Here is a 111,437-nt window from a genome sequence, read left to right on the forward strand (position 1 = left end):
TGATTTGTTTCACCCTGTCCTGTTAAACCCTGCTCTCCCCAGTGTTCTCTGCTGGTTCTTATTATGTGTTAGAACGCTGTCTGCATTCGTCACAAGTTTGTATCCTGCCTGATCCCTGTCCAGACTCTGTCAAGGTTTTCGGTCTATGGTTTGGTCTCTTCTTGTTACGTGGTTTAGTTGTTCCTAGTTATTTGGTTTGGTTATTTCTTGTTATAGTGGTTTGTTCTCCTTTGTTAGGTTTGCATTAATTTATTAGTTTATTTATTTACTTTACCCTGTTCCCTGTATTAGTTACCCATGTTAATTTCCCATTGCCTCTAGTTTAGTTTGTTTAAGTTTTATTCCCTTCTGTCTATTCCTGTTTAGTTCATTTGTCCCTGTTAATTTACCCTCTTACCTGTGTATTAGAATTAGTTAAGCTCTAGTCTGGTAGGGTGAGTGCACCCTGCCTTGTGTTAGTCTTGTACGTGTGCACCCGGTTGTTTGAATAGCTGTTCTAGCCTGTCGGTTGCCCTGTATGTGTTTAGTTAATTGTTTTGTTACCTTTAGTTCAGTAAGTTCTTTACCCTCCTCCTGTTGAGTGATTTTTACTTGTGTTAACCCTCCTGTTTCTTTATAAATAAATACCCTTTTCTTTATACCTCCTCTTGCCATCTCCTTACTTGGGTCCTTTCTAAAATATTATACTAACCGTAACATTTCGTATTGTAACCATAGCTTCTATAATTGCGCAGCTCTCTGGCTTTTTGGGCCCCACTAGTACTGAAGGAAAAAGGTCAGCTTGAGGGAAGAAGTGGTGTGACTGCAGTGATAAAGGCCCACTCACTATGCTGCTTCGTTATGCTACAGCCAAAGGGCTGCGCAACATAGAAAAGAACAGCAGTTTGACTTTTAGCAAATCTGCTAATTGTTTGTATTTTCCGGTCCACGGTTTTATGTTCTGCAGGACTTTGCAATACAGTTGTCACAACTGTGCTTTGTATGAAATTGTGATTTAGTACAGGTGGTTTAATATGCAGTTTAATAACTATTGTGTAAAATAACTGAATAATCACAAAAGGTTTATGTAGAAATTCTCCTTAACTATACAGTAGATAAATGATAATCAGTTTATTGGATGTTCGCATTACCTTTACATCATCAAGTATTTGAACAGAAACATAATGTCCTCTGTTGATTTACAAACATGATTGTGTCTGGCCAGATATTGGCATTGGGGACTGTTTGTAACTTTTAAAAAAATCTAATTAGTAGTTTGTATATCAACTTCCTGTGATGGTAGTTACATTTTAGACCTCACTTTTCCCTATTGCATTTCCCCTCTTGTTTGAAATTGTCTGCTCCACTATGCCTTGCATTGCACCTCATACTGTAGACATTTGAGCCAGGCGATGCAGATCATGATCACAGGTAACAGGATCTGATTCCTTTAAGTAGGAAGAGAATTAATTGGAAATTAAGTTGTAATTAAAACTATGATCACTATATTTGTGATGACAGAGAAACACGTCTTCATGGCGATCCTCATTTTAGTCCAGAATGTTGGATCTAAAACTAAAAACTTTTTTTTTTTTTTTTTTTAAAGTAAGGGCTGTTTATTTAGGAAGCCTAGAATGGTCTACAGTCCACTGCCCAATCTGCTTACAATACTGTGAAGTTTCCTTAGATTTTCAGCCTCCACACCCGATTTAAAAATGAGTCCAATGTAAAGGGTGCAAGGATTCATAACATAGGTAGAAAAGTGCTATGTAAGTGCAGACCATTTACCATAAAGCAGTGGTCCATCGATTACACAGTGGGTGATGTGTTTTTGATCGTGATTAGTTAACATCCCTTCTGGGAAAACATTGTGGTTTCAATTACATTTCTTAGGAAAACGCAATCAAGTTTGCAGTTTACTTGTATAGGAAAGTAATTTTTAAGAGGCGGTGTTTGCCAATACAGTATAATTTTGAATTGAATAAAGTACCTCAAAGTTGAACTCAACTACAGTAATACAGAGAAAGTGAACGATAGCTTTATTAGCTCAATCCCCCCACACAGAACAAAGCCTCTTTAAAAAAAATGCAATGACCCCTTTATCAAAAAATATCTAATATATGCAAATTAAAATTAATTGTCTTGGATATTGAGTGGATATTGATTGTAGACTGTGGATATGACTATTGACTGAGGCCAAAAATACAAATCAGAAGACCCCTTCTGGAAAGAAGGTTCAAAGACAGATCCCAGATCCTCTGATGTCTAAGGGTGTGGCAGGAACTGAAAATGTCCAAGCCCGGTAGAAATTGGGGAGGGTTACATCAGGAAAGACTACAGGTTTTAGCCAGAAATTCTCATTTGCCATGAGTTATTCTAACAGCTGCACAGTGATGAGTGTTCATGTTTCTAGTCTTTGTGCATGATGGTGAGTAACACGTGAATATTAATCCAACTCTTGCAGTCTCACTGTGTCCTGAAGGTCTGGTAAATTTACCACAGAATATGGTTGCCATGTGTCATGTTCTTCACGACGAGGTCATGAGGTGTTCCGGAATATGCAAATTAATATTTGAAATGATTTAAATAAATACGCTCATGTAAAATGACTTCTTCTTTTCCTTTCGGCTGCTCCCTTTCAGGGGTCGCCATAGCGAATCATGTGCCTCCATCTAACTCTATCCTCTGCATCCTCTTCACTCACACCAACTAACTTCATGTCCTCCCTCACTACATCCATAAATCTCCTCTTTGGTCTTCCTCTAGACCTCCTGCCTGGCAGCTCCAACCTCAGCATCCTTCTACCGATATATTCACAGTTTCTCCTCTGAACATGTCCAAACCACCTCAATCTGGCCTCTCTGACTTTATCTCCAAAACATCTAACATGAGCTGTCCCTCTGATGTACTCATTCCTGATCCTGTCCATCCTCGTCACTCCCAAAGAGAACCTCAACATCTTAAGCTCTGCTACCTCCAGCTCTGCCTCCTGTCTTTTCTTCAGTGCCACTGTCTCTAAGCCGAACAACATTGCTGGTCTCACCACCGTCTTGAACACCTTTCCTTTCATTCTCGCTGATACTCTTTTATCACACAACACACCTGACACTTTTCTCCACCCGTTCCAACCTGCCTGCACTCGCCTCTTCACCTCTTTTCCACACTCACCGTTGCTCTGAACCGTTGACCCTAAATACTTAAAGTGCTGCACCTTCTTCACCTCTGCTCCCTGTAACCTCACCATTCCACCTGGGTCCCTTTCATTTTCCTCGTTCATCAACTCTTCAAAGTACTCCTTCCATCTTCCCATCACACTCCTGGCACCTGTCAATACATTTCCATCCTTATCTTTAATCACCCTAACCTGCTGCACATCCTTTCCATCTCTATCTCTTTGTCTGGCCAACCTGTACAAATCCACCTCAAGTCCTCATATGCTCTTTGTTTGGCCTTTGCCACCTCTATCTTCACCTTACGCTGTATCTCCCTGTACTCCTGTCTACTCTCTTCAGTCCTCTCAGTGTCCCACTTCTTCTTAGCTAACCTCTTTCTCTGTATACACTCCTGAACTTCCTCGTTCCACCACCAAGTCTCCTTGTCCACTTTCCTCTTTCCAGATGACACATCTAGTACCCTCCTACCTGTCTCCCTGATCAAATTAGCTGTAGTAGTCCAGTCATCTGGAAGCACCTCCAAACCACCCAGAGTCTGTCTCAGCTCCTCCCTGAAAACTAAACGACATTCTTCCTTTTTCAACTTCCACCACTTCGTCCTCTGCTCTGCCTTAGTCCTCCTTATCTTCCTCACCACCAGCATCATTTTACACACCACCATCCTGTGTTGTCTGGCTACACTCTCCCCTACCAATGCTTTACAGTCACGGATCTCTTTCAGATTACAACTTCTACACAAGATGTAGTCTACCTGAGTGCTTCTCCCTCCGCTCTTGTACGTCACCCTATGTTCCTGCCTCTTCTGAAAGAAAGTGTTTACTACAGCCATTTCCATCCTCTTTGCAAAGTCAACCACCATCTGACCTTCTGCGTTCCTGTCCTGAACACCAAACCTGCCCATAACAGTCTCATCACCTCTGTTCCCTTCACCTACATGCCCATTGAAATCTGCACCAATGACAACTCTCTCACCTCTGGGGATGCTCTGCATCATTTCATCTAACTCACTCCAGAATTTCTCCTTCTCTTCTAACTCACATCCTACCTGTGGGGCATAACCACTCACAACATTGAACATCACCCCTTCAACTTCCAGCTTCAGACTCATCAACCTGTCTGATACTCTTTTCACCTCTAGAACATTCCTCACAAAATCCTCTTTCAATATAACTCCTACTCCATTTCTCTTCCTATCTGACCCATGGTAAAACAACTTGAACCCTGCTCCTAAGCTTCTAGCCTTGCTACCTTTCCACCTGGTCTCCTGGACACACAGTATGTCCACCTTCCTTCTCTGCATCATGTCGATCAACTCCCTAGCCTTCCCTGTCATAGTACCAACATTCAAAGTCCCTACTGTCAGTCCTACATTCTTAGCTTTCCTCTTCTCTCTCTGCCTACGAACAAACCTTCCTCCTCTTCTTCTTGGTCTTTGACCAACAGTAGTCCAATTTCCACCAGTACCCTGTAGGTCAACAGCACCGGTGGCGGTCGTTGTTAACCCGGGCCCCGACCGATCCGGTATGGAAGTCTTTGTCACGATTCGCATGTTTGATTTGGCATGTGTTTTACGTCGGATGCCCTTCCTGCCACAACCCTCTGCATTTATCCAGACTTGGGACTGGCACAAGAAGACACTGGCTTGTGCCCCCTTGCGGTTGCATTACGCTCATGTAAAATGACTAAAAGGGAATATCTATGATATGTGAACAGGTTTGAGTCAGCAACTGAAAATCATCACATTATGTTTCAAATAAGTCAAACAATACAAGCATACTGGACATTTCTTCTGAAGAACCTGGCCATTCTGCACCTAGAAATTATATTTTTATACATATTTGCATTGCGCCAGATTACATTGATTGATGGGCGACTGTGTCGAGGGACGTAGAACTCTCGTCCACCAATCCTCCAATTGCTGGTTTGACACCCGGCTCCTCCAGTCACACGTTGAAGCATCCTTGAGCAAGACACTGAACCCCAAGTTAGTTGCTCCCGGTGAGCATTGGCCAGCTGCATAGCAACTGCCCCATTAGTGTGTGTGTGTGTGTGTGTGTGTGTGTGTGTGTGTGTGTGTGTGTGTGTGTGTGTGTGTGTGATTGTGATTGTGAGTGCGAATGGGTGAATGAGCAGCAGTGTAAAGCGCTTTGAGTATCAATAGGTAGAAAAGCGTTATATAAGCACAGAACATTGGTTTCAAAAGTTAAAAAGGTGATGAGTTAATGTAAATAGATATCACCAGAGTGCAGAGAATGTGTTTAAAGGATTTTAGTATAATTCCACCTGTATCTTGAGTGTACAGTTACTGGTAAACAGTATCCTAGCAAACATCCACACCATGAAGAAAAAAGAACCCTCCAACAAACTTAATGAAAAGGTTTTTGAAAAGCACCAGTCAGGGGACAGATTCAAGGACATTTGCACTCAACAACTTTTGAAGTAGAGTACATTCGTTATTAAGAAATGGAGGGAGGACGTCCTCAAAAGTGACTGTGCACCTACAGTATGACGCCCTGTAAAGAGTTACAAGTTTCAAATCAAATAGGAGAGACTGTGTATGCAATAAGTATTGCCTGGATTCTTCAGCAGTCGAAGATGTATGCATAGGCCCCGTTTTCCATGGACTGAGGTTGGACCAAAAGGGAAACAGGAAAAAATAATTCATTGAAACTATGGAGGGATTTTATATCCATATCTGCCAGTGTCTTTTATTGTTTGCTTTATCACTGATTACCACTTGCTGTGGGCCCCTGACCATGTTCTGCACCTCAAGCTGTTGCTGTACAGAGTTTGCAAAGAACTAATGAATAGAACCTGTATCAAGTTCACTTATTAAAGATTTGTTTGGAACATTTAGACCCATTTTCAGTCTGACCATCTGGAGAATTATTGTTTTAATTATCGCGTGGTGAGTGGTTTATTAGACTGTGCTTAAATGCAACATTGTCTGCATCATTACAACAAGCTTGAAACATCTCATAACAGAAGTAGCCTACATAAAGGGATCATGGTGCAAGATTGGTTACAGCACCAAGCGCTGCACCCTCATCTGGACCCCCACTCTCCCAGCTGGCCGGGGGGCAGTTTGCATGTTCTACCTGTGCCTTTCTTGGCTTGACCGGTAACGATGTAAGGATGCATCTACGCAGAAGATCAAATCAACATCATTTAAATCAATCCACCAATTATCCTAAAACCCTAAGATAATGGCTAATTGGTGCTGGATTCAGTCCCGGCTGTCACTGGGCATAAAGCGGGGTACCGTTAGCGTTAGCCTGTTCATATCAATAACTTAGAATAATAAGAATAATATTGAATTGTCACATGAAATACAGTATTAATTGCCATTTGAAATACAAGCCCGACACGCTTCCATACACTTGACACTCACTTGATCACATGTTATATTAAGTATTTATTACAGAGTGTAATCTGAGTTTGTGGAGCCTGCAGCTTTTTATCTCATTATAACATGTCATTATCTCAGTAGCACTTGTCAGAACTGAGCCTGTTGGTGCTGCTCCTGCCGACGTGTCGCCAAGGCAACACCAAACAAACACACAGCTTCGTCTCTTTCAGGCTGTCGACACCGTGCATGACTGGCGCAGTATCTTCTGTCCGCTGAAAACGTTTGAAGTGCTTTTTCATGTGACTGAACTGTCAGAAAATGAGCTCTGAGGTGTTAGTGTCCCAGCCACTCTATGACAGCACAGCTGTGGCTCAGGGGGTCCCGGAGACAGAGCCTCCTGTGGAGCAGGAAGAGCCGGGGCTGCCGCAGGCATCAGGCTCCGATGTCGTGGGGTTCCGCTCCGCTAAATACAGCCCAGCTGAGTGGTTCTCCAACTACCACAGTATCCTCCGACAGGCCAGTAACGACAACCATGAAGCTCAGAGGATCCTGCTACACTCCAAGACTCTGTCCCAGACCACCGAGGCGGCCACACTAAATACCCAGGCTGAGGGAACACGTCTTCTTGGGGAAAGACTACAAGAGATCCACAGCTGGAAGTCCGAGCTGCAGCGGCACATCGAGAAGCTGCTGGCCGCCACCGAGTCACTACTGGCTCTGAAGACGCGGCTGGAGAAAGCGCTGGACGCTACCGAGCCTCCGTATGCCATCGCCACCGATAATCTGAACTGCAGGACGAGGAGACTAGGACCAGATCTGGTCAGAGACACCGTGGAAGAGGAGCTCCTGAAGGTGAAGATTGACTGCAAAACAATTCGCTTCTTTTTCTAAATAAAACAATAGAACTGGAACAGTTACGCCATTCATTAGTCAGTCCACAGTTCAGACAGTGATGATTTTGATGATTTCTCAAATGTCCATTGTCTCACTACAAAGATCTGATCTACTAATACTCATATATATGATAAATGTAGTCCATTAAAGAGCAGGTGGATGTGGGCTACCCGTTTTAGAATCGTGTTCATACTAATGTTTCTTTTACAGTATATGACATTAAACTTTAGTAAGTTTTGCCTGTTGGACTGTTGGTGGGACAGTAGGTCATGTCATGATGTCACCTTAGGTTCTAAGAAACAGGGATGAGAATTTTCACCCCCAAGGACTGACTGGTTAATCAGAAAAACTAGAAACATTAATAGTGGACATAATAATTAGTCATTGGTTGTATTTTGGTTGTGTGCTGAAATACTCTCACGATCAAGTGTCTAATACTGTAACCGCAGAGGGTTGTGTGTGCTTTACAGGAAGTGGACCTGATCCGAGGCGTCCAGGCTCTTCTGAAGAGAACTACAGCTCAGGTTGTCACTCAGATCAAGTGAGTGTTTACTGAAAGTTATACTGAATGACTGATTTACCTCACTTGAGGTGTGAACTGACCCTCCATTGATGTGTGCCAGGATGAACAGAGAGGCCAAGCAGATGTTAGAGCTGGACTGGTCTGATAAGTATGAGGCCTACAACTTGGATGACCACGCTGGAAGACACAGTAACATGAGCCCAGATACAATGCACCACCCAAGCTCAGCCACCATGCAAGATCAGTGAGTGGGATCCCATTAAAATTAGTTAATTGTCCTCTCACCTACTGCACTTACTGGCTTCTGCTCTGCTGCAGGGTGTGTAACCGCGCATCGTGGAAAAGGTTTACGCAGGACAACCTGAACAAGGCTTTTCGGGAGGAGCAGGCCACCAACAGTCTCAGGTCAGAGTGTGCTGCTGTTCAGACTGTCATGCTAATGACCTCTGATGTGATGAATGAAGCTGAATGTAACACCGTTGCAAAGTTTTTGAGGTTTTCAGTAAACTTAGTTAGGCTGTTTGTGTGTGCCAGACTGCTGGTGGAGCGAGTTCTGCAGGACACCACTGAGGATCTGCGAGTCCAGTGCTCCTGTGTAGACAAAGCCTTCAGCAAGCGCTGTGGGGAGCTCATAGAGTCCAAGACCCAGCTGGAGACAAAGCTTGCAAAAGTAGAGAGAGTGATTTTTTATTTGTTATTATTGATTGATTGAGTATCAGTTGTATGATCGTGTGTCTGTAGGTCTTGGAGCAGATAGGGGTCCAGGAGAGGAACATCATTGCTCTACAGAAGGCCATCCATAATAAAGAGGCTCCGCTGAGAGTTGCTCAGTCCAGACTTTACCTTCGCACCCTTAGACCCAACATGGAGCTCTGCAGGGATGAACCTCAACTCAGGTACACTCAGACACACATACACGCGCACGAAGAGATGAACATAGACACAGAAACAGAAAAAAAACAAATTCAAACGTTCTCTCTATCTCACTTTTGGGTGCCTGTGTCACTAGTTTGGAGGGGGAGGTGAGACAAATCGATGCTATTCTGACGTCTCTGCAGCAGCAGCTCAGTGAGGCCAGAGGCTCCCTGTCCCACCTGGAGGAGTCACGCGTGGCCCTGGAGAAGGACATTAACTGTAAAACCTACTCACTGTTCATTGACAGAGACAAGTGTATGACCCACCGCAAACGATACCCAACAATTTCACAACTGTCTGGATACTGAAGAGGATAGTGTAACAGTGTCTGTTGTCAGCTTTGCTGCTTTGTATTGTGCTGTGTCGTAGGAGCGTGAACATGAAGGCTTGAAGTTTAGCAGTAGAGAACAGAATCTCTTCTGTTGTTTTTCACTTTCATGATTAAAAACTGACAAATCATCCATTTTAATATTTTTTAGGAAACAATTCTGTTGTCTTGCTTTAATTCTCACTGATCTCTTTAAACTTCACACATAAATCACATAAATCCAACACCAACTTACACATTGCAGTAATTATTAGGTTACTTAGTCTTAGCTATATAATAACATTTTGTCTAAATTACGTTTTGTGTGGACTTGCTCTTTTCCTAGGTCACTAAACGTGGGCTGTAAATGACCCTAAAAATATTATTTCTTATCACTCAGTCCCACTGATCAGTCACAGCAGCTACCTGTCACTAAGTTAAGATTAGAAATTTTATACACACACACATACACACACACACACACACACACACACACAAACACAAAATGATTCAAATAAATCAAGAAATGGGTCTGGAAACGGTGTAATTACACAATTTAATTTAAATTGAGCAGACTGTGTGTATCAACATACTGTACAGTATAATTAATACACGGAGAAGCTCAGTGACAGAGAAATGGCCATTAGTGCAGCTTTGTTTAACAACAGAGAGGAAAAGAACTATTGCATATAGTTATATCATGTACAATGAAGAAGTACAGAAAATACAGCTGATGGTGGTTGTGCAACAGCTTTACACTGTTAATTCACGGATCGATTATGTGCACAATGATAATATTTATCTAAAGAATATTACACCCACAATAAGTATTATCGCAGGCTGCAAATGTTAGTCTCTCAGTTTCAGTTCTTGAATTGTGCAGCCTTACAAATTCCTTTTTAGCCTTTTTTCTTCAAGTCAACTTCTATTTAGAATTCTGCTTCTTATTAAATTACTTAACTTGCTTATGTAAAAATCAACAAAAACTAGAGGTGGTTAAAGCTCTCACATTGGTTGTGATGGAAATATATATATATATATATATATATATATATATATATATATATATATATATATACTCTTAGAACCTGGCGTCCACATGCGTGTACATCACATTTTGGGTTATATTTCCATAGTAGTTAATTCTACTTAACTGAGACCTCTTGGCCACATATATGGACACTTACACAAATTAGAGCTTTGGTCTTAAGAGGATATATATATATATATATATATATATATATATATATACGTATTTATATATACACGTATATATATGTATATATACGTGTATATATACGTGTGTGTGTGTGTGTGTATATATATATACACACACACACACACACACACACACGTATATATATGTATATGTATATATAACATTTTGTAAGAGCCAAAATTAAGCAAATATATCTAATTTACCAGCATGCTTTATAATCTAATAAAGTAACAAAAATCGGAAATACATAAATTTGGAAATACTTCATGGTTTCTTAATGAACAGAATTTATCAACATAGTTTGTTTAATTTCACAGTTAAATAGAATCTCTGCTTTTCTTTGTCTTACATTATTATATTATTGTCAGTTTCTCTTTATATATTTTGTAAACACACTTTTTTGACTATTTTTGGCTTTTATTGTCTTTTCTTGGTACACCTTTTATCTTCCACTTTAAATTGCATTAATTTGTTCAAAAAGTGCTCTATAAATCAAGTTTTGGTTGATTTTATTGATTCATTGATACATTATAGTAAATGAAATATCTTTGGTGAACAGTCTGATGAACGGATAAAATGAGCTCTTAGATAAAATCTAAAAGTGAGTAGCACTTACTGTTTGATTTGCATTTTAAATGGCACCCACAAGAACAATCTTTACATTTTGAGCCACACTAATAGTAAAATCATGTGTATGATGTTCATTCTGTCCCATACAGTCACAGCAATGTTTTTTTCTCTTACATCATCCAAAAATGAATTTTGTTTCACTTCTGTGGTGTTCATTTGGTTGTCTTCGGCTCCTGGAGAATCACAGAAAAATAAAGGACATTACAGTTTCTCTCTGTGTGTGTGTGTGTGTGTGTGTGTGTGTGTGTGTGGCTGTACATTGCAAGGACCAGTTATCCATATCAGATCAGACTTGTTTCTCCTAATAAAAACTCGAATTCCTAAATGCTGCTTCAAACTGCTCTGATCACTTTAAGCATCTGTGCTCAGATCTGTCAGTCTATATCACCTAGATACAGTTTGATACATGTTGTTCTGTGAACTTCGTCTTCCAATATTTTTCTTGTGCAGATTTCACAATAGAAAATAACATTTTCTGCTCACCCAAAGAGCCAGTAAACCAATAAATCCAAGATTAAAATGCATCCACTTTCCCTTAACTCTCATGTAATCAGCAGCATTGCAGTTGCGTTGCTCTTTTCATATTCTTACCTACTGACAGTTGAATCTTGCTGTAGTTTCCAGCTCTCCACTGAGAGTCTGAACCACACCAGTATGTCCCAGCATCCTCTGCTTTAAGCTCTTTGATTGTCACAGAGAAAGAGCTGGAGGAGATGTCATCTTGCAGAGTGAACCTGTGCTCAGTCTGGTTTGAGCTGCTTGAACTCATCACCATATCTGTACAGTTTCTGTGACTGTCTCCCTTACAGAGGAACTTCCTGTTTGTCTTATGTTGTGGGGGATATGGACACTGCATAGTTAGTGGATGTCCCACGGTGCCGCTCAGTTGATTTGACTTCACACAGCACCACTCTGTTAGACAGGAGGGTTGACCAAAATTACTGAAGATTCCAAGACATATTTAAAACAATTAAAAACTAATCTAATCAAAATAATCAGGACTGTATGGGTGCGGCTTTAAGTGATTTTTCTGATAGTGACAGCTCTAAACATACATTAGATCTAAATGACTGAAAAAAGCACAGGGAAAGAAACAGAAATTATTCTTGTTAAACCAACAGAACATGTTTGAACTGAGGCCAACACATTTATCTAGTGACGCTGTGAAACCATATAACTCATAGTTTTCATATCCTGTTTTTACTAAAATAACATGAGATCTGTGGCCTCTCACTGCTAATCTGTTCGTGCTATCAAACCTGGACATCTGACCTATTAACCATCATACAACCAAGCAACATTTCTAGTATACTGTCACAAAATGTGCATATTATCGACTAACATTACTCATATATAATCTTTACTCTATTTAAATACACCGACTTGTGCGGAGAGGTACTGAATCATGGTTGATGGCTACTTACACAAACTAATTCAACAAGTGCAACTTGTTGTATATTCTTAAACACACATTTACATTTTTGCAACAATTTTTTTACAATTAAAACGTAAAATGTAAATGTGCTTTTTGTGTTTGGTAAATGATTTTGGTTGCATGCTAGATAAGTTGAGCAATAGGTGTTCCTGCAGACAGGAAACAGGAACACTTGCACACAAAATTGGCCTTGAGAAAACAAATCAAGTGAATCAATCGAGGACAGAAAAGTAACTGAATTATTTGGTGGAGGTAAAGCCAGCAGCAGCAGCAGCAGCAGCAGCAGCAGCAGTAGTAGTAGTAGAGGAACCAACGAAGCCAAACTGGACAGGAATAGAGTGTAAAGAACCAATGACCAGAGAACTGTTTCTCACAGTAGAAGGAAAAGTCCTCTCTTCATTGTATCACTTTAGCAGAGTCTTTGTCAAAAAGTAACAAAATGCAGTGTTTGGGGTCTGAAGGTAGTTAAAGTTATTAATATTTTAGATGCGCTCATTAGTCTTTATGCCCCAACCCTCCTAAAACAAAGACTCCAGGGCTGCTTTCATGTCCCAGTCTCTCCCAGCTACTCACCTTTGACTTCCAGATCAATGGCAGAGAAAACATCAAGGCCAGTGTTTCTCTGGACACCACAAAGATACGACCCAGAATCCTTTTGGGTCACACTGGTAATGGTCACTGTGAAGCTTGTAGACCTGTCATCAGTAAGACTGAACTGGCCATTTCGTCCTTTGTCAGAGGTGACTGCTGCCTGCTGCAGACATGTGGACGGCTGGTTTCCTCTGCAGATGGACTTCAGGTTGTTCTGGTACTGAGAGTCATATGGACAACTGATGGACACTGAACCTCCCTCATAACTTTGGACTTTGGTGGAACTGTCACAGCATCCGTTTTCTAATTACCAAAAGCAAAAGGAGCTGACAGGACCGTCACAGGCACAATCACAATTTTACAATAATATTCTTTTGGTGTATTGTTTTATTTTTTTGATTTCTAGAACATCAACAATTCTTTTTATAGTGTAGTAGCTTCATCTATGAGTAGCCTGCAGTTCAATTACAGTAAAACAAAACCATACCACCACAAAAAGTTTGAAATGAAACAATCAAGAAGTGTAAACTGCTGCTTTAATTTAAGGCTTTGCCCCATCGAGGAATCTTAAGAGCTCAAGGGCATTTGTGCAAACTAGGCCACAAAGGAAATGTCAGCAGTCTGTTTGGGGCTTGGCTCATCCAGAGACAGTGTCCACATTTAAAATCTGGAATCATACTGGAATACAAAGTCCTCACCAGGTTGTAGGGCTTGAAGGGTGAAGCAGATGTATAAGCTTGTAATGGTCTTCAAGGTCCTCACCTACATGTACACCAGGCACAAACTAAACAGATATATGAATTGATAATGAGTTGCAATGTTTCTAGTCCTAATCCAACTGTAGATATCTGAAATTGCATTTTGACTGGTCATAATACAAATGGTGGATATTAGTAATGACATTAGTATTAGTCACATTGTATTTTTAGATAATTAAAATTATAGGGATTTCTGGATTGTTTCTTTCTTGGGTCACCTGCTGTATCTGAATTCAACTATGTGTTGTGTATTTTAACAGGGAGTTTTTTCTAAATGTGTTGGATGTGACGTTAAATATAATGTATGTAAATAACATGTTTGATGGTAATAGTAAATAATAATGAACTGTAATAATGATTCATTCCACTAGAGTGAGCTGTTACAACAACTGTCACATCTTACAGTTACTGTCTTCAACCATAAAAGCAGTAAAAATATTTAAGAGGTAAATTATTATTAGTAAATTAAAGAGTTAGTTATAACAATGTGACTTATTTAATATTTAGAGCATAGATATGTTTTATTAGAGTCATTAAATTAGATGACTTAAAAAGACACTTCTGCCACTTCTAAAGACTTTACAATGTCTTTCATGTCTTGTCTCTGTTGAACCACACTCAAGTCTACAAAAACAGGAAAATTGTAATATAAATAGCCTCAGATGAATAAAACTATAAAAATATTGCCAAATTACACACTTCACTGTGCACTTAATGCAAATTATTCACTGTATGATTTGTTTTATGTTATGTTTAAACTTAAAGTGTTACAACATTTAATCTTTCTTTGAATATTTGCCTTTAAAGGCTTGGCCATAATCCATCTCTTTTCTTGGAGAGTTCCAGCGAGGTGGTGCCATGACTAAGATCATTACAAAACTTCACTCAAAGAGACAGAGGTCATGCACACAGATCCAGTCTTACTGCAGATGTACTGGGGCTGTGTGTGTTTATGTCTGTGCAAGCATATGAATGTGTTTTTGTGTGTGCACATATACGAAATTACCATAGTTTGAATTAAAAAATAAATAAAACAAACACAAAATTTCTTGTGTGCCACACAGCAGAGGGACAGTGACATTAGAGGTTACAGAATAGATTGAAAACTGAAAACACGTGTACACACAGGAGAGATCCTTATGGAATCATCCTGTTTTATGAGTTGAGCTCATGTGTGCTCTGAATGCCGTTGTGTGACCACCCGACAAGAACGAGGTTGGTTTGGTTTTAACTGCTGCTGTGTTGCAGTCCGCTGTATGTAGATGAACAGGTCCTGTTTTTGGATACATTTACATCATTTGGATCTAAATGTTTATATTATATAGTGAACAGAAACCATGCATCACATTTCCTTTATGTTTCAATTGATTTCTTTGGTCTTGGATGGAAAGGTCAAACATGACCAAGTGAAAAGGAGAAAAAAACTGCTTAAATATATAAAAATGGGAGGGCTGGATAAAGTAGCAGATCTGAGGGAGTGACAGACAAAGAAAGAGGGAGGGAAAAGAGGAGAATAGAGAGACAGCAGGACCAAACTCTCTGCCTTCTTTCACTCCAGTGCTCTTTCCTTCTTCCTTCCAGGCTGAGATCACCAGATAAGTGAGTTCATCTTCTACATCTTCTTCTTTTCATTCTCCTTACTTTACTCTATTTAGCCTTCCTCAATTTGTTTTTCCCAATTTAAGATTTCCCTGCAGTTGAACTCCATGCTTCATGCCACTCTTCTCTCTTGTTTAATTGATTTTATTTCGGGACTCAGTTTAAGCTACAGCTTTAATTCACACATATGTGTTAAAGTTCTTGCATTCTTGCGTATTATACATATGCAGAAGAATTTAACATTTATCAAAACTGGAGGATTACCTTTCTATAAGATTCGCCCTTCATTATCTAGACCTCCTCTTCCTCTGGCTCTATGTCTCCAGTTTCTACCTCTCCACCAGATGGTAAAGGTTTTAGAGGTGAACCAAGAATGAATTAATCATTGCTAATTAGCCAAAATGTCCGTCAGAGACACTGACCTGCTGCTTTATTTATATGTGAGAACATTTTTATGACCCTGTTTATTTGCTTTTGTGTCTGTTGGCTAAATATGTGCAGCAAAGCTTGAGGGTTTGTGGGAAGCCAAAAGCCAAAGTTTCCGTTGGCTGGAAGCAGAGGCTACTTTTAACTCTGGTTGTTTCTCCGTTCGCCCTGACTGCTTAAGCGTGAGGGCTACGTGTTCACAATTTTCCTTAAGCATCTGACCGTCCTTTAAATGACTGATTATTTTAAAGCACACAAACATCTATCAATCTTCCATTCTAGTGTGGCGTGTCCCACAAGGGTTTTCAAGAAAAGTTGCTAATTATACATTTTGTCAGAGTGTGGAATGTAAGTTAATGACCTTTGGAAATTTTTGTGGTGACATGTGCACCTCCTGCCTCATATGTGTCTTCTCTGTTTTTTTCTGTGTTTTAATTCTTCACTTAATTTTACTTTATTTTCTTTATTAACTTTGTTATCACTTTACTTTTTCTCCAGGATGCTGTGCCTCAGCCCCCTGTACACACTCCTCCTCCTGCTTTTCTTCTTCCCCCCTCCACTGTTGGTGCAGGGGATGATTGTACGTCTTGCAGGTGTAGGGCGGCGCGGTCCAAACGAGGGGCGTGTGGAGGTCTTTCACAATGGAGTGTGGGGCACCGTGTGCGATGACGAGGTGAACCTTAATCTGGCCAACGTGGTGTGCAGAGAGCTCGGCTTTCAGCGCAGCTATACCTGGGCACACAGTGCCAAGTTTGGACAAGGACAAGGTCTGTCCATTGGACACCTTACCGGTTGACTAATAGAGTTTTTATTACCTCTAATTTAATTACTTTCCTCCCTTTCTTGCTTTTAGGTCCAATTTGGTTAGACAATGTTCGCTGCAAGGGCACAGAGCTCTCCATTGCACATTGTCGCTTCAATGGCTGGGGAGTCACTGACTGCACCCATGCTGAGGATCTGGGGGTTATTTGCAGCCCAGAAAGAAGACCTGGCTTTTCCCCTGTCTCTTTGGAAGAGGTCCCTTCATCCTCCAGGCAACAGCCTAGTCCAACCGGACAGAGAAATCTGTCCCCGCTACAGACCCCATATCCTTCAGCTCCAGCTGCAGCTCCAGGCCCAGTCAGAGGCCATGAGATCGCCCTCAATCGCAACCCAACTTCTTCCCGTCGCAGCAACATCTCGCCGCAGGAAAATGGCCATGAGATCCAGATCTTGAGACGAAATCGAGGTGGTTCGAGAGCGAACCAGCCTGTGAGCCCAGCTTTGCCCCAAGGACACCAGCTCCCTTCACGTCTGGCGAATGGTGCAGCCTACAGACAGAGGGAGGAGACCACTCCACAAGTAGCTAGACAGGAGGCCGAGCAACGTGTGAGCAGACAGCCTCCGCCTAATTCCCCACTCCAGTCTGAGCGGAGGAGTGACAGGTATCCCCAAATCAGTGGGAACCACGTTGAACCAGACCCAGTTTATCCAGACATGGGACTGGAGACTGATACACAATACATACAGGTAATACCCCACACATGTAGATACATATAACCTCCAGCACACCAATGAAGCAGTTCAATCTTGCTTTATCCAGACCTCCATACAAAAATGTCATTTTGTGGAGCCACAGGCCAGTGGGCATGCTTAATTAGAGACAAACCTAAAACCAGATCTTCTCTAGATCCAGTTCATATACACCAGTAAAGCCTGTTTTTTACTTTAAATACCAGCTCCATCTGCTATTTCTGACCAGAGGAAATTGCCAGACATTTCTCACTTGTGTTGTGCTTTTACTTCTTTTGAAATTGCAGAGTTTACACTTTCTTTACTGTTTTGTTATCAACATAACACATTGCCAACTCTGTTTGTTTTCTTCCTGCTGACTACAATTAGATGATTAGAGGGAATGATGATTGCAGAAGCAATGTATCAGCTTATTGTCACGACTGCATGCAACCTGCAGATTTTTTTGTTAAACGTGTTTGGGAAAAGACAAATTTGTGTTTTTAACTTAAATTAATGTTGTTTTAGTGTGCATTACAAAGTCTCAGTTGATGTGGGACAAAGTTAAAAATAGCTAAAAATACATTTCTGGTCTGTGTTAAAAGAAATGTAAATAAAATATAAAGTATCAATTATCAGTCCCCCTAAAAATTAGCATGTTTCCTTGTGGACAGGAATCTGAGAGGGTTCACCTAGAGGAGGCTCGCCTACGACCCGTGTTGTCCACTAACCATGGCGGTCTGGTGTCAGAGGGAGTTCTGGAGGTGAAGCATGCTGGCAAATGGCGTCACGTGTGTAACCGCGGATGGGACATGAGCAACAGCCGTGTCGTCTGTGGCATGTTAGGATTCCCTGCTGCAGAAGCATTTGACCAGAATGCCTACCGGTGAGTAAGTGAGAGTGGACGCAACAGAGTGACAGAATCAGAGGTAGACAGAGAAAGACTGTGTAAGTGTGTTTAAGAAAAGGATGGAAAAGTGTGGTGGTCAACGCACCCCTTCAGGCATTAGGTGGCCCCATGCCCACATTGCTATTTTATCCCCCTGTAGTAGAGGTTAACCATGACTGCCGTCATTTGTACAACCACACTTGGCAGCTCGTCCAACTTGGCGTTGGACGAGCACGGCCTGTCTGCCCCACTGGCTGAATGGGCCTCAGCACAAACCTTTAAAATAACCCCAGAGAGTATGTTATTAATGTCAGATTCAGACTACAAGATTATCATCATCAGCATCATCATGGTGTGTATTTTTACATGAATCCTCCATTACATGGTTTCTAATCTCATATAATTAAGACAATCCCAGTGAAAACTGTGTACAGAAGCATTTTTTATGCAGACTGGCATGAATGAGCAGTCACTTCATTATTCACTGTTGAAGTAGTTGGTCAACAGTCATTTACCAAGAAATGTCATTAAATTACATTCATGGTACATTTGAAATAACTTTATTCTGACATAACATCATTATTTCATAATTAAGCAGTGAACAGTCAGAACAGATCAGGATGCGATTCTTTTACTCCTTGGCTTCTAACCCCGGTTTCTTTTCAGGTTTCTGAAAATTTGCTGTGTGCACATTTTAAAGCTTCTGTAATCAAATGTTTTAGGCAAGTTACTTGAAAACTGTGGAAAAAAAACCTGCTCATTACGCATTATTCAATGACTATGCATTACATTACTTGTCATTTTACTAGCATTACCGGTCAGCTCCTTGTAGCTATAAACAACTCTCAATCCTCCAGACTTTTTTATTTACCAGATGTAGAAAAGAAAACAAGTAACTGGAAAGATTTACCGAGTAGCTTTGCCTCAGTGACTGCACACAGGTCGCCAGAAGTACCAACCTCAGAAGCAGTTAGACTCTTTCCACCTCTAAAACAAGAGGTGACTCCTAAATGTACACACACCTTGGAGTAACATTTGGCACATAAGCCAGATTAGAAAAAAACACAAACGCAGAAATAACTTTGGACCTTACTGAATTGCATGAAGACCCAATTCGTCACATTCCTGGTGGAAAGCAAAAAAACACCACAATATCAAAGTGTTGCTGAGATTAGTAACTGTAATATAATTACTGAATTTCAAATTTTAAGATTAAATAATGAATTGTTTGTTAGGATCCTGTAGACAAAAACCCCCCAAAACACGTTTCAGACTTTCAGAAAAAGTAGAACAACCACCAAAGGAGGAAGGGACACAAACTGTCAGAAGGCTGATTAGCTGGAGAAGAGACAGGACTTCAGCTCTAGTTGTTGATTTCATAACTATTTGATTATCGTTTAAACAAATCATTCACTATACTAGTAACGGCTAAAGTCTCATGTTGACTTCCTCCCCATAACTCATCAGTCTAACTTTATCCATAAATACACAAACATATTCAAGGCCTCAGACACATTCCATTAAAACCCAAATACACAGGAGTCACGCACACGCGTGTTAATACATTCCTCCCCTCACCCTGCTCACACAGCAGCTTACGCTCCCTCACATAAAATATGTCCAAAATCCACAAGCACACACAAATAAACATGAACACAAACGTTTGTGCACACACAAAGACAACCCTCTGTCCGTCCGTCCCCCTGCCCACAGAGGTTTTTTTATGGCTTGGCTAACAGGACCACTTCACTGACTGCTGCCTGTACTGCATCATGTCTTTCTCCATGTCGCCAATAATTACTTTTTGTGTCCTGCTCTGCTGCAAAGCAGAGCTCTGCCCAAATTGTGCCAAATTGACTGCTGCCTGTACTGCATCATCTCTTTCTCTATGTAGAGCAGAGCTCTGCTTCGCAGCAGAGCAGGACACTAAAGGTAGCAATTCTACAGTAAAGAAAACATACTAGGAGACATTGCTGATGTTCGAAACCTAACTTTACTTATTTAACTATGTGTCAGTGTATTGATTTTATAATCTATCTATATAAAAGGAATTTTGAATTACCTAGAACCGAATGGGCTAAGTGCAGAAACAGGACTGCTAACATGCGAGAGGAGAAAACGTCACAGTACGCAGTAAGGATGAAACACATAGGGGCCAGTACTTGTTCCCAATTAGTACTGGCCCACTTTTGAGATCCTCAAAATAAATGGATCTCACTGTCTTTTGTCTGATGGGGGTTAGCCACAGCTGTGAGGGTCAGATACTGTGTTAAACTTTGCTTTTACCTACTACATAAGTGAAGAATTCGTTTTAATCAAAGATGGAGCTAGACGTCAGAGTCTAAATTTAATGCCAATTCCAACAGCAAGACTGAAAAACACCTCAAAGTGGTCTGGAGACAAATTATGTCTCCATGCCAAAAACTCAACCACCAGTTTGGTGACGACTGGCCGGAGAATGTTTGTTTTGTGTCCGTCTCTACACAGCTACGTGGGGACATGAATGAAGCAGCCCATATTAAACATCATAGAGGGGCAGGGAAAGTTCGTTTGCTTGTCTTTTTCTCCACAACAACCAGCAAGAGTGAAATCATTATTTGATATTCAGTATTTCAATATTTGTATTAGATGTTTATGCTGGTGCTTTTGAAAATGTTTTTCAAATGAAAATAAATTTTAGCTACTCTGGCAGCAGTGCACAGTTTTGGTCCAGATTAAAATGTCTCAACAAATTGTGAAAGGAATTGCATCAAATTTTGCATATGACATTCTTTAGTTTCCATTGCGACATAAATAGTTTTTCATCTTTCTTCTACGCCACCAAAAGGTTGTCATTTTGGGTTGCAGTGAAATGTCCCAACAACTACTAATTGGATGGATTACCTCGAAATGGTGGTAACCCTATCCAATGGTGTCCAGGCAATAAATCTGAAAAACTTTGAAGAAACCCTGACCTTTCATCCAGCCCAAAGTAAGGTTGAGATTTGTGTTTTGTTTTGTTTTTAGTTAGTTATCATCACGGCCCTAAATGGCCTGATGCCGTTATGAGCATGTAAGCTCCCCCAAGCCTCCACTAGCTGCCACTGACAGACTCTTTTACCTACTTAATTAAGAGAGATGCTCTAATCTAGTGGCCATCTTCTAGGCTACTGCTTATTGTAGACTGTAGGAGGCCCTGTGTTACTGGGGACCAGAAACATATGGTCGTTTCATTGTGGTAATGTCGTATGTAGGTCTTAACTAATGTTCTCCAGCTGTCATACAGTAGCTAGAAAGGGCCCCACTGCTGTGCACTATAAAGCAGTCCCTTCAGGACATCGCCAGGCAGAACTGTCAGCTTTTCTAAAAGAAAATGTGATGTATGTTGTGGTGTTTTTATGATGCAAGGTAAACACACGCACAAAGGGCCATTTTCCCAAATAAATGCTTGTGTTTGAGTTTGAAACTGTCACGTATATCACACCCTATACCAGAAAAAAGTAGCAGTTTTTTTCTCTTTTTAAAGGTCCCATCACATCTTCCGGGTGCTACCTACTATGACGGCAATGGTCCGTGCCTATGGGGTTTGTGTCCACTTGAACAGCTGTAATTATGGTCTGAGAGATGTTCTAATCTAGTATATTCTCCCAAATCTGCTGCAAACTCTGCTGTGTCAGCACTTCCCTCTCGGGCGATGTGGTTGTTTTTTTGGTGTGACTGTCTTTGTGTCTGCCTGTTAAGTAGCTCAGTGCGATTTTACAGATGTTTAAATACGCTCCCACTTTGCTGTGCTTACAAAAGTCAAGCACTAAGCCATTTTCCAACTCCCTTGTTTCATCACATCCACACTTTCTTTGAGGCTGACACTATTCTTCTAATTTACTTTCACCCCCTACTTCTTGCATTCCCCCTCCACAGTTACAGACTTTTTAAGTTCACGCTTAATGTCTTTGTGGCAATTATACTAAAACCCACATTTCATGGAAAGTACATCATTATGACCCCTTTGAGTTTTCGTTCCATGGAGGTTGATGGGTCTGTCTAGAGGCTGTTGTGGAGTCAGTGTGGCAACCTGCTGTCTCTTCAGTGAGCCAATTGTTCCACTCAGGCAGCTTTGCATTCATGCACTATAATAACAGGTTATCTCTGCTTTCCTGACAGTCAGCTACTCTCTCCAGAGTGGCTTATGGTATTGTGCGGTCAGAGTTGCATAAAAAACCTGGCACCAAGCTAAAGATCCTGAGAAGTAAGAAAGCCTTCTGGTTAAAGCAGTGAGCAGAAGGGCTGCGGTCTCAACCTGTTGTGTTGAGGCTTGAAGCTGAGGTCCACTTCCCTTCATTTAAATCTTATTTTTGCAACTGAGAGAGCTCAACTCACCTCCAACCTGTGTTTCTGATATGACAAACACTCAAATCACTCAAACAAACACGCTTTTCCTTTTCCTGTGGAATATAGAGATGCTTATAAAAGTTGCCCATTTAACAATTTCTGACTTTCAGCACTTGCTCTGTGTTTCCCAGTATGCAGTGTGGGTAACACACCAAGGTTTTGAGGGTTTTTTGTTTTTACAGAGGCAAGGCAGGGACAGTTGATATGTACGTGCATATTTCCATGTCTGTTGTGTGTGAACTAACATGCTATTGCTCGACTGCATAGCAGACGCCACCAAGCACAGCAGCCAATTATATGGGTAGCACCACCATTCCCCTCCTTCAAACCATGAACTAACATCTCCTTTAGGTCTGTCTCTCTCTTTTTTTTTATTTACCACGCAGTACACTTTAAAAAGTATGTACATTATGTACAAATTCCTCACATCTTCATTCTACAGTTGTTAGGGCCTTAATTAAAGTTATGTATCCTGTAGCAACTTACTCCCACCCTAACCCTTAGTCCTAACCTTAACTCTAAAGATGTGAGGATCAGACAAAAGTAAAATTTGTCCATACAACCATAGAATGACATGTACACACAATCAGATAGACACAAGCAAACATACATTATCATATGTGAGTCACATGACCCACTTACTTTACATAAACAAGCTATAGGATGCTTCATAAACATACCTTTAATTGTACACGTATTGCACGGCCCTCACTCCCAACAGTATTGTGATAGTGAGTGATTAATGGGGAACATGTTCTATACAATATAGTTTCTCTTGCGCAGGGTTTCTATTGTGGGTTTCCTTGTGGCCCTTGTAGCCTAAAACCAATTTCTCATCTAATGCTGGGACTGTGGATAATAACTGGGGGAATACCAGGATAGTGGAGGTTTTCCTGGAGAGGAAACATGTCCGATTTTAGTTGGCCAAATATTTAATTGCATCATGAATCTGGCTGTACAGTAAACTCTCCTCCTGTCTATTCTTGGTGCTCCAGCTCATTTAATTTCGGCACATTCATGAAGGGCGTCAGTCACGCTGCACCTGTCTGTGGTCGCACTGGCTGATGCAAGTGGTCAGCTCTAATGTGTGTATGTGTGTGTGTCATAGACACTTCTAACATTCTCTGCCTGGTTTGTGAATCATTCTTTTTATTTCATTCTCTGTTTCTTTACTGTTTTAGGTTTTAGCATAGTGTTTTGTGTGTATGTGTTTCCAGTCATAGGGGTATCATTTTGTGTGAAGTGTAGTATATAGTATATACACTTTGGAAACCCTGTTGAATTTGGCTGCCCTCAATAAGGTTTCTCGCAGGAATCAGTGTGTAATGGCTTATTCATCTCTTTATTAAAGTCACATACAGTATTGGCAAATACTGAAACAGAAATGGAATGTGGTTTGAGAAAGAAAGAACATACAATGGGAGGTATGTGATCTATTATTGTAAATCTCCCTGTCTCTTACACGAGGGCTGTGTTTATCCAAAAACACTCACGCCCTTTCCAGCGTGTTGTCTTCTTCGTATTTACTGCTTTCACTATGTTTATTTATTTAAGGTTTGATAGACAAAATGGAAGAGTAGGGATGTCAAAGAAGTGATGATTGAGGAGGACAGAGGAGACTGGGAGGGAGGGAGGTGCACAGGAGCAGACTGTGGGGGTGCATCAGCTGGTTGTTTAGTCTACTGGATGTAAATGTGATGTGATTTTCTCTGTTGTTCAGGAAAATGTGGGACTCCAAGCTATCTGATTCATCCTCCAGGTATATATATCTACATACACCTGCATGCATTTTGTAACATAATAACTGACTTTTTTGCACATCACACAGATCATAAATGTGACAGTTTATAAAATCGTTGGTCTGATGTCTGATTGTTCCTCAACTTCATTCCCTGCCCAGACTGAGGACACAGATCAGTAAAAAGGGCTACTGGGTGGAGAAAGTGCAGTGTCAGGGTGTGGAGCCCTCCCTGTCCCAGTGCCAGGCCCAACTCCCCAGGAGTGATGTACCATGTAGGGGTGGCATGCATGCTGTGGTCCGCTGTGTCCCTGGATCCCAGTTCACACGCAACGGCAGAGCGCCTGCACCTCCTGCTGTGTCGGTTCGTATGGAGAAGGAACTTTAAAAAAAAAAGAATTATGAATGAATACTTAAATACGCCTATTTATTTTTGATCAAACAGTTTGGCAAGAAGATGTATACACTTTCTTCGTCATTTGCAAAATGAAGAAGTTACAAGTTACAGAAGTTGTACTATTGTTATCCATTGTCTTCTTCTTTTCCTTTCGGCTGCTCCCTTTCAGGGGTCGCCATAGCGAATCATGTGCCTCCATCTAACTCTATCCTCTGCATCCTCTTCACTCACACCAACTAACTTCATGTCCTCCCTCACTACATCCATAAATCTCCTCTTTGGTCTTCCTCTAGACCTCCTGCCTGGCAGCTCCAACCTCAGCATCCTTCTACCGATATATTCACAGTTTCTCCTCTGAACATGTCCAAACCACCTCAATCTGGCCTCTCTGACTTTATCTCCAAAACATCTAACATGAGCTGTCCCTCTGATGTACTCATTCCTGATCCTGTCCATCCTCGTCACTCCCAAAGAGAACCTCAACATCTTAAGCTCTGCTACCTCCAGCTCTGCCTCCTGTCTTTTCTTCAGTGCCACTGTCTCTAAGCCGAACAACATTGCTGGTCTCACCACCGTCTTGAACACCTTTCCTTTCATTCTCGCTGATACTCTTTTATCACACAACACACCTGACACTTTTCTCCACCCGTTCCAACCTGCCTGCACTCGCCTCTTCACCTCTTTTCCACACTCACCGTTGCTCTGAACCGTTGACCCTAAGTACTTAAAGTCCTGCACCTTCTTCACCTCTGCTCCCTGTAACCTCACCATTCCACCTGGGTCCCTCTCATTGACACACATGTATTCTGTCTTGCTGCGGCTAAGCTTCATTCCTCTGTTTTCCAGAGCAGACCTCCACCTCTCTAGATTTTCCTCCACCTGCTCCCTGCTCTCACTACAAATAACAATGTCATCTGCAAACATCATAGTCCAGGGAGATTCTTGTCTAACCTCATCTGTCAGTCTGTCCATCACCAGAGCAAACAAGAAGGGGCTCAAAGCCGATCCTTGATGCAGACCCACCTCCACCTTAAACTACTCTGTCAATTAAACTAATCAAAATCAAACTATTGTTATGCATTGTAATTTGATAATAACTAAACCATGGTGTCACATAGCAGAAAAGGGAGTGGAGACTCCTTTTATCACCATCTCTCACACACTTTCCCTTTTCTCCTAGCCTGTCGTCCGTCTGAAGGCAGGCCCACGGCTTGGGGAGGGCCGCGTTGAGGTGCTGAGAGAGGGCAAGTGGGGCACCGTGTGCGACCATCTGTGGGACATCACTGCAGCCAGCGTGGTCTGTAGGGAGCTGGGCTTCGGGACAGCCAAAGAGGCCCTCAAGAATGCTCAGCTGGGACAGGGTAGGACAGGAAACATTTGCATGTTTAAACTAAACTATAGCTTGATCTGTATTGTCCTCTTGTACTAAGTTATGAGAAAACGCCATTCAGAAAGTCTTAGAGAATAATGAAGGATCATGATCTGATATCTGCACCCTGAGCGTGATCACTACAGCTCAGTATTCTTTTAGACTCAACACTTCTCAGTCTCAGTGTCTGTTGCTAAACACAGCACTCCACGAACCATGTACCCAAAGACACAAATAAACCCAGAGAAAATGTTTAGAGTCTCAAATACTTCTATTGGAGAAGCTGATTGTTGAAATTCTACCCATGTCCAATTAGGAGTGTAAACAAAGCTAAGAGGTCGCAGCAAACCAAACAATGGCACGGGCTGTTGTCAAAATAAACCAAGTGCAACTGAGAAGTTAGCAGTGCTTTGAAATCCAGGATGTCAAACAATCAGCACTGAGAATGATCCAACAATCAGAAACGCTGATTATTTTGGTTCTACTTTTATTAAAATCTAGTCACTGAATTTCTTGGCAACAACAGAGTGAAATGGTTTCCCGGGAAATAGCACAGACCCCACTCTCTCACACTCAGTTATTGACTTTCCTTCCTTGCCGTGAGTGTGCTGTAACTCTGTAATCACATTCATTTCCTCCCATTTTCTTTCTGCCTAAATGAGCACATAGCATGGCCTATAATGGTGGCTGAATTTCCCTCTCTCTACTTTACCTAATTAAGTAATTCATGGAACTTAATTGAGTATTAATTTTAGGGCTCTAAAATTAAATTAGGGGCAATTGGTACTGTTGTGTCTGAATAATAAACATGGTTAAATGTCTCAGGGCTTTTTTTTACCAGGGTTAAGTCAATGTACTGTATAACATATAAAAGTTGAATTTGAGCACTACAAGAGGGATTTGGTGTCTCCTGGGTAGTGCAGGCAGAAAACTCAATTTGATGACATCATTAGCTATTTAAGGCCAAATTATAGGGCTTTATACTGTATGTCTTTAGCCTAGGCCTCACACACCTACACAAAGAAATGTGTTCAAAGATTTTCCTGTATTTTACCCTCTTTGCTATCTATTTTGGGTTTAAAGCATTGGCTTAGTGTGCAGCACGGAGTCTACGGTAATTTAGACAAAACACTCTAACTAAACTAAATTTCAGAGCTACATCAGAGGTTTTGAGGTCCAGATTGGGTCTGGAATTTGAATCCCTCTCTGTGGACATTTGTGACTGTAGAGCCATCAGGTTTTAAATCCCTTTATACAGAGCATGGGAGAGTGTCTCTTTCTAAATGTGGCCCGTGGTTAACATGTGAATTAACATGTGTGTCTCTCCACTCCCTCTTCTGTAGGTACTGGTCCAATCCACATGAACAGTGTCCAGTGCACAGGCAGAGAAAGGTCTATAACAGAGTGTCAATACAGACCGGTGCCCCTTTACACCTGCAAACACACCCAGGATGTATCAGTACGCTGCAATGTGCCCAACACGGGCATGCAGACAAGGGTGAGAAACACACATGGAAGCAAGACCACATGACCACAGATTATTAAGCCCACTCAAGTTTTCCCTCAATTCACATTCAGGTGCGTCTGTCAGGAGGAAGAGAACCAGCAGAGGGTCGTGTGGAGGTGCTGATAGAGGTTAATGGAGTGAGGCGGTGGGGTTCTGTCTGTAGTGAGAACTGGGGCATCAATGAGGCCATGGTGGTCTGTCGTCAGCTGGGCTTAGGCTTTGCAGCAAGAGCTCATCAGGTAAGCAACAAAATACAATATGTTTTTTTAATCAGTATATTTTACCTCTACGTGCTTCTTTATTTCCTCCTCTCTCTCCCTCTCTGCGCTACTGCTTGTGTGTCTGTGCTGTGTTATTACCAAGGCCCTGAGGTAATTACATGCTTCTCAAAGGTCCACTTCCAGCATACTGAAAATAAAATAGGGAAAGTGAGGTGAAGAGGGATCAGGAGAAATTCACAAAGCAAACAAAGTAAAAATAGAACTGTGCATGAAAAGAGCAGTATGACTGTGCTCTGATAGGGGCTGCTGGGAGCATTTACCAGGCAGTTTTGAAACTGTTAAAAAGAGTGGAAAATGTGATAATGTGTAAAAAATGTTGCTTTGTTGTATAACAGAGACTATTTGCCTTCATTTGAGACATTTTCACTTATCTTCTTGTTATTATTCCAGTAATTTGAAACACAGAACAACATAGCTCTAATGATTCTACGTGTGCATTTGTTCTTTTCTCGTGTCTTTCTGCAGGAAACCTGGTACTGGCCTAGTTCTTCAGATGCTGGTGAGGTGGTGTTGAGTGGAACTCACTGCGTGGGCACTGAGATGTCTATCCAGCAGTGCCGCAGAAACACACATGTCTACTGTCCCAGAGGGGGAGAGGGAAGAGCAGCAGGAGTCACATGTGCAGACAGTGAGTATAAAACCAGCAACCACATGGGCATATTTCTATTTGTTGTAGAATGTCTGCATGCAAACTCTGAGTCTTGACCTTGGCAGCTGCTCCTGACCTTGTCCTGGATGCCCAGCTTGTCCAAGAGACAGCCTACCTGGAGGATCGTCCCCTTCACATGCTCACTTGTGCCAATGAAGAGAATTGTCTGTCAACTTCCGCCGCTAGGATGAACTGGCCCTACGGACATCGCCGCCTGCTGCGCTTTTCCTCCCGCATCATGAATCTGGGTCGCGCTGACTTCCGTCCCCGGGCCTCCAGAGAAAGTTGGGTATGGCACCAGTGTCACAGGTGAGAGAAGTCACAAATGTAGGAAAATGGTAAGAGAGATAACCTGAACCCGAATTGTTTTTATTATAACTCATGGCACAGAGTCGCTTTGAAGAGATCAAAGGTTTCCACTGGAACTCATTTTGCTTCTTTTACCATATAGCAACTATCTGTGTGGTGGATTGTAGCTGCTGCAGAGTGTGGCTGAATAAGGAATCCTGCACAACCTCCCCCAGGGTACAGGGATGGGCATTATAATGAGCTTTACAACAAACACAGTTTCTACCAAAGGTCAAAAAATTAAATGTCTGCAATAAAAGATAAATGGGAATTTAAGATTTGGCACATGAAATGGGATCACTGAGTGCAGCACAGTGCACATCTGGACTATAAATAACCACAGCTGTTATTTAACGCAATAAACACAATTTTTTTATCCTCTAAAATAAAGTTTACAATAAACATCCTCCTCACTGGTCACCCAGTTGTTACAGTCAGAGCCATGCCTGCATTCGGAGCAGCCTGGCTTCTTGTCTCAGCGGTTGTGGTTCAATGTACCAAAACAAGAAACAGCTCGGTGTCTCTCAGCCACAGCTCAATCACTACCTATCCAACTAGCAAACACATGGTTCGACTTTTAGTTTTGGTATGGACTGTTCTGGAAATGTTTCTGTAATTAAAGAAACTGATGTCTATCTTCTCTGTACACAATTGCAGTAGTTGTCTAACGCCGTCACGACATAAAGGATTTATTACTTCTGTATCTCAAACAGCATTTTTAACAGGATAATGTATCTGACACGTCAACAACAAAAACAGCATGAGTGATGTTAATCAGTTTGTTTCTGTTTTTTCTCTTTCACTGCAGACAGCTTCATGCATTAATCGCTTAGTTATGCTTCCATTCTCAGGCACTACCACAGCATTGAGGTGTTCACCCACTACGATCTGCTGACGTTCAATGGGACCAAGGTGGCTGAAGGTCATAAAGCCAGTTTCTGTCTGGAGGACACATACTGCCCTGATGGTGAGACCAGCTACAGATTAATGCTGCATAAATCTGCTCTTTGAGGGACATTTGGACACAAGAACAGGACTGTGACAAACCAAAGAATCAAGTGTACATAAAAGTGCAAAGCTGAAATCCCATAATGAGCATTTAAAGGCAGTTGTAAGATCAGAGGCCAAGCCTAAATTGATCTTGGCTTCACAAAGCCCAGACAGCTTTTTGCAGCTCACTGTCTTCTCTATTCATTTGTCCCCAAAAAAGATTTGGCTTTTAAATCATAATTTTAGCGTTTTTGTAGAAATATAAATCCACAGGGACTGACAGCAAAGACAATTTATACAGCATAGTCTTCTCTTTTTAACTCTCCTCGTACTGTTTTGTTGTCCTAGGTATGTATAAGCGGTATGCCTGCTATAACATGGGAGAGCAGGGTATCTCAGTAGGCTGCTGGGACACCTACCGCCATGACATTGACTGCCAGTGGGTCGACATCACAGATATAAAACCTGGCGAATACATCTTCCAGGTCTGTTTACTACTACAGATATTTCTAACAAAAAAAAACATTCAATACAGTGAATTTTCACTTGATTCTTTTACTCTGTAGCTTAAAAAATAGTAGGCCACTGATAAAGGGCAGAGAATAAAGTGATCCACGCTTCAATCCTCATGGTGAAATACTATCAGTGATCTTATACAAACTCTTGGACCAGACACAAAAGCGAAAAAAAATAAAAAAACAGAGCAAACACTGGGTTAGCTGTTTCGACATCTAAAAGTGCACATGAGATAAAAGCTGTGATAAAAGGCTATAATTTCAGCTAAATAGCTCTTGGCTATGTTTCCAACCAAGACTCAGGTGAACAGTATGCATGTAGTTTTAAGGGTGTGTGCATACTTAAGAAAGTGAATGTGGTCGGGATTTATATAGAAAGTAGACCTGCTATTAGTTCACTTATTCAGAAAGTATGGAAATGCTCTTTCAGCACTTTTACATTTGTACAAGTTTTATGTTTGAAAGCTCGGCTTGTTCACATGTCTCGTCTGTTTCTAGACTTCCAAGCTGCTGCGGTGACCTACTCATCTGTCCTCCTTCTCTGTCATTTGTTCTATTTTTTCCTGACAGCTTAGTGGCAGCAAAGTGATGATGTTTACAGTTTCTAATTATTTTCGCAGTGAAATCAAGCTGTTTAAGTTTGACTAGCGTGTGCACGTGTAAGCAAGAGTGGCCCGTCTGCACTATACAAGCCACGTCGTGAGAGATAAAAAAATCGCATACATGTGATTAACCAGGGATCCACTGTTGCCACAGCGATGTGACCCAGCAACACTTTGTGGTCTGGAATGTGGTGCAACAGTAGTTGAGCTGCTCATAAACTTGTGTAAGAAGTGAGAGATTGAGGGAGGGCACAGTTGCCCACTTGTCTTTCATACAGCTGGGTGTTTCTTTGAGTCGTTCCCAAGGATCGCAGGGTAGCAGCCATTTATAGGACCATACATTTAAGGCGATGAGTCACGTCCAACGCTTAATTGCTGAGGTGAATGTGCCTGCTCATTGCTCTGTCATTTAAAAATCAGTGACACAACCTGACAGCAGTCTTCTACATTACAGTGACAACCTTTCATTGTTCCTGTAAAACAGGCTGCGGGCCCTTTGTTTCACATTATTACAAGAGCTTATGAAAGGGCATCAACTCTAACCAGCTTAATATGGTGTTTTACACTGAGCCTATAAAAATGTGCTGAGATGGCTGCTCTCTACATGAAATATTTTTAAAAATATAAGTTCTTTGGCTTTTTAGCTTAAAAAGTGATAAAAAATAAATCATTAAGAGTGAATAAATATTTGACATGTTAAATCTTTTTGTGTAAATATAATTGCACCCACAAAATTTATACTGTACGTAAAAAATTAAAGTTGGTTGCTTTATTGAATATGTGGTCAGGTTATCTGTTTGATGTGTGCATCAGGAAAATTCATTTGTGTGCTTTTCTTATATATGGCAGGCAGGCAGACAGGGTGGAAAACAACAAACCATGACAACCAACCATGGCTGTAGTCTAATGATAGGCTGCGACTTAAATCCAAACCAAAACTGTCATCTACATCTCTGGGCCTCTTTGTCACTGCACGGTGATAACAGTGGAAAGTGATGTCATGCATCTCTTTATGCCCCCAGTTTATTCACCATGAGCCATATAGAAAAGGAAAGAACAATAACCCCGTGGCCCCTCAGTCAAGCCACATCAAACGCTAGCTGTTTTACTAACTGTCTGAAGAAACGTGATACTTTCTCACTTGCTCCCCTGATTTGCTAAAAACATAGAATTAGAAGGGAACTTTGTCAGGCAACATCGGAGATTCCAAACTTCCAAAGTATTCAAACCAATTAAAGGCCACTATGTGTGGATACTAATACGTATTACTTCTACCATTTTACAGACCCAATAAAACATCATCTGCATACTGGGAGTGCAATGCCAACCTAAGTCCAAATTATTTTAGAATGAGCCTCAGGTGCTGACAATCAGGTCTATCTAAAGACTGTTCCCAAGTCTAGTGTAACGACAGAATGGATTTTCATCATATTTTCTTAACTTAGCAACCTTCACATGATGACTGTTTAAAATCTTTACTTAAATATCTGTTTTGATGGATGCTTGCTTTTGCTTTCTGCTTGCTGCAACATGTTATCACTTGTCTCTCTTTCTAACAGGTTGAGGTCAACCCTTCCTTAGACATGGCCGAGTCCGATTTTCAGAACAACGTGATGCGCTGTCGGTGCAAGTACGATGGAGCACGAGTTTACATGTTTGGATGCCATGCAGGTACAGTGTGATGACTTTTTCAGCACCTTAGTCTTTTCTTCTGTTTGTTACTGTGTATTCCACCTCTCTTCTTTGTTAAATTCAGGTGATGCTTACAGTGCAGAGGCGGAGGATTTGTTTGACCACCAACGTCAGATTTCCAACAACTTCCTGTGAATTACAGAGCAGTCATATTTAAGGACAGAACACCTGGGCAACTCTTCACCACACCTCAACATGGCGGGGGGGGGGAAAGGGTGAATGACAATGACATGCCAGTAAAAATAGATGTGGATTAGAGGGAGGAGGGTGGGAAACAGAGATGGTTTGGGAGGTATGGAAGGAGTTAATGCAAAAATGACTAACTAGGATCATGGGACCTGTTGTCATTTGCGGTGACTGTTGTTGTTAGAAAGTCAAAGAGACAAAAAGAAAAATCTTGAAAGACCAAAGTAGACGCTCACAAGCGTTATGTCACCATGATAAATCATAGTTTACAGTCTGACACTTGCCTTGAATTCTAGTAAATTAAATTTCCTTGATTAATACATTACCACAGTTACAGTAATGACATGAAGGCAACTGAGAACAGCACATTTTTGAGTTTTACAGTACATCACCAGGCCGTCGTCCATACATCAAATGTCAACAGAACTATGGACATGCTCCCTGGGCTGTCACTGTTCATATTTCAAAATATTGTTTTTACTAATATAACTGTGTATTTTTGGTTTGGAATGAGATTTTGTTTTTTTTAATTTCATGGTGCTATTTTTGCCTTATATGAATAAATATTGTAATGTATTGCAAATGTATTGTCATGTACAGTTTTATAATACCTCTCTGAAATAATGTTTAGGTCTCTAATTTATGCAGAATTTTAATGTACTTTTCAGTGGAAACATGTCCCTGTGTGACTATGTTTGTATTGTTATTATTATGATAAATATTTTCACTTGTTTGTTCTTTACCTGTTTAACATCAGTAACATCAGATAAGATCTAGATGTACCACGGCGTTGCGTCTTTAACAGCACTTGGTAATGGTAGTGAAAGAATAAACGTCAGACTGATAAAACTGTATGGTTATTTGAGGAATGTTTTTTTTAACTGCAGAGTTTCCTAACAAAGATAAAGGTTAATGTTAGAGTTTCTGCAGAAGAACTGGAGAATCTGACAACTTGCTAAAATAGAACGATTCCATTGTTTTACTTACTTTATTTACTTTATAACAGATTGACAAGTCACCCAATAAGACCAGTTCAGCCAGCTAATACAGCCTTTAGATTTCACTGCCTCCCAACGGATTTAAAAAGATCTAAGTTTCAGCAGTGACTGGGTCTCCCATCTTTTCCCAGAGAGCCTGAGCTAACCCGTGTTTTATAGTTGTTTCCGACCTCATTCCCACTGATGAATACATACTAACACTGGAAACTCTTAGAGCCTCCCAAGGTCATATTATATAGGCTATACTTTACATTTGTGACTTATTTTGCTCTTATTCCTTTTTCTAAGTTTGGCAAGAAAACAGGTTTTACATTCTGCAAGTGAAAAGAAAAGTAGATGATACAAAGTATATTGTGAAAGAAACTTTCAAAGTGCAACTTTGGGTGCCGGTGACACTGGTTGAGTGCTGCTGTTATTGAGTGCTGTTTCCATTTAGGTGATAACCATATAAACCATGGGGATGTAAGAAACTAATTACCCCCATCATAATGTGACAAACAGTAATGTAAGTAAGTAAGTAATTACCTAACAAGTAAGGTAAGTAGAGATAATCAGAATCAGTCATTTATAGCACATTCACCTAAATTTAGCAAACATTTGTCCTCGTAAACTGACAGACAGACCAGGCTTTGGACTGTGAACCTGGTGCAGCACAGACACAGACCCTTACAATTAAATGCAATATATACCAGTCTTGCCAACACACTACTGGTTGCTCAGTGGTAATAAATCTGTTTGATAGGGTCATTTGTGGGAAAGTTTCAGTTTTAAAAAAAGGAGAGGGTGTTGAGAGGTGTGTTTACTCATAGTGTTTAGTGCTAAGAAATGCACCACCCTACCCCACCACATGTCCTTTATTGTGGTGGGACATTTGATTATTCTTTCATTTGGACCATGACAAACATTTCTTTTGCTCCATGACATAATAGTGATTCTGCAGAGTTGGCACATGGAACCACCACTTGCTCAGTAGTGGTTTGTGTTTTTGTAGTTAATCTAATGATTGTTTGTGAGGCACACAGCAAGCTGCTCTGTGGTGCATCCTCTCCTCATGAAGCCACAGTAAAACATAAGATTATGGGCAAGGCTCAGATCTCACACGATGATGGTAAAGTGTAGCTACGGGTCGTATTGTGTAGAACAACAGTGCACCGGGAGGTCCACATCTCCTCTGAAATAAAGCCTATTAAATGTGTCCACATTAGCTCTACATTGAAGGATGTGTGTGCACTGACATACATGTATACATGTAGATATGTATATACATACATTGCAGGTGAGCCGTACCAGGCAGGAGCCGTATCAGAGATGCCCAAGTCAGAGACTGCGGACGGTGTAAGGATTAGGACAGAAGACCGGCCGACAGTTTTTGCAGCAAGGGTCTTTAACAGAATTGGAAGCAGAGAGGCAGGTTTGTAATCACTGACAACTACAGCATTACTACAACTACTGACATTTGTAATATTGTATTGAACAATTTGGATTTTTTAATAAGTAATGAGCTGAATATCACATATACTCTGATTAAACCATTTTTTCAAACAACATATCATCTTTTTTTAAATGCTGTTACCCAGCAATCTAGTATATCAGTGGTATCCTTTCCCCAGCCATAAGTTCCTAATGAGGTTAACAGCAAATCTAAGTTACATGTTCAATGTCTTACATGCTAAATTTAGTGACAGACATTCATTTTCTGTTATGTTGAAACCCCTGAATAGGGGTTACTTTTCGGCTGCAAAAGGGTAAACTTATACACTCAGGTTGTTTGCAAATAATGATGGGGTCTTTACACAGTCACCAGCTTACAAGATCACAATATATTGAATCTTAACCACTGTATCTCAAGTTATATTGTATCACCAGATACAATATAACCAATACACTGCCCTAATACACTGCCTTAATGGAAAACAGAGTTGAAAATCCAAAATCGTGGCTACATTCTTATTAACTTTATTTATTCAACAAATTACTTTAATAAACATTTCACGGTTACAAAATAAATGTTCACCAGTAAAAGTTCAATGACCCTGGAAGTGTGACTGTGCAGCCCATACTAGAGATGCATCAGGATGTAGTTTTCAAAATGTTTGCAATTTCCTGGTTTTCTGCACAAAATGTGATCTGATCTCCACTAAAATCTCAAATATGAATGAACACAATATTTCTAATATGACAAAACACAGTCATGACCTTTCATGTCTTTATTGTACACACCCATTAAACATACAAAGTGATGGTGGAAAAATATTACCGACACTAGGCTTCAGATGTCAATAAACATCAACCAGAGTCAGGCAAACCTGGACTCCAGTCAATTAAACGAGAATGGATGTTTGGTTCAGAGCTACTTTCACTTGAAACTCTCAAAAAGTGCCATTATCCTATTCACAAGCAGAATAAATTGCAGAACTTTGACCTAAACTATGAGTTGTTGATCTGCGTGTAGTTGTTAAGGGTTACAGGGTAATCTTAAAAACTTTAGATACTATTAATGTAATTAGACATAATTACAGACAAAAAAGTAGAGATGATTTGTCACTGTGGCCGCTCTGTATAGAAGGGGGTACTAAGATCACTGCAAAGACACAGAACAGGATGCTCAATGAGGTTTAAAAAAAACAGCAAGACTTAAAGGATTCACTGGAGTTTGCTAACATCTTGTATTATGAGTAAACCATATACAAAACATTGAACAGAAATGGTATCCACGGTCGAACACCACACAGAAAGCCACTGTTCTCCAAAAATAAAAACCTTGGAAAACACACATGCTGCAAACACCACCTTGACACTTGTGGAAAGACTTGTGGACAGATGAAACTAAGAAAACTGTCTGCAAAAAACACACAGCCTTATGTATAAAAAGAAAACTGTATAATAACAGGAAAACGTCATCCTACCAGTGAAGTACCGTGGAGGGAGCATCATAATTTGGGCCTGCTTTGATACCACTGGACCTGGAATGCTTGTGGAGGCAAAAACGAATTTCCAAGTTTAAGAAGGTATCTTACAGGATAACATCATGTTGGGTTTCAGCAAGCTGAAGTTCAGAAGAAGCTGGTAGATGCAGCAGGACAATGAACCTAAACATCAAAGAAAATCCACTACAGAATGGGTCTGGAGACATATAATTCTAAGAATATGGCACAGCTAATGCAGTTTGGTAAGAAAGAATGGTCCAAACTTACTCCTGAATGGCCTAAGCTACAGCTGCAGGGAACACTTGCTTTAGCCACAGGTGGTTCAACCAGTTATTAAAACCCTATTGCCAAACCACTTTGTACATTTAATGTATGTGTTTAATAAAGACATAAAAAATAATCACTGTGTTTTATCAGCTCTGGAGTATTGCGAATGTTGATATTTTTGACTTCAGTAAAGGTCAGATCTCATTTTATTTCATTTTAGTTTGTGTCTTGAAAAGGTAAATTTGTTAAATGACAAACCTAAATGAAACAGGTCTGAAGAGTGAAGAATACTCAAACGAGGATACGAGAAGACATGTTATGAAGAGTGGAGGTAAACATTACAGTGGATGTAAAGTAGGACTACTCTAAGGTCTACGTATTTTTCCCCCCTAGACAAACCCAAAAAAGTATTTATTTGTAAATGGCTACAAAAATTTGGAGAAAATGAGTTTGTCCACTAAATGCAAATATACATGTGTCCAAACCCACGTTACCATCATCTTTATCTATTCTGTTCAGACAACAAGACTCCTATACCTTAAATGTGTACACATTAGCACAGGATAAAATGAGAGAATTCTTTTGACAAAAACAAAACCATGATACTGAGCAAAAAAAAAGAAAGAACAGCAGTGTCTCTGACCTAAACAAGAAAAACCTACAGAGTGAATTTTTTCACTGGATGTATTCAAATGCTACAAACTCTATAAAAACACAATTAAAATGTTGTGCAAATTTAGCCACTCAAACAGAATCGGACTTTATATACTGTATAATGCTATATTTTAGTCTTTATCAAATTAATTCATATGATATATGACCTTTAACAACAAAAAAAAAACCTTCCTGTCCTCACACTTCCAGTGTCATCTTTTAAAACATTAAGCCATATATAAGCTATAGGAAAAAAATAATCAAATGAATGAATAACCCTGAACACAGTCCATGCTTCATGACACATCATTGTTAGATATGAAATTAAGTCCAGGTGAAACAGTGCCAGTATGAACAAAGTATGAAGATGAAGGTGAGGGAACAGTGGTGGGATGTAATGCACAGAGAATGATCATGATCAGTAGCAGTTGATTATGAACTGTGGCAGGAAAAACTGGTAGGGATCCATTTCGGGGAAGGAGGAGTGACCATTTGAGGAAAACAGAGCACAGTAAGAAAGAAAAAAGTCTTTAGCCTCTGCTGACTCAAAGAAGCTTAAAAAAAGAAAAACTTAAAAACACAAAAAAGGGGGGGGGGGGGGGGGGGGGGTTCTGTCCAGTCAGTTCCCCTCCCAAGCGTCTTCCCTCTGTTTCGCCGCCAGACGCTTGTGTTCTGAAAGATAAATCACGCACAGGCAGTTCAACATATCAATCATCAAAAGCCCTTAGATAAACAACAGTTTGTTGATTTTCTACTCTAAGTTTGGATCACTCTCTCTGCCACATGCAGCAAAAGTGAAGTGCTGAGGCAGCCTGAGGATTCAGTGGCCAATGTCTGGATGCGACCGTACGTGGCATCTTTCCCAAGGACATGACATTCAGCACATGATGTACATCTGCAATGACTGTACGCACTGTGATGTTAAATAAAGAACACAGTAGTGCGTTGATGTCAGGAACAAAGGAGTTTTTTTTAGTTTACCATACTGAAGACCCAACAGTTCAGTGGACAGCCACTTGTGGTTTTCTGTGCCTATATACTTATGTGTTCATCTGTGAAGGGAAATGGCTGCTGTACTGATTATAGGTCTGTTATGTGTGCAGCAGTGGATTTAGAGCAACTTCTCTTTGCATCAATTTGCAATACATTTCTATATAGTATAAAAACAGCTCCCACTTGTGGTGGGAACATTCAAATACAAAGTAGGATCTTAAGGTAAATATAATGTATTTTAAATTGATTTATCATCACGGTTGAATAAGCACCTTCCTCCCATGGTCAAAAGGGATGAACGTTAGATTACTAGCCAACTTTAAATTGTCTGTAGGTGTGAATATCAGTATAAACTGTTGTCTGTCAATTGTATGTCTCTGTTTTGGCCCTGGGATTGAGTAGACTGGTGACCTGTCCAGGGTGTACTCTGCATCTTGTCTAATGAAAGTTGGGAAAGGCTCTAGCCCCCTGTGAAACTAAACAGGATAAGCTGTTGAAGATAACAAATGGATAATTGAGCATTGATGCTCTTACCCGATAACATTCTGCTTCATACGTATTAAACCTGTTATTCACTTTAGCAACAACCCACCAAAAGTTAAAATCTGCATATTTTAATCTTCTTTAAACTCTCAACTATTAGAAGAGAAAACACCCACATTTTACAACAGATCAGTGCTGGCTCTAAAGCTACATGGCAAATTTTGTATAGCTTGATGAATATAGTCATTGGCTGAATACATTTGTGTATAATATTCAGTCCTCTAGATTGCAACCAGTTTAGCAGCATTTGGAACCTTTTTTGGAGCAACTGGGGCTAAATTTTAGAACTTGGTGTACCAGTACAACTTGCAAATATACTGATCTCTTTTTTTGATTTTTCATCATCATTGTATATCACATGAAACACTAGGAGGAAGCACTTTGCAGTGAAATTTTCATTATCTGAAAATATTTCTGGTGCAAATTCTTGTCTTTGAAGGAGGGTGAAGCTCCGGTCCTCCATACACAAAGTAGAAAGCTTGCAGGAGAGAGTACTAGTGCTACTAATGCAAAAGGTTATTCTGGAGCCTGATGTACCTCTTGCTTCCTGAAGTTTCTTCCTCTCTGCCTCACGCTGCTCCTTTGTTAAGGTGCTCTTTACACCAAGAGCACCAATCACAAGCTTGCGAGCCAATGCTGCACTGGTCGGAGGTCTCTCTTTGGCAGGCAGGAGGTACTCTGTGGATGGCAAAGAGAAACAAATGATGAGGGAAAAAATAATATTAGTCTTCAAAAGTTTAGGACATAAGGAAAAAACTAACAAAAGAGAAGCAGGACAGAGGACTGCCTTCGTACCGGAGCAGCTTCGGGCTTTGGCCTTTGTGGCATTAGAGGATTTGGAGAGTGGTCGCAACTTCATCAGTGGATGTTTGGATCTTAGAGCTTCACGGGCTTAAAATGTTAAAGAAACAAATTGCACAAGTCAACACACTAGTTAATCTAATTTGAGAACACATCTGTAAAATATTTGCAGAGGATAGTGTTTTGTAAGATGTTTTTCCAGAGCTTCACTTACCTGCTATGGGACTTGAGAAGAGGCCCAGGGCATGTGTGTCATCAATCCACTTAATGTCAAAGCCTCTCTGTCTGAAAATAAAGAATGAGATCACACATAGCAGCTGTAAAGAAAATAACAAGCAATAAAAATGATACTTGTGCTGTTTTGATTATTATTAATCGCAGGGGACTCACGTTCATAAATATCACATTTAGACATTTCACTGCTCTTTTTGTTGTTAGGTCATGACTGCACACAGAAACCATTATACTATACATTTTAAAATACTAAATATTGAATTATACATACTGGTAGCACTGAAATAACTTGAGAAGGTCTTCTGTCTTAAAATCACCAGGAAACTCATAGATCTCCACAATGTGAGAGAGCTCATCGTCTCTCAGGTCAATATCATCTTCACTGCCATCCTCATTTCTGTCCATGTTATAGTAATCAAACCTGGGGTCTTGGATTGACTTCTTCTTTCTACCTTCCTTAATAGCCAACTGGAAGGGAGAGAGTAATAACATTAAGACATGAGAACAAGTGGGAGATGCAGAAAATGATGAAAAGTACCCAGATGTACATCATGTTCTCACCTCTTCAAGCAGGTGTGGATCTAGACAATCTCCATCATCATTGAACAGAGTGTCCCAACTTTCCTCTTCTAGCTTTTCTTCCTGAGCGGATGTTGTTTCCAGTCGAGTGGTAACCTCTGGCTGCGTATTGGTCGAGTCAAGCTGCCCATTTACCACCACGTCTCCATCTTGTATCCATTCTTCCTTGACATCAGGATTGTTCTTACCATTTCCTTCAACAGCTGCCGTCTTCTCTGCTGCTCCAGCCTTGTCCTTCTTGTTCTTGGCATTCTTTCGTGCCTTGTCTGTGTACCGAGGCCTGGGTCTTGGTTTAACCTCTGCCTGAGTATGAGTTTTCTCTTTGGTGGCAGGTTGTTGTTGTTGTTGTTTTGGAACGTACAGAGCCTGACTTGGCCTCTTTGACTGAGAGGAAGAGGTGGATGCTTTCTGGGATGGTGCACAGTCTTCCTTTGGATTTTCCAAATCCATTATTACATTTGTTATTAAAACATCTGGATCAAGGAGGAGCGGAAATGCGTGTCATAGTATGTTATAACATGTATTACAGCTTTCTTAAACCTTAACGAGTCCTGAATTAGTTTAATCTTTTTGTCTTTTCGGCTTATCCCGTGAGTTCAGGGTCGCCACAACGGATTATTGTCCTGGATGTTGATTTGTCACAGTTTTTACACCGGATGCCCTTCCTGCATTGGTTTTATGATTGTCTTAATCAAGTTGCATTTAAATGACCTGGACTTGCTTTATTACGTTTTAACATTAACTTACAATGCATGGACTAGCACAATTTAGCTAGCTATGTTATTCGACTTAGCTAACAGTATCTAAACTTCATCTCGTTTGGGTTACTTGTTTACCGTGAACACAAAAAGAAAGTTACCACACAATGCGTTTTCCAGCTGCTTTTCATTGACATGTTTAGAACAGAATTATGCAGAATGATCGCTGCTCGTTCATCTTACCTATATTTGGCTTGAAACAGATTTTCGTCGCTCTACTGACGCAACCGTAGCATGGCATTCTGGGAGATGGTGTTATTCTGTAGGGAGCCCGTTGAACCGGCGTTTACAACGGCCATATTTGTTAAATCTCTAATTTTTTTTTTTGTTAAAAATAATTATTGTCCTAATGCTCGAATATATGTGCTGCAGAAGGATTTATTATTGCGTTTGTAGCCTGACCACCCTGTTGGTTCAGCGGTGCCTACAAATTGAGCAAACATCCGCGTCCCACGTGCGCAGAAATACAGGCCAACCATTGGTTAACAACTTAAATATTCAGATTGTTCTTCGCTGATTGGCCCTTTTTCGACACATTACGCAAGCTGAAAAAACACAAGTTGTGTAAGGTGGACAATAATTTTCAAGTGATTCAATATTGGGGGCACCCTCCCAACGTAGCAGCAAAGTCATATAATTTTACCATACCGGTGGTGGATCTGACAGGTAAGACACTAATTAGATACTGAAGGGAAAGTCCTGCAGGTGAATGCTTAGCTGCAGACAGACAATGAAGAGGAATGAGCTTTATGCAATGAGCTGAACGCACGAGCTCCCATTACCTCATTATGTCTTTGGTCTGTGTCTTCATGAAGTAGATTCGCTTTTATTGAAAATTCCCATTAATGCAGAAAAGGTCATCAATAATTTGGGTAAAGTGAGCTTATACTGTAACTTTACATTTTTGGGGACGTATTTACAAACTATCTGTAAAAGTGCGATTTCTTAATTAAAGTTGTGTTTACAAGTGTTTGCCTCAATCATGGGTCACTGATATTTGATTTTCCTCCCTAATGTAATTGTCTCTCTTTTCACTTCTTTTTTTGTTTTGTTGTTGTTGTCTCTACCTGGATGTGTTTCAGATTTGTAGCTTTTCTACACTTTGATTGTTTTAGTTTCTTGCTTTTATCTCTTTGTAAGCACCACAGTAGTCTGTCTGTACACATTATATTTGCTCATTATGCATTGTATATGTCCAGCTTTATTCAAAAGGCTTGTGCAGCTTAAACTCAAATGCATCAACCAACCCTGCTGTGTGTCCAACCAGGTTGCAGTGATGTGGGGTTCAGTGCTGCTGCTCCTCCTGTTTGGACTCTGGCATCAGTGCCATGCCCAGAGCTCTGAGCCCATGTTCCAGGTTGTAACACAGACAATGCTTCCTCCTGACAGTCTGCACAATCCAGTGCAACTCAACTATGGGATGGCTGTAACCGATGTGGATGGTGACGGCACCTTTGAAGTGGTGGTGGCAGGGTTAGTGTGAAAATAACAGAATGAACGTACACAATGTTTAGTTTAGAATGTTTACGGAAATTGTGTGAGGAAACTAAATCTTTGATGTTCTCCCTCAGGTACAATGGCCCCAACCTGGTTCTCAAGTACGACCCCACCCAAAACAGGCTGCTAAACATTGCTATTGATGACAGTAACTCTCCATATTATGCATTGAGGGACCAAGCTGGAAATGCTATTGGAGTTACTGCCTGTGATGTAGATGGAGATGGACGTGAGGAAATCTACTTCCTCAACACAAACAATGCCTACTCTGGTAGATAGTGCATTAAGTCCTCCAAACCTTTTGGCTCAGCACATCATTTGCGCTGAATCTTGTAATAACTGATTTTTTTATTTTTTTTTTATGCAGGTCAGGCAACTTATTCAGACAAGCTATTCAAGTTTCGTAACGGCCGCTTTGAAGATCTTCTGAGTGATGCTCTCAATGTCCGCCGTGGTGTTGCTAATCGCATGGCGGGACGTTCTGTAGCATGTGTCGACAGAAAGGTCAGTAAATCCACTTTAAGGTTAAGGATTTTTCGCTTTATTTCTCTTATTTCTCTCCCCTTCTCTCATGTTGTTGTTCAAAAGGGAACAGGCCTTTACTCAATCTATGTGGCCAACTATGCCAGTGGAAACATCGGTCACCATGCTCTCTTAGAAATGGATGAGGCTGCCAGTGATGTGACCAAGGGCATCATCGCTCTGTCGGACGTGGCTGTCGAGGCTGGAGTTAACAAATTAACAGGTCAGGAATTCGATTAGAAAAATGAAATGTGTGGTGTTTTAAAGTTGGTTCAAAATGCTAAAGCCCTCTGGGTTTGCTTGTTGTGCAGGAGGTCGTGGTGTGGTGGTTGGACCAATCCTGAGTCAGTCAAGGTCAGATGTTTTCTGTGACAATGAAAATGGACCCAACTTCCTCTTCAAGAATAATGGAGACGGGACTTTTTCTGATGTGGCCAAACAAGCAGGTGGCATAGACAGTGAAGAAATTAATAGAATTTCTAGTAGAAAGACTCCAGATCACCACTGAAATGTTACTATTATTTTTTTATGCTTTATCATCATTTAACTTTAGCACTGTCTCCATGTCTAAAGGTGTTGAGGACTGGTACCAACATGGCAGAGGAGTAGCATTAGCTGACTTCAACGGTGATGGAAAGACAGATATTGTCTATGGCAACTGGAAAGGCCCACACAGGCTTTTTCTGCAGGGCAGTGACTCCAAATTTCGGGTATGGCCAGAGGACAGGGCGGGGGAGGGGGATAAAAAATAAAATGGAAAGACTTAATGGTGTTCTCTCTGCAGAATATTGCTACCGGAGGATTTGCTGCCCCCTCCCCTATTCGCACAGTCATCGCTGCAGACTTTGATAATGACAAAGAGCTGGAGGTGTTTTTTAACAATATTGCCTACAGAGGAAACGCCCCTAACAGACTGTTCAGGTGACATTTTATGTTTGAACAAGCTCCAACGAGAGGAATTTGTTCATTAAGAAATAATGAATCATTTCAAAATTGTTTACAAAATGATTAATTTTAATAATTTTGCATGGTTTTTGCAGGGTGTCACGGAGAACTGATGCAGATCCTTTGATCGAGGATCTGAATGTGGGGGATGCTGCAGAGCCTCAGGGAGGAGGAACAGGTCACTTATCTCTAATCACTACAACATCAGTTTTCATCAGTCTTATTCTAAAATTGCTGTAAGCTATTTACAAAATGTGATATCTCTGCTTCCTATCTGTTTGGATGAGATTTACAGAGACACAGCTGTCCAATGCAGGGTAGTTGCTATGTGGGTCAGCGCAGTTAAAGCTCTGTGTGTTTTGGACAGGTGGCACTGTGACAGACTTGGATGGGGATGGACAGCTGGACCTTCTGCTGGCACATGGAGAGAGTGCCCAACAGCCAATCTCTGTCTTCAAGGTCACACAGGTGTGTGTGTGTGTGTGTGTGTGTGTGTGTGTTATAACGTGACTCTGATTATCGACAACCTAACCTGTAACCCTTGTTGTCAGGGGTCATCCAATAACTGGCTGCGAGTCATCCCTCGCACCAAGTTTGGCTCATTTGCCCGAGGTGCCAAAGTAAGAGCCTTCACCAATCAGAGTGGAGCTCATACACGCATTATTGATGGAGGCTCCGGCTACCTATGTGAGATGGAGCCTGTTGCACACTTTGGTTTAGGTAATTTACTCTTTACATTAGTCACGCTGAAAGAAGGCGGGATCACGTGTCTCGACTACAGGACAGTGTACATTTTTCTTACATATTAAACACACACGCTTTGTTAATTGTTATGAGTACTTGTACCATCTAGTACCATCTTGAAAATTAGTTTTAAAAAAATAGAAAAAAGTATTAGCTTCTTGCCAAGAGTTAGACTAGAATATTGATACCACCATCACATCAGTGCATTAATTACTTGTGAAGCTATAAGTCAGGATGTTATTAGCTTAGCTCAGCATAAAGACTGCTAACAGCTACCCTACATTTAGAAATATGCTTACAAGCACCTATAAAGCTTAATGATTAACATTAATCTTCAAACATATCCCAATCTTTGACAAGGCCAGGCTAGGTTTTAAGCTAATCAGTTTATGGTGCTATCTTAACAATCAATCAAATTTTATTCATGTAGCAAATTAATGCAAATTCAGTTGCTTTACAGTATATTAAAAAGTTAAAAAACAAGGCACACCAAAACAACGGCAATAGGATGTGAAAGTATGAGACTATAAGGCAACAAGAATAATGCACAGTAAAAGACCAAATATAGAAATTAAGATTATAATCAATAATAACCAGCAGAGATATGTGATTTATATTAAATTCCCATGTGTCCTAGATGTTGCAACTGTATCATCCAAACACACATTTAAAATGATTTCAAAAATGTTTTCACCTTGTGTGTGGTGCTCGGCTATATTTCTTGTCACGATTCCCAGGAAACGATGAGGTAAAGGTACTGGAGGTGTCCTGGCCGGACAGCAGGACCTTCACTCGAAGCCTTCAGCCTGGTGAAATGAACTCAGTGGTAGAGGTGGCCTATCCCAAAGAAGGCGAAATGTCAGCGCTTGCCAGTGACACAGAGGTATGCAATATAGATCAGTGGCCTAAAGTATTAGCAATTTAATGTTCCAGTTAGTCTCTGTGGGTTTATGAACTTATCTAACACACTACAGTCTGAGTCATCTCCTGTCTCTGTGTTAATTTTAGTTTAATTATTTTTAGTTTGATAGCAGAATATGAACAGGAGACAACACATGTGATGGTCTCTCTTTTGCATCCTTGTGTCTGCACTCAATCAGTTAACATTAACAGATGATAATATTTCATCCTATTTCTGATGTCTAAATCAACATTTGGTCTAAACAAAAATTATTTTTTCTCCTTTTTTTTCAGTGTGGCAAAGGCTTCACTGTCAAGAATGGCCGCTGTGCTGGTAGGTATTTTTTTAAATGAAATCTCTTAAAAATGAACAATACCACTTTTTTATCAAATTTCTTTTGTTTTTATGTCCCTACAGATCTTTGAGGATATGAAATGAAATTCTTTTACAGAAAACACGATTTTCAAACTTTTATCTGAGCTTTGAGACAGGGGCCTTCTTGTTTTCTTTACTCTGTAAGTAGATTTCATTTTTTCCTTCTTTTAACTGTTTTCTTCTTTTAACTGTCAGTATGCTAGATGAGTCAGATTCATCATTTTGTATGTATTAAAAAAAGGCCAATCTTTATTTAGTACTCCATGTAGTCTCACGCATAACTCTTGTCACTGAATTTTACGGCACACACACACACACGCAAGTGCTGCCTGCATGTTTGAAGATGTGCTGAGTTTGCACTTAAACCTGCAGGCTGCTAAAACAACTAATAAAGGACACAACATCTATGGTTGAGGATCTACAGAAGAAAGAGATTTTATATTGATGGATATGCTTATTTATTTCTCTGTCTATCTTCACCTGGTGTTAGGCTTTTCTTCTTTTCCACCATGCTTTTATCTTGTTCCCAACTGTTCTGTCACTCCTTTCATGCAGCGTTGGCTCCATTTTACGACAGCATCCACTCTACCTCTGTCTCCACATTTGAAGCCTCCTGTTTTAAGACAGTTTTACTGCACTGTGCCTTGCTGCTCTCAACACTGTCAGATCTCAAGAGATGGTAGCCTTGAGGATATCTGTGATACAGTAAGAAAGTCTTTAAATGCATGCCTGGACACAGATCTGCTTGATTGTGCTTGATGAAAAAGAAACTCCTTCTTTTGAGATGCAGTAAGAGTCAGTCTGTTGTATCAAAATGCATAATTAATAGTCTGGATATTCTACAGTCGGGATTTCATATTTGGTGCGGGTAGTAGTCCTTGTAAGTTAAGACTGACAAACTGGAATCAGAAAAATAATCTAGATCAAAGCCAAAGCTAGAAACATTTTGCAAGATTCTCTGATGTTTTAGTGCATGTAATATGTTGGATTATTATGTAATAATAATATGTCCTGTTTCATACATATATACATTTGCTGAAAATTCCGCTCTGTAATATAAAAATGTGCATAAAGTCAGAAATAAAAACATGTTTACCCAACTAATAAATTGTGCTACTGGAAGAAACTGTAAATACACTATTGATAAATGGTCATCACGTAAAATTGTTTTCAAACATGCAGCAGACAATGAGCAACATTATCATCAGCCTGGAGATTAATTTCTAGTCAACTAATGACATTTACTGCAGCACTGCAGAGTTGAGCGAAAACTCAGTTTGTCACTACTAATAAACCCTATCAAATTAATTGTGTGATCTGTTATTGATATAAAAATGTTTGTTAGTGCGGCTTATGTAGCAGCTAATTTTCTCTGCTTAAAAGTCCAAATACTTGTATCTCCCAAAGAAACACCTCTTATGTTCATGAAAGAAAGATGATCTGAGCGCAGCTGTGATGAAACAGTCTTTATTGACACCAGTCATATATACCTCATTGCCATGTGTATCAAACAACAAGCAATACGAAAGTTTGTTCTGGCACAAACTGTCACCAAAATAAAAGACACATTCACATTTGTGAGCCATATTTTTGGCAGTTATTGTTCTTTGGAAATATGTTTGGGAATCTAGTGTGTAATCTTGGTTTATTTTAAAACAATATAATTATGATTTAGGAAGACTTTTTGACCCATCCTTTGTCTATTTACTGTTGCATTTATTGCACAGTTTTTGCATAATCACAATTTAGGAAGAGATGGTCCCACTTATTAAAACAAAGAGGTTAGTACTTTGATTTGTGCATTTTTCTGTGTGTCTGAGAAATTAAACACAGGCTTAATGTGAAAAATATGGAAGATCTGCTACATTATTTACATGGACGGGCCAGATGACATTCATCTCCCACCAGACAGCACGATCTACAGCAGAGAAGAACAAGGAAAAGGTTCTTTGTATAGTTTATCTGGTGTCCAGGTAAGTGAAACTTTGTGATGTCTTGTCACATACTTTTTCTTCCATTTGATAGAGTCTGTAAACACAGAGAACGCTACAGATAACATTTTAAATCCAGTGTCTGGTGTGCAGGGTTAATGTGATTTCCTGGTTGGTCTCGTGTGGGCAGGGTGTGGCTGTGGCTGATCTGGTCCACATGGAGCAGCTGTGGTCGAGGTATGAGGTTTGGTGAGGTTTGTGGTCTTCACTCATGTCTCAACACTTCCTTTCATTCTTTTTGCACCAACCACGCAGGGAATGAATGAAGGCAGTGATATGATCACACAAAGTATCACCAGCTAGATTATTGTTTTTCTGTTTACTGAGACATTACGTTGTAACACGACTGTGTCAGCACATGCACACTTTGAAAGAAGCTGCTAAGGTTTTAAGCATGCACTGAGCATGTGAAGATGGGAAATAAAAGCCTGGTGAGTTCTTTGTGTGAGCATAGCTTAGACATATACAGTGAGTCTTGGGACAGGAGTGGTATTGTTGTCCTAGATTGTCCTCCAGGGCTGTGGGTGATCAGGTTGGACAAGGTATTCAGGACATACCCAGTCATCGAGCAGTGCTGCCAGACACGGAGCTGCTCCCTGAGCTGGAGCCACTGGAGCCCCGGTCCTCATAAATGGAAATCTCTATCTGGTGACATTAGTTGAGGACCAAGAAATTTGGTGTGAAATGTAATGAATTAAGCAAAACAACTAAATGCTTTTGTCTAATGGAACCCTTAAGGACTGAGAAAGGATACAACACGCATTCCCCTCTCTATAGGATCTGTGATGAGGAGACCTCTGGGAGCATAGATTTTCTCATTCTGCTCCTGAATATATTTGGCTATCTTCTTCAGCACCTGTCACACAGACATAGGAAAATGAGAAAAGGCAAGCAATATTAGGTCCATGCACTAAGACCAAGATAATCGGTCTGACCTTCTCATAACGTGTCTCCATGCAGAGGAAGATCAGATAAGCTGTAGCACAGGCCAGGCAGCCCTCCAGGTAGGACTGTCCTCCAATCTTTTCTGCCTCTGCGTAGTAGTTATTCAGTGTCTTCACAGTGTCCTCAAACAGTGTCCGCTCAATCTGGAGAGACATGCAGGACAAAATGATTGAGGGAATGGGTATTAGCCATTAGCCTACCCATAAGGGTTGAGTTTCCAGAGCTCCATTATAAAACAAGTTTTATTTAATTTTGAAAGATAACTTAATGATTTAAAAATGAAATCTTGTCATACCAAAAATGCTGCAAAAAAAGAGTACAGCTGAACCTATGTGTGACTACGACTCACCCTGCTCTCAAGCTCAGAGGGGAACTTGGTCTGAAACTTGCAGGTGGTCCCTTCACTGTAGTCTCTCTGGATGAACACTTTGTTGGCCAGAGATGCGCTGTGCCTCAGCTCCTGCAGATTATGGAACTATGCACACAAAGAGACGGCGTCAATGAATCGCCAGAGAGAGAGCTATGTCCCTCTGTGCGCCTGTCCATTTGTAACGTGTACAAATAGTGGCTGTTTTGGAAGTAAGGGATGATAAAATAAATAGAGACACGATGCGATCAATCACTCTGTGGCTGAGTGTCTGCGCTCATTCCTGCCGTGTCAACTGTTGGAGCAGAGCCCGGCACTGGTCAAAGCATCTTACACACACACACACGCACAGACTCTTGTCTTGTCTTACGGGAAAGCTCGCGGGACACGGAGCAACATTTCACTACAGCTCACAACAGATCGATGTGTGGAAACCAGATTAGACAGAATGATAACAGACCATCCACTCAGTGTCGAGTACACTGTTAATTATGTCGCGGTGTAGGCCATGTTCTTCAGTAGTTACTGTGAGATTTTGCTTTGGATGGAGGCAAAAGAGGCTGGAAAAGCAGTGAGGAAGGTCAGCGCTGTGTGGTTTCTGTCCATGGTGCTGAAGGCTTTTCCCCCGTGTGTGTGTGTGTGTGTGTGTGTGTGTGTGTGTGTGTGTGTGTGTGTGTGTGTGGCCACTCCGGATTAACGGGGCATCACAATAAACAAACCAGATCTGCCTTTAACATAACAGCTTAAAATCGCGGGCAGAGCTGTGCAGTCATTTCTATTTCAATTACGCGCGGCTCACTTTCACAATTCTCGTTTTCAGATTTATTTTCCTCTTTAAAATGCCAGAACACGCGTACAGGAAAAAAAAAAAACGATTCGGAGGAAACAGACATGATAATGTAGGACTCGATCGTCAGTCAGTGAGCCACAGTTTGACCGTGTGCAGCCTCACTGTCCTCTCTGACCATGTCCACTGCACCCAAGCCTGATTTGACCAAGTGATAATTCAATTGTTTGAGTTGCTGCTGGAAACCCGAGCAGGAAATTAGCCAGATAACAATACCAGTCCTACCTCTGTCGCCATGTTGCCATCCGTGACCGTAGGGACGAGTCCCTGCCTCCGCTGAAATCGCTTTAGTGGGACACAGGCAAGGCTGGGGGGGAGGGGGGAGAGGAGGGGAGGGGAGGGGCTAACATAGGTACAGTGTTTTAGTCACACCCCAGTGAGCCTGGAATGACCATAGGAGGACACTGCCCTACTCTGCCCTACTCTGTCCTACACTAGGACCCCAGTAATCTTTTGTCTAAGCCTGATTGCATCTTGTTTTTACAAACACTAGTATGAGCCATTTTAATTATCACAAAGAAATGTGAACAGCCAAGCAGTGGCGATGATGATATTTTATTAAATAATCTATATACTCATGTTTATAATTCATTAATGGGACTCTTATATATCTAAGTCTATGAAGATTCATCTTTTTTGAATCTCCCCTCAGGCAAAGTATCCACACAAGTTCATTTCAAAGTTTTTTCTGAAATGAGCGGCCTGGATGGAAATAAGAGTGCTGAGCCTAAAAAAAACTTATTGTATGGCAGGAAAAAAAAGCCACATAGAGCTGAGATGTGCTGCCTTAGTTTATAATTCAACACTTTACTTATGTTCTACTTTGCTTCAGTACTCTGTTAGCTTGTTACATTTTTACATCTGTCATGCCAAACAGCTGGTCCACCCCACACAGGACTAAAATACACTATTTTTCAAAATTTACCTCTACTAAAATATAAAGCAAAGACTCAAAGAACATTAGGTAATCAAATCATCACATAGTTTATTTCAACGATGCTGTAGTTCAACCATAAAATATGGGGCAATATATACACAATTCATTAGATTAAATAATAACTTGCACTTTCTGGAGTTTAAAATTACATATATTAGAGTAAAACAATTTACAGTAACAATATATGATTACAATAAAAGCAAAGCGATTAATTACAATCATCTGTGTCTAAATTGTCATTAAAACAACTTTATCACTTTGAGCCACCTTCTGGATTTTAATGTCTCCACAATCTTTTAAGTCCTGCTTTCAAGAGTGGGAGACTGATGATTTCTGTTTGTTTATCAGTCCACTGAAACGACTTTGATCCAGTTAGAAGACAAGCTTGGGCTGAAGGGATCTCTCTCATCTTTTAGGTTACTGCTACACATCCAAAAAGGATGAAGCACAAATTTCCTTGTTACAAGTAGTGCAAGTTAGTTTGCCAAATGTGTCCTCATTCACAGCCCTAGACAGATTCATCACAGTTTACTTCCCAAATGTGGGGGCTTGAGGGTTCAATAATGTGCATGTAGCTTGTCAGCTGCTGTATTAAAACTCAAAGAATACTGGGGGACCACAACCACTCAGCTTGACAACAACCTAAAAATATGCCAGATTCATTCTCTGCCAGCCACTATTAGCCGTCTCCATCTTAACCTTGTTCAAACAGCAAGGTCCTCTAAGCATTACATTACAGTTACAGTAAACTGCTACACAGAACTGAATGTTAAAACATTGACATTCAAGTGAAATCAGCTTTGTGGCAAGGCAAAACATGGAAAAGCAAAACCACTGACAGCCGGTAAGCCTATTTATATCACCTCACACCAACAGCCGAGTCTTGGCCTCCAGCATGCGCAATGTGTTCTTTGCTCTGCTCAACAAAGGATAAACACAAGGTCCTATAATTTGCTCCGCAGTTGGTCTCATTGATTCATAAGGTCCAGTTCTTCATTTGGGAGTTATAAAAAGGAAGTACGCAACACATTACAGTAGTCCCATAATCATTACAAGTAGCTAAGAAAGGGTGCAACTGGTAAAGGTGAGGGACTCTTGGAGTTCACCACATAAGATATCCTGACAGATACATGTGCCTTTAACTTGGAAACCAGAGCAAGTGTAAGGGTTTCAGTAACTTGATGAAGGGCCCCAGGTTGAATGGTGACTGACCTCCCATGGGCAATCAGTAGTAGAGACTGACATGCTCTTTTATTGTAATTTGATAAGAGAAGAATTACAGGCAGCACAAACAAACACAGTCTCTCTCTGGGCCTCCGGAGCTGAAAACAAAACAATGATAAAGCCATTAGCTCATAAGTGGGAGAACTGAAGTGTAAGAATACAAGAAACAGGATAAATAAACTGTCACATATTTAATCATTCGGTCTAAAAAATAAAAATGTACAATGGTCCAAGAGTTTTCTTGTTTTTGTGTTACCTGTTGCACCCATGGAAGATCTCAGGACCTTGAAGGAACAGCATCGGGAACAGAAGCTGTTGCCACAGTTACTGCAATTTCTCTGCATTAGGAAAAGACACTGGGTAAAGCTTGTACCAACAGAAAAGTAAGACAAAATTAAAGATGACGTGAAACCTAAATATATCCCCAATTCTTGTCACAGTCTCACCCTTTTCTTCAACACTGAGAAGACAGCGCTGCAGCTAGAACAGTTGCCTGTGGAGACAGTGAGAAACAGCAATTAACAGCAAGACAGACAAAGGAGAGAATAACAACCCATTGTGACAATAAGATGCTTGATTATACATTAGATATATACTAACAGACCATCTCTGGAGAAGGATAATAAAAGGAAAGAAATCAGTGGATGAGTCAGAGCAGGCCGACCTGTGCTGGTGGTGGGGTAGCGTTTACGCAGTCTCTCTGTTAGTTTGGAGACTTTGCTGCGTATTGGTTCATTGCGGCTCAAGAGACCATTTTCAGAGATGGTGTCATAGTCTGGAGCTGGAAGAGGCCCATCATCGTCTTCCTGAGGGAGAGGGACGATAAAGGAAGAAGGAAATGAACAAAGGAAAAGGCAGTTATATATGGTATATCCTCCAGGAACTAGAGCTGCGCTTTTAGGGTATGAAAACCTGGCCAGGAAACAGAGCTAAATTTAGCAGTAGAGCAAAACTGGATGAAATTCAGTGTGATAATTCAGCCAGTTTGACTAAAAGATGTTTGGCAAATCAACACCAGTGGAAAAGACATACATGCTTTGAGACATGCATTTGATCTCCCAAACAAATAAACACCATACCCTGCACACAACTGAGAAAATCACCCGTTTAATATAACGTTACACTTATACATCTAAAACTATGAAGATATGGTAAGCAGGTTAGTCCAAACCCAAATAAAAAGCAAATAAATTTGACAGTACAAGACCAGAGAGGATGATGTCCAATATAAGGACATCAATCCACCCTCAACCAACAGCCCTCTGAGGGAACAAACCTGTTTCACAATTTTACTAAATATCAGAAACATATACAGTGCTAAAGGGAAAATCTATTTTCCATGTAACATTGAAAATGGTCACAATGTTTGATGATTTAGAATAACTAGATGGGACTATAGGACACAGGAGTTGTGTTATATTTTATTATACATATTAGGGCTGAACAAGAACAATACATGAAAGTATTTGAATTTAAATTTTTAGGGCAATACTGCGATTGCGATATAACAAAACTTTCTAATAGTTCCAATACTTCTTCAGTGCAGGCCAGCTATAAACAATAAGAATACCCAGCATTGCACAGTATAGTATAGTATAGTATAGTATAGTATAGTAATTGTACTCGTTGAGATCGGGGTTTGTTTCTGCCGTAGCCATTTTCACTGCAATTAGCAGCACTGCTGTAAAGCTGGTTTGTGCCTTACACTTTCTGAATCCACTCTCACTCACTTCTACTTCAGGTGGGGAAGGCAGATTGGTACTGGCAGCAAAAGGGCTCTTATTACTGTCTCATTAAAAAAAGCATTTGTGATTTCAAAATTGCATTCTATTAAATTGCAGTATTGATGTAAAAAATTATTAATCGTTCAGCCCTAATATATACTATATAGTAACATATTTCACCATCAGTATTACTATCATGCCAGGTGAACAAATGCATGAGTGGATTGGTAAAGGGCACTAGGAAATCCACTTACCACTAGGACCAAAGGAGTTTCCTTATCAGGAAGCAGAACACATGAAAACAATGTTAACATGGTGCGCTGATATTCAGTGTGACTGTACAGGCATCACCCAAAACCTTCTCTTTACAAAGCAAAGAAATAACTACACCACAACATCAACTCACGCAAGCTTACAACACATGAAGTCACTGTTCATGTGTCCAGTGGTTCTACAGTGTATAGTTTACTCAGTGGCAGTGCACTAGCCTTTTCTACACGAGGAGAGGCAACACTCACCTGCAGGGAAATTGAATTTTCCTGCAGAGAAAAACAGGAAGCAACAGAAAATACATCATGAGAATGAAAGGGGGTTAACAAGGCTGACCAACCACTTTGTTTAACCTAGTAAAGTTAACCTGTAAGTGCCCAATGGGAAACACAGGTTCAGGAAATATGCTCATTTGGCTTAATGCTGAGAATTAGATATGAATTTAATATAAAATTACAGCCAGAAATCCATCACATTACCTGGGCATAAAGACCAGAAGACGGGAAACAGCTGGCCTGCCCAACAGTACAGAAATCTGCCAACCAAAGCTCACTAATTAACACCCTAGATCTTGTTTAAAAGAATAAACAAGAAAAAGTCCCAGATATGATTGACAAATTAGTTTTACAAAGATTAAACAATTATATTACGGGTTAACTAGAGCCAAGTTAGCTGTTTCCAGTCTTTATGCTTAACTGTCTGTTCCAGCAACAGGTTCACTGTTCAGACAGGACAATAGTATCAATCGTTTATAGTATTCAATCTGACATTGTGAGGAACCAATAAGCCAGATAAAGAAAAGAAGAAAAGTGAAAGTAGAAAAAAATAGAAAGTAGACAAAATAACTTTAGAATTGTATTTACCTCAATGGCATCCTTAAATTCATCATCAGGTTCTGCCTCTTCAGCTTCCTCCACACTGCCAGGAGACAGGTCCTGCCATAAAACCCACATTAATATATAAATACAAGAAAGTTAATTACAGACAGCTCCCACATCTCCAGCAGCCATGTTACAGCTGATCCATTTTAACTGTTCTGGGAGGCATGATGACGTTACAAACTATAGGGTAAACTGATATTCCTGAACCTTGAACACATATGAGCATGTTCAGTAAAGGTTTTTGTTCATTATTGCCTTGTTGTAAGGAGGTCTTCAGTTGGGTCACATCACATTAATATGAGCCCCTAATCATCACCTCACTGCAAAAACAAGAGACTTCAAGTAGCTTCATTGATGGATAAAGAACAACAGTTCTCGATAAATTCACTGAGAGTATGGAATAAACTGGATAAGAAGCTTATAGGCGTGGTTGCTTCTATTCCAAAACCTGAATCCTTTATTATTTAAAATATGAGTATTTTTTCCAAAAAGCTCTGTCCTCTCACCTCCAAGCTAGTTGGTGTGGGAGTCTGGTCCAGCGAGTGACCTAGATCCTTTTCTTCACACAATCCCTCTGAGACGTTGGTCTTACCCATGTGGAAGAATTTCTTAATTTCCAACAAAACTGGAAGCACAGGAACAACCACATTTTACTTTAATTTTATTTTGTTAAACAAAAGTTCGTTTTTTTCCCCCTTTTAGACAGGATCCTCTGACCTCTGCAGAAGTCTCTGTTCCACAGGAAGATGGTGCTGTTGAGCCCAGCAAGCACCCAGCCCACAGGTGCAAGGTAGAGCAGACACAACATTGTTATCATCAGTCCATAGAACCTGGAGAGGGATATGACAAAGGTAACACTCGAACCATCTGATTGATTGATCAGACAGCACATAAATGCAACAAGTAGTTGGACATTTAATGCTATAATGCGATCATCTCCTAGAGCTTATTAAGTCTCTAGTTCAATTTTGCTATTTAGATGAATTGTCTAACAGTAATATTCTAATAAAAATACCTAATCGGTTAAAATATCAAATCTCACTTAAATATTTTAGAAAAGCCAGACTACTACATCTCTCCATCTAATTATATGACTATTTGCTTTACAGTGATCAGAAATGTACATTTCTTATTAGTTTTAGTGCAAGTAAATCAATCAATGTGCTTGTAAATGTGACATCAGCAGAGAAATGGAATAAAACATTGGTTGTGAAGTGGTCCTCAAACAGACTACCAATGATCATTATTAATAAGTAATGATTGTGGGACTGCAAGGGAAACAGTTTGTGTGTGACTCTGTGTGTGCAGTGGGCGATTAGTTGTGATGGTTAGTTGCAGATAGGTGGGCTATAAAACTTCAGAATGTAGAAAGCAGTGCGTGTATATGTGCACACAGATGCTGACCTTGATGACTTGGTGTGGTTATCCCAGTACAGGACTTTGTAAATAGCTTCTGCTGACTGACAGGCTGAGGACAGCATGTCATCCAGGTGCTTTAACCTGGTGAAGACAAAAAACAAAACAAACACCCACAACACAAACCCAGTAAGAACAAAGATACACAAATATCATGTACAAATGCCATGAGTATACTGTGTAAACCAGACCTAACCAACAAGTGTTTCTAAAAGACACCACCACGACTGATGGGCAAAAAATTCTTAACAATTTTTTATGTAGTTTTATTGCTGAAAGTATTTTAACCCACATTTTACAGCTGAGAAAATAATATGTAGTTGTCTAGTATTTGTCTTACAGGTCTTTTATTTCCAGCATGGCCTCTTGTTTGGTGAGATGCACTGTCTGCAGGTCTCTGCGGTTCACAGCATGGTAGCACTTCCTCTGGAGCTCAGCTTCTGAGGCTCTACCCCGATACCTGTCCTGCAGGTAACCCAGGGCAGCAGGTGCTGACACTGCCACCACACCCAATGAGAACCAACCCACTAACAACAGAGAGGCAGGAACAACATGAACATCATAAATTATTCAAGTTGTCTTTTAAAGCACTAAACAAAAGCTGGCTCAATATTGATGGCTGATCGTACCTTCACTAACAGTGCAAAAGAAGACATTAAGGAATATACAGACAAGCAGAGAGCACAGGGGCATCCTCCATCTGTGAGATAAAAGTGAATACTGTATAAATATGGCTTCCTGCCATTACTACAATATCATATGATGCTCAATCAGGAGACAGACAAACATGCATACACACCCAAGCAGGAAGCGGCTTAGTTCCACTGCATCTACAACTGGTTCGAGAAACAGAGCCATTCTCTTATAGGACACAACCATGTTGAAGAGGTCAAAGGCTTGTGTACAGCGTGGGCTCCCCAACTCAGAGGCATCAGGAGACCCTGGATTCTCTTTGGATAATGTGTGTACCAACTCCCCTCGTTCCCCTGTACCCTGTGAGGGCTCCTGGGATGTCATTTCTGTAGATGTGATGAGAACATGGGCAGAATTCGAATGCTGAATGGACTAAAAAGGCAAAGGTTTTCCTGATTTTCTAGTCATATCCTCAAAAAGAGATGTACCCCAGTTCCGTTCAAACCACATTCCCAACTACCTACATACATTTGAAGTATACAAATCTAAAACATCTGTAAAGGAGGTGGGGAACTGTAAAGAAACTGATTCCAGACCAATGTTTTAAATCTCAAATTCATAGATATATACTCTATAATATTTCGTAATTAGTACTTAAAAAAATATGTGAAATATAACCTACCCAAAAGGACAAGAACTGTGTGCCCAGTTAAGATGTGGCATTTTACCCTTGCATTTCGACACAGGGCTTTATGCTGGTACTATAGATCATGATCAGATTTGTCAGCTTTGTGAGTTAAAAGAAAACAGTAAATGAAAGGTACTTTGTTTTATATAGTATTTTGTTTTATAAATACAGGATCACATAAGAGATTATTTTAGAATGAAAGATGCATATATTTTTAAAATAGTCTTGGATTTTTTTGTATTTGTATAAAACCTGTTTTTTTTTTTTAAAAAGTGTCTTACAGCAATTGTTTACTTATTATGTATTGATTAAGTAATGTATTTTTTTTATATTTATTTACTCTTCTTATAATTTGTTAATGCACTTGATGCTGCTTCTGTTTTGTGAGTCATGTAATTGATGGCACAAAACAAACAAACTTTTTAAAAAATGTATTCATTTATGTATTTATACCACCGAGTTCACACTTTATGAAGCCCTGCAGCAATGGTAAAAATGTTTACTCAAAATTTTATTTAAATAATTCTACGATTCTGCAATGTGTTTGTAGTGGCACAGTCAAAAGAGCAGTGATCTCATAAATGTATGTATTTATAAATATAAAATAAAATATAAGAATGATCCTTTCAAAGTGGCTTTACACACAGAGCTACTTAGTAACGTAATTCTGTTTTTGAACAATAGTAATACTAACAGAGCGCTACATATGAAACTTATCAGGCTTTCAGGGCCTGAGCATTAACCTTTTGCAAGAACCCGTCAACTATTCACCACGACCACGAAAGGAGCAACATCCCCATAAATCAGCACCAGTGACTGCTGTGGCCTGAGAGATGCTGTCAAACAGGAAAGTTGTTTGTTGACAACAGGACACCGTAGGGTATCTTAGGTATATTGACGTGTGTCTAGCTAATATTATCTGGCGAGGATAACTTACCCCGACTGAGTGTCTACAAACAGGCAACTTATGAAGCAGGAGCAGCAACAGCAACAGCGGTGAAAAGCTCAACTAGCGAGTCGCACCGACATCATCAGCCCGGTGGAAGGAAGAGCCAGCAAATTCACCTGCTCCGGTCAACATGGCAACGGTCTCCCCTCCTGCACGAGCATTAACTTATCAAAATGAACTGGGTTACAGTAAGGTGGGATTGTCGGCGGAGAAAATCGCCGGGTAAAGATTATTTTGTTTGTAGACAGCTAGCTAGCTCTGTTAGCTTCGTCCGGCTCCGCTTTACGTCCACTTCCTCATTTAATTCAGGCCGAATAACTGAAGGCAGAAAAGGGGCAACGTGTATTTAGTCGATCACAGAGTGAGACGATCTGGCTGAAGTGTTAACCCTAATAGAAATGACCTTCTATAAGCTCCTCTTGATGCGAGGGACGAAAATATAGATTATTTGAATATCCTTATGTAGACTATATAGTCAGTCCTAACTTTGACAGAGGCTGTGTTTCCAAAAGATCAAAAAATATTCTGCTTTGAATAATAGCTTAAATTTATGTCTGATGTTTAAAAAAATCCTGAATCTATTAAAATGTTTTTCATTATAAAATGTTTAACTAGATTGGTTTCACACTGTTTAATGCCACCGCATTCATTAAATGGTCAGTTTTTACATGAAGTTGTATTTTGAAGTGCAATTGACCTTTACCTGCATGTGGTGTCACAAAATCGTGTTTGTAAACTGTAAAAAAATATTTTTGTGCTATAATGCATCCCTCTGATGCTTAAGCATTCAAGTGTAGTAATCAGCAAAATATATTTTTGAGTGAATTGGAGCTTTAAAGACAACAAAACAATATAAAAATCCTGTAGAAAGCGATGGGAAGTTGAGAAACAATTCGACAGCGAGAGGAATCGGGACACTTGAGCGGGGCACAGGCAGGCCAACACTGTGTTTGAGAAACAAAGCACACATTCCCAGACAGTAAGAATTTGTTCATGTAGATCTTTTCACTGACTATGAAATTTACGTATCATTTCTCATTTGTTGCAATATGAGAATAGAGAGTCCTCTACTTGATGATAACACCTAATTACTGACCAAAAATGACAAATTGCAAAGTGTATTGAGCTGACAGGACAGTCAGCCTTCAGGCATGTTGTCAAACCTACAAGGTTAGCTGTTTAACTCTCAGAACAATGTTGTTTCAGTGATTATATGCCTGTCCTCCTCCACACAATAACAGCAACAATGTTCTGCATCTGCTGATGGACATTTAATATGTTTCACATTACCTTAAAAACATATGTTTAATATTAATGTTTTCTCCAGGAAATTTAAGTTTTGTTTTTGTACCAGAGCATGCAAAAAGTGGGGAAATAGAGAAGTAGTTCAGAAATGCAAAAGAGAGAACACAGAATAAAGAAATGTCTTCATATTATATAAAGACGGGCAAGTATTAGGACGCACACTGCTTCTATTAAATTGTTAACATGTCTTGATATTATTATTTTTCACTTACTTCATCGGTCATAGTCTGCAGTATATCAAAAATATTTTTGTGGATGTAAGGAAGCATACCTGATGCTTTAATATAAAAAACAAAAGTGACCGATTAAAAAAAGAAGTCAAGGGAAGAACAAAAAACTGGGTGCTAACAGCAACTGAATGCAGATTTGAGGAACGTCCAAATGTGAATGAGCATGTATTTCTTGTGGACTCTGCAGAGGCTAGTGTTGATGAGGACCCAGACATGCAAAGTAAATCAAATATTAGTCTTCCATGATCAGCAGTAGGGTACAATACAAATCGATTTGCATATTTTAGTACATAAACAACATTCCATCAATAAGAAAAGCAAAGTAACATTCATCAGACAGTACAAACAAGAAAATACACTGATCATCTTCTACTCTTTATTTCAATATTTACTGAGCTATCACATCACATATAGTACATAGATAAATGGTTGACTTAGTGATCACATAGCTATAGTATTTGTCTCTCTATATAGTAAATTCTTTTTCATTTAATGAGAGGACAACACTGAAATAAAGTTTGTTCCAGTTAAAAGTAATTCAGAGGCCAGATACTGCTTCCTAAATGAAAGCTCTTAAATATACCTGCAATCTCAAAAGGAAGACCTGGTAGAAAAGGTGACAGCAGTGCTGAATAGGGGGGCTTTGTTATAGAACCACCACCTAATAATGCATGTTATGCATTTTGAACATGTGGCCCAAATAATTGTTCACAAATGTGCTAATGAGCTCTGAAGTGTTTACAACGCATCCCTGCACTAGTCAAAACTAGAGGATGCCGTCTGCACCCAACTAAATATATGCATGCAACATCGATTCAAAAGATTGTAATGCAGTCGCTACTATCAGGTATGTGCACGGCAGCTTATTAGTCCGCATGTTGATTCGGCACAGTTTTTAGACAGGATGCCCTTCCTTCCTTCCTTCCAGGACGCGACCCTCAGACCTTACGGTTGGTGGGTGGCCACTCTACCAACTCAGCCACTTACTCCCCTAATAACAGTTAGGCATATTAACATATTTTAAGCCTCAAATATTTAAAAAAAAAGTTACAGGACATGAAAATTATCTTTATGAACATGAATGAGCATAAAATAATCAGTTTTCAAACTTCATAAACAATGTTGGTCCTGACAACCTTAACTACTAACGAGTTTCACTGTAGGGGCTTGCTGTGTGAACGCTGGTGGAGTCTGAGCCCCCCGCAGTTTCTGAATGACTTTCCACACTGTCCACAGACGTAAGGCTTCTCTCCAGTGTGGATACGGAAGTGCCTGGTTAGTGCCCCTGAGTGACGGAAACACTTTGAACACACTGAGCAGGTGTATGGTCTTTCTCCTGTGTGGATGCGAAGGTGTGTCTTGAGGTTCTCCATGCGATTGAACTCACGGTTGCACTCTGTGCAGCGGAAAGGGCTGCAGCCTGGTGGGTAAAGCTGCAGTCTAGACCTATTGCTTCCCCCTAGGGGCTGCTGGTGCTTCTGCTGGCACTGGCCATAGTGTCGCCGCCACAAGCTGGGCAGGGGGAAGGTCTGGTTGCAGGACTTGCAAACGTAATAGTTGCTCATTGTGTGGGGGTTGTTGCGCCTGATCCGGACATGGACTCCATAAACTGGTGGAGGGGCCTCGGATATGGGCACTGGTTCTGCCGGCTGGGAAATGGAGAGCTGAGAGGTGAGAGGTGGAAGCTCTAGTAGTGGAATACCTGTAGTTATGTTTGAAGGTTGAGCTGTGAAAATATAATACATAATTGAGATTGATGAAGATTCCAGAGAGCAGGGTCCTGACATTCACTGTAGCTTGTGGAACCTATAAAGCCTCACTTTACTACAGTCAATTTAGTTTACCTGAGGGGGAATCCAATCACCTTCTAGAACCATCTTAAGCTAAATCAAACAGGATGTACTAGACCACAGTTTTTAGTTTTAGACATTTACTATAATACTATATGAGCTCCTGTACTGTGTTAAATGTAATCACCAACCGGCTTTGGCTCATCATCTCAAAAGAAACCTTTCAATGCCTTGTGGTTCTCACCATCTGAACTGGAATTCAGAACCCCTGGTCCAAATCTTGTTTCAGAGGCTTTTCCACCACTACTGGGGAAAGCATTATGTACCCCACCATAAAATATCTAAATAGTTAACTCCAGCTCATTTGACGTCATAAATGGGACGTGTGTTCTTCCTTACCCTCTGTCAGTCTGGTACAGGACAGTTCGCTGTTTGGGTCTTGGCTCTGAATATCAGGCACTTTTGGTTTCCACTCCTCCAACATTGTGGACTGAACCCCAGACAAACACTCTGGAGTTAAATCCTCCATTTTGATAGAGTCCAAACAGCTTTCTGCGTCTGGCATCTCCTGCTTTACAGTAGTTGGTTCAAACGTTTGCTTGTTGTCAGTGCTGGATGGTTGAGGTGAGTGGTGGTCTGCTGGGTCGTGACATGGCTTGCTAATTCTTTCTACCTTTACAACACAGACCCTGGAAATATCTTGAGGGACGTCTAAAAATGGATCAAATAAAAGCATTGAGTGAATTTTCACACCTTTGAATATTTTCAAAGGCACTCTGTAGGCTATGCCACATCAGCTGGGCTGCTTTCTTCGTGGTCATTGAAACACACAAGTTTTGGTTTTTCATTTCCTGGTTAGCAGTAATTCTTGATTTTTTTTTTGTAATTTTAGGAGGCATTAACAGAAAATGTGATGAGGTATGTAATTTATAAGTAGGCAGACTTTACTGGACACTAGAGTATGTATTTGTTTGGTCTAGTGCCTTTTAAAATGTCAGTGAGGGTTCTCGGTCAGCTAGACTCCTTTCTTCTTGGTTGAAAGAAGTCCAGGAAATGAAAAACCAAAACTTGTGTGTCAATTAACATATCACTTATTAAATGCAGTTCCGGTGTATACTCACCCTTTTAGCCAGGGACGTCATTCTTTATATTGATCTATACAACTTAAATGAGAAAAGGGGATCAAACAAATTGACACAGCTACATACCAATATTTTGTGCTTTTTCTGGCTCTAAAACAGCATCACTGTCAGACTTTGGCGTCACAACGTGGCCTGATCTCTGCCCATTTGTGCTCACGAGTGTATCTTGGGGATCTGGATGCCGCTGCGCACAGGTGTTACTTGCAAATACTGTTTGTCCTTTCCCCCCTGTCTTACTGTGCACAATGCCCACCTTAGCATTGGGGCTTATTTGATTGTAAGTAGGGACAGGCGGGTCAGCTGTGTGTTCTGCAGCACTGAAGAGTTGCTTTGGCGGAGCGCTGCCACCTCCTCCCTCCTTGCGCGCAGAGCTCAACATAGCTTCAGCCCTCTGCAGTCTTTGTCTAAGGGACTCGTTCTCTCGGCGCATCTCTTCATAGTTGTCTCCTGTTGCCTGACCAACCAGCTTTTTCACCTCTCGAACTGCGATCTCCACAGCCACCTCAAACGCTCCATGTATGGCTGCAACCAGCTCTTCTTGCAAAGAAAGCGCAGCTCCTGCTGGTTTGGTCCCGGTCAGCTGCGACTTCATGATGCATTCAAGGACAACAAAACTAATATATAAAAAGAAAGGACTCCCTGGGGTGACAAAATGTCTCAAATATGGATACCTTGTGGCAATGCCCTGTGTTTATAAGCAAGAACGTTTCACTTCCGCTGACAGCCTTTAACACCTGGTGGTGAGACGACAAACTGCAGGAGATAACTTCGATAATGAGCAGAAATTGAAAAATTAAATCTGAGACACTTGTTTATTTTTGTTTACAAACAAGGACAGGTTATTTAAGAAACAGCTGCGTGGGAGCCTCCTCCATCAGTCACGGGATTTGTAGTGGTCCAAGTTGGCAAGTACCCAACCAGCAGGTCCGAGGAGGAGAGCCACAGTGAGCAGGGTGAAGGCGAACACAGACTCCTGCAGGACAGCCAGGGATTAAATCGGTCATACTTCATAAATAACCTTTCATCCACTGATAACATGTCAAGGAAAACAGGGGTCGTTGACAAACTTACCAATGGGCCAAAGTCATGTTTAGGCGGTTTGCTGTAGATATAAGTTGCCCGCTGATCGATCATTACACCTGCCCCGCGGCAAAAAGGCCGTCGACAGCGCAGCAACCCCAAAAAAAGCCCAAACATTTTTGGACTTTGACCGAAGCAGGTGGGAAAAGTCCTGTTTCAGCTTCTCAAATAAAATCTAGAACTTTAAGATGATCCGCACACTCAAAGTCAGCTTGCCCTTAAAAAGCTGCTAACTGGTCTGATTTGAATTACAAACAGGTGCTAAAAAACAAAAAGCGCCCTGAAGAGTTCGATTTCCAGTGCTGTGTGTGGAAACGTTCCTCTCAGGTATTTGAGATAAATTGTTTCATATCAATGATGACATACAAAAGTTGGGTCAAAAGGTTTTTGTCCCTTTGACTTTATACTTGTGTATCATAGGCTATGGGTAACAATTCATATTAAGACTTTTTTATTAAAATCACAAATTACCCAAAACTAATAAATTTCCTAAAACTGTTATTATTCACAGAAACTACTAATTACCGACAAGACCTGTTAAACAGTGAAATTCTAGACTATGGTAGAAAAATGGCGCCGCTTGGTGGCCAGTCATTATACAAACACACATAAACAGATTTATCACAGTGAAGCTTTAGGCTTGCTGTGTGTCTCTGCCCAATATTATCTACCTCTATTATTATGATTTAAAGGGATTTACATTTTTCTGAACTACTAACAATTTTTCAACAAGATTTTAGAGGTTAGTGTGGATCACTAACAGTAGTTGAAATGCAAACTACTGTTATTTAGAGGGAATGACAGTAAACATGTAAAACATTGCGAGTCTGTGCTGTATTTCTTTGGATTTGCCCTGTGTGGTAAATGCTTCAGTACAATAAAGTTAAAGAATCAACTGTCCACTGAAAGAGTGACATAGTAGACTACAGTATAACCTGGTGTTAGGAAAAAAGAGACCAGTGAGATTACTGCAGTAAACAAACACATAGTGCTTGTACATTAGTGTCAATCAGTGTCTCACAGTTAACCCCCCCCCCCCTTTATAGCTTAAAACTAAAGTACAGTTACTTTGCTCTAGCACACAATGCCTTCTATTCTTTACTGGGTTTTTCAGACTTCTGTTTGTTCAGATGGCTCTTCTCCCTTTATTTACAGACTGACTTCTGTTTTGAGGTAAGTACCTTGGCCCTGACGTCGTTAATGGATTACACTTTGATTATTTCTCTACGTTCCCCTGAGGCTTCACTGACGCGACAGTTGGAAGTGGGTCAGCTCAGCATTAGTAGGTGTGATTGGTGTAGTCTGGATGCTGGTTCAGTAGACTGTTTGAATGCCTTTAGAGCACGGTCAGAGGTTGTCTCATTAAAAGCACACAAGGTAAGGTAAGCTCTCTCTCTCTCTGTCTGTCTAACAGTTTTTAAAATTATTATATCTATTCTGTGTTTCCTCTTATAGTAGTCTGTTCAACCTGAATCAGGATACTTTTTATGGAATTATTTTATTATTCAAGATTTAATTGGATAAAAATATGACAGTCAGTGCTATCTGTTTTTCTTTGGCCTGTATAATAATAAATTAAACGTCTAGGTTTAGCTTAGTTTGAGAGTTTACACATGTTGCTAATCGAAATATTTGTACATGTAAGTATTTTTGTGTGTGTGTCATAATAAGTAAAAGCGGAGATTGCACTTTTAGGATCAAAATTAGATCCTCCAGACTGCAGTCATTGTTTGCTGTACAGCAAAATCGCAGGTTACAGGCTGCCTAAATAATTGTCTACTACTGTAGTGTGTTCACAAAAACTTTACGATACACTTGGTGAAATTGCTAAAACCACACACTAACTGTGCTAAAATTATATTACCGCACTTCACAATGTACAGTTATTTGACTAATGAAGAGATCACCCCACTGCCCACCTCACTTCAATATCTTAAAGTCCTTTTACTTGTCTATAAGGTCTTATAAGGCTTTTTGGCAGAAGCCATGACAAGGCTTAAGCTCTGCTTGAGATCACAGTTTGATCAGTTTAGTTACTTTCTATTCTCTCCCCTTTCAGCTTACCTCACCTTGTTTTTAAACCCTCACAACATGGCAGAGGCTCCAGCATGTACCTCCACTGAGGAGGATCTGCCAGTGCAATGGAAGCTTTCCAGTCAATATAGTAGGAAGTCTGGATGCTCCAACATTTTTTCTGGGGTTAAACTACACCAACTGCACCGGCTGTTCAGAACAGCAGGGGACAGAGATGCTGAACATCGGGCAAAGCTGGTGTGGCGAGGCATGGATGCAGATGTGGAGGGAGCAGAAGAGGAGAAGGAGGAAGTAGGTGGGGAGACAGAGGATGAGGCAGGGCTGGCCCAGGCCTTGGTGGGACTCAGGGTCCGAGCAAGGAGTAAGGCAGGTATTAGGGTGGAGGGACAGAGGGACCACAAGTGGCACAGAGCATCAGAATATCTCAGGTAAGTGTCAGAGGAAAGGAAGCCAGGGAAAAATCATGAAAAGATGTGAAAAGTAACATGTCAATAAAGATTCTTCTAATTTTTCATTTTAGTACCAATGCTTGCTGTTCTGTCCTCATTAATAATGTAAATTACTGTCACTAGTTGAGTTTCTTTAGGTCCTGTCTAACTTTCCTCCTCGCTTCAAAGGCAGTGTTTAAAGTGTCATGTGCCTAACAAATTCAGCATGACCTCACAAGACTGTCATGCTCTGCATTTGACATTCCTCAGAGTCACAATTAGATTAGTTGGAGGACTATCACAGAATGGTTAAAATGGTGTCATGAGTCTACAGAGCAGCACAGTGATACCAAAATGGTTTATAGCAACATGTTATCAGTGTGGCACCAACGACTGCAATGCTGTCAATCCTCTAGAACAATGTTACCATTAATTAGGTTCATTTTTCATGATGATTTTCCTCCTGTGCCAACATGTGGGGTGCAGTTAAAGTTTAGAGTAAATACCTTGACAACTACTGAACAGATGGTCAGACATTTATGCTTTCCAAATGCCATAGACATTATACATGCTACATACATTCCTCATTTTAATTTATAATATAATTTTATGTAGTGTCTTAAATTGATGGTGATTGGCATGGTAAACACTACACCACATAATATTGGATGACCATTTTTTATACTATTCCAGAATTTTAATCATGCCATTCTACAAATTAGAATTGTTCGGTTTAATTTATTACAACTACATGTTCATGAATGAATTATGACTTGTAGGCAGAGGCACAGATATTTAGAAGCTACTTAATGATACTTTGAGACACCCATCAACCTTCATGGAGTTTCAAAGTTGACTTGACTGTGGAAACAACATTTGTAGAAACAATCTTAGTTCTGCATCTATTTAGTTGAGGTTGTGGAGCTTTCGGTTTAATTGAAAAATCTTCATCAGTGATGTTTTTGGAATCAAGTGGTGTTTTGATCTGAATATGCACTTTATCCAACACAACGGCATATTTATGTGAGAAAATGTTATTGTTGTACTATAATATGGGGAAGGTTTAATATGGGGCATGTAAAGTTTTGCTAAATGAAAATAACTTCTCTGCCTTCCAGGTTTGAGGAGCCTTTGACGGACTGCATTGTTGAGGGTAAGGAGGCTGACCTAACGCCAGGTTCAGAAAAATTCCTTTTGCTGACTCAGGAGGACATCCCAGAGAACCAAACTACCTTCAAACTCTCCTCATGGCGGTTGGGTGTAGCAAGGCAGGAGGGGGGCAGGGACTCTGAACGCTACCTTCATCGCATCCTCCACTAAAACCTGACTAAGTTTAGAATACAACATAGTGCAAGATGCAATGAAGTAAAGAAATCCAATATTCTTTTTGCATGAAAGGACACAGTGCATTTTCTACTGCCATTTATTGAAGTCTACATATTAGACCCAGCACAGTCCATTGGACACAGATCATGCATAGTCATATAAACTGTTGTGTAATAAAATGTCTAATGCACAAAATGAGTGCATTTTTTTTAAAATTTAAGGTAAGAAAAGGGGTTAGCCTAGACAGACAATTGCCAAAGAATTCACGTTCTATTATTGTGGTAACAGGACAACTGATATTGTAATACTGCATTAATCATAAGAGCATTTCTAGTCTAAGGGGTTGTTTTATTCTATATACCAAAATATTTTCTTTTGAACCTTCATTAACTAGGTTTTATAACCAGCTCGGCGAGCATAAAAGAAGATATAAAAATGATATTGTTGTGAGTGAATTGTGTTTTATTACTCATTTGATCTATTGTTAAAAAAATATATTATTAGCTGCTTTTACTGCATGATTTGATCTTTGCCATTATTGTAGGATCAGAACTTTTGACGTTTTTTTAAAAATGTAAATAAACTAATTTCATACCCAGTACATATCAACAGCAGGACTAGCCATTTGTTTTCCATCAGCTGTGTAATTGTAAATTCACAACTCAAAAACACAAGTCATCTGTATTCATTGAATATGTTTTAATCTATCATTAAATATTACATACAAATTATACAGTGCATTGTCACAATACATTTTATGTCAGTTTAGTACAGCAGGAAGTGACTTCAATGTTTGCTTAGGTCCATCTCACAAGCCTGAACACTAACAGAAATGACCATGGCTGAGACAAACAGGAGCTTATAAACTGGGAATCACCAAATTCCTACCTAGTCTGCCGACTTGCAGACAGAATTATTTTGTCTTCTTTACCAATGATTTAACTCATCAGTTGGAGAAAACAAATTTGACAAGACAGTTGTACTACTCTGAGCAGTTTTTTTAAATTTAGCCTACAATGTCCTTGCCTTTCAACATCACCCCAGATGACGTGCAGATGAAGTTTGACATGAAGCACTCAGAATGCAATGAGTAACCATGAAACTAGCTCACGTGGCTTGTGGTCATTGCATAAAGTCTACACAGAGTGCCCAGTTCCCAAATTTATAACCCCAATGAACAGGGTCTGATTTGTTTTAAAATAAAATGGTGATCTTTAACTTGGCTGCTTTCATCAGCCCAGGACATTTAACTGCATGGAGGATGAATTTGCAGGTGAACAATAAGAGGCAGAGAGGTATGAAAAAAAAAAAAACATGGAATGCAACACCTTCCATCCAAAAACAAATGTATGGGAGGCTTATGACCGGTGTGCGTGTTTATGTGCACCCCCAAGTCCAACTAAACACCTGACATCTCACTGAAAACTTCCTCTCTAGCAAATCTTCATCACTTAACCATTTTATTTCCTCATTGACATTTACACAAGGCACAAAGGCAAACTGGAATTTATGTTGTGAAATTTTTCTCCTCTTGTGGCCTCATCTGTCTCCACCCACTCGCTGACTCACTGTCTAATGAAAATCTCCATAAGGAGAGGAGGGGTGGTTAATAGTTATTTCCATTTTCAGGTGAGACACTTATGCTCTCAGATTCTGTCCTCTCTTCCACATGCACATCACTTTCCAGCTTCCTGCTGTTCCTCTTTTTCCTACCACCAGGTGAAAAAGGGTCTTCTGCTCTGGAAACTCTGTGTGTAGGATTCACTGTTGGCTCTCTGAGGTGCTCTGGCTGTTTCTACCATTACGGGGGGCATCTGGACCAACTGGAGAGGTGTTTTACCATCTTTTACGGCTTGGCACAAGTTCAGAATCTAATGAGGAAAACAGTATGGAGTAAAGTTACACTGGTACAGAGGGACACAGCAATGTTACAGGAACAGTTTGGCCAGAAGTACTTTAAAGAATAACTGGTGGATGCTATGGGAACTGGCTTAGTTAACATCACAGAAGATGGAATTTGCAGTGGTAAAATTCTGTAGTAATACAGTACGAGCCTTTCATACTGTATGCTGAAGAGAAAACTTTGGGTCTTTGTCCCAAACTTTATGGAGGGCACTGTATAGCGTCTCCTAATACTGTCACAAATGTAGCCGTTTAGGCAGTGTTTAAAGGAGAAAACTCACCTGCCCCCTCATTACAGCTACTTGTTTGTGAAACTGTCCTCTGTCGAACCCGGGATCTTTCTATGAGACACACAGGACAATGCATGTATGTTATACATCAAGTATACAGCTACACACTGAATCATCCTACTCTCCATTTTGCATTTTCCGAATTTGTGAAGCCGCATCAGATACATTCATGAAGGACTCCATAGGTTTGATTAGAAAATGATGTCAATCATATTTTATAGCCTTTGTTGTCACCAGATCTTAACTGACTTGAACACCTGCTGCAAGTGAGATTTTGGACTGACATGTTAGACAGCTCACCCCACCACTATCAGCAAAACACAAAACGAGGAAATATCTTTTGGAGGAATTCCATCTTGGAGACTTGGAAAATCAATGCCAAGGTGCATTTAAGCTGTTCTGGTCACATGTGGTGGCTGTTATTTTATTTTAATTTGTCAATTAGCTGTAACAGCATTATTTCTAAACTCAAGTGGAGCAGATGATTTTTGTGTATAGTAAATTACAATCAGGTTACATAGACTACACTGGATATAAAGCCTAAATGTAGTGCTATAAAACTGAGTGACCGTTCATTATATTTTAAATGGTTAAACATTTCAGTTTTTGAAATTAAATAAATTAATTCTACTGAGCTTTGACAAAAAATAAATAAATGTTGATTAAATCAACAGGATTTGTATTAAAATGGTTAGTGATATTGACCAAGGTTTTTCTACAGTTTTGTTTTCTACAGCAATTAATACTTCACTCTCAACAAAGACATTACTGATTACGTTTATAAGTCCCTCCATACCTTGAATAATTCATATAGGTCCTCTTCCAGGTCTTTGATGAAATTTGGATCAGAGAGTTTAGGCAGAACTAGCTCCCTGATTTCCTGGGAGAAAGGAACTTTGGCCTGGGAAAGCCACGCCCAATAAAAAGGATCTGGTGATTGGACAGTGAAATTAATTAAATTACCGACTTGTTGACAGTGATTAATTCCGTGATGGATCAGCTGACATATCAGGGTAAAACTCATAACTAAACAGCATTTTATCAGTAAGGAATCTTTAGAGAAAGTTTAGATACAATGACAATGGAATGAAATAATAACAAGGCATAGATTTGCAGAAAATATAAATAGAAGACATATAGAACATTAAGATAAACTACACGACAGGTGTAACAGAGATGCTGTATCAGATTTCACTGGACGTGCCGCTGAAAGAACAAATACAAAATCAATGCACATGCTTACAGGCTCTCCAGGAGTCAGGGTGTTTGAGAGGGAAGGCGAGGCCATTGTCTATGGCTGCCAGTTTTATGATAGGATCCTTTACTACCACCCAGTCTGTGTCCTGAAGAGAGAGGGCCGTGAAACAGGCAGGAATGCAATTTTACATATTTCTTTTGAATAAACTTGAATAGAGCATCAACACATCAGATGATAAGCCATAGAATCACTATTTTAAAAAATGTGTCAAGATTTTAAATATGTTCCAGTCTATGTATCCTCACCCTGTTCCCTACGGGGTCCATGGGACAGTCATACTTTAGCAGCCAGTTGTCATTTCCTCTATCTGCAATAGCATAAAACAGAATAAAATTCAATGCAGAGTAACATCGTTTGTCATAATTATATTTGTTTCTTTCTGCAGGACGGATTACAGGATGTAATGACTGTGTCTGTATTATACATTTCCCTATAAGTTACAGCTATTTAGTTGTAACCACCCAGTTACCAACCAGTTCACCAGCCCTGAAATGTATTAGTATAAGAAGTGGTGGAAAATGCCAATACTATTGTACTTAAGTACTGTAGTATAATGTTAATCAAGTAAGTATACATACATACATACACACAGTACATATATGTTTCTGTTTACAGAATGTATATACACATACATATATACACACTGTATTCTAATGTTGCCATTGCTTTACTATGCTGAGAATACTGCCTGAAGTGATGATCCATCTCTGATAGTGCTTAGCAGGGTGACTACATGCCTGTGTTTCTGATGATGTAATCAAGTACTACAAGCCGCTCAAACTGCAGCTGGAGCTGACGGTTGGTGTTTTCGGGCAAAGGGTCTGTTTCAAATTTCCGCAGCCAGAAGTCTGCATCCTTGTACCCATCAACAAAGAGCTGGAAGGATCCAACCTGATGGACGCAAAATAGATCAAGGTGCTGTGTTACAGACAGCAGTTAGTGATTGTTAATAACGTTCTGAACTGAGTTATGGTGTTAAGCAAATGTGTTGCTTATCAATGCAGTTTTTGATTGAAAGTCCCAGAACAGACACCAAAAAGGATGCTGTGATAATATTTTTCACTGAACTGGTGTTACCAATATAAAGAATATACTTTGACTCTTTGCTGTAGTTTAAATATTTATGCAGACCACAGGCAATTATTGCAATGTTATTGTTGTACTATAATATGCAATTTTCTGGCTAATGCATCCATGTAGTGCATTTCAGTGCAGCTACAAGGACAGATGATAGCAGGAATAAATCATTAACAGTAGATATTACAAATGATTGCCTGGCAATTATTTGCAGTAATTAAGTGGACAAAGGGGTTATGGAAATACTTTCAGAGAAAAACCAAGAATTGACTGAGAATAAAGTAACAAGATACAAAGTAACTCTTAGAGTTCACTAAACTTTACAGAATTTGTTAACAACAGCTAATCAAGTTACCTTGGGTGGCAGTCCAATCCTGTGGAAGCGCTGGCCGACTTTAGGCACCTTTTCCAGGGCTAGCCTTTTTCCTCTAGACTTGACCCTGTCTATGGCACTGTAGTTGAATGTTTCACTAGCTAAGTATACCACCTAAGGAAGAAAAGATTTTTTTAGGACAAGGGAAAGGTGCTCTGCTCATGAGACGCTAAGACAGCTAATGTGTGTGTCTATACCTTGGTCCTGGGAACAATGTTGAGCTCCAATTTCTGATCAACCAGGCTGGCCCCAGCCTCTGAGAGGTAACCCTGGTTGAGGACCAAACAGTCACGGCCAAAACAGCAGGGACAACACAGTTTCTGGAGCCACTTTGTCCATTTGGGGTTCAGTTGGCCATAAGGCTCTTCATTTTTGGGTTTGAAAACACCAATGATTTTCTGTGGAAGAAGACGGTGAGTAAAGGCAGACAGATGTTTTTGATGAAGAAGAAAGTCTGGTTGTGTGTGATACTTGTATTTAAATAAAAAAACCAAGATTTGCCTTTGCAAATTTGAAAACATGTGAATCGCAGAGCATACAGCAGTACAGTACAGTGTATTAATGCAGCATTTAAATAAAACATTTAATACAGTGCAAACTTTTCACTGTTGAAATGTACTGTCACTAAAATAAAGTGAATTGTGCACAGCAAAATCGTTCTGAAAAGTGAAACTTAATTTTAAAGCCTATGTCAGATCGGTATTTGGTACGCAAACGTCACTTCAAGGTGTATATAGAAATCCCATATTGCATCATGCTAATAAACACACGATTACAACATGAGGACTGGTAGAAGAAAAATATATCCTCACAGAGACCGAGCACATGACCACTAAGCAGGCTGCTAAGTAACTAATGAAACTTTAGAGGTGTGGGATAAAAACCTCACACAGTGAGCCTCAAGTATTTGAGAGATTGCCATATGGACTGTTTGGATTATCTTATCTTGAACTGACTAGAGGGGCTGGGGAACAATGAAAATGAAAATAGCAATGATTTGGCTACAGAATCCAAAGACATGCTTCCTTCTTTGAAAACGGCTATTCACATATTATGAAACAGTGGTCTCTGAGTTAATCAGAATTTTTAGTAGTTGGCTCTGGTAAGACTGATCAAAGTTTGCTGTCATTAATCTTGAATGATTAGAAGGGGACAGGTCATGTTCTGGAAAGTGATAAATGGAAGGAATGCTGAAAATGTATAATGGTCATCTGTTGTTTGATTGAGTGAGTGAGTGAGTGAGTGAGTGAGTAGCAGTTTGAAAATGTAGACTTGCAAAAATAAAGTAATTACAAAGGCTGCAACAAATCAGACAGCTATGCTCAGCATCTTCTGGTTAATTAGATGCTGTTATTCACACTTTGTTCTTCATACAGAGACACAGAAAAGCAATAAATAGGAAAACTACCCAAAGTAACATTACTTGTTATCTGTGTTGTTGTTGTTGTTGTTGAGGTTACAGTGCCAGTTATCATTGGTGGAGGTTTAATGATAAACTACTCCCCTCATCCTCTCATCAAAAAGATCTAAAATGATAAACACTGCCCGGCACAGCCTCAGTCCAACTAGTACTAAAGGCATTTTAATAGGACCTAAGAAATGGATCAAATAAGTGTCAATTATGTTTTCAAGAAATCCACTCAATGTATCTTCTCAAACTTTAAAACTTTTCTAGTAATCTTGCTCATTAACGTGATCACAAACAAGCCGACTAGAGGCTTCAACATGACCTGTACACTAACCAAAGACAGAGGGTCTCTGTTTATCACCCTACATCCCACAATCCCTACACTTTTGGTAGGTGCTGTAGAAGGACTTTGACATCATAGAATTAGATTGCTCAATTATCGGAGATGACTTCTTCTTCTTATTGTTGCTGTGTGTGTGTGTGTCTGTGTCTGTGCCTGTGTGTGTGTGTATGTGTGTGTGTGTTACGGTAGTGCCAGGAAATTCATTAAGAACTTTAGACTTTGGTGAAAATAAAGGTGGTATTCTCCTCTAATCTTGTTAATTAGCTTCAGTTGGAAAATATAAGTGAATGTTGTGTTTGCATGTCTCACAACCTATTTGCCAAGTCATCACAGGCTAAGTTAAGAGGCCTTTTCTAGCTACTTCAACATTTTCATAAACAAATTATTTGATGCTTCCAGTCCTGAGGTTGTCGCATTACAAACACCACCTCAGGTTTCATCAGTCTGCATGACAGCAACGTAAGTAGTAAGTACGCTGAACTTCTTACCCCTTGTGAGTCTTTGACAAAATAGCTTCCACTAGATCCCTGGTAGATCCTCTCCGGATAGATCCCCTCCTCTATGGCTCGCTCGGCCTTTCGGATAATCTCTCTGAACTCTGGGTCCTCCGGGAACTCGTTTCTGTGCGGCTCTCGCGGTGAGTTCCCGCGGTCCCGGTCCAACAACGGCTGTCTCTCCCGGCTGCGTCCTGGACTCCCGGCCGGGATACGCACCACAGAGCCCGGAGTGCTTCCAAAGGCGCCCCGCGGGCTAGTGGGCTCTGTGGGACAGTAGCTAAAGTCACCGGAGTCCCGGAGCGGAGAGACAAGCGGACTCGTCTCGTCCATGACTTTTGAGGTTGGCAAGCTGTTAATTTAACTCCTGACAAACGATATAGGAGAATAGAAAGCGGAACGGTTGTTATGTTGGCTAACACTGATGCTGGCTAACAAGGAACAAACAAAAAAAGGAAAATCAGATGACTGTCAGCTTCCGGAAAGAGGCAGGACCCGTTGATTGTTTGGATCTTTAACCAATCGGCGTCCAACTACTCCCCTTAACGCTGGTTCTCTAGCGCTGATTGGACACAATTATTCTGCCCATGGAATGCACGTGACAGCATAGTCAACCAAATCGGGTAACTGCGTAAATACAAACAGCCTTTGATAAAAATGTCTGATTACGAGACCGAGAAAATAATCATTTAATTTCTATTTGTCGGACTTGGTAAATCTTTTGACTGCAACATAATTTTGCTTAACGCGCTCAATTTATTACCTCAAAATGTTCAATACAGTCATTCCTTTGTCCCAAAAAGGTGTAATCAGTGTTACTTAAACCAAAACAAACTGTTACTGAGATCAGTTTTGGCAAATGACATTCCTTGTGATTTACGTTTAGCCATGTTTTCAGTGAATAATAATAGCGTTTGTCCATAATCGGGTTTGTTCATCAATGTTAATGGGCATTCTAGGTAACACTCAGGCTACTTTATGAGCATTGTTTTGGTGAGACGCAAAATAGTATAGTATTACATCTGTAGTGCTGTGCTGTTGACTCGTTTCCCCTTAACAAAGAAATTAAAAGTACATGATGGACCATTCACTCCTCACACGTTTTTAATACTAAAATAAATAAGTCAATGCCAAATGAACAATGAGTAGATCTACAATCGTTCCACATGATGGTCTTTGAACTCTGGACTCCATATACGCGTTAAATAATCAATAGAAAACTAATTTATTCTAAAGGTTAGGGGCACATGTATGAGGCTCTCTCAACCTCGTGTCATATTCAAGTAAATACGTTTGCAGCAGGGCAGACTGGGATTGTAAGGAGGGTTTTTTGAAGGCCTCCCTTAAACCACAAGAACTACCAAACTTCACCATCTAGTGACTCATATCTGGGGAAGTCTGAATCATGTCTCAAGTCCACGAGGTCCTCCTAAGATCTCTGATCATTTCTGTTAATCGAAACCACGTTTAAATGTAACATTTGTTATACTCCTGCATAACAATTAATTAATCACCTAACACTAATCAAGTCTTAGGTCTCTCTGATCTACAACACACTATATGTGCAATAATAGGCACTACAAAATAGAGTAAATTACGTGTGTTGTTGTTTGAGATGTTTGTAGCAGTATCTTGTGATTGTCTTTTATGTGTATGTGTAATTTATGTGCAAGTTAATAAATTTTTTCTTTCTTACTGCGTAAATCTTTCAAGTTAGTGTTTTTCTAGTTTTTTCCAATTGATGTAGTAACGCCAGGATGTACAGCTGTGGACGTGCCGCTGTGCGCATCCCCCTACCCCCCACCTCCTCCAGGGCTCAAAGCTCGCTCTCTGATTGGTGGAAACCAGCAGGAAGAGCGAAAGAGAGCTCGCGACGACGGCCGTGAGATCTGTCAAGTTCAGCCAAACCAGCCACTTCTTCAAGCGCTGCATCAGACTCGCCATCACGCCACACCATACCACCAGCAATACTGCATTCGCTTATCCGTATCTGTCTTTAGGGTTGCAGCCAAGAAAGGATACATCTGCAGACGTTGTTGTCACAGTTAAGAAAGAGTCACTTACCCCAAAGTTCCGGAAATATAGCGTAAAGAACATCGGTGTGAGGATGGCTGCGTACAAACTGGTCCTGATCCGCCATGGAGAGAGCAACTGGAACCAGGAGAACCGCTTCTGCGGCTGGTTTGACGCAGACCTGAGTGTGACCGGGGAGCATGAGGCAAAGAGAGGAGGCCAGGCCCTGAAAGGTACGGTACCGGATAATGTCGTAATCAGGTTTTCTCTCGGTCGTTGGATTAGGCCATTACGAGCCGCCGTTAATGCAACTCGACCGGATGGAGAAACAGGTAGTCGGCCTATTTCGACAGAAATAGCCAGCAGCAGCATAAAACGAGAGTAGTCACAACGTGTCTGTGTTTATTAGACGAGAGAAGAGCAAAATTATTTGACCAGCCATCTGTCCAGCTGGCACAGACCGCACTGTCTCTGCTGGACACGTATTGCCCTGAGTCCTCGGTGAACCCAAACTGCGGCCCTTGATGCAAAAACCATCATCATTTGTATTTGAGTCTTGATTTGTCTTTGCATAAATAAATTGTGAAGTGAATTTCTCAAGTAACACGAGCAGACACTCATTGACTGTCAGTAGACCAGGAATGGGGTCCTCATTACAAACATTCACTTCAAATCATTGACCTTGAGTCATTTGGCACATACTTATTTTCCAAAGCAATTTACACTCATCCGGATCCACTTGGCATTCAGTGTTTTGCCCAAGATGCGGACTGGAGTTTTACCTGAAACATCATGTTGGGCGGTTGGTCTCATTCATTAATAGTGTAATAACAGTTTCCACCTGACTATCAAAGAAAAACAAAAGTAATTTTTTTCATAAAAAATATATCTTCCAGTAAACAAGTATGAATAGACATAATTATAATTAAAAATGTTGTATTTCCTCCATCAATTCTGTGCAGTACACACACACACCTGCTGGTCCTCTGCAGGCAAACCCCGAGCCTGCCTGTGTCCCATGATGGCCACAAAAAAATCATACGTATAAACATAATTATAGATGAATAAAGATGCTGAAAAGCAGTTAAATGTTTTTCGATATAACATAAAAAAATTAATTTTATTTGAATCCAGCACTTTTCTCTCTGTTTCCAATGAACATTCACATTTGCTTCTTCTAACCCTTTTCCTGATTCACCCAGATGCTGGTTATGAATTTGACATTTGCTACACCTCTGTGCTGAAAAGAGCCATCCGCACCCTGTGGTATGTTTTGGACAGCATTGACCAGATGTGGGTACCTGTCCATCGTACCTGGCGCCTCAACGAGCGGCACTATGGTGGCCTGACCGGTCTGAACAAGGCTGAAACAGCAGCCAAACATGGAGAAGCCCAAGTTAAGATCTGGAGGCGTTCTTTTGACATTCCTCCCCCACCCATGGATGAAGGGCATGACTTCTATGAGGCCATAAGCAAGGTGACAGTCCAAGTAGACAATAAACAATTGTATATTTCTTATATCTACTATTTCTTATATCTACTGTCTGAACTACTATGACAACATTAAGTATGTCTGGCTTCTGTTGTAGGATCGGCGTTATGCTGACCTGACGGAAGACCAGCTTCCCTCCTGTGAGAGTCTTAAGGACACCATCGCCAGAGCCCTGCCTTTCTGGAATGACGAGATCGTCCCCCAGATCAAAGAGGGAAAGAGGGTGCTGATTGCTGCCCACGGCAACAGTCTCCGGGGTATTGTAAAGCATCTCGAAGGTAAGATTCCAAGCTGAGAGATGTGGGAGGGAGCTGAGTGCTCAAAGTTCTCATCCCCCTTAATTTTCACACAGTTTGCATTTTTTAAATCAAGTAGTTAGCTGACGTATTATAAATCCTCAGTTTAAAGAATGGCAAATTTTTATATTACTAAATTATTAATTGATTACAGATGACAGAAGTGTCTTATGCATATCAGTAGTTATTGAGCAGAGTATTACGCTTTATTTTATTTTACCTTTTTAAGTAAATCAGAATTGCTTTTTTCAAAATAGTCCATTCTGAAGAGACTTCTATGCTGCTTCAAGTGAAAACTGTCTAAGAGGTGGTCTCCCAAATGACAGAAAGAAAAATTGGGTATTTAATTTCTACTGGGAAAATGTGTGTCCATTAAAATCCTGGCTACTTCTGTTTCTGGTGGCATAGGACATTAACTTTCTGTGAATATAAATACCAGATATAAGTATGTCATTCTTTCAATTTGTATAAAAAACAATCACACACTGTAAATAATGAAAGGATTTTAACATTTCCAAAACAGAGTGCAAGTACATTGACACAGTTGACCACAAAAGTAGGCATGAAATCACACGGGGAAAACGTGTATATGCCCGAATTCATCAGATGCAGGGCATTGCTTCAAAAATTAGGGTCAAATAACTGACTACTACAGTGTTTTAGAGGTTGGATAGCATTAAGTATTTTCTATTGCAACTTCGCTGTTAGAGCAAATGTAAAAAGACGGTAAAATCAGTGAGGCCAATTCTTTGGATAGACAGCTTAGAAGATAGCACCTTTTCTTTGAACCCACCCATTTTTCACCTTTTGATGAATGTTTTCAGTCTAGAGCAAAAATAAAGGAAATGGCCTTAGTGTTCCAATACTTTTAGAGGGGAGTGTACACGTTGATGTTGAATATTATACATTGTCCCTAAAAATGAATGAATGAATAATTATTGTGTCTAAGGTTGGCAGCAAACTCACAAATACAACATGAGCCTTGTGTGCTCATTTTATTATTTTAAAGAATAATTGAAATGCTTCTTCACTCTGCAGATGCGTGAAATTAATATGTATGTTAATGGCTGTAATTTCTGTATTACTGTTTCCTAGGCATGTCAGAGGAGGCCATCATGGAGCTGAACCTGCCCACAGGCATACCCATTGTCTATGAACTAGACAAGAACTTGAAGCCTATGGGACCCATGCAGTTCCTGGGAGATGAGGAGACTGTCAAGAAGGCAATGGAAGCTGTGGCTGCTCAGGGCAAAGCCAAGAAATAAACTAATTCTCCTGCTGGAAGCTACAGTACAGATAGTTAATGTGCTGTTCAGTTATTGAGTCAAATCAAGGTCATTTACTGTTTGTGTCATCACAGACTTGTGCATGCACACATGCTCACACCATGTGCACTTTATGTGAAGAATACCCAGCTTTCACACAAACTTACAATCTGGTGTTTGATTTGCTGATTTTTACTTTGTGACAGACTGAAACATGCATTTAATTATAGACAATAGATTTTGACTGTAATAGGGTTTAAGCAGTGACAACAAATGCAAATTAAGGACCAGCAAATATTAGCTAACTGACTAACCATGTGGTCATTCTAGAGCATTCTTTCCCGTGACTCACTAAGACAAGTGTAACCTATAAAATAAGACTGGTTATCATCAAAAAGCAAGTTGAAATGCCCTGCACTGCTGATGTTTGCTGCGGCACTGTGAGAATAAAGAATAAATGTCTGTGTCAATGTCACTAAGTTTCCACTTTGTTCCTATTATTCATAAGGCAATAAAAAAAATAAACGGAGACTAAACTACAAACAATGTAATGTATGAATATGATTTTGGGTGTAGAGCACAAATCTCCCTCTGTCCATTATTCAGTATGACTGACTTTCACTAAGCCTTTGCATTTCTGTCAAAGCTTACTGAAATGTTATGAAGGAAATATGCCCTCTTAAAGCAACTGAATTTGTAGGGAAGACCAGGATTACAAACCTGTGTGTCAATTATTTTCTGTAAAAAAATGTGGTAATGACAGCATCTTACTAGACTGATAGATGGCTTGAGAAATCATATTATTAAGCAAAACTATTGTTGTAAATAGTAATTAAAATGTCTGAAAGCTTGTGCTAATGGTAATATGAAGCGTCACATTTCAAGTGTCCATGTGCGCCTCAACAAACATGGCGGAATTGGAGTTCTACTTTTATTTCCTCTCTGCGTGTCCCTGGCCAATGAGAATGGAGTCAGACCTTACGTCACAGGGAATCGGCGGAGGACCAGCTCTTCTCGGCAACATGTCGCCCATGAAGCTGTGTGTTCCAGGTGAGTCCCTGGCATTTGTCATTACTGTTTTGTAGGATGCTGTTATACGACACTCTGAGGCATTTCCCGCTTTTGTTGGCTATTTTAGACATTTTCGTGTAGCTGGAAAATATAGTTCAATAGCAGCTTAACAGTGTAACAATTTGTTAATTGATTCCAGCTGCCATGAGTGGGGTGGGCTCTGCATTGTAGCACGTTAAGAATGTTGCTTGAGTTACTTCCAGATACTTTTAAACTTGTGGCAGATTGTATCAGGTGATTGTAACACGGATCAGGTCCATTTGGGTTTATTATATGCTATTGTTCTAAGGTAAAAGGTAAGTTAGCTGCCGTATTCGTTGGGGACTGTTAGTTGGGACTTTTACTTTTCACTGCTGGTTGTGTTAGCTGCCCTGCCCATCGCCTCAGGCAGGACAGCAGCATTCCTTCTCTCACTTGTTTTGGCTCACCTGCTGTAAATCCTTGGTTTAATTTTTACGGTTGGCAGCGATAAATGTTGACAAAACATGTCTAACACCGATCAGTTTAATGAGGCCTGATGGCTTTAATGTTTAAAAAGTGTCTCGCCATTTCATGTCATGTTAAATATGTCGAAGGTACCACACGAATGACTCCTTAGGTGACAGGCAGTTTTTGACAATGTATGAGCCAGATTATATTCTGTGCAGATAGTTGTGTATATGTGTATAGGAGTATATGTTTGGTTGTTAGGCCTGCGATAAATGTGTTGAGATTGTACCTGTGTGCTTCTGGTCTTTTTACTCCATAGATTAATATTTCATTTAACAAAAGTTAATTATTCTGTTCTTATCAATGTCATCTGAGATGATCCATCTCCACATCTGAAAAACTTCCCTGCAACATTGTGTCAGTCTTTTTCATGTGTTTCCAGGTGACAAACTATGCAGCGTAGAAGACTGTATTCCTGGAAAAGGAGTGTATCTGCGCCACGGCTATATATACTCCTCACTAGCAGGTTATGTGTTTAAGAAAAACGAGGGAGAGGAGGTAAGGGGTGTGGTGGGTGTGGGTGAGGAGAGGGGTGTGAACAGCTGCAGAAGCAATGAGACATGTAGGAGTGTCTAAATACAGGTGTTACATAACATTTGTGAATGTGACTGAAGCAGAATACATTTGTTCGGCACCTGTAGGGAAATTTGCACAATCTGTCTGTTCAATCAGTTTTTTTTTTTAAATTTAATTGTGAAAGCAAAATGAGCTTTGTGTGACCCGTGTGCACATTAATGTGTGTGAATTTTCTAGTTACCAGTGATCTCAGTGGTGCGAGAAACAGAAACGCAACTACTGCCAGATGTGGGAGCAATAGTCACCTGTAAGGTACACAGTGAAATAATTTTTTTGGCTGCCTGAACTGTTTAACTAATCATGCACATTATTAGATTTGGATCTCTTTACCAGAGATATGGGTTGTCTTCAGTGTTGCTGTTCTTTGGACAGGTGACCAGCATCAACCCAAGGTATGCTAAGGTCCTCATTTTGTATGTGGGCTCCACACCCCTCAAAGATCGTTTCAGAGGAACTATCAGGTAACCAAAACTGACTTAATTGTAAAGTTGTGTCCTATAGTCATATTTTTCTGTCATTCCCCAAACTGAGCTCACTCTCTCTTTGTCTTTACAGAAAAGAAGATGTGCGTGCAACAGAGAAAGACAAGGTGATTACTCATCAGTTTTTTTTCAACAGCTAGTGTCTGTTTACTATTCTAAGATGACATGCTAAGTTTTTTTTTTTCTTTATCATTACAGGTGGAGACATATAAAAGCTTCAGACCTGGTGACATTGTTCTGGCAAAAGTTGTATCCTTCACCTGCCCTGAAGTTAAAGACAAATGCCTTTTCCAGAGAGACGGATGAAAACTACTTATGAGCTATTAAGACAATCTAGCTCATGCATCAGCTGTCATTGCATTTTTTAAATTGGAATCTCCGGAAGTTAATTCATCATTTAGTTCGACTTGTTTTAAAAAGAAAAACAAAACAAATTTATAATCATTGGTGTGATTATAAGAAATGTAGTTTATCTTTGGGTTGTTGACCCTTGACCTCTGTTGTCAGATTTCTCTGGGTGACGTTCAGTCGAACTACCTGTTGACAACGGCAGAGAATGAGCTGGGAGTGGTGGTAGCACACAGTGAAGCAGGTACATTTCATGGTTCACTCACACAGTCCTCAACACTGGAGGGATGGTATCCTGGTTGAACACAAGGTGGCATAAAAGTAATGATCAAGATAAGTAAAGATAAAAAGAGCTATGACAAAGGCATAATGAAATAGAGAAAGAAATATTATTATTAAACATTTTCTACAATATTTTTGAGGCTTATTCTTGAGAGTTACAGTCTAGGCATCCCTTATGTAATGTAGTGTCCTGTGTAACCAGAATTTTTTTTTGTGTGTGTGTGAGATTGAAAGTGCTTTCAACCTAAAAACCACACATTTTATCCCCCTTGTTTTTTGTAAACCAGGTGCCCAGATGGTTCCCATCAGCTGGTGTGAAATGCAGTGCCCACTGACACATGCCAAGGAGTTCCGCAAAGTTGCACGAGTGCAGCCAGAATATCTTCAAGCATGAGAGCCATAAAACATCTTTCATAACAAGGAACACACAGCTTCCCCTCCCTCCTTCAAACATCAGGAAGCCCTCAGCTGTTTTAGATACTGTCTAAGAGGCTGGAGAATGAGATTTGTGAGCTACGTCGGACTTCATGTTTCAAGTGGCTTTTTTTGTTTGTTTGTTTTTTTTTTTCCTTTTTAAACTGCTTTCCCTTTGCACATTGTGTCATCATTTTAATTGTGCCAGTTGGGAAACACTTAAGTAGGCTGCAGAACATTGTATAGACAATATAAACACGTTTCAGTGTATGCGCCAGCAGCAACATTTTCTAAAATTCATTGCTTGTTACAATACCTGTTCGCAACCTGCTGTAGAGCTTTAGGTACAGTAGAATTACTCAGCTCACTCTGGATGGTACACTTCATCATTCTACGTTGCCACTATGCTGAAAAACTAAAAGCATTAGAAACTTGTACATGCTAAAAAAGTCTCATTCACTATCAGGGCAAGTGTTTGATCAGTAGGTTGCTTAAAGGGTGAAGCAGATGCCCACTGTTGCTGGCTGTATAAATGTAAGACTAAGTAAAGAGAGGGCTTGCTTTACATCTCATGTATAAAACAGCAATGAACAGTTTGCTTTTATACGCAGACAGATCATTGTATTCCAGTGGCAGCATTCAGCCTCAAATAAGGATCTGACCAAACTATGCTACGTAGTGATACTGCACTATTAAATATTGTTTTGCGTGGTGTCATGTATGCAGCTGACTTGAGTTTTGTACCTTGTCCACAGACCAGAATTTTAATCCCACAGTTTTTTGTACTTCCTTTACTGTACATTTTTAAGAAAAATAGACAAATGTCCATTCAGCAATTTTAAAAGGAAAATGAATGTTAATAAGAAAGCCTGATGTTCAGTGACACTTATGACAAAACACAATATATGAAGTACGTGATGGACAAATATATATGATTGTTTTGTTTTCTAGCACTGAATAAACAAATCAATAAGACTACAACAAGCAACAAGAAATTTTTCCATTTTATATTTTTGGTGAACTGTATTTTGAACTCTTACTTTACAGCAGTTGTCATATGGAAGATTGAAATAAATTTTTATTAAACTGAATTACATCACGTTTCGCCTTTTAATAAGAAAATTGTTAAGTGATTTTTCTAGAAAAAGTATTATTATTATGTGTGAGCACTCGCTGTGTTTAACTTGATTTAAATCAGATAGAAAAAAATAATGCTACAACATCACTACACAACTACAATCAAACTTGATTCGATAAGAATAATTAAAAAACTTTTATTTCTTAGTTTAGAAATTGGTGTCTGACAGCACAATATGTTACTGAAAGTCTTTATATTTTTAGAACAGGTAGACTAAAGGGGTAAATATAGTATAGGGACCCAGATAAACAAAGTAGAACTATACAAATGAACAAAACATAAATTGATAAAATATTTTTTTATTAATTTTCTACATTTATTGATCTATTTTTATAACACAGCCATCAATTTGCTACATAAATGGCCACATTAATACAAAACATTCAGCAGTCAAAACACACAGGGAGAGAAAACCAATTTAAGACGTACATTTTAATGATTGGTTAATCAGATATTGAGACTGTGAGGGTGGAAATACCTGTCCAGATGGTATTTCAATGAGCTTCATATCTAACTTACCAAAAGCGTCTGTGGCACTCAGTAGAACTAAAAAAAATTTATTTTGCTTATGATACTGGAACTTGTAAGCAGTTTACAAAATGTGAACTATCTGTAATAAAACCTGAAAGTATTCAGGCTTTATTCTGTTCAGAGCATCAATGTTCATGGTGAAACACTGACAAAACATTTCACATTGAACAAAATGGGAAGTCTGATTGGATTACTTGTTTACCTGGACACCTGAATCAGCTTTTAGATCAGATGGGAGCCAGGCATTAACTAGAACATACACCAATCAGCCACCTGGTGGTTATAAGATTGTTTTTATGTTTTTTACAAATAAAACATAAGATGAACTATTAAATGCTTATGTATCATTATGAATTAACCACCTGTCAGCACATAAAGGGGATAAAATCAGCCTTATCTTTACCAATAGTTATTCTTGACCATTATTTTTTTTATGAATTACTGTACTAAATGGTCTGCACTTATATAGCGCTTTTCTACCTATTGACACTCAAAGCGCTTTACACTGCTTCTTATTCACCCATTCACACTCACAATCACACACACATTCATACACCGATGGGGGAGCTGCTATGCAGCTGGCCAACACTCACCGGGGTTCAGTGTCTTGCTCAAGGACACTTCGACATGTGACCAGAGGAGCCAGGGATTGAACCAACAACTGTGAGATTGGTGGATCGGTTAAAAGCGGTTAAAAGTTAATTATGTACAAGATTTAAAGTGGAATTATTTAGATCAATGCTTGCACTTTTGAATTTGTGTACTCTGCTCAGTGTATCAAATTTTGCTGTGTATGGGGCTGCGTAGCCACTAAGTGCTCAGAGTGAGTTTTTATGGTTAATTTCTGTTTCTAATATGGAAAATGGTCATTTATAGTCAGTCATTTTATGTGATAACCATATAAACTAAAAAAAGTCAAAAAACAGTAAACCTTCCTTGGTCTGGTTTATAAATAACTAAGTTTTTTATTAATGTTAGGTCCACTAAAATTTTAAGAAAGATTTATGGGCATATATTTCATTTTCTATTGTTTTAATTTGTGAACCTAAATTTAAAGAAGTGCCAAAGTTTGTATCCCCCTTGAAAAGTTAATGATTATCTTTATTTTGTGGGGAACATTTCTAATAGCAAATTAAAAATTATGCATTAAAAATCCTTTTACTCTTTTTGCCAATTCAAAATAAGGTCGTACTAACTTTTGAAAATGACTATAAATGCTTCCTCTTGCCATCACCTGCTCCTGTTTGTTTAGTTAAATCGAGGCGGTAATTCTTTTTGGTCAGGCAGTGCATATTATCGACGCTAAAAACCACAATCAACATTCATTCACAATCAACAATCATTCTCATAGGCTTTGAGTTAATGATAAAAGAAGAAAAGGAGATTCAGACCCTCATACCGTTGCATCGCGCAACACTTTATCTAACCTGTAATCCACCTTTGAAGAACGGGGCTCTGGGTAAAGTCTGTGTCATCTATCACTGCTCTTTATGTTTATATTTACTTTCCTCATTCAAAAGTATTAAGTAAGATAAAACTGGAAACGGGAACATTTTACAGCATTACAATGTAAAGACTGACCCATATGAAATCACATGAACACACTGAGAAACTGATGCTTAGATACAATCTTTTATGTACAGTCCAGTTCCCCCACAGGAGGAGGTTTAATATATAGAACACAGTATTTACAACTGCCGGTTTGTGTTGTAGTCTTCTAATATCCATCTATATACAGGTTTTAAAATTCTTCTGTGAATCTGAGCCGATGGTTTATTGTGCACGCCTACCATTAAAACTACACAGCTAAACAAAGAAACAGCTAACACAACCATTCACGCTAACATATTTTTTTTGTTCAATCATCAAAGCGAACCGATCGACATGCATTAATGTCGATAGAGAACTTCTTATTGGAGGGAGCATTAAACCCGAGTCCTGCTCCCCTGTTACTGATGTCCATTCGACGCGAATGAGCACGTTCAAATTCTCCCATGAGCCCTTGCCGCAACTGCTGCTGTGCTTCCTTTCCCATTGCCATCGTTGCTCCCCCAGTGCTGCCTGCAGCTGGCTGGAAACCCTTTTTGAAGCCGCCCATCAACCGCAGGAACTTCTGCTGCGTCTCAGAGCTGTCGAACTGGGCAGTGCTCCACTGGCCGAAACCCTGAAAAACACAGACATTCAATGCAAGTATTACAAACAGTGGTACAACAATGACTTTTACACATAGTGGTTAGTTTATTTGTTATGAGGAGGCTGTATCCTCTGCGGTTATTTAGAGAAGTGTGCATCACAAATTGGGCACGTGGAATGTGAAATGTGATGGCTTTTATCAGGGGTAGACAGGGTGGATGTTGAAAAGAATGGTATTTAACTGCAAAATGGTAATAAAAGGGAATTAAAATACAGGTAATCTCTGCGTCAGTTTGGAATCCAGTAGGCAAAACTGTTCTATTTCTTTTCCAAGACAGATGTTGATACTGACCGAAGGTTTAGCTGGTTTTACTGGCAAAGAGGCCTTGTCAATCTCCATCTGTAAAGCTTGTCTTCTCTCCTTTGAAAAAATATAACACACTTCATTAGGCTTCACAGACATGCCAAACAATGAGAGTCCTAAAACAGAAAAAAAAAAGAAAAATAATGGTAACCCTCAAGAAAACCTGCTAAATGTGAGAGTAGCATTTTGGATCTCATCTCATCTTGCATCTCATTTTGGATGTTCTGGAAGGGAATCAGCATAATTCCCAGGATGTCGAAGTTTATTTATGCCCAATATAGCAAATGAACAATAAATGCCACAGTGATGTAGAGGTAATGAGAGTTCAGTTTACCTGGTTGATTGTGATCTCATCAGTGTTTCCACTCTTCTCTGACAGGAACACCACGTCCACTTGGGGAGACTCCTAAAACACAAACCAAGTTCACAGGCCATGCAAAAATTCAAGTCCAAGGACAGGGTTAATGAACTCACACACATTCACTCACCAGAGGTTCTTCTTCCTGTTCTTCTTTAATCTTCTTCCTCCTCTTTTTTGATCCACTTTCATCTCTGATGTCATCCTCCACCTGTTCTATCTGAGCAGAGCGCTTCTTCTTTTTGTTTTTCTTGCTTGTTTGAGTTTCTCTACACTGTTCATCATCTACAACTTGTTTGACCTTTTTTGATAATGGTTCTTTCTCCTCTTTCTTAGACTTTTTGATTTTCTTCCTTTCCCCTATTTCACTGACCTCTACAGACGATGCTCTATCCTTTTCTTTTTGTCTTTTTGTCTTTAACTCCGTCTTTTTGGATTTATCATCTTTGTTTAGCAATTTGTCCTCCTCCACCTTTTCCCCCAGTGATGCTTTGCTCCTTTTTTTGGTGCCTTCAATAATTGGTGTTTCAACTTCACTTCCATCTTCTTCAGTTTTGACTTTCTTCTTCTTCTTCTTCTTTACTTTGACCTCCTCAGCCACGTTAGTCTCCAACTTTACTCCATTCTCAGACACTTTACTTTTCTGTTTAGACACACTTGTTCCATACATAACTACAGTGGTTTCCCTTTTCTCATTCCATTTAAGTTGCTCCTCAGTCTCATCTTCAATTAAAATATTGTTTCTGTCTTTCTTGGCTTTCTTTTGCCCTCTATTCTTTTTAGTTTGCTTTTCATCCTCATCTTCTGTCTCCATCTTTACATTGTCTTGTTTAGTTTGTTCAGACCTATTTTTCACTTTCTTTGGTTTCTTTTCTTCTTCTACGATACCCATTGCAGATCCCACATGATTCTCGTCATCGGCCGTCTGCTTTTTCTTCTTCTTCTTTTTGCTCACTCCATCCTTGACATAAGAAGCACTCGTCTCAATTAGAGGTTCATGAACAAGTCTTCTCTTCTTCTTTTTCTTCTTCTCCTCCATTACATCACATCTATCCACGGACTCCTCCTCTAAAACCACTGTCTCAACGTTTTTACTTTTCTTTTTTACTTCTGTCACCTCTGCTAATCTCTCACTATCACAGTTTATGTTTTTAGGCAGAGAGGCTTGTTCTTTTTTGTGTTTCTTATTCTTTTTCTCCTCACTCATCCCTTCCTTTGGATTTATCTTCCCTTTTTCCACAGCAACAGACCTCTGGCTGTTCTGGTGACAAAAATACAATTATTAAAAGACAATGCTAATCTCTGGGATTAAACTGTATATTCTGGTTTGTAGGACTCATGTATGTATACGTGTAATTACTAGAGCAGAACACTAACCAATGTTTTGGCTGGCTGCTTGGGCAGGGACTCCAGATCAATGTCTTGTTGCAAGGCAAGTAGCTTCGCCTACAGAGAACAAAGCAGAACTATGCTAGATGTATATGAATGTAAAATGTATCACAACATTGTATACACTGACAACAATTACTTTTGTGTTTATCAGTATGTGTCTCTGCAGTTTTTGCAGCAAAATGCATTTTGTAATTATCTAGCTTTAGTTAGTGTGGTAAAGTTTGGCACGTTGTCACACAATACTGACATCTGTGTTCTGATGCACTAGAAGTAGGATTTCACTCCTGGCTTGTTCTGTTGCTTGCCTAATGTTATAGTTTTAGGGAATTTATTAATCATATTTCCTGAAGTCTGCTATTCTTTTCTAAACAAAATTAAACACAAAACCCATACTTCAAGCTGCATTTAAAATATATTTGACTTGTCGGGCAAAAAAACAAACAACTCAAAGCTATTTTTTTCTATGCTGCAAACCAAACAGTTCTGTCAGCAGACAAAACAAAACCAGGCAAAGCATAAACAGCACACAGCAGTAATTACACACAACCCCCCAAAAAATGCAAAACATGGCTTTTGTCATAGCAGGTTAAATAAACTTTACTCATGCATTTAGCTCATGTTTGTATTTATACTGTAGTATTCTTACTAGAAAACAAATAAAATAAACTGCAGTATCTTCTTCTTTTCCTTTCAGCTGTTATCTTGTATTACAGTATGCAGTGTCAATCGTAGTACAAAAACATGTTTTATGATTGTTCTCAAATGAAAGAATCTTATAAGAATAAGAATCTGTCATTTGCCTCTCTTTGAACTAGCTTTTACATTATGCATCCATGGGGTTCAAACAATCCCTGTCTAGACACTGTACAGTTTTTACCTGGAGTTTTATGATGATGAAAACAATGTGTTAGTTGTGTTTTCCCTCCCATCTTTGTTTTTTTAAGTTTCATTGAGATCTGAAAACTGGTGAATATATTTCTGCAAAAAAGCTACAAAAAAAAAAAAAAATCGGTTTTGCTAGTTTGCTAGTTTCGTTCTGGCAATTCAGAAAAGCTGTAATGGTTCAGCACAGACTATTCCGATTTAAAGTAGAAAATAAGTACCTCGCTAATGGCAATGCCAGTAAACTTGGATGCAGACTTTTCGTAAACAAAGATCACGTCCTCGTCTGAATCCGTCTGAAACACCAAGAAAATACAATTTTACCACTGTGCATAACTAAGATTGCGTTAAGCTAACACTTCCGTTTAAGCTAGAATTGAATGAACACATGGCTGAGCACCTGCTAATGTTTTAACGACAAGTTAATACGGAACATACACAGTGAAAAGAGATCATTTTCAGTCAGAATGAGTTTATTTATAGTAACGTTACCTGTTAACCATGTTAAATAACGTTAGTTAGCGAACAGCAGCTCAAAGACAAGGAAACAAAAGAAGCGGTGAACGACACTGAGACAATGTTATCGCAAATGCACATAAAATTAATTTTCACACATAAACTTGCTCAGCCGATCACTTACTTTGTAGACTTGCAGAATTCACGTGGGTACCCGCTTACTTTGCTGACCTGGAAGTAGTTGTTCCTTTTCCTGTTAGCAACGGGCCAGGCGCGAGGTAGCAACCAGCATTACGTACATAGATGGAACAGATTCCGGTGTTGTGTCAATATCAATATATTATTGTATTATATTATATTATATTATGTATGTTAAAGGTTATGCGTAGATGAAGTAGCTTCTGAAAATAAGGTGCAACATCAGTGTGCTTCAAACAATGTTATTGCCGGCAACATCTTCACAAGACTTATATTTCTGAATCTGGCCATTTTTGCTACTTAATAAATCCCACTTTACATAGCAATTGACCCAATGTATCACTACTCCTGAAATGTTTTGGATGATTAAACAATTCAATTAATTCATTTCATGACAGACTTTATGAAAATGTGCCCAATTATTTGCATTCGAATAATCATTGCATCTCTCTGACATGATATCCGACCTTTGAAAATAATTTTTACGCCTTTACCTTTAGAGGGGATGGAACAATACATGAAACAAACTAATTCTTCTCAGGTGTGCTCCAGCCTTTTGTATCTTCCTGAATATTTCAGAAATCATGCTCACCTTCTGTCTTTAGTATCGGAAGTTACAAAGGGCGAGTGCAGAGACAAGCATCTATCTGCAGCTTCCAGCTTCCAACTGTAACATTACTTCTGCCTTTAGTCCGTGACAGCCAGATGCATCCAGATGAGTATCCATCAGGTCCTGCCCTCAGCTCAATCCTGCGACTACCACCAATCACCTGCACTTACAACATCCTTCTGCAGCCTCTGGTAACCAGCTTGGCCAAATCTTGTGGTTGAGAAGAATTCGAATTTGCCTGTCACTTACCATAGAGCTTTAATATCACTCTCCACCTAACATGTCCACACCACCCACATCCCCAGCTTTTGACTAGAGGCCAGCTTTTATTCTGCCACTGCCTACTCCCACTGACAGCCATCTGCAATCCCAGCACCCTTACTACAGCTGTACATGACATCCATTTACTTTAACTTTTACCTACAGCCTTCAGTTTGCAGTTGGACTTGTAAGAAGCCACCCACAGCCCCAGCTGCAAGCTACAGCAAACAGAAATGGTTGTAGTCCTAACCTCCACCCACAACCTCTAGCAGCCCATGCATTTAAGGTACCATTACTTAAATAAATCACAGGTTACTTTTAAAGCACTCCAACAATGAAAGTACAGCTTTTTCCTGTCTATTTTTGATAGAAAGAGCTACCCGGTGATTACTGCCAATAATAAATGATGACAGGCATGAAGCACATTATTATATTAGCATTACATGTTATACAATACTACATTGTTCTTCTAGACCAGTTTATATTAGAAGCTATGTGTAGAATGACCCTCTCTCTATGACTATGGAGTTACAGTCATCTACAGTAAAGAGGAGTTTTCATTAGTGTACCAAAAATGACAGAAGGCAGAAGGAAAGTAAAAAAAGACCACACAGAAATTAACATAAAATGTGCACTGATGTATTAGTCACTTTGTGCAAATCACATTACAGACATGCATGTTACGCTGTCATAAAACAGTGATCATCATAAGAGCATCTCAAAAGTAAAATACCAGTGATCTTTCACATGTATAATTTACATGATTAAAGGTCAGTTATATAGGGTTATGTCATAAAAATCCAGCAATGATACTATTTTCATTGTACAATATTAGAGCACACACCTGTACACAAAAGCAAAGTTGGGAACAGTGTTATTTAGTGAAGTGAGTAGAGGAATTTTGAACATGGTGACTGTTCTTTGTATTGTACATAAACTGAATAACGTGTCTTGGATATTATTCAGCTTGGTAGATTGGACTGTCTAGTCATTTGAAGTGTTTTCTTTAAAGTTAAAGTTTTCTTCATGTCACAGAGGCCAAATGCCAGTGTATTTGAATAGCTGTTAACTAAAAATTGTGGACTCTGAGCCAAACTTTGCAGTTTCACAGAAACATTCAATTAAACTCACAGTGATGGATGACAGAATGTTTTCTCTGTATTCGATGGAGTTAGAAATTTAAAGGGATCCTGGTGTATGTAATGCTCAAATTCATGTTGAATATAAAATAAGGTGGGCAAACAAGAGTGAAAACGAACTGAAAGTGGATAATCAAAGAGTCTAACAGTATTCAGGAGCTTTCAGTTGTATTACATGGTCTTCCACAGCAGATAGGGTTTTCTCAGTTGCCATTGTGTTTAAATGTCCATTTTTGTTTTTTGAGTGCTTGAGACAGTTTTGTCAAATTCATTTCATTCTTTCTCTTCCATGTGTATATCAAAATTCTAGAAAACACTTAAAATACATGAATTTTGACAAAATACATTTCTTTAAAACTATGCTTTTACATGCATCTCAAATGATTATACATCTCAAATATCACAATGCCCAGACACGTTCAGCGCTGATAAAGTGCAAAATCACAACCTCCTAGAGTAAATCCTATACTGCACCACAGATATTGCAGTATTTAAATGGCTTTTAATGATATGCTTTTTAAAAACTAGTTATCCATGAGCTGTAGCCCCAGCTTTTACCCTTAAAAGCTGCTGATAATCCTTTACAAACCAGCAGGTTTTATTAAATACATAGCATTCATCAATAAACATGGTTAAATGTGCCAAAGTCTCCAATAGCACTGATAACAGAATGGAGATGTGGAGAGAAAAAACACGACAAGAGTCCTTTGGGTTTTCGGTGTGAAATACAAAGGCCAAGCAAGCTTTGTGGGTGTATGCAGGTAATTTACGTAAACATCCTAAGGGGTTGTTTCCATTTTAAAAACAGAGGGAATAAGGAGTTTTATGAAGCAGGCAGCTTAGATGAATAGGCATCAGTAAGTACTGTAACAACATTCATTTAGAGCTGTTCTGGCAAAATGTCACTACATTCAAGTCATTCTTTATTGTCCCTACTTTCCCTATATTCTCTCTACATACAGTATACTAACATTTGCTCTCCTCATACACTCCTTGCCAGGGTATTTACATAGTACATTTATGCCAGTCAGTACTTATCATAACAATTCACTGCAAAAACCCTGACTCTGTGATAAACTCTCGATAATCTTAAACTCTTGAAGCTGTGTCATTTTCTCTTCCCTCTCTTGTGATTTTGTGTCCAGTCTGCCAATAAAAAGACACTAGAGAATATGCCATTAAAAACACTATTACAGTTTTTTAACACATTTAAAATAAACATTTCTGGCTTCTATCAAATCAATTTAGTGATTTATATGATGCTGTTATTATTTGCTATTTCTTTTAAGGAAATAGGAAATTATATCATTCACAAGCGTTGCAGCATGATATCCTCTTCACATGTGGCCCCTGTTACCATAACCGTCTCCCGGTGTAGTTAATTGGGGCTGTGGGCATCTACAGGGGACAAACAAGCAGTGAATAACTAGAGTAAGTAAGTTAATGAGTAAGTAAGAGTAGGTTAATGACCCCATACTTACTGTGCCACCGTTCATAACCAGGGCCATCTCAGTGGGTTGGTAGACGTGGCCCCTGAAGGCAATGCCAGGACGCACACTCCCATGGCTGCTGTGGTATGTTCCACTTCGAAGAGCTGACAGACCACGCAACACAACACACACACAGAGACACACATGTTACAGGTGTTACATAAACAAGTCTTACATTTTCTGTATTTTCTGTATTCTGTATCCAGCTTCCGCTGTATAATTTTCACAGCACTCGGTAACTCAGATGCCCTTTGCACCCATAGTGAACCCACACAGGTGATTTTAATTATTATGGTTGATTAGTCATCTTTTCAGGACTGTGTAGGTGCTTACAGATGGTGCTTAGTTGACAGCTACTGTAAGTTGTACAGAGCAACTTAAATTACACCTGCATTTAGGTGCATGGAGTTTGATGACCTTCCATTACAGTGTTGCAAAGTGGGGGAAGATATTTCACTGGTTCCACTCAACACTTAGCTGAAGCACCTCTACGCCTTGGATCAGCATGAAAATTTGACACTGTGCTAGAAATATATCTTGTTTTTTTCATTAAACCTCAAGATGACAAGCCTGTAGACGTAAAAACATCAAGGTACAAGTTAACCACCAATCCCAAGGTGCATCTTGGTATTTAAGCCAATCAGCCAAACACTGTGACGTACGTTAGTTAGAGTAGGTGGAAGATTACAGCGTTGAGAAAACTAACAGAACAATCTGCAGCCTAAAATAATTCTTCTTTAATGTCTGCATACATTATGGGTGAATTCAGCCATGTATTGACTCCCACATTTACTGTTGCCTCTAAGTGGCACATTGTTATTGCTACTATTGCTATCATCATTGAACTATTTTGGGCCTCCCCCTGCCCATCTAAATGTTATTGTGATATTGTGGAGATTTCCCTCTTAACAACACTGAAGAGATTTCTGAAACAAAAAATTTAAATGGAAATGCAAAAGAGGAAGAAGACATCCTAATCCAGTGCCATCTCCCACTTTGCTACTCTATTTCCGTCATCGCTCTGAAACCTAAGCAGAGGTTTCAGGTGGGTGGAAATGTGGGGGCCATTTAGGCGAGGCTACGTCCGTGTCACTCCCATGTTTACTCATACGCACTCATACGCAGTGACCCAGTGGAGATGTATAAATGACACAACTCACTAGGTAAATTAAATCCATGTTGGCACTATGTCCCCAACACTGCGTGAATTTTAACCCAGGAAATGTTACAGTGCACTGATGAGTTTATTCTGCTGTAAGCTTTAAATTAAGATTGTGGGCACTTGCGAGTCATCCGTCCATTTTTGTCATCATTGGCAGCTGTAGTGTTGCATAACTGTTCATTTTTGTGTCTATGAAATATAGAAAGCTGTAGTGTACATGCAGGAAACACTTTTTCTGTTTTCAGGTGTAGGAATATTTGACAGAAATGTACACACAGTGCAGTATGTATTATACACAGAACTATTTTGGACAGAGGCTACGTTTCTTTAGCCAAACTAATTTCCACCTGCAACCACTCTGGTCTCTGCACTGTGTAATCTATCTAGTGTTTGCTAACAATAGCCACTGTAAAACTTCTCTGTGCGTTACAGTGAGTCCATTTTAATGCTAATTAAGTTCATTTGGCATTTGCATGAAAAGGATTGTATTCATTTTACTTTTACACATTTGATTTTAAAGGAAAATTACAAGTGACTCTTATTTTAATAGCTCTGCCCATTATTTCTATCCATATATTAATGCATTACTTGCAGATTCCTTATATAGACTTATATAGACTGTAACTATACCCATGTTACTTGATTTTCCTCTCTGTATCCATTATCTCCTTTTTAGTCAGCTGTATAATAGACAGCAAATCAAGCTGTTGGACCCTGCTACCTTGCATATACCTCTTTGTTATTCTCTCCTGCCACTGCCTCCAGTCTTTGTTTGTCCTGGTTTCTCAAGGTTTAGCGCTGCATCTTTGCATTTGGCATCAAATAAATATGGAGAGCAATCTGACAGAAATTACTCATAAATCTCCCAGCACAGCCCTCCTGATAATCAGGTATAATTGGATTTTGGATTGGGGGCAGTAGCTAGAAATCAGCCAGTCTTGCCGTAAACAAAGCGACATGGCACTTATGGTTGTATCGTAATATGTTAGTCATTAATGGCTTCTCAAGTTTAAAGCATTTGTTTAATAGATAAATAGTTCAGGTGATTTTACTTTACCTGAAGCTGTTATGAATCTATAAAAGACTCACATCACGTCACTTTTTCTTATTTATGCAATGCTTGGTACATGTCAGGAAGCTTTACTGGAAGTAATTCACAGAGTATTTTAGCACTGAAACTAGGTCCTACGTCTGAGTCCAGTAAATTCGCCTACTCACTGTGAAAAACTACTCACAGTCAGGGGTGGGCTACAAATGTACTGTTATGTTTTGACTCAGTGTGTACAGAATCAATCACTGCATCCACGGACATCACAAACAGATTATACAAATCTATGAGTTAGATAAATGAATAAACTATAATATTTCAATATAGATTTTACTCCTCCTCTTGTCACTTACAGAATCCTGTTTTACAGAAACACCACTTAATGCTGCAGCAGGCTGATCTGGTCCATACAAATGAAATTAACCTATTTTAAACATTTTATTTAATTTATTTAAAATATCTAATTGAGTCCATTGATTTAATTTGAATGAACTTATGCCGACATGTTAATGTTTGGGTTTTTTTGTATTTGTCATTTGAGTAATTTTGCTACATTAGCAACTCGAGCTAAAATGTTGCACACTGTCAGCTCGAGGCACATCAATCCAGCCATAGTTCCATTTCTTATCTTTACAACTTAGTGCATGGGTGCTGGAACTTATCCCAGCTGTAAGACAGCAGCAATATGCAACCATTCCCACTCACAGCTTTATGCAATTTAAAGTCACAAATTAACCTAACATGCATGTCTTTGAACTGTGGGAGGAAACCCACACAGGAAGAACATACTGAGACCATACCAAACTGAGAGGCAGCAGACAACAGAGTCAAACCAGGGACCTTCCATCTGTGACAAGGCCCTTCTAACTACCCCACCACTGTGCTGCCCATAGTCATAGTTATGAAATTTAAATAAATAGGAATTCTACTAAACTTCTCAGACCAGTCAGCAGTGCGAGCCTCACTCAAAAACTTTTAGAAGTTTAAGATAAGGTGTGGAGCACATTTCTATTAAAAACATACAGAAGTTTTATTTACGTGTTATTTAGATTTATATCAAAAGTAATTATCGATTGCAGTATTGATATAAAATGTCAGATCCAATGAAAGATTGTTGTCTACAGCGTTTTAAGTGCTTCTCGTGATATTGAAAAAACAAAGTTAGTGACGCTGTCTCTAAAAAAACACATGTATTTTTGTTGTCAGTTTCCTAGCAACAGTACTCCTATAATTTGCTGTAAAACATGTAGATGCCAGACGTATTTTGTTGAAAATAAGACCTAATGACTTCTAAACTGAAGGCAGAATTCAGCCCAGGTCAAAACAGATTATTTGTCTTTGTCATACAAAGTGCAAGATCTACAAGGACACATATTACAAATATTACGTAAACCTACTTGCACTGTGCTCCTCCATAGAGAAGCCCTGGTTTTCCGGGAAGGGTCGGTGAGAGTGTGCAGGGAGCTCATCTCCAAAATGTGGAGGAGGGGACGTGTGACTGGTGTCGAAAAAATCTTGCGTGCTGGATTGTGGAAGTTTCCGGAGACACAGGTGCACCTCTGGAATAGCGTGGAACAGCAGTAGGATCCAGCCTTGAATGACCAGGGCCACCGCCAGGGCAGGCTCATCCAGCACCTTCACGTCCTTCTTTCCTCCCAACTTTTCCCCTTTTCCCTTTCCCCTCAGTGCCTGGCTGCCATAAAGATAAAAACCCAACCAAGCCACCCACAGCAGTGCTGATGCTAGACTGGACAGGAAGAGCCAGACAGCATTACACTTCCATCTTCGTTTTTCACTCTCTCCCTCTCTATCTTCTTCACTGCCACCTCCACCTTCTGCACCCAGCTCTCCTCCACACAACACCACCCCCAGAGAAAGGCCCATGGCTATAAGGAGCAGCCCCAGGGTGTAGCTGCAGGTCAAGGCAAAGTCCAAAGGTGGATATTCACAGGCCGGATGACCCTCCCTGACTACAGTCAACAGGACCCATTCGGCAGAGATGATTCCCTGAACTAAGGCCAAGGCCAGGCCGAGTGCTGCCAGAGAGCTGCCCGATGGGCTCGTCTTGCCAGCCACCAGCCTCCTTAGCCTCACACCCTGCACTAGCAAGCTGGAGAAGCAGAGGGCAAAGAGGGGACCCCAGAAGGCCCTGCGGACCACACAGAGTGCCTGGTTCTTCCCCACCAGGAATGCCAGGGAGATGCAGAAAATCCCAAGAAGCGTCCCTAGGAGCAGAAGAAGAGGCCCCACGCTGGAACACCTGGCGGAGTCAGAAATGGTCCGCAGCTTGACTAGCAGAAGCACTGCGAGGACCAGGGAGGTGACGCCACCACTGCAGGCCACGGCCTCCAGAACCACACCCCAGACTGACTCCAGGTCACACAGCACTCTGTAAGTGGGGTCCACATTCATGCTGCATCCCCGAGGAGGAGGAGAAGGATGGGATGAGCCGTAGCCAATCAGTGACAGGAGGCAGATAATGATAAGGCTGACTGCCATCTTACAAACAGAGAGAAAGAAACAAATGTAGGGATGAGGGGAGTAAGAGGAGAATGAGAGGTAAAGCCTGAGAGAGATAAATAAGAGCAATGATATTTTGAAAAACCTCCAGAGAGAAAAGAGGCAAAGAGGTGAATGCAGGCATAAATTATGTTAGTCTATATAGCATCTTTACAAATGCAATATACATAATTTGTTACATATCATAGATTAATGTGATTCTGTCCCTTTCAGACACACACAAACACAAGCACACACTCAGGCACTGGCAACAACGAACAGGACTGCTTTTAGCACTTGGCAATGGTTTCCATGGGAACGGGAAACAGCGTGGGCTGAGTACATCGCATACTGGGCTTTTGAGAAGTCGGGTTTCAGTACCCAAAAGCACAGAGAAATGCACAAATACGCACACACACACGCACACAGAACGTTTATACTTACATGTGAGGACTTTGTGATGACGACCCTAATTGACACAGTGTATTTCCCGTCCCAGCATGACCATAAAATTTAACCTTTACCCTAATGCCATGTTTTATGCCACAAACAGCATCAGCAGACTGTCTGTCACTTTAATAAAATATCATCTTTACTGTCGATGTAAGACCACAGTCACAAAGAGACAAACACATGTATACAGCATTAACATATTAAAAGCGAACAGCATTAACACAATTATTTTTCTTCATTTAAAACCTTTTGAAACTCACCTTAGACAAATTCTTGACTTATGTCCTTGATTATTAACAACGAAGAGGCGTGATTTTTCCAGCCTGCATCATTTTAACTAGTTAAAGTATTTTTATAATCCCAGTTGATGAAACCCTTAAGGCAGCAGAAACAAAAGGGTTTCCATTTTGTCTGTGAAAATGTCTCTTGTGACGCTCTCAGTGCTCCCAGCTCCCACTGTTTTAAAGAACCAAATAACACACTTTGTGAGACCAATAATGTCCTGCTGCTGCAATGACACGTCCAGCAGCTCAGAGAAGAATCGACAATTATGATGCATGCCTTGATACTTCACACACCCACATGGTCAAATATATCTTCTGTCTCTCTTTCATTCTCTTTCATTCTTCTCTCTCACTGTCTCTGCCTCTTTCTCGCTCCCTCCGTCCTCCTCTTTCTGTTCATTCTGTCTGCACGTCTGTTTCTCTCTCGCTGCTTCACGCTCAATCTGTGGAGGTGTCAACACAAATGTAATCCCAGCTTCACCTCTCTTCCCCCACACATGGGGAGGATGATTCGCTGGTCCACCTGTCTAAACAGGAAGAGAATAGGAAGTTAGTACAGCATATAACTTGTAAGTATGGCAATGCGCGGCCAATCCAGTATTAGTCACTCGTTTGCACATCTCAGTGTTATTTCCTGACTTCAGACTCTCATGTCTTCTTCATACCCCTTGTACAATTCTTCCTCACATCCAGAGCTGTGGGAGATTCCTCTTTGATCACCAGATTGGACCAAAACAATCAGATGTCTCTAAAGCAATAGGATATCTGTGGATGCTGTGTGTTGCAGAGTGAAGATGGGCTTTAGACTGGGAAGGGCAGACTCCAAACACAGGTGAGCCACGTGGCCAACCTAGTAGGGTATTATGTAATAGTCTTGAAGACATGATTCAGCCTAATCTCCTCACCTGGAGTTGGCTTCTTGTGAAGCTGAAGGGGCGATAACGTAAGAAAAACAGTAACAAGGAACAGCCAATCATGTCCATTTGGATCAGTGTGAGAAACTGATGCTGGCAGACATTAGTGACCTCAGGGGCAGACAGGGGCCAAACAGAGGACGACCAGGTGTGAGTAAAGGAGAGCACACCTGATCCCGCTTAAAGGGTGGTTCGATTAGCAGGTCCTACACTAAAGGAGAAGCTAAAGCTAAGAGCCAGCTAGCTTAGCTTAGCATAAAAACTATCTATAACTATATCCCAGTTATTTTTTTACACAAACACTCAAGTAAAAAAACATCAATTTGCTTTTCGTGGAGAGTCGTGTCCTGGAATACTCTTAACTGCGAAAGCTGCAGGTCAATGTTAATACCTCTGTTATGTCAACAGAAAACTATTATTTTGTACTATTTTTAAACATTTTGGTGAAAACGTTTCAAGATATCAAGCAGCAGATTAATCAATAGTTATCAGTAGCCTGTAACTATGTGCTGTTCGTTTTCTTATTGTGTGAGAGAAAAGCGGACAGAGAGGGACAGAGAAGCGCTGAGTAACTCATCAATCCTAATCTCGGTAATCCAGCAGTTACTATAGTCACAGTCCAACAGGACTTTGATAATTATGGCCCAGCCAATAATCCCAGCTTTACCCCACATCACTCCACAGGACATGTCCAGGTCACACACAGAGGGCACAGAGGGAGTCTGCAGGGGAAACCTCGTTGGACTGAATGTACAGTTGTCTTCCTTCTCACTTAGACAATTAAAACAGTCACTGCTGGAGGTTTATTTTTCCCGCTTAGCCATGAGGATGCGCTAGGACTTCAGTCATTAAGTCACCACAGAGTATGATTTGTCATCACAGGGACATGTGTTTGCAGCTGGCTGAATTGGGACAAATGTCTCTTTAACATCTGCTTTAAACAGCTTATGAAGACTAAAACATAGATACAGTAAAACAGCAGTTTTGGAGACTAAGACTGTTGTAACCCAGTCCACTGGCTCTACCTGCTGTCTAATTGAAGAACTACAGGTTGTTTTTTTTCATGCTCTTCCTTCCTATTATTTTAATAATAAAATATTTTTATGGCCCTACTATTACTTAAGGAGCCATTTTGAACCCCAAATTTTTCACTCATCGATCAACTTGTTTTGCTTTTTTTTCCTTTCAAATGGGGAAATTGCAAATCAACAAACGCACAGCCACCAAATGTTTTGAAACGTGTTGAACCATGGCCTTAACTCTCCTAAACAGAATAGCATAGAATAGAATCAGCATTCTGATCCATACAATAATTTTGCTTCAGATCATCGGTAGCTCTCTAGGATAATACATACTAACTGGTATCAATAACACAAAGGCAAACCCTGTTGTGCTGTGTGTAGCAGTACTTAAGGTGCAGTATGTTCATGTTTAATCCCTGTGTTGGAGTGTAGGGATTCATGTAGGGGACAGTACAGCATAGATACAGCAATGTAGCAGTATGAGGTCAGCTTTAAATGAGTGTGATGGCCTGAGGAGTGAAACTGCTCTGGTGTCTGGTGGTTTTGCCAGACAGAGGTCTGTGGGGCGGAGTTGAAGTGCACAGGGTGGATCTAGATGTTCACACATCCTGAGGAGCACTAATCATTCCGCTGCAGTGTGATCTTGTCCTGTTTGGTGGCAGCACCAAAACCAGACTGTGACAGAGGAGCACATGACCAACTCAGTGACAGCAGAGTAGAATTGGATCAGCAACTCCTGTGCTAGTTTGACATGCTTCAGCTGTACATCCAAGTACATCCTCTCCTGAGCCTTTCTAAGGAATGTGGTCGATGTTATTGTTCCATTTCTCCACTTCTCCCAACTCTTGGGAAATGTGTGGGAGAGGTTTCCACTGTTGACCCAGGGTTGGTGGATATAGTGAGTGCAGGTTTTGAGAGGGGGGGTCTTTTGGAAATCATCTCAACAGTCTTGAGCATGTTGAGCACCAGGTAGTTTTTAGTGCACTACAGTGGGAGCAGTGCGGATGCAGCATATACCAGAGAAAACGTCTGCATTGTTCACAGTCTTTTTGACAGCATTTGACTTGCAGGAAAAGCAGAGCTAATGCATTATTGACAGCTCTGCCCCATTTAAATATTGAGCCAAACCATCAAACAATAACGCACAAGGCAAACAATGACAATGATACGTATGAAAGCTATCGTCATTAATGCTGAATACAGCTTTCCTTTCCCTATTATGACTTTTCAAAATGTCTGCTATGAAACAGCCCTGCATTATATGCTTTTATTACCTACTCTAATCAGACTGTTCTACTGAATAGGTCTTACAAAGCCTTCTTTGCCAGCATATCTGATATCAATGCGGATGCCATATGATTTATAGTCTCATGACACTTACGTGACTTCAAAGGCCACTCACTGACAGTGCTACCACCTATAATTTTGCTCTCCCTAAGCCTTCTGTTTAGAGATGTTGACACCAATACATGAGTGATCACCGAAGCTTTTTTGTCTGCTTGACGTTGAAAATTCTTTATTTAATTAATATTCTTATATTTACAGAGTTTCTGCAGTTTAAATAGTATACTGATACAGATCAAATAACCGATGAATGCGTAGTAGCAGTTTGCTTCATGGTTTCCTAAGAGAATAAATGTATTTTTCAAAGTTACTTAACTGGAGATGTATTCATTCACATTTATCCCATTGTACACTCAATGACGTGCTTTTTTATTGCAGTAAAGGGCTTAATTAAAAGGCTAAATTGAACGACGTAACTTGTTATGCATGACACAACTATTCATTGTATTTTACAGTGTTTTATGTCAATATGTATTTTCCAAAGGCTGTAGAATGTTGTTTGCCTACAAGTCCAAATCTTGACTCTTGGTTCACAAATTTATTGATGTTAAAATATTTTTATCAATTAAAAAGAAATGAAACATTCCATCTGAATTTAATCCACATAATAATTTAGTTGAAAGAAAATTGAACACCTTGGTATATTACAAAGAGACAGGACAATAAAGGAAAACATGACTAATATAATTAAACAAATATATTTTACATTACAATTTTACAACATAATTGCACATTTCAAATCATCAGATAACAGAAGAAAAATGGGATCTTCAAACTCCACATATTTACATTAGAGCAATGCTGGTACCATATGTTATTTCATAAAAGTAAGCACAGGGTTCAAGATGACGTCTGACATTTGGATAGAGAGGTTTGGCCCCTGTACACATGTTTATTTAGTCATTGCTGCCTTGTCTTTTGTTATTACTTTGGCAGACCGTTAGCCCTGAGTGACAGCGTGAGTTGACAGTACTGTTTCACATGCGTTTATGGACGGACAGGATAGAGTTACATACAGGACAAATATGCTCTACATCTTTGGTAGAATCCACACAGAATGGGATCCAACAGCAAGGCCAGCACCTGGTATGGAGCATTGCAATAAAGTCAGAATGATACTGATACCTATACAATGATATCTATACAAACAACAAAGTGTGTGTTTGTGTGTGTGAGTTAGGATCTCTACTCACAGGAAAAATCCCAGTATACCACAGATCAGCCAAGTGAGCAGGCCATTTTTGTACTGGATTGAAGTGACGACAGAGTTTCGGCAGGAAGGACACATCATCTGTCCAGGAGCATCAGTCGGCAACTGCTGCACGACCACCACCTGGTTCACTGTAAGCAGAAAAAACACTGGACTAAAGACCCCTCTCCACTAGTCCAACAATCCTCATTTACTCAGAGCCACCAAAATCACAAAGACTTCTTGCTGTTTTTTTTTTCATTACTAAACAAATTTGATGTTTGTTTGTCAGAGATAGTTGGAGACACACACTTACCAGGTTGCAAGACATGTGGCTGTTGTGGTGAGGTGTACTGGTAAACAGGGTGTTGAACTGAAAATAAGAATAAGACACATGGCTTAAAGAGGAAAACACAACACAAGGCTCCTAGCAGATGGATTAAAATGAAAGGAGTTTTCTAAATTTAAAAAAAAAAACTAAATTGAATTTATGAGGGAAAAAAGCAAGTAATGTGAAATCCCTCTGATATTTTACCAGGCTGAGCTGGGGAAGGGTACATTCCCGCTGTTTGTTCTGGACCAGGGTATGGTGGTGCCGGCATCTGTGCGAATTGCATTCCTGGAGGAGGTCCCTGACCTTTTTCCATGATATCTGTGTAATGGACCAGAAATGTTGCCAAAACAGAGAACTATGTCTTGAAATGCAAACATATCTCTAAATACACTCTCAAAGAAGGCAAGCAGTGAAGGAGGTGATAATGTTGTTTAATCATGACCACAGATAGAAACCTGGAACCTGTTTCACCTATTTTCATACCATTTTTTTTCTCGCTCACAGGTGTAAACTTGCTAATAAACATGTAAAGCAATTTGAAACAATGAAAGACCAGCTGTTAACACATCATCTCTCTGGCATTTGTACCCAAGCGAGCAGGTTTTGTGGCATTTTATTCTGCTTGAATGTAAATACCAGTTAATGTAAGACACTTTGCTCATGTGACCAAAAGCCACTGTTATAGGTCAACTTGCATGTTACTAGTTAGTGCTTATAAGTAGGTCAGGGCTGGCTGATAGGATTCAGGTTAGTGTTTGACAAACCAATATGTGATAACTGTGCAGTAAAACGTAAACACTCCTAAGAAAGGTGAGAAGAAGGTGTTGATTCACATCTCTGTGCATGCAAATTTACAACCAATTCTCTAGGTGCAGCGAGAGGTCAAAATACACAAGGTGATACTCAAAGCACAAGCAAATGAAGGAAAAATGACTTGGTGTACGTGGCATTAGGCAATGCAAATGACACAAGTGCAAACACAGTTCCATCAATTATCCCCGTAAGCCATGAAAGTGAGCCATTTTTAATCTCATCAATCAAAGGTGTGATGTTTATTTTCTTTGTCTCTCTGCTGTTTCAAAGCTTTAAAAACATCGCTTATTGAAATAGTTTCAGTCCTCTCGGCTTTTTAACATGTCCTGTACATTTCTGTTGCAAAAACAAATAATGTCTCTTTTAGTGTTTGTATTTTCCATATTGGCAGTGCATTTCTTGGAAATGTGAAACATGTTTCACACAGTAGTTTATCTGTGTTTGATATTATTGTGTTAGCGTTTTTTTCTAAATGTGGCCAGGGCTTTTATTTGTTTGCATTTTCCTTAAGCTGCGCTGAGCTCTTGTGACCACCCTCGATATTAGAAAAAGAAAGATGAAGCAAGCAAAGCTCATGGCTGGTAAAAGGAAATAAAAAAAAAGAAAAGAAATGTAGCTGAGCAAGATGGCAAATCTTGCTCAACCTGTTTTTAAATCTAGTTAAATCTACACTCCCAGTTACTGCTCCATTCAGAACTCCAGGCATTATTTGCTCTGTTAAAACCTGCGCGTGATTGAAGATACAGATTATGATCATGTTTAGAGACTAGCATAAAAATAATAATAGATTATGATTACAATTTAACAACTCCTGAAATTAACTTCTGTTTTTACATGTGACAGGGCAAAGCTACATTTAACTGATACACACATTAAAACCAAAAACACAAAATCCAGCATTAAATGAAGTTTAGTGAGTGTTTAACCTCACCACAAAATAGAAAACATACATTTACATACTGATGTTTACATTGCTTTTAACACAAATTGCTACTTTAATTTACTATTTTTGACAGTCTGCAGAGCCAATGCTTGACTGATTCTCAGAACCAATACTGTAATAGGCAAGTATTGTTTATCTTTATTCTAAATCTGGGCTTTTCCAAGTATGTTGTTTCTTACCTGAATGAGGAGGCCAACAGGGCACGGCACTGCTTTCACCACTGGTGCTTGAGAGGTACTGAGGAAACCACAAGAGAAAGCTCACCGTAATGCAGTAGTAAGGAGGAGGAGCAACACTGAGCAGAGTCACAGGTGTGGATCGTGTGGCTTCATCCCTATATTTACACTATATTTACAGTCAAAGAAAGACATTACTTGTTTATGTGGTGTGTTATACACTGACAAGACTCAGTGAAAAGTACAGGAAAAGTTTGGATTGTTTCATTTCTTGTTTATGTTATAGTGTTACATTACTAGATTATTTAAATTGGTAATAACTAAAACCTTTATTTAGACAGTAACACCTTATAAAACTCATGTGCAGGAGTTAACTTTACTTACTCTACTTACTAGTTTTCATCAGTAATTGCAGGGTGAAAAACCCCTTTTGCTCATTGTTTGTGAGTAAAGCAATCTAGTACAGTGGCAACAATGACACTACTTAACCAGTGGGAGGAAATAATTCACAAAAGGGCGCTTAGTCCGCCGGGAAAACCTTTAGGCAGGTATTTACAGGATCATGAAGGTAAGTATTTTATTGGGTCAAAGCCTCCTGGTGCAACTGACCATTGACCGTTTTCTGCTCTTGGAAAACATTTTGCTGACATTTGCTAAGGACAGATGGAGGATGGAATGGCTGGGAGGGTGGGGGTCTGGCATAAGATTGTGGTATAGTGCAGTATTGTTACAATAGTAATGCACAAAATAAATTTACTTGGTTCACTATCATCATGTTATTACATTGCAATAAATTGGTCATTTTAATTTTTTACCTTTAAAGAACACAGCATTTGTCTTGCTTTTTGGGATCAACTTCCTGCCATGTAATGTCACAGGAATCAGGTCATTCAACTTGCATCATGCATCCGTATGACTAGACAAAGTGTCTTTGAGGTTTGACAAATAATTTCCAAAAGAAAAAACTGAGATTTTCTATTCAAGTTCATATTTTCATTTTATACACCATAGGTTCTTAGAAATGCATGTCTCCAGCACTCTTAATAAACGAACTCTAAGCAGACAACATTGAAGAATATTTCCACCAAATACACACAAACACACTTTTCATATCTGTTCTAAAATTTCTGCTTACTGGTTAGATTTGGGACTGACTTTGAGTTTAGTGTTACTAAGGCAAAGCATGTCCCTGCTGGGCAAAAACACAGGACAAATATTAATGGCAAATACCATTAACACCAAGTAAGAAAGCAGTAACCAGGAAACAAGTGAGCAAGTTACTGCCTTTTATTCACATTTATGTTATTGAAGAAAATATTTGCTCTGTCCCTCCATTATGTTGTGCTCTCAGGATTCATTTTCCTATTGTGACACAAGATGAGCCTGCTGAGAGAAACCACTTAAGCTTGTTTTGTTTGTATAATTTTAAATGTAATACTGCATATTGGCCACTGGGTGGAAGCACTCAACCAGGAATATAAAGACAGACATATAATGTACAGCAAATTCAGAAAGTATTCAGAACAAACACAGGTTCGTTTGGTTTCCTGTAATTTTGAGCTTGAGTCCACCAGTAGAAACTGGTTTTACATAGAGAAAACATACACAAAGCACACACACACAAAAACAAACCATAGGAACTGTCTTTCCATTTCTATGAAAAACCATTGCATTGAGCATTGAGTTTTCCAGGAGCACAGCAGCCTCAATAATTGTGAAAGTTTGAAACCACGAGGAGTCTTCCAATAGGCCACGCATTCAAATGAATAAGCAAATGAGATCATCCATCAGTCAGGCCTTTATGGTAGCGTGGAAGACAGAGTAGAAAGCACATGACAGTGTACATGTGTCTCCATGTCTACATTTAGAAAACTCACATTTGATAATGTACTTTCACCATGTCAATATGGGTTATTATTAACCATAGACTGATAACGATGGCAGTTTTATCAATTTTAAATGAAATCAAACAATAAATCAAGAAAAAGTGCTTGTGTTTCAGATACATAGGCCAGACATATAGTTTCCACACACATTTAAGTGCTGTAATACAATTTCTTATCAAACATTGGTGATTATCTAATGCAAAATAGTACTTTTGATTAAAATATACAACATTAACACCCTTTTGTCCATTTCGTTTTCCAATACAACATATTAGTAATCTCTGCTGGAACACTTTGAAGTACTTGCCTGTGCCCACATACAGTTTGTTTTTAACAGAGATTGGCTAAGAATGCAGGGCCAAGCTTAGCTGAAACTGAACTTTAATGGTACAAATGTACAAATTGCATACACGCAGCTGACACAGTGACGTAGTGGTCACTATGTGGGTACCTGGGCCCCAGCTTGAAACTTGCATCTGGATCACAGTCAGCTGTTATTAAGTATCTTTAAGCCGATTACATTTCATTCTCTGCACCACATAAACGAGTTCCCAAGTTCACCTTTTTGAAACTTGCTCTGTAGTCAGGTTGTGTTTTCAGTTCAGTTTCTGTTTACTGTTTTCTATATTATACAGCATGTAGTTCAGATACATCACCATACGATGGCACGGTGGCTTGGAAAAGTCAAAGACATGTCAGTCAAGTGACACACTGAAAATTTGTCCTGGATAAATCCAGCCTTGTTCCTCCATACAATGGATGGATGGTTCATGCTGAGATCTTCATTGTTTTTTTAGGAACTACAGTATGTGATCTTCTATCATTACCTAAAACCGTCCACTGGGAAAAAGAAAGCTCCTACAGCACTGATTTTCACATGCCCTGTATAAGTCTCAGCCATGATAATGAAGAGTCACATTAAGTGGAAAAGGTGCAGGCATGAGGGCAGTGAAGAAGTTGGGAAAAGGGCATTAAAATGACGACATTAAGGGGAAATACAAACATTAAAAACAAACAGATATTTGTCTCATTTGTGTTGTTTTATTAGCAGAGTTAACTGTTTCTGTGAAGTACTAGCCTCCCTCCAGTCTGCAAAGGTTATTTTAAGATGAGGGCTCAGGGGAGCACCTGTGTCTCCGCTGATATAAAACAGAACAAAAATATAATAAGACTCTACTGTCTGCTGTGCTCCAAGGCATCATTTTCTAGTTCATATGTGCTATTTCTGTGTCTAGCTATAATTATGAAATTCTTTTTTTTTTTTAAGTTATAAGCATGGAGCACACACTCATTAAAGTCTAGAGGAAAATTTGATTTGGAAAAAACACGGAGATAGACAATAACTTCACATAGTGGTATGGTTACTCCTCAAAAATGTGTTTACAGCTGCATAACAATAATCATAATTAAATGATTACAAAAATACTTTGTTTTGTAACTTTGTTAATTCATTTGATGTCCTGGGCTGCACTGTTTCCTATTATCTTTAACTTGAAACTAAAAGGAAACAGTTTTAAGTTTTCAGTAAATATTTATGTAAAATGCTATGTGTGGACACACATTATTAGTACAGTTTCTTTGGTGTTTTTGCTCACCCTCTGCATCACTCTGCAGCACTATTATGTTCACCAGCTAAACCACTGCCCCCTCTGATGCCCACTGTTGAATCTCCTGGAGGATTGTGAGCTTTTTTATCCAAGAATACAGTCATGTGTTTAAAGGTGTTAACCTGTAGATTTTTATAAAATGTAAATAAAGAAAATAATAGTTTCAAAATTAC

The 111,437-nt window shown here is 39.8% G+C and overlaps 15 protein-coding genes across 27 annotated transcripts; 6 read left to right on the forward strand and 9 right to left on the reverse strand.

Annotated features, from left to right (window-relative positions):
• The first annotated feature begins 6,328 nt into the window (after positions 1 to 6,328).
• Positions 6,329 to 9,292, forward strand: tekt4 (tektin 4). Its single transcript, XM_067497878.1, has 7 exons — positions 6,329 to 7,353; positions 7,866 to 7,936; positions 8,019 to 8,162; positions 8,237 to 8,323; positions 8,453 to 8,588; positions 8,660 to 8,814; positions 8,928 to 9,292. Exons 1-7 carry the CDS (start codon positions 6,820 to 6,822, stop codon positions 9,139 to 9,141), a joined length of 1,341 nt encoding a protein of 446 aa, XP_067353979.1. The 5' UTR covers positions 6,329 to 6,819; the 3' UTR covers positions 9,142 to 9,292.
• A 1,174-nt stretch (positions 9,293 to 10,466) lies between these two features.
• On the reverse strand, positions 10,467 to 14,633 carry LOC137123225 (polymeric immunoglobulin receptor-like). The gene is made up of 4 exons (XM_067496611.1): positions 14,573 to 14,633; positions 12,998 to 13,318; positions 11,581 to 11,901; positions 10,467 to 11,162 (listed from the first exon to the last, which is right to left on the reverse strand). The coding sequence occupies exons 1-4, from the start codon at positions 14,631 to 14,633 to the stop codon at positions 11,017 to 11,019; spliced, it is 849 nt and encodes a 282-aa protein (XP_067352712.1). The 3' UTR covers positions 10,467 to 11,016.
• A 617-nt stretch (positions 14,634 to 15,250) lies between these two features.
• Positions 15,251 to 33,672, forward strand: LOC137123723 (lysyl oxidase homolog 4-like). Its single transcript, XM_067497879.1, has 15 exons — positions 15,251 to 15,372; positions 16,297 to 16,565; positions 16,652 to 17,307; positions 17,964 to 18,175; positions 24,267 to 24,305; positions 24,447 to 24,648; positions 25,862 to 26,042; positions 27,394 to 27,548; positions 27,629 to 27,796; positions 28,304 to 28,466; positions 28,553 to 28,796; positions 29,687 to 29,802; positions 30,174 to 30,310; positions 32,502 to 32,613; positions 32,699 to 33,672. Exons 2-15 carry the CDS (start codon positions 16,298 to 16,300, stop codon positions 32,767 to 32,769), a joined length of 2,724 nt encoding a protein of 907 aa, XP_067353980.1. The 5' UTR covers positions 15,251 to 15,372; position 16,297; the 3' UTR covers positions 32,770 to 33,672.
• A 2,086-nt stretch (positions 33,673 to 35,758) lies between these two features.
• On the reverse strand, positions 35,759 to 41,956 carry r3hcc1l (R3H domain and coiled-coil containing 1-like). 2 transcript variants are annotated; one of them, XM_067497881.1, is made up of 7 exons: positions 41,758 to 41,956; positions 40,799 to 41,289; positions 40,509 to 40,705; positions 40,218 to 40,288; positions 39,998 to 40,093; positions 39,740 to 39,880; positions 35,759 to 38,338 (listed from the first exon to the last, which is right to left on the reverse strand). In XM_067497881.1, exons 1-7 carry the CDS (start codon positions 41,813 to 41,815, stop codon positions 38,286 to 38,288), a joined length of 1,107 nt encoding a protein of 368 aa, XP_067353982.1. In that variant the 5' UTR covers positions 41,816 to 41,956; the 3' UTR covers positions 35,759 to 38,285. The 2 variants fall into 2 exon arrangements, with proteins under 2 accessions (XP_067353982.1, XP_067353983.1); XM_067497882.1 differs by having other exon boundaries at positions 41,676 to 41,786.
• A 135-nt stretch (positions 41,957 to 42,091) lies between these two features.
• On the forward strand, positions 42,092 to 47,254 carry crtac1a (cartilage acidic protein 1a). Of its 2 annotated transcripts, XR_010913881.1 has the most exons (15): positions 42,092 to 42,240; positions 42,842 to 43,047; positions 43,146 to 43,342; positions 43,439 to 43,575; positions 43,660 to 43,816; positions 43,905 to 44,039; positions 44,167 to 44,303; positions 44,378 to 44,514; positions 44,634 to 44,716; positions 44,906 to 45,006; positions 45,090 to 45,258; positions 46,020 to 46,165; positions 46,477 to 46,516; positions 46,601 to 46,698; positions 47,114 to 47,254. XR_010913881.1 is itself a non-coding variant. In XM_067497880.1 (14 exons), the coding sequence occupies exons 2-14, from the start codon at positions 42,851 to 42,853 to the stop codon at positions 46,606 to 46,608; spliced, it is 1,644 nt and encodes a 547-aa protein (XP_067353981.1). In that variant the 5' UTR covers positions 42,092 to 42,240; positions 42,842 to 42,850; the 3' UTR covers positions 46,609 to 47,072. The 2 variants fall into 2 exon arrangements, 1 of the variants encoding a protein (XP_067353981.1); XM_067497880.1 differs by lacking the exon at positions 47,114 to 47,254 and having other exon boundaries at positions 46,601 to 47,072.
• A 755-nt stretch (positions 47,255 to 48,009) lies between these two features.
• On the reverse strand, positions 48,010 to 51,040 carry golga7ba (golgin A7 family, member Ba). Its single transcript, XM_067497883.1, has 5 exons — positions 50,934 to 51,040; positions 49,844 to 49,969; positions 49,485 to 49,637; positions 49,304 to 49,405; positions 48,010 to 49,194 (listed from the first exon to the last, which is right to left on the reverse strand). Exons 1-5 carry the CDS (start codon positions 50,943 to 50,945, stop codon positions 49,111 to 49,113), a joined length of 477 nt encoding a protein of 158 aa, XP_067353984.1. The 5' UTR covers positions 50,946 to 51,040; the 3' UTR covers positions 48,010 to 49,110.
• Positions 51,041 to 51,673: 633 nt separating this feature from the next.
• Positions 51,674 to 59,753, reverse strand: zfyve27 (zinc finger, FYVE domain containing 27). 3 transcript variants are annotated; one of them, XM_067499004.1, is made up of 14 exons: positions 59,419 to 59,753; positions 57,960 to 58,179; positions 57,790 to 57,860; positions 57,501 to 57,687; positions 57,149 to 57,244; positions 56,462 to 56,574; positions 56,251 to 56,369; positions 55,727 to 55,798; positions 55,112 to 55,132; positions 54,848 to 54,868; positions 53,534 to 53,675; positions 53,316 to 53,362; positions 53,126 to 53,207; positions 51,674 to 52,967 (listed from the first exon to the last, which is right to left on the reverse strand). In XM_067499004.1, the coding sequence occupies exons 2-14, from the start codon at positions 58,175 to 58,177 to the stop codon at positions 52,897 to 52,899; spliced, it is 1,260 nt and encodes a 419-aa protein (XP_067355105.1). In that variant the 5' UTR covers positions 58,178 to 58,179; positions 59,419 to 59,753; the 3' UTR covers positions 51,674 to 52,896. The 3 variants fall into 3 exon arrangements, with proteins under 3 accessions (XP_067355105.1, XP_067355106.1, XP_067355107.1); XM_067499005.1 differs by lacking the exon at positions 54,848 to 54,868; XM_067499006.1 differs by lacking the exons at positions 54,848 to 54,868; positions 55,112 to 55,132.
• Positions 59,754 to 61,327: 1,574 nt separating this feature from the next.
• LOC137123728 (uncharacterized) lies at positions 61,328 to 64,623 on the reverse strand. Its single transcript, XM_067497884.1, has 3 exons — positions 63,964 to 64,623; positions 63,155 to 63,466; positions 61,328 to 62,691 (listed from the first exon to the last, which is right to left on the reverse strand). The coding sequence occupies exons 1-3, from the start codon at positions 64,487 to 64,489 to the stop codon at positions 62,120 to 62,122; spliced, it is 1,410 nt and encodes a 469-aa protein (XP_067353985.1). The 5' UTR covers positions 64,490 to 64,623; the 3' UTR covers positions 61,328 to 62,119.
• A 560-nt stretch (positions 64,624 to 65,183) lies between these two features.
• avpi1 (arginine vasopressin induced 1) lies at positions 65,184 to 69,414 on the forward strand. 2 transcript variants are annotated; one of them, XM_067497890.1, is made up of 4 exons: positions 65,207 to 65,304; positions 66,133 to 66,150; positions 67,037 to 67,439; positions 68,558 to 69,414. In XM_067497890.1, the coding sequence occupies exons 3-4, from the start codon at positions 67,069 to 67,071 to the stop codon at positions 68,757 to 68,759; spliced, it is 573 nt and encodes a 190-aa protein (XP_067353991.1). In that variant the 5' UTR covers positions 65,207 to 65,304; positions 66,133 to 66,150; positions 67,037 to 67,068; the 3' UTR covers positions 68,760 to 69,414. The 2 variants fall into 2 exon arrangements, with proteins under 2 accessions (XP_067353990.1, XP_067353991.1); XM_067497889.1 differs by having other exon boundaries at positions 65,184 to 65,304; positions 66,133 to 67,439; positions 68,558 to 69,413.
• Positions 69,415 to 69,449: 35 nt separating this feature from the next.
• Positions 69,450 to 76,379, reverse strand: pi4k2a (phosphatidylinositol 4-kinase type 2 alpha). Of its 2 annotated transcripts, none has more exons than XM_067497886.1 (9): positions 75,905 to 76,379; positions 73,863 to 74,063; positions 73,648 to 73,779; positions 72,953 to 73,106; positions 72,461 to 72,522; positions 72,201 to 72,300; positions 71,754 to 71,887; positions 70,949 to 71,008; positions 69,450 to 70,636 (listed from the first exon to the last, which is right to left on the reverse strand). In XM_067497886.1, exons 1-9 carry the CDS (start codon positions 76,241 to 76,243, stop codon positions 70,475 to 70,477), a joined length of 1,344 nt encoding a protein of 447 aa, XP_067353987.1. In that variant the 5' UTR covers positions 76,244 to 76,379; the 3' UTR covers positions 69,450 to 70,474. The 2 variants fall into 2 exon arrangements, with proteins under 2 accessions (XP_067353987.1, XP_067353986.1); XM_067497885.1 differs by having other exon boundaries at positions 72,953 to 73,133.
• A 1,372-nt stretch (positions 76,380 to 77,751) lies between these two features.
• pgam1b (phosphoglycerate mutase 1b) lies at positions 77,752 to 81,451 on the forward strand. Its single transcript, XM_067497887.1, has 4 exons — positions 77,752 to 78,156; positions 79,126 to 79,400; positions 79,513 to 79,693; positions 80,807 to 81,451. Exons 1-4 carry the CDS (start codon positions 78,018 to 78,020, stop codon positions 80,974 to 80,976), a joined length of 765 nt encoding a protein of 254 aa, XP_067353988.1. The 5' UTR covers positions 77,752 to 78,017; the 3' UTR covers positions 80,977 to 81,451.
• Positions 81,452 to 81,954: 503 nt separating this feature from the next.
• Positions 81,955 to 85,729, forward strand: exosc1 (exosome component 1). Of its 2 annotated transcripts, XM_067499064.1 has the most exons (8): positions 81,955 to 82,026; positions 82,919 to 83,034; positions 83,290 to 83,364; positions 83,485 to 83,573; positions 83,668 to 83,701; positions 83,793 to 83,843; positions 84,102 to 84,186; positions 84,512 to 85,729. In XM_067499064.1, the coding sequence occupies exons 1-8, from the start codon at positions 81,999 to 82,001 to the stop codon at positions 84,616 to 84,618; spliced, it is 585 nt and encodes a 194-aa protein (XP_067355165.1). In that variant the 5' UTR covers positions 81,955 to 81,998; the 3' UTR covers positions 84,619 to 85,729. The 2 variants fall into 2 exon arrangements, with proteins under 2 accessions (XP_067355165.1, XP_067355166.1); XM_067499065.1 differs by lacking the exon at positions 83,793 to 83,843.
• Positions 85,730 to 86,110: 381 nt separating this feature from the next.
• On the reverse strand, positions 86,111 to 92,218 carry knop1 (lysine-rich nucleolar protein 1). 6 transcript variants are annotated; one of them, XM_067499021.1, is made up of 7 exons: positions 92,077 to 92,217; positions 91,658 to 91,732; positions 90,540 to 90,608; positions 89,293 to 90,418; positions 89,139 to 89,210; positions 88,793 to 88,861; positions 86,111 to 88,471 (listed from the first exon to the last, which is right to left on the reverse strand). In XM_067499021.1, the coding sequence occupies exons 4-7, from the start codon at positions 90,367 to 90,369 to the stop codon at positions 88,166 to 88,168; spliced, it is 1,524 nt and encodes a 507-aa protein (XP_067355122.1). In that variant the 5' UTR covers positions 90,370 to 90,418; positions 90,540 to 90,608; positions 91,658 to 91,732; positions 92,077 to 92,217; the 3' UTR covers positions 86,111 to 88,165. The 6 variants fall into 6 exon arrangements, with proteins under 6 accessions (XP_067355122.1, XP_067355123.1, XP_067355126.1 ...); XM_067499020.1 differs by having other exon boundaries at positions 86,112 to 88,471; positions 89,293 to 90,423; XM_067499022.1 differs by lacking the exon at positions 91,658 to 91,732 and having other exon boundaries at positions 89,293 to 90,423; positions 92,077 to 92,152.
• Positions 92,219 to 93,578: 1,360 nt separating this feature from the next.
• Positions 93,579 to 101,716, reverse strand: gprc5bb (G protein-coupled receptor, class C, group 5, member Bb). Its single transcript, XM_067499027.1, has 4 exons — positions 101,013 to 101,716; positions 99,198 to 100,299; positions 95,582 to 95,694; positions 93,579 to 95,498 (listed from the first exon to the last, which is right to left on the reverse strand). The coding sequence occupies exons 2-4, from the start codon at positions 100,297 to 100,299 to the stop codon at positions 95,454 to 95,456; spliced, it is 1,260 nt and encodes a 419-aa protein (XP_067355128.1). The 5' UTR covers positions 101,013 to 101,716; the 3' UTR covers positions 93,579 to 95,453.
• A 3,123-nt stretch (positions 101,717 to 104,839) lies between these two features.
• LOC137124422 (LITAF domain-containing protein-like) lies at positions 104,840 to 107,874 on the reverse strand. Its single transcript, XM_067499332.1, has 5 exons — positions 107,775 to 107,874; positions 106,041 to 106,157; positions 105,822 to 105,878; positions 105,510 to 105,657; positions 104,840 to 105,399 (listed from the first exon to the last, which is right to left on the reverse strand). Exons 2-5 carry the CDS (start codon positions 106,150 to 106,152, stop codon positions 105,294 to 105,296), a joined length of 423 nt encoding a protein of 140 aa, XP_067355433.1. The 5' UTR covers positions 106,153 to 106,157; positions 107,775 to 107,874; the 3' UTR covers positions 104,840 to 105,293.
• Positions 107,875 to 111,437: the final 3,563 nt, after the last annotated feature.

The sequence above is a fragment of the Channa argus genome, chromosome 3 (assembly GCF_033026475.1).
Source record: "Channa argus isolate prfri chromosome 3, Channa argus male v1.0, whole genome shotgun sequence".
NCBI lineage: Eukaryota > Metazoa > Chordata > Actinopteri > Anabantiformes > Channidae > Channa > Channa argus.

Excerpts from the sequence above, each read along its gene's own strand:
- tekt4 (XM_067497878.1), top strand. The coding sequence starts at position 6,820 with ATGAGCTCTGAGGTGTTAGTGTCCCAGCCACTCTATGACAGCACAGCT. Across the intron at positions 8,324-8,452 it reads CAGGCCACCAACAGTCTCAG|ACTGCTGGTGGAGCGAGTTC; the intron begins GTCAGAGTGTGC and ends TGTGTGTGCCAG. Across the intron at positions 8,815-8,927 it reads AGGGATGAACCTCAACTCAG|TTTGGAGGGGGAGGTGAGAC; the intron begins GTACACTCAGAC and ends CTGTGTCACTAG.
- LOC137123225 (XM_067496611.1), bottom strand. The coding sequence starts at position 14,633 with ATGGCACCACCTCGCTGGAACTCTCCAAGAAAAGAGATGGATTATGGC. Across the intron at positions 13,319-14,572 it reads TTATGGCCAAGCCTTTAAAG|AAAACGGATGCTGTGACAGT; the intron begins GCAAATATTCAA and ends TTTGGTAATTAG. Across the intron at positions 11,902-12,997 it reads CATTGATCTGGAAGTCAAAG|AGTGGTGCTGTGTGAAGTCA; the intron begins GTGAGTAGCTGG and ends CCTGTCTAACAG.
- LOC137123723 (XM_067497879.1), top strand. The coding sequence starts at position 16,298 with ATGCTGTGCCTCAGCCCCCTGTACACACTCCTCCTCCTGCTTTTCTTC. Across the intron at positions 28,797-29,686 it reads GTATGGCACCAGTGTCACAG|GCACTACCACAGCATTGAGG; the intron begins GTGAGAGAAGTC and ends TTCCATTCTCAG. Across the intron at positions 29,803-30,173 it reads GGACACATACTGCCCTGATG|GTATGTATAAGCGGTATGCC; the intron begins GTGAGACCAGCT and ends TTGTTGTCCTAG.
- r3hcc1l (XM_067497881.1), bottom strand. The coding sequence starts at position 41,815 with ATGCCATGCTACGGTTGCGTCAGTAGAGCGACGAAAATCTGTTTCAAG. Across the intron at positions 41,290-41,757 it reads CTGTTTCAAGCCAAATATAG|ATGTTTTAATAACAAATGTA; the intron begins GTAAGATGAACG and ends TCCTTGATCCAG. Across the intron at positions 39,881-39,997 it reads CAAAGCCCGAAGCTGCTCCG|AGTACCTCCTGCCTGCCAAA; the intron begins GTACGAAGGCAG and ends TGCCATCCACAG.
- crtac1a (XM_067497880.1), top strand. The coding sequence starts at position 42,851 with ATGTGGGGTTCAGTGCTGCTGCTCCTCCTGTTTGGACTCTGGCATCAG. Across the intron at positions 44,304-44,377 it reads GCAGTGACTCCAAATTTCGG|AATATTGCTACCGGAGGATT; the intron begins GTATGGCCAGAG and ends TTCTCTCTGCAG. Across the intron at positions 44,717-44,905 it reads GCCTCAGGGAGGAGGAACAG|GTGGCACTGTGACAGACTTG; the intron begins GTCACTTATCTC and ends TGTTTTGGACAG.
- golga7ba (XM_067497883.1), bottom strand. Across the intron at positions 49,638-49,843 it reads CCTCTGAGCTTGAGAGCAGG|ATTGAGCGGACACTGTTTGA; the intron begins GTGAGTCGTAGT and ends ATGTCTCTCCAG. Across the intron at positions 49,195-49,303 it reads TAGAGAGGGGAATGCGTGTT|ATAGAGATTTCCATTTATGA; the intron begins GTATCCTTTCTC and ends TAATGTCACCAG.
- zfyve27 (XM_067499004.1), bottom strand. The coding sequence starts at position 58,177 with ATGACATCCCAGGAGCCCTCACAGGGTACAGGGGAACGAGGGGAGTTG. Across the intron at positions 57,861-57,959 it reads CTAAGCCGCTTCCTGCTTGG|ATGGAGGATGCCCCTGTGCT; the intron begins GTGTGTATGCAT and ends TTTATCTCACAG. Across the intron at positions 53,208-53,315 it reads TCTCAGTGTTGAAGAAAAGG|AGAAATTGCAGTAACTGTGG; the intron begins GTGAGACTGTGA and ends TTCCTAATGCAG.
- LOC137123728 (XM_067497884.1), bottom strand. The coding sequence starts at position 64,489 with ATGAAGTCGCAGCTGACCGGGACCAAACCAGCAGGAGCTGCGCTTTCT. Across the intron at positions 63,467-63,963 it reads AGAAAAAGCACAAAATATTG|ACGTCCCTCAAGATATTTCC; the intron begins GTATGTAGCTGT and ends ATCCATTTTTAG. Across the intron at positions 62,692-63,154 it reads CTGTACCAGACTGACAGAGG|CTCAACCTTCAAACATAACT; the intron begins GTAAGGAAGAAC and ends ATATTTTCACAG.
- avpi1 (XM_067497889.1), top strand. The coding sequence starts at position 66,964 with ATGACAAGGCTTAAGCTCTGCTTGAGATCACAGTTTGATCAGTTTAGT. Across the intron at positions 67,440-68,557 it reads AGAGCATCAGAATATCTCAG|GTTTGAGGAGCCTTTGACGG; the intron begins GTAAGTGTCAGA and ends TCTGCCTTCCAG.
- pi4k2a (XM_067497885.1), bottom strand. The coding sequence starts at position 76,243 with ATGGACGAGACGAGTCCGCTTGTCTCTCCGCTCCGGGACTCCGGTGAC. Across the intron at positions 73,134-73,647 it reads GGATTGGACTGCCACCCAAG|CACCTTGATCTATTTTGCGT; the intron begins GTAACTTGATTA and ends TCTGTAACACAG. Across the intron at positions 71,888-72,200 it reads CCCTGACTCCTGGAGAGCCT|ATCCTTTTTATTGGGCGTGG; the intron begins GTAAGCATGTGC and ends TCCAATCACCAG.
- pgam1b (XM_067497887.1), top strand. The coding sequence starts at position 78,018 with ATGGCTGCGTACAAACTGGTCCTGATCCGCCATGGAGAGAGCAACTGG. Across the intron at positions 79,401-79,512 it reads TCTATGAGGCCATAAGCAAG|GATCGGCGTTATGCTGACCT; the intron begins GTGACAGTCCAA and ends CTTCTGTTGTAG. Across the intron at positions 79,694-80,806 it reads TATTGTAAAGCATCTCGAAG|GCATGTCAGAGGAGGCCATC; the intron begins GTAAGATTCCAA and ends ACTGTTTCCTAG.
- exosc1 (XM_067499064.1), top strand. The coding sequence starts at position 81,999 with ATGTCGCCCATGAAGCTGTGTGTTCCAG. Across the intron at positions 82,027-82,918 it reads CATGAAGCTGTGTGTTCCAG|GTGACAAACTATGCAGCGTA; the intron begins GTGAGTCCCTGG and ends ATGTGTTTCCAG. Across the intron at positions 83,574-83,667 it reads CGTTTCAGAGGAACTATCAG|AAAAGAAGATGTGCGTGCAA; the intron begins GTAACCAAAACT and ends TTGTCTTTACAG.
- knop1 (XM_067499021.1), bottom strand. The coding sequence starts at position 90,369 with ATGAGTGAGGAGAAAAAGAATAAGAAACACAAAAAAGAACAAGCCTCT. Across the intron at positions 89,211-89,292 it reads AACAGGAAGAAGAACCTCTG|GAGTCTCCCCAAGTGGACGT; the intron begins GTGAGTGAATGT and ends TTTGTGTTTTAG. Across the intron at positions 88,862-89,138 it reads ATGAGATCACAATCAACCAG|GAGAGAAGACAAGCTTTACA; the intron begins GTAAACTGAACT and ends ATTTTTTCAAAG.
- gprc5bb (XM_067499027.1), bottom strand. The coding sequence starts at position 100,299 with ATGGCAGTCAGCCTTATCATTATCTGCCTCCTGTCACTGATTGGCTAC. Across the intron at positions 95,695-99,197 it reads TATGGAGGAGCACAGTGCAA|CTCTTCGAAGTGGAACATAC; the intron begins GTAGGTTTACGT and ends GTGGTCTGTCAG. Across the intron at positions 95,499-95,581 it reads TGGTTATGAACGGTGGCACA|ATGCCCACAGCCCCAATTAA; the intron begins GTAAGTATGGGG and ends TGTCCCCTGTAG.
- LOC137124422 (XM_067499332.1), bottom strand. The coding sequence starts at position 106,152 with ATGGAAAAAGGTCAGGGACCTCCTCCAGGAATGCAATTCGCACAGATG. Across the intron at positions 105,879-106,040 it reads CCCTTCCCCAGCTCAGCCTG|TTCAACACCCTGTTTACCAG; the intron begins GTAAAATATCAG and ends TCTTATTTTCAG. Across the intron at positions 105,400-105,509 it reads GGTATACTGGGATTTTTCCT|GTGCTGGCCTTGCTGTTGGA; the intron begins GTGAGTAGAGAT and ends GCTCCATACCAG.